This window comes from Bos javanicus, chromosome 10, assembly GCF_032452875.1.
Source record: "Bos javanicus breed banteng chromosome 10, ARS-OSU_banteng_1.0, whole genome shotgun sequence".
NCBI lineage: Eukaryota > Metazoa > Chordata > Mammalia > Artiodactyla > Bovidae > Bos > Bos javanicus.
The window spans coordinates 57,211,636-57,339,504 of NC_083877.1; the positions used below are offsets into that span (position 1 = coordinate 57,211,636).

Sequence of the window (127,869 nt, forward strand, 5' to 3'; positions counted from 1 at the left end):
TGAATATTAAAAAAAAAAGAATTTAACTCTTGATGACTTTTAGCTACAACTGAAGTCAAATCTACCACTGTGGCAGATTGTATTCTCCAAAGATGCCTGCAATAATCCCATCCCACATGCTTGTCTTGCCTTGAGACCTTGAGCCAGATCATCAAAATGTCATGCACTTCAGCCTTGCTCTCTGGGCACAAACAAGCCCTATGCTGACACATGTGTAGGTGTGCCTTGCCAATGGCCCTCATCAACTGCCAGACACGTGGGTGATGATGTCTCCATCTGATTCCAACCTCCAGTTACCTATCACCTGGGCCTTCTTCCCAACTGAGGACCCAGAATCACAAAGCAAAGACACACTGTCCCCTCTCTGCCCTGTCAGAATCCCTAACTCACAGAATCCACGAGCCTAAGAAAATCTGCATCTGCAAATGCAACCAACCACAGATCAAAGTATTTGGAAAAAAAATTCCAGAAATTTCCAAAAGCAAACTTGAATTTGTCCCATGCTGATAACTATTTTGTTGTTGTTGCTGTTTAGTTGCTTAGTTGTGTCTGACTCTTTTGCGACCGCATGGACTGTGGCTCGCCAGGCTCCTCTGTCCATGGGATTTCCCAGGCAAGAATACTGGAGCGGGCTGCCGTTTCCTTTATCCAGGGGATCTTCCTGACCCAGGGATCGAACCCTTGTCTCCTGCATTGCAGGCAGATTCTTTACCACTGAGCCACTGGGGAAGCCTGGTAACCATTTACATAGTATTTACATTGTATTTGGTATAATAAGTAATATAGAGATGATTTGAAGTATACAGAGGATATGTGTAGCTTATATACAAATACTATGCCATTTCGTGGGGCATCCCTGGTGGCCTAGGCAGTAAAGAATCTGCCTGCAATGCAGGAGGCTGGGATTTGATCCTTGGGTCAGGAAAATCCCCTGGAGAAAGAAAATGGCAACCTGCTCCAGTATTCTTTCTTGGAAAATTCCATGGACAGATGAACCTGGTGTGCTACAGTTCAATGGGGTCCCGAAGAATAGGAAATGACTGAGCAATTAACACACACATGCATGTTATTTTATAGAAAAAACTTGAGCATCAGTGAATATTGACATCCTGGGGGATTCTGGGACAAATCCCCCCTTGGATTACAAGGAATGACTGTATTTTTGGTCCCTAAATTTCAGGGTAGGATGTTTGACAATAACAGTAACTAAACAACTCCCAAAGGATAAAATTTGTTGCTGCTGAGGAAATTCAAAAGAATGTGCTAAAGAAATTTTACTTTATGAATCTTTAGGATTTGAGATTTATAATCCTAGCATCTTGGACCCATGTGTATTGAAGATTTTCGGACTGGTACTCAAATCACCAGCATTTTAGCATTTGAATTTCCCCAAATCATATTTTATTTGTTTAATAAAAAACTTCCAGGGATTTCAGAAAACTAAAACTCTCAGCATGTTCAATTCAGTCTTGAAGCAGGGCTCAGAAAATCAAATGTCTTCAGGGGCCTGACTGGTTTAAAAAAAAAAAAAAATGAGTCAAGTAGAGATTCAGGAGCCTGGGGGAAACCAGAGAGTTCCAACAAAATTATTGGTTGTGACTTCTAGAAGAAAGTGACCTGTTTCCAACTTCCCTTCTTAAGTTTTAAAGTTTACCTATTGCAATGCCTGCCATATGCCTGATCTCTTTTACAATCTCCAAAGAACACTCGCAGAGCCCTGAGCCATCCCCAGAATCTGAATTCTTTGGATGTTGAAACATGGATTCAAAGGTTATTCTCAAATCAAACTCACTGAGACTGATAAATGTGCTGGTGCCAAAGGGCAGTCTTGATCAGACGCCTCAGCACAAAATTAGCCTGAGAACTAGAAATGGATCATTTGCTTCATGGGATTCCATCCAGTTTCCAGAAATAAAATCCTTTTATCAATTCATAAATGTGGTTTGGGTCCCTGAGAATTCTAGACTCTGTGACTGACAGCTCACCTACACTATCCACACTTCTGGCATATACATTTATAGTAATCTGTGAACAAACAATTTCTTACTTCTTTGTTGTTTTTGGATACAGTTTCAGCACTACTTATAAAAGCCAAGACATGGAAACAATCCAAATGTCCATTAACAGATAAATGGATTAAGAAGATATGGTATATATATTATCACTATATAATATTATTCAGCCATCAAAAAGAATGAAATAGTGCCATTTACAGCAACATGGATGGACTTAGAGATTATCACACTAAGTCAGAAAGAAAAAGACAAATACCACATGATATCATTTATACCTGAAATCTAAAATTTGATACATATCAACATATACAAAACAAAAACAGGTTCACAAATCTAGAAAACGACTTGTGGTTGCCAAGGTGTAAGGGAGGGCAGGAATGGGAGTTTGGGATTAGCAGAGGCAAATTATTACATATAGGACGGATAAACAACAAGCTTCTACTGTTTTTAGCACAGGGAAATATATTCAATATCCAGTGAAACCATAATGGAAAAGAATATAAAAAAAACTACATATATATATATATATCTGAGTCACTTTGCTGTATAGCAGAAATGAACACAATATTGTAAATCAACTATATTTCAATAAAACCTACAAAAAAGTTTTGATTGATTATTATTTTAATAGCTATCTTTCCTTCTAGACCTGAAGCCTCTTTGGGGGAGCCTTTGCCCATCTTATTTACCCTTATATCTCTTGCACTCATAGCAGCTGGCACACACAAAATACAGAATAATACTTAGTCAGTGAATGAACAGTGTACCATTCATTTAGCCAATGAACATACATTAAATACCTACTGTGTCAGGTATTGATCTTGGATGTAGGAATAATAGTATTATGGTGAACAATACAGGCCCAACTCTGCTTTCATGGAACTTCGCATCTAGTGAGGGGAGAGTATTGGAGAAAAATACAAGTAAACAAATAAACTCAATAATTTCAGGTAGTGCTAATAACCATGAAGAAAACCGAACAGTGTCCTGTGAATGAAGGGAAAGTCAAGGGAAACCCTTAGAAAGACTGTTTTTTCAATGAGCTGTCTAATGAATGGGGAGAGGGGGGCACAGGGAGCCAGATGTTTATGTACAGGAAAGAACAGTGGAATGAATGTTCCAGGAGCAGAAATAGCTGGTGTAAAGGTCCTGAGGCAGAACTCATTTGACTTATTTATGGGATATGGTTCACTGAGAACACAGTGTAGCTAGGGCATAGTGAAGAGTGTCACATGGTAGGGGATCAAGTTGAGATGTTGGCAGGGGCAGAGCAGGGAGGACCTTGTAGGCCATAATAGAGACTGATTCCAGGGTTGCAGAACAGCAAGCTGTTAATAAGAATTAAAAGAATCGGTTGGCCCAGACTTGTTCTTCATGGACCTAAAATAACATGCTTCCCTGGTGGCTCAGACAGCAAAGAATCCGCCTGCAATGCAGGAACCCTGGGTACGATCCCTGGGTCGGGAAGGTCCCCTGGAGGAGGGCATGGCAACCCACTCCAGTATTCTTGCCTGGGAAATCCCATGGGCAGAGAAGCCTGGTGGGCTACAGTCCATGGGGCCGAAAAGAGTCAGACACGACTGAGCGACTGAAACAACAGCAACACATCCAACAGGAACAGAAACGTCCTAGTTACAGCTGCAATCTCTCAGGTTGCAATCTCTCACATCAGACCTCTGAACTTTAGGACACCTGACCTCACTGCTGCCTTTCTTTGGATCAGCTGCCAGCAATACAACTAACTGACTAGAAATTTGGCGTTATGAGCTCTTGCGGAGGCATAATTGTCATTATTATTACAACAGTAAAGTACATCCTGAGTTGCTTTAGATGTAGTTTGAACGAATCAGGCTGAAATATCAGGAACTAGGCAACAAAACCATTTCAGGTTAGCAGGCTGTGATGGTCCAAGAGCCCTCCTCTCTCAAGCCAGAATTCCCAGCCTCTCTAATGAACAGCTCTCCCTCCCTCTCCCACATGCCTGGCGCTCTGCCTATTTGCAGCTGAAGGGAAGAATTAGGCAGCTGCTCCTTCTTCCAGACTCCCAGATCCTCATCTTATCTTCTGTGGCAGCAAACACTCCAGCCTCTGTGAACAAAACCTAGTAAGTGTCCAGAGAATAGGGAGGAGCAGAAAGGGGGAATGGGTGTAAAAAGATAAGAGATGGGGGATTGTGGTGGGAGTGATGAGGATAAAGAGACCATGCAAAGTGAAGGGATTTGTAGTCAGATGAGGTTAGAGTTATTTGGAATATTCAAAGGAGATAAAGAGGAAATTAGGGTCAGGGTAAAAGGGATTTGTATACATTTCATGTTAAAATGTCCATGTGTTGGGACTTCCCTAGTGGTCCAGTGGTTAAGACTCCACCTTTCAATGCAGGGAACTTGGGTTCGATTCCTGATCAGGGAAATAAGATTCCACATGCCAGGTGGCAGAGCCAAATGAAAAAAAAGTTAACGTGAAAAATAATCTGTAACTTGTCATTTTATAACAAGTACCTTGGTCCTTTATGAGAGACAGCTAAATTTGAGCTTTGGGGCAAAGTACCTCAAATACATGAAACATTTTATGTGAACTTCTCATTCAATAGTAACCGGTCTACTACGCAAAGGCCCATGGTTTCACAATGATAGATGACCAGCAAGAGCCATGCAGGTTAATAAGTACTGGGAGAGGAGCTCCAGGCCAGTTACCAGGCTAAATGTGAAGTTTCAGGATAATCAATCATGAGGTTTAAGAGCTAAAAGGGAATTTAGACATCCTCTAATCTAGAGGGGGCAAAACTGACCCTCTTGCCTGGGCATGTTTTGTACGTGAAGGGGTTCAGGCAGGGCCCTCTATCTCAGCTAGCCCAGCCCCCACCGCTCCTTAATGTTCACTCATAGCAGTCAGCCTCAGGAATTGTGGTACCTGGTTGGGCCCTGGAGGATTTGAGGTTGTGACCACTGGTCAACTAAGAAGCCTCATTTTACCAGGGAGGAAGGGAGAAGTCTCCCATCATGTTAGTGAAACAATTTGCTATCTGTGAACAATGGATATTATGGGGGTGAATGACCTAAGGGTTAAGGTAGGAGGCTAGAGAAGAATTTGTTCAGACCAATTAGAATACAAAAAAAAATGATACAATTCTAATTGGGGCTATATTCTTTCTTTCCTAAAGCAGTTTAACAGAAACTCTCTTCAGTCCCAACAATTTTGTGAGGCCAATTTTACAAATATAACTATTCCCACTTTACAGACTTTAAAATAGAGGCAAAGAAAAGTGCCTTAACACCCATGTCTTGATCCAGAATATCCTCCAAACCCAAGATCTGTTATGAAGTCAGACTGATAAGCAAGCTTCATACATCTTAGAAGCAGGAAAGATAGTGTCCTGCAGCTTAATAGCAATGACTGTCAAGTGTTTTGGTTCCTGGGAAGCCCAGGATTAACTTTCCAGCAAATTATAAAGGTAGAGAAGATCTCTCTTCTCCTGTTTCTCCCCTTTATTTAAATCTCAGGAATTTATTTATTTCTTTTTCTCAGTGCCTCTCTTTTCCAAAACAAATCTATTTCTAATTTTCTTAGTCCTTTACAGTCGTGGATTGTACTGATTCATTCGCTGATTACACTGGAGCGTGAATGCATTTCCATATCTGTGTTACTCTGGCCAGTTATATGCATTTGAAGACTTTATTGCAAAGAGATTTGCTTTGTTTAAAGGATTAAGACTCAGGTAAGAAGTTTATTTTGGGTGAGGAGTGGGAATCAGGAAGAGGCCTTTACCATCAAGTCATTCTGAAAACGTTCTTGGTTCACGTTTGAAACTGAAAGTCCCCTACCTCTCTTCCCTCCATTTTCTATTGAGAAGAGGCAGGTTGGGGCATGTACATGAGAGGAGAAGGTTCTGGAAGGGGTAAGCTGTTCTGCTTGTAGAGCTGCTGAACAGAACTAAGAGGGATTAGCCTTCCCTTCATTTTCTTCATTTTTCATTTTCTCCTATTGACTACTGTCCTAAATTAACAATCACAAGAATTTCCACAGGATAACTACACTCCATTAAAAAAAATTTTTTTTTTCAAATGTAGTTGATTTACATGGAGAAGGCGATGGCACCCCACTCCAGTACTCTTGCCTGGAAAATCCCATGGATGGAGGAGCCTGGTGGGCTGCAGTCCATGGGGTCGCAAAGAGTCGGACATGACTGAGCAACTTCACTTTCACTTTTCACTTTCATGCACTGGAGAAGGAAATGGCAACCCACTCCAGTGTTCTTATCTGGAGAATCCCAGGGATGGGGGAGCCTGGTGGGCTGCCGTCTATGGGGTCGCACAGAGTCGGACACGACTGGAGCGACTTAGCAGCAGCAGCAGTTGATTTACAATGTTGTGTTAATTTCTGCTGGACAGCAAAGAGATTCAGCTATATATTCATTTTTTATATTCTTTTCCATTATGGTTTATCATAGGATATTAAATATAGTTCTCTGTTCTATAAAGTAGGACCTAGTTGCTTATCCATTTCATGTGTAATTACTTACATCTGCTAACCTCAACCTCCCATCCCCTCCTTCCCTCAACGCCTTTCCCCTTGGCAACCAGAAGTCTGCTCTCCATGTCCATGAGTCTGTTTCTGTTTCATAGTTATGTTCATTTGTGTCTTTTATAAGATTCTACATATAAGTGATTTAATATGGGACTTGTCTTTGTCTTTCTGACTCCTTTCTTGAAGATTCAGAAAACATCCCTAAGCCTCCTCTGGTTCCACCCTCTGTTGATAAGGTTTCTGTAACAAAGAGCTAGTGTACTGATAAAACTAGGATTTTCCTGGCTTTTCAAAGCAAAACTGCTCTTAGGTATAAATGTCAATCCCGATCTCATATACACACTACTATGTATAAAATAGGTGAAGAATAAGAACCTGCTGTTCAGCACAGGAAATTCTATTCAGTACTCTGTAATGACTAATTTGACTCTTGATCAGCTTCATGATAAAGCAAAATCAGGAAAACCAAGAGAAAAAGAATCAAAAAACTGACTCGTTAGAAAAGACCCTGATGCTGGGAAAGATTGAAGGCAGGAGGAGAAGGGGACAACAGAGGATGAGATAGTTGGATGGCATCACTGACTCGATGGACATGAGTTTGAGCAAGTTCTGAGAGTTGATGATGGGCAGGGAAGCCTGGCGTGCTGCAGTCCATAGGGTCGCAGAGAGTCGGACACAACTAAGGACTGAACTGAATGGCCTGTATGGGAACAGAATCTAAAAAAAACTAAGTGCATGCGTGCTCAGTCGAGTCCGACTCTTTGCAACTCCTTGGACTGTAGCCCACCAGGCTCCTCTGTCTGTAGAATTTTCTAGGCAAGAATACTGGAACGGGTTGCCATTTCCTATTCCACTAAAAAGGAATGGATATATGTATATGTATAACTGATTCACTTTGCTGTACGGCAGAAATGAACACAACATTGTAAAGTAACTATACTCTAAAAAAAATTCATTTAAAAAACTTCTCGCAGGGGCTCACATATGAAAGACAAATGAATTTAACAATATCTAGCAGACTTTTACGAAACTTCTCTATTTACTGAAACATTGTAAGATACTGTATACTCTATACCCAAATTTACTGATTTTTCAACCTTATTGCCACATTTGTTTTATCATTCTTTCTTTTCCTCTCCCTCACAAAACCTCACCACTATTTTACAGTGTTTTTTTTACTCATTTGAGAGCAAGTAGCAAATCTCATGGGCCTTCAGCATATATTTCCTAAGAACAAAGATATTCTTTTACATAAGTACAATATCATTAATAAGTTCCAGAATTTTAATACTGATAAACTAATTGAATCTAATCTATAGTCTATATTCCAGCTTTGTCAATTATCTAAATAATATTTCCTTTGTCATATATGATCATATCATGTCTATAGTCTCCCTTAATGTGGAGTAGTTCTTTGGTCTGTCCATGTCTTTCAAGGCACTGGCCTTTTTGAAGACTGTAGGGCAATTATGTTTTATGTTCTTCAACTGGTTTACCTAGTGTTTCCTCACTAGAATTAGGTTCAAATTATGCATCCCCAGTGGATCATTCCTGGGTGATTTTGTTCTCCCCAGACTATCCTATCTGGAGACACATGATATCTGTCAGCATGTATTAGGTGCTGTTAATTTCAACCACCCAGTCATTGTTTATTTCCTCACTATGTATTTATTGCTTATACCCTTCAGCCAAACAACAATCTTCAGAGACAATGAGACCATGCAAATGCTCTGCTTCTCGTTAAATTCTCCCCTACTTTTAGCATCCTTTCTTTTTCATGATGGTTACAAAATGGTAATTTCCCAATTACACCACACTGACTCTACATTAATTAAATGACATTTGTTGTAAGACAGAGTTTTCCTTTCTATGCCAATGTTTGTTTGTTTACAGCTTTAGTAATGTAATTCACATGCCATATATAATTTGTCCTTTTGAAGTATACAGTTCAGCAGGTTTTCCTTTTTTAAAAAATTGTGGTAAAATATATATAAAATTTACCATCTTAACCACTTTAAAGTTGTAGTCCAGTGGTATTAAATATATTCACATTGTTATGCAACAGTCACCATCATCCATCCCCATAACTCTTTCATCTTGTAAAACTGAAACCCTATACCCACTTAACAATAACACCCTTCTCCCCTCCCCTGAGCCCTTGGCAACTACCACTAATTCTCTCTGTCTTTATGACTTTATGATTTCATCTACTATAAGTACTCTCAGTGGAATCATATGGTATTTATTTTTCTATGACTATCAGAATGTCCTCAAAGTTCATCCGTGTAGTCTCATATTGGAGACTTTCTTTTGCTTTTAAGGCTGAATAACATTTTAGTGTGTCTGTGTGTGTGTGAATATAATTTATACATACCAAATTTTCCATATGTATTCACCCATTGATGGACACTGGATTGCTTTCAAGTTTTAGCTATGACTAATACTGCTATGAACATGAGGATACAAATATATTTTCCAATCCCTGCTTTCAGTTCTCTTGAGTATACACCCAGAAGTGGAATTCCTGAATCATACGATAAGTCTATTTTTAATTGTTTGAGGAACTGCCATATTGTTTTTCACACTGACTATTCCATTTCACATTCCCACCAACAGTGCACAAAGTTTCAATTTTTCCACATCCCCATGAACACCTGTTGTTTTCTCTTTCTTTGATAGCAGCCATCCTAATGGGTATGAGGTGGTATCGCATTGTAGTTTTGATTTGCATTTCCCTACTTATTTGTGATGTTGGGCATCTTTTCATGTGCTTATTGGCCATTTGCAAGTCTTCTTTGGAGAAATGTCCATTCAGGTCTTTGCCCACTTTTGACTTGGGTTGTTTGGATGTTTGTTTTTTTTCTTGCTGAGTTTTAGGGGGTTTCTGTATATTTGGGATATTAATCCCTTACCAGATATGTGATTTACAAATATTTTCTCCTACTCTGTAGGTTGCCTTTTTATTCTGTGTGTAGTGTGTTTGGATACATAACATTTTTTAAATTTTCATAACATCAATTTGTCTGTTTTTCTTTTGTAACCTGTGCTTCTGGTGTCAAAGTCTTCCACATTCTGAATCTGGTGAGTGGGTAAATTAGTGTATACCACACTGTGCCGTTCTCTCTATGTGTGTGAGGCTTTTTTCCAGTTTCACCCTCCTGTGCTCCCCGATACTGTTCTGCCCACCCTGGGTCAACACTATCTGGGGACAAGATCTGTTTTCTTACTGGATGATGAACACCATGAGAGAAGGGCCTGGGTGTCTCTTACCACTGCGTCCTCAGCATCAACCAGCATAATGTGACAAATCAGGTGAACCACATTCACTATGTAAAGAAGTCCTCATATCAACTTAAAAGAAAATACAAAATGTTATGTTTATCAGATTTCTACTTTGAACCAGACTTATGCTAACTGCATTATATTATTAATCGTAACAACACCAAATAAAATTTAACCATGACAAGCCACAAAGTTACTTCCTTTCTCTAAATACTCCACCTGTTCAGTCATACTGCCTCCACCCATGCTCCCTCTCCAGTCATACTCCTTCCATCTCTCCTCCACTTCCAATTCTTCATCCATTACTTTCCTGTCCTTAAGACATAGAGGATTTAAAAGCACAATAAGTAGGAGGGTTCAGGATGGGGAGCACGTGTATACCTGAAATTTTTTTTAATTTTAAAAATAAAAAAAAAATAAGTATTAAAATTTATAGTCACAAAAAAAAAAAAAATAACAAACTTATATAGAATATTACCCAGCAATAGCAGAACACACACTCTTATGTGTACACAGATACGTTACAGAGTAGAATACAGGTGAGGCCACAACTCAAGTCTCTATGGATTTAAAATTAAGATATCATACAAAGTATCTTCTTTGACTACAAATGGGATGAAGTTAGGAATAAGTAACAAAAGGAAAGCTGTTTATCTATTCATATGATAATGGACATTGGGTTTTTCCAGTATGGAATTACCATGATTAAAATTGCCATGAACTTTTGTGTACAAAGCTTTGCATGGACATATATTTTTGTCTTCCTTGGGTGTTTACCCAAGGGGAAGAAAAATGGCTTGTTGTGAGTGAAACTGAGCATCTTTCAAATGCCATTTTCTATCTTTTGTGATTGTCCATTCATTTTGTTATTTTTTTGTAATATTTTTAGTCTTATTTATTCTTAAAGTTCTTTGTCTTTGGGGAACATTAGGCCTTTCTTTTATATATGCTACAAATATTCTTTCCCAGCTTGTAATTTGTAATTTAATTTTTCTTAGGGTGATTCTATGTAAAATTTTAAAATTTTTATGTAGTCAAGTATATTTGTCTTTAATTGCATCTGGATTTTGAATCACAATTAGAAGTCTACCCTCTATGCATATTACAGAGAAATTCACCCATGTTTTCTTCCAGTATTACTCTGGTTTCCCTTTTTATATTCAGATTCCAGATCCATTTAAAGTTTATTCTGTCTGTGGTGTGAAGAAAGTGGTACTGAAATATCAAAAGCCCATTTTTTTTTTTTTTGGCCCCAGTGATTTGAAAAATCACCTTATCATACATTATATGTCCACAGGTTGTTGCTGTTGTAGTTTAGTCATTCAGAATGTCTGACTCTTTCGTGGATGACTCCATAGACTGTAGCTCACCAGGTTCTCTGTCCATAAGATTTCTTAGGCAAGAATATTGGAATGGGTTGCCATTTCTTTTTCCAGGGGATCTCCCCCATACAGGGATCAAACCCTTGTCTCCTGCACTGACAGGCAGATTCTTTACCACTGAGCCACAAGGGAAACCCATTTCTGTACATACTTGGTATTATTCTGGATTTACCAGCACCATGTTGTTTAAAGAACAGAGGCTTTTTTGTATTATCTGGCCAGACACGTCTCTTCTCTTTCCCCCACCACAGCAGAGCTCCCTGTTCAGATTTTCTGGTTATTGTCATGTGTTTATTTTTCTACATGGACTTTAATATCAACCAGTCTAGCTCTAGGGGGAAAAATGTTTATTAGTAATTTTATTGGGATCATGTTTAATTTATGAATTAACAGAGGGAAAACATACTTTGATGACGATTAGATATTCTAACCATGAGCAAGAGGTATCTTTCCTTTTGTTTTCGTAAGTTTTCACTTGTTAAATAGGATATGTTTTAGGTAAGTATATTTAAAAATTGAACCAGAGATTAGTTCCATGAGACATATTAAAAAGCAAGAAGTCTATCTTGCCTTTTTTCCAATAAAGGAAAGAAGCAATTTAAAAACAGTAGTAACACACTACTTGAGTAGCTTTAATTGTGTTCGGGAATTGTTAAGCATCTTGGTCTGCAGCATTCAGATTTCCTGGATGTCTCTTCCTTGGGTCTGCTCTGGGTCAATATGAAGTGCAGTCACTCCTCAATATAAATAATAAGCCTAATCACTTTAAGTCTTTTTTGTTTATTTAAGGAGACTTTGGGGAATTCCCTGGTGATCCAGTGGTTAGGACTCTGTGCTTTCGCTGGCAAAGGCAGTGAAAAGTTTAGTCCTGGGTTGGGGAACTGAGATCCTGCAAGGCACGTGTCATGGCAGATAGATAAATAGATAAACAGACAGATGAATGAATCTTAGATAAATAGATAAACAGACAGATGAATGAATCTTGGATCCCTTTAAGAATCTGAAAGCCATGGACTCCATGTCTCCCAAAATACATAAGCTCAAAATTTTTTCATGTAGGAGGAGAGGGCAGAGATTCCATGAAGCTGATTCTTAGATGCTAGTTTTGAACCCCTGCACTATGGATTATTGAAGGCAAAAGGAGAATGCAGCAGAGGATATGACATGATTAGATAGCATCACTGTCTCGATGGACATGAATTTGAGCAAACTCCAGGAAATAGTGGAGGATAGAGGAGCCTGGCAGGCTACAGTCCATGGCTTCACAAAGAGTTGGACAGGACTTAGCAACTGAACAACAACAACACTATGGATTATATATTACAGGCTTACAAACCTAGTGCTGCAGAGGCAATATCTATCTAGGTTTGGACATTTTACTCACTGATATTAATTTGTATTACTCATATTTTCCAGTTTCTCTTGAGGGATCTATCGTTTAACATAATTTGGATGTGAATAGATTTTAGTTTGGCAAAGCTCCACTAAGAAGATCGCAGTGTTGTCCCTGTGAAATTAAAAGAAGGAGACTTCTTCCCCTACTGGTGGTTAATCTAATTCCATACTAAGAATCTACACTTTAGATTCTAAAGGATTTGTACATTGAGAATAAAGTGCTTGATGCTACACCCATACATATTCTGAGTGTTAAGGAAAATGGGGCTATGTCCAGGGAGCCCCCCATGACTAGTTTTAATTTCTTTCAGGTTTGGAAACCTCACTCTAGTGCTGACAGTTCTAGCATTCCAAGGCCAGAAGGCAAATAACAGAATTGGTGCTGTGGCCAGCATCCTTCAGATTCTCACAGATACTAAACCCAAATGCTATAGTAAGGTCAAAAGTAAGACACCCCTAGAATCCTGGGTCATGATGATCCTCTGAAGGCTAATCTGGGGACATTCCCTCTTGATATCACAGGATGCTACTGGGGAGATGAAGCTGGAGAGGGAGATATACAGGGACAGATGGTAAAAGGTCTTGCTTACCATCTGTTGCTGCTGCTGCTGCTAAGTCTCTTCAGTTGTGTCCGACTCTGTGAGACCCCATAGACGGCAGCCCACCAGGCTCCTCTGTACCTGGGATTCTCCAGGCAAGAGTACTGGAGTGGGTTACCATTTCCTTCTCCATCAGACAGTTTCAATTTTATTCTGAGACAAAGGGAACCACTTAAGGGGAATGACATGATCAGACCTGCTTAGCGGGTAATCACTCTGGGGGTTAGAAAGTGAAACTGGGGCTGGAGAGGACATCTGAGGCAAGAAGACTAGTCAGTCTTAGAGGAACATCAGGGGCCGTAAAAGACAGTGGCAGGCCAGAGGTAGGACTGGAAGGATTTGAAGGTCACATTGGAGGGCCCAGCCAGGATGGCTGAGTGCACTTAACAAGGATGTGGGAGTGTTGTGGGCCTTGGAGATTGTACTCTGAGTTCCATTTTCCCTAGCCAAATGATCTCCCTCAAAGACATTTACCCATCTCATGCCTCACTGCAAAAGGAATAAAATATTCTTCAATCCTAAGTGCTATCTGTGTGAAGCCACAGATAAGAAAGAAGAGAGAGGAAAAAGGAAGCAGAAATGACAGAGGTGCTAGTATGGTAATTGCTACTGCTGCTAAGTCGCTTCAGTTGTGTCTGACTCTGTGCAACCCCATAGACGGCAGCCCACCAGGCTCCCCTGTCCCTGGGATTCTCCAGATAAGAACACTGGAGTGGGTTGCCATTTCCTTCTCCAATGTATGAAAGTAAAAAGTCAAAGTGAAGTCACTCAGTCGTGTCTGACTCTTAGCGACCTCATGGACTGCAGCCCACCAGGCTCCTCCATCCATGGGATTTTCCAGGCAAGAGTACTGGAGTGGGGTGCCATTGCCTTCTCCACTAGTATGGTAAGGTGGTCATCATATTGCAGTATTTAAATGTGTCAAATCAACACCTTCTACACCTTAAGCTTATCCAATGTTATGTGTTAATTATATCTCAGTAAAAAGTTAAACTAAACAAAACAGCATATGTTTTAATAGCTTCGAGGCCAACATTGTCACTGTGTTGAGTGATTTGATTTCTGAGCCATTGCTTAACCCACATTCTCATTGATCCAAGGCTGGGGCATGTTGTGTTAACAGTGCATTTGTGTGGTGTGCTTTTGCTTTCAAAATACTTCTATTTTCATTCTCCTCTTTACTCATCCAAGAATAACTTTCTTATTTTTTCCACTGGGTCAACTGGCAGTTTGTTTTGGACTAAATTAAAACCATTTTCCAAATGGTTTTGCCATGGTTTGAGTTTCCTGAAACACTACCACTTCTGCAGATTTGACCAACTTTATTTCACCTAGTGAGTAATAACGTTCACACAGTAAGTGCATGAAGTACACAATCTTAAGCATGTAGTTTCTTTTTAACATTTGTGCACATCTAAATAACCACCATTGAGGGAAAACTATATAACATTTCCTGTACCCTATGAGATTGTTTTGTGCACTTTTCATTCTTTTCCTTGAAGGGTTAATCACTATTCTGACTTCTAAATACATCTTTTAGTTTTGCCTTTTCTTAAACTGTATATGGTTTCCCAGGTGGCGCTAGTGGTAAAGAACCCACCTGCCAATGCAGGAGACATAAGAGACATGGGTTTGATTCCTGGGTTGGCAAGATCCCCTGGAGGAGGGCAAGGCAACCCATGCCAGTAGCCTCACTTGGAGAATCGCATAGACAGAGGAGCCTGGTGGGCTACAGTCCATAGGCTGTCCAAGAGTTGGATGTGATTGAGCATAAACACACAAACTGTATATAAATTGAATCACACACTAGAACTTTTTTGTGTCTGGCATCTTTCATGCAATACTGCACCTGAGATTTCTCTACCTTGTGTTGGAGCCTTTTAAAAAAAATTGATTTGTAGTTATATAATATAAAATATTATATAATTCCATTATATAAATTGCCATAATTTATTTATCTGCTTGTGTGATGAGTATTTGTGTTGTTTCATCTTTTAGATATTATGAATAAAGCTGCTATGAATATAGTGTACAGATTAGAGGGCATATGAATGCATATGCATTCATTTCTCTAGAGGATTAAAAAATGTAATTGTTGTATCCTAAAGCCAATGTATATTTAATAGAAATGAACAAATGATTTTCCAAAGAGATTGCATTACTTTGCAGCTCCCACTGACAAAATATGAGATTTAATCTTTGAAAACACTTGATATTGTCAGTGTTCTAAATCTTAGCCTTTCTGGGAAGGGAATAGTGGTCTCTCATTGGGGTTTTGTTTGTTTGTTTGTTTGCTTTTTAATCGGAATATAGTTGATTGATCAGGCTTCCCTGATAGCTCAGTTGGTAAAGAATCTGACTGCAGTGCAGGAGACCCTGATTCAATTCCTGGGTTGGGAATATCCACTGGAGAAGGGATAGGCTACCCACTTCAGTGTTCTTGGGTTTCCCTTGTGGCTCAGCTGGTGAAGAATCCGCCTACAGTGCTGGAGACCTGGGTTCCATCCCTGGATTGGGAAGATCCCCTGGAGAAGGGAAAGGCTACCCACTCCAGTATTCTGGCCTGGAGAATTCCATGGACTGTATAGTCCATGGGGTTGCAAAGAGTCGGACACGACTGAGTGACTTTCACTCACTCACTTATAGTTGATTAACAATGTTATGTTAGTTCCAGGTGTTGTGTTAGTTTCAGGTATACAGCAAACTGATTCAATTATATGTATGCAAGTATCTATTCTTTCCCATTTAGATTTGTGCTATACAGTAGCTCTTTGTGGCCTATTTTAAATTTAACAGTGCATACATGTCAATCACAAACTTCCAATCTATTCCTCCCCACCACACTTCTCCCCTGGTAATCTCATTGTGGTTTTAATTTGCATTTCTCTGATGAGTCATATAAATTCCTGTTAAGTTTTATTTTTGTTTATCACCCAGTTAGATATCCTCATTTTCCAAGTTCCTATTCAAGTCTTTTACCCAATATTTTTATTGAATTCATTGCCTTTTTTCTTATTGCTTTATAGAAATCTTTTTTCTTTAAAGGTGGTTCTGAATCCTTTGTCAGATGTGTGTATTGCAAATATCTTCTATTTTGTGACTTGCAAGCAAATTTATTTATAAGCAAATGGAATTATGATATAATTAGAGCTATAATTTTAATCTTTTTAATTTTTTCTGGCCTTGAATCCCTTTGGAAGTCTGCCTGTGAATCCCTAAAAATAATAATTTAAAATGTATAAATTAAACTACATAACAATTTAAAGGAATCCAATAATCTTGAAATACAGAGCATTTCTTAATTATGATGTTTGCTCCATTATTGGTGCATAAAAAGATCTAGTGGTAGCTCTAATGATTATCATAATTTCAAAGTAGTCATGGCTATAAATGATATCTTGAAATGTTTCAACTTTAATGGGATATGTAAATATCTATAATTTCTGTTGACAATTGTAGGTTCTACCATTACTATAGTTTGTTGCCTACCTTCATAAGTGAAAGAAATACTGCTGCTGCTAAGTCGCTTCAATCAAGTCTGACTCTGTGCAACCCCATAGACGGCAGCCCACCAGGCTCCGCCGTCCCTGGGATTCTCCAGGCAAGAACACTGGAGTGGGTTGCCATTTCCTTCTCCAATGCATGAAAGTAAAAAGTGAAAGTGAAGTCGCTCAGTTGTGTCCAACTCTTAGCGACCCCACAGTTAAATGTTAGCAAAAATTAAAATGTTCTTTTCTCATCAAGGTCACAAACTCAGTGAATTCTGAGGCACACACTCATTGTGCCTCCCATATGAAGATTTCCTGTAATCAGGATACCCATGCTGATAGAATAGACTAGAAGAAGGGATAAGCTGGAGGCAGGGAGGCCATTTATATAGTCCAGACAAGTTTAAATGGAGGCCATGGTAGTGGGGTCAAGGGCAGTGTCTAATATGGGGAAAGAGAATTTAGGTGTGTGTGTCTTGGAAGTTGGCCGGGAGATGGCTGAGGAAGCAGGAGAAAAGCCTGACTAGAGGAGTTCACTGAGGTTCAGAGCTTGGTTAAGAGGGGAGTTGGCAGTCCAAGCCACACTAGCTGTTAGCTGGACTGCAGTAATAGCCTACTAACTGGCTGGTAGTGTTTGTCCTTTCCCCTTACAGTCTCACTTCAAAAGAACAAAGTAGACTTTTAAAACAGAAATAAGATTACAGAATGTCTCAGTTCAAAGCCCTGCAATGACCAGTGTCCTTACAATAGTCCTTAGGGGCTCACATGGTCTGAGTGTCCATCCTCTCTGTGGCTTTATCTCCTCTGTCTCTCCCCTCTCTCTCTCCTCCCTCACCCTCCCCTACTCACTGTTTCAGACACAATTGCTCTTCTCAAACAAACAAGGCAATGTTTCTGCCCTGGGCATTTGGACTCTTTTTCAGTCAGGGACAGTCTTCCTTTAAGCAGCCACATGCTAACTCCCTTAACTCCTTCAAATCTTTGCTCAAAACTCAAGTCCTTTCTTCCTTAACTTCCTTCAAATCACACCAGTAAGGTTTACCGTGATAACTGGATTTGAAATAGCATCTCTGTAACTAAGAAGGACCCTATGGGGCCTTTCTGGGACAGATCCCTCCCCCATATCTCTGCTTTAGCTCCTCTCTGAAGTTCCTAAATGATAGTATCTGACACATATTTCCCGAGTTTTTTCAGATGCTAAAAGCACTACCCCATGGAAGAAATTAATTACTTGTGATCATGAGAATGTATCCCCCAGACCTATTGGACTACATTGCACCTACTCAGGACTGATAATGTTGACCTCTGTGACAACTCCTTGTTATCTCACCATCAACCAATCAGAATTGTGCATGAGTTGATTACACTCCCTGGGACCAGCCTCTCTCACCTTGAGTGTAAAAATGCTTTGCTGAAATCCTTTGGAGAGTTGAGGGTTTTGAACATGAGCCACCAGTTCTCTTTGTCTGGCACCATTACAATAAATGCTGCACATTCCTTCAGCATATGTCAGTAGATAGGCTTTCCTGCATGTGGGCTAGTGGACCCAAGTTTGGTTCAGTAATATTTCCTCAAATCCCACTTACTCTGATTTATTTTTTTCCTGCCTGTCACATATGATATCCCTTCTTCAATTTCTTGTCTGTATTCTCTCACTAGAATGTAAGCTCCATGAAGACTGGAATCTTTGTTTTGGTACTGTGGTCTAAAATATCAAGAACAGTGGTTGGTACGCAGCAGGTGTTCAATAGATATTGTAAGAACGAATATAGTATTCACTGTGGAGATGGTGATGCAGCTCCGAAAAAGGAAAGGCAGGAAGGAAGAAGACGCTTTCAGGGAACAAGGAGAATATTATTGATTTAATACATTAAAGAAGGATCCATGGGTTGCCCTGGTGGATACCTAGTTGGTTTGGAATTTGAGGGAAAGGATTACTGGTACAGAATTTTAGATTTGAAAGTTGATTAGCATGTGGGAGATAATTGAAGCTTGGGCTTGTTCAAAGAGTACCTGTTGCCTAATAACAGAAGGAAACTGAGAACTTTGGAGGAAAAGCAACTTTTAAAAAGTAGTTAGGGCCTTCACTGGTGGCACAGTTAGGAATCCGCCTGCTAATGCAGGGGACATGGGCTCCATCCCTGGTCCAGGAAGATTCCACATGCTGCGGAACAACAAAGCCCATGTGCTCCAGAGCCCAGGAGCCACAACTATTGAGCTTGCTTGCCCAGAGCCTGTGCTCCCCAGCAACAGAAGCCACCATAACGAGAAGTCCTAGCACCACAATAATGAGAGGCCCTCACTCGCCACAACTAGAGAAAGCCCATGCAAATGCAACAAAGACCTAGTTTAGGCAAAGAAAAAAAGAACAGAGAATCTCTTCTTACCCCGACTGTATCCAAATTTCTACATAAATAAAATTTGTAAAAAAAATAAGAAAACTCATCAAAAAAGATGTGGCAGCAAAACAAAAATACTAGAAAGAGCTATCAGAAAACATAAAGTAACTATTAAATTTAAAAGTGGAAAAGTACAGTAATCTAGGGAAATAGGCAGGACCAAATATATTTCAAAATTAGATTTTAAACATGTAATGAAGTTTTCCAATTTTGTAAAACAGCAGGGTTTGTGTCAAAATGTTTTGTTCTCTTTTTGTTTGTATTTTCTGTTTTCTAGCTGACACAAAAGTGCCAGACCACATTTCTGTGAATTTTTGACACTCAGAGGAGAAATGGTAATTATCTGCTTTAATTCTAAGTGATCTTGTATTAAAAATGTACTCAGTTGGAGGTTTAAATGTAAAATGCAAAGAGATTGATGTGAAAAGTTGCAAAATTCTAGCTTGTATTTTTGAAGAAAATGTATCAAAATGCAAAGGAGTCACATTATATATTGCATTTAATTTAGAGAACTCACAGGGTCTTTGAACAAAAGAAAGTAGAGCTAGGTACGAGAGAGAAGAGAAATGATTTAAATAGTGTCGGCACTTCTATCTGCCATCCCCCTTCTAATAGCTTTTTCTGTGTAAGCATGAGAAGCAAGGTTTGAAGAGGCAATGCCATTGGTTGGTATTAGCTTTCACATGCTCTTAGTGTAAGCATTTCACTGTATTAAGTGCAATTTCAGTGTTTCATATAAACTTTTGTAATCAACTTGTCAAATTCCATTTAAAAACCTTGTAGAGATTTTGATTGAGGCTATATTTAATTTTTGATTAGAATTCTTTGTGTGTATGTATATATTTGTTTTTCATTTTCATGTATGCATGTATTTTCATTTTTATTTTACAGGTAATTTGTAACAATTATAGAAAAATCAGAAAATACATACTGTAAACATAAAGAAGATAAGAATCACCTATATTGATTGAGAAATCTTATCTTTAAACACTGATTCTTCCTATCAGGAATATGGTCTGCTTTTTCAGTTATTTAAATCTTTTATTTCATTTTGTTTCATTGTTATTGTTTTCCCATGTAAGTCTTTAACATTTTTATTAGGTTTATTTCTAAGTGATGCAATGGTTTTGTTGCTATAATGAATGGATCCCTTTCCTCTAACATTATCTAATAAGTTAGTGTTAGAAGCTATTAATTTTTCAAATGTTGATCACATATTGGTACTAAATTTCCTTGTTTGTTCTACTAGTTTAACCATAACCTCTGAAATAGTTTTGTTTCAACCTTTCCATTTACTTGTATTTATGTCTTTCTTCCCTGATTTAGTGTGTTGACGAAAGCCTCAAATACAATGATAAATAGTTATTGTGGAAGTAGGTATTCTTATCTCATTCTTTCAAGGGGATGCTTGCTTTGAATGTCTATTAGGATGATGCTTGCTCTAAGGTTGTGATAAATTCTCTATAAGGAAGTTTTCCCCTCCCATTAGCTCTCTAAAGCATTTTAATAGAAATAGTATTCAATTTTATCAAGTTCCTTTTTCAATGTCAGGTGATCATTTGGTTTCTATGTCTTTAATCAGTATGGTGATTTGTATTAATAGAGTTCATAATGTTGAAATAGTTGTGTATTTCTAGAATAAACTCTCTTGGTCTTAATGTGATAGTCCTTTAATATACTGTCATGTTCTGTGCTAATATTTGGGATATTTGTTTCTATGTACATAAGTGGCATTAGTTTCCTGTGGGTTTTGGGGAGAAAGCAGTACTTTCCATTTTGGTTATCAGGATTATGTTGGTCTCAGAATGAAATAGGAAGCTTTTTATTCCTTTCTTTGCCCTGGACTATTTACACAACAAAAGAATTACCTGTTCTTCAATCGTTTGGTAGAATTCTCTCAAACTCTTCTGGGTCTGTTATCTTTTTTTTTAAGAAGTAGATCTTTGACTAACTTTTCTATTTCTTAGATTAAGGCAATGGCACCCCACTCCAGTACTCTTGCCTGGAGAATCCCATGGACGGAGGAGCCTGGTGGGCTGCCGTCTATGGGGTTGCACAGAGTTGAACACGACTGAAGCGGCTTAGCAGCAGCAGCAGCAGCAGACTAGTCAGTTTCTCTACCTACTCTTGATTCCATATTATAAGCTTATATTTTCTGTAAGATTATCTACTTCACATTGATTTTATAATTAATTATATAAAATTATATAAATAAAGTTTGTGCTAATTAAATTATCTTCTATAGATGTGGTTATGTCATCTCTAATTTCCAGCATTGTCTGTGTTCTCTGCTTCGAGAGCTACAGACCTTTAGATTGCAACCTATTGAATTGAAGACAACAAGAGATAATTTCCATAGTGTTACTATAGCAACCAGACTAAGTCTTACAGCAATTAGAAGTTCAAGGGCTTAGGGATTTGAGTATCTTGAAAGGGAAACATAAAAAAGTTTGAATGGTAAAATATAACTAAGAGCATTTCAATCCCTTGATGCTCCAAGTGAAATAGAGTCCAAGAAACTCTGAAGAGCTTAACGGTGATCCCCTCAACCCTCTACTCTCACTGGACCATCTTATCTGCACTGAGAAAGACATTCACTCTTAATTTTAGTCAGTCTAAGAAATACAGCATTAAAATTTTTTGCTTGACTATTGAGTTACCAGCAGGATGCATCAATGTCAATTCTTTGACATTTCAATTTCACCAAGTATCTGATTCCATCTTCTCCATTTTTCTTCAATCTAGTTTAATGAATCACCTATATCTTTATTTTCAGCCTTGTTATCTTGGGCAATCCATGCCATTAATTTTCAGTTTATCTTTTACTTAGGACGAAGAAAAATGTTCAGCCTTTCTACTTCAAGACTCACTTTCATTTATAGGTGACACATTACCACTGTTGCAAGATGCTGGCATATAAATGTCATCATTTTATTCCCTTTGATTTCTACGAGCCTCGTCTTACTACTATATTTCTGGCTCTACGCAGGGGCCAGGTTCTAATTAATAGCTTGTAGTTTTGTTAATCCTGATTTCTGTGGTTTGCTCTGTTTCTAATACAGTAAATCTTAGAAAGCTCTGAACTAAAAGTTACCCAGATACAAATGTAGGGTATCCTTAAACTATTAACATAAGTATTAATCCTATACCTTTATCAATATATTTGGAAAACTATAAATATTTAAAACAGAAGGAAAAAAAATGTAGACCACAAGCTTCTGAGACATATTAAGTTTAGGTTTGTCCATATAGTACACAGACAAACCTCTGTCCATGGAATTCTCCAGACAAGAGTACTGGAGTGAATTGCCATTCCCTTCTCCAGGGGATCTTCCCAACCCAGGGATAGAACCCGGGTCTCCTGCATTGCAGGCAGATTCTTTACCATATGAGCCACCAGAGTACATATTAAGACCCAAAGAGTCTACATATTCCAGTCTAGACCATAGCATCATACAGACAGGGGTCACGTCAATCTGTTTACTACCAAATTCCTAATGCTAGTACATGTCTGGCACATAGTAGTTAATCAGTACATACAGTTGACTGAATAATCAATTGATGTGTATAGGGACCCTAATTCAATAATGTATCTTAACATTGTCATACATGATTAAAAATGACAATGTAAAATTATGTTAGATGCTTTCAAGTTTCAGGTATCAGAGATCTTCAGATCTTACATTTGTTATAGGGGTTTATTGGAAGGATTCATGGAACCATAAAATGAAGACCAAAAAAAAAAAAAAAAAATCTCAACAGGTATACAGCTGATTGACCATCATTTTGGACTGGTGGTACCTCTAGCAATCATGCTTTTTCAGAATTGGGTATCTGTTGCCCCCTTTCCCATTGTTCATCATTCAGGAGGCCTCTGTGTTTGCTCAGCTGCTACTAACTCTGCATGTCTGAGTGCATCGCTACCCTCCTACCACCACCGTCATAATGAATATGATTAGCCAACCACTAACCAATATAATGGGTCTAGTTCTCCAGCGCTGAGCCACTTTGCAGGTCACTTGCCAACCTGTATAGGGTTGCCTTCAGGTGAGGTAATGATCCTAGGTTCAGTCATCTGTGGTGAAGGAGTAGAGTCACATGGTAAAAGAGGGGCCACTAGTGAGGCAGGTACCCTGAGGCACCTTGCATGACCTAGTACCACCTGTCTATTTAAAGCAGTCACCAGGGCCTGTTCTGTATCAACATCTAACAGTCCAAACAGCCATACAGTTTTATTTTATATTCATGTTGCCACATCTTCACTGTGCGGATTTCATTTACTAGTCAAGCCATTAATACCCAGTCATGTATCCTAGAATCATGATGGTGTATTCTGATGAATAGAAATGAACCATGATTTATTGAGAGAAAAATGTCATGTACATAGCACGCTGAAGAGAAATTCAAAATATGGGAACTTATGAATAAGAGCTAGGGAGGGTTTTTTTTTGGGGGGGCGCTTTTCATACATGACACTCCTATAAATCAGAAAACCTTGTTCTCAGAAAAACAATTTCTGTGAAATCTCTGCATGCTGACTTTTGCTGGTATACTTCATGAAATTATGGATAATGGTCTTTCTGGGATACAGCACAAATGACGTTGAATTCCCAAAACATGTGCCCATAGTAAATCTATCAGCTATTCTCAGAATTATGTCACATTGACCTGGTATAAAGTAGTGATCTGAGTCAAAGCACTGGCACTATGAATTTCCCAACTATGGGCTATTTTCTGAATAAACAGTGAGTTCAGTTAGGCCCAGGCTACCACTGTCCATTTGTAAAAAGAGTTTCAAAATCGTTGCTTCTTGTCAGGATGACGTGATTGCTAAATCAAAAGAATATTTCTCAGTCCTTACCTTATTTAACTTCACAACAGCCAGCATTTCTGAACATCTTCTTCTATCTCATGATAGCTTCATCTACTTCTATAGAGTAGCTGCCATTTGTACAGTGATGGTTTCTGAGTACTATACATCCAGATGAGACCCCATCCCCAAGTGTCAGGGCAGAAATTTCCTCTGCCTTCAAACTGTTGGTCTAGACAATAAAGGTCTTTCAAACACTGTATCTTGACTAAATACATTATACTCCTGTTTCCCACCCTTACCCTAGCCCTCAGAGGCCAATCTGATTTTTCCATGTGTTTCCTATCTATAAGTATATGGTGGTCTACCAACTATTCTGAATTGGGGTAGGATTGAATGGCAGAGGTGGGGTTGTTGCCCTCTTTCTTTGCCTACAACCAATCACCACTCAAATTCTACCAGTTCTATCAAATAGAATAGACCTAATAGACCTAATCGTCTCTCCAGTCTGGTCTCATCTACTGCATTCCCATTTGCCATTGCCTTAGTTCAGGTTTGCGTGTTCTTGGGGTAGGAGCACTATAATAGCTTTTTTTGTCACCACCTTGATCTCCATCTCCCACTTTGTTGCTGAAACCATCTTTCTGAAACAATCTTATTACTGATTTATTAAAATCTTTTATAGTTTTCTGTAATCCACAAGATAAAACCCAAATTCATTGCTATGGCTGTATTGATTTGCTAATGCCTCAATAATCTTGTGTCACAAACCACTCCAAACATTAATGGCTTAAAACAACAATTCATATTCATGGATATAGAGGTTGGCTGTGGTAGTTCTGCTCATCAAAACTGGGATGATCTGTGGATCACATGAAGTGGCTAAAGTTCCTTCCACTTGACTCTTATCTTCCAGGGACCAGCAGGTTAGCCTTGGTATCTGTTTTTCGTGGTAAAGACAGAGGCACAAGAACACAAACAGCTAAGGCTGCTTAAGGTCTAACTAAAAACTATCATGTTACCCTCATTCTAATTGTCAAAGTCATGTGACTGAATCAGGATCTGGAAAATATATTTTGACCTATTACTGGGAGAGACTGTAAGTTACAAGGGAAAAGCATGAATACAGAGAGGGATGAAGAACTGAAGCCAATGGGGAAAAAAGACGGGGGCTGTCTAAGGTACCTATCACTTGCACTTAACTTCCTTGAATCTGACCTTCTAATATGACATCTTGAACAAAATATTTTCTGTCATGCTTCAGTGACATGCTTGAATGACGTACTTGAATGACATGCTAGGAACAGCTTCTCCCATCTCCACCCCACCCCATGTTGTTTTTCTGATGACCCCTTCATTCTCTAAAACATAGCTAACGTGTTGTTTCTCGTTCCTGAGTAACCCCTTCTCCTAGAAAGAAGCCATTTCCTTCTCTGTGCCACCTGTTTTCTTTATGCATGAATTTTTTTTTCTATCAAATAAATTGCAATTACTTATTTACATTGCCACCTCCTTTTTTAGATTAATAAATCTTCTTGAGGTTAAGTATTTGCTTTTCTGTCTCTGTGTCTCTAGGGCCCAACAATGTATTTGGCATGCAAAGTTCAATGAGTGCCAAATTGAATTAAAATTACATTAGACAGAAATGACATTTTGGAAATAAGACCAATTACATTGAGTTTCAAGTACAGAATTTTGCCTGTGCAATTTGGAATAAGAAGGCAGCTAATGTTCTGTTCTCTCTGAAGCATGGCAGTATGAAATTATTACGATATACACAGCAGGCAAAGAAAGGAATCACTTCTAGAATTCTTTTTATGCTGCACTGAGATTTTGGGTTCTGATAGAAGTAGCAGAAATCTGATTTTAAAAAATACTTTACAGATTGTTCTACCATGCTCTGTTACATGTGAACAATTTAGTTTCAATTATGAGTTTTCCCATTTGTGAAAAGGAGTTGGAGATTTTCTGCATTGTTTTTGTATAGTCTTACAAACCTTTTTTCTTTCTTAAAGCCTAATAGCATAATAACCTAAGATTGCTTCTTTAAAACTTTTGAAGAATTAGACTCTGCTCAAGATTTTTTTTTCTGAAATATCTGATCACATACATTTTGAAACAAGAGGTCATTGCTGTTGTTTATATCTCTGTTCAAGTCAAATGGTATGGATTATTTTTTTAACAATGAAAAGCACTATCATAGAATTCTCATTAAGATATGATGAACTGGTTTATTCTGATGAAAAGATTTAAAGGAACAGTAAGTTGATTTATAATAGACTTATACTAGCTCATGGAGAGAGTTTAATTGTGCATTGGAGTCCACCCATCACTGCTTCTGAAAATAGCTCACACTATTTGGGGGCAAGGTAGTTTTGTGTGATCCTTTAACAGGCATAAAGGGGAAAGTAATTTCTATGAAAACTCTACTAAATTCAATGTGTGTGTTTGGAAGGGTCATTCACTACTGCGTCTACTGTATCTAAGGTGTGCTCTCACCATTTTGTGGTATGTTCAAGTTTCATTAGGATGCATATAACTTTTTAAGTTTTGGCTGCACCCTGCCAACTTGCAGGATCTTATTTCCCTCACCAGGGATTGAGCTCGTGCCCTCAGCAGTGAAAGTGCTGAGTCCTAACCACTGAATCTCCAGGGAATCCCCACAGGATGCATAGAACTTTTGATAGGATAGAGTAAGCAGTAAGCTCCCTGAGCCCTAAATTTGACCTGCTAGAAGGCATCACTTGGTTGGGGAGCATAGCTGATTTTTAAATGCCTTTTGTATTATTGCTACTAAGCCACTAAGTCCTAGAGCAGTGTTGTCTAATAGAAGTACTATGTGAGCTATAGATGTAACTTTATATTTTTCAGTAGCCATATTTTAAAAAAAGTTTTTAAAGAAACCAAATCTATCTAAAGTAGGGTCATTTCAACACAGAATCAACATTTTTAGAGTATTAATATGTTTTACATTCTTTTTATCATACTAAATCCTTGAAATCTGGTGTATATTTTAGGCTTACAGCACATTTCAATTTGAATGCTATATTTTCATTAGAAATAATTGATCTAATGCCTTGGTCACACTTTCCCTGTCCTACTCTGGCTCTTTCTTTTTCACACCACTACCCTGCGTGGTCCTCACTGATCTAGCAAACTTCTGCCCCCATGCCCAAGTTCAGACTGACTTCTTACAGCATCCCTCATCTCCTTCATCTGTTTTCTCACAAAGTCTGTATTTTTATTACAATAATCATCACATCACATTGTACTACAGCTTTTTAAAAATCTGTTGCATCCCAGTTGGAAGTAATCTCATTAAGAGCAGATTGTCATATTTATCTTTGTACCCTTGGTTCCTAGCAGGTGCTGAGCCTGAAAAAAAAGTCGATTGATTCATTTATGTGAAATGTGCAAGACAGGCAAATCCATTCAGACAGGAAGCCGACTTGTGGGTACCAGGGACTTGGAGGAGGGAAGATAAAGAGTGAGTGCTAAACAGTGGGTGAAGTGAAGTCACTCAGTCGTGTCCGACTCTTTGCGACCCCATGGACTGTAGCCTACCGGGCTCCTCCGACCATGGGATTTTCCAGGCAAGAATACTGGAGTGGGTTGCCATTTCCTTCTCCAGAGGATCTTCCCAACCCAGGGCTCGAACCCTGGTCTCCTGCAGTGTAGGCAGATGCTTTACCGTCTGAGCCACAAGAAACAGTGGGTACCAGGGTTTTTTTAGGGTGTTGGAAATGTTCTGGAACTAGACAATGATGATAGTTACACAATGCTGTGAATGAATGTTCTAAACGCCACTCACTAAACTGTGCACTTTAAAATGGTGAATTTTATGTTATGTGAATTTTGCTAGAATAAAAAAAAAATATATTTGTTGGGAAAAAAGAGAAATAATAGATCAATGTTTACATTTTCTACAATTTTCAGTTGGAAAAAGTAGATTCACATACTGAAGTTGTTCCAAACAGACTTTTCTAATAATGGAATGAATAACTAGTCATTCAATTTAAATTAATTGGGAAATTCAGTTTCTCAGTTTCACTAGTCACGTTACAAGTGCTCAACAGCCACATGTGACCAGTGGCCACTGTGTTGGCCAGAGCAATTCTAGAGAAAAATGATGGTCTCAGATCTTCAGTAATTACCTGAGGATTTGTGCCCAGCTGCTGTCCATCAACACAAGAAATAAAAAGGAATCAGAGGTCACAGTTCATCTCTACTCTTAAAAAGATAAAAAGTATATAGTATGTGGTTTTATATCATAAATAAAACATGAGTTCAGAGAAAAGACAAATGGGTGTGTGTGAGTGTGAGCATTAGAAAGCATTGTGAGGTAAGACTTTGGGCCCTGGATGTCCACAAGGGTTTAGACAGGAATTGTTATTGTTGTTTAGTCACTAGAATCTGTGTCCAACTCTTTCGCGACCTCATGGACTATAGCCTTCCAAGCTCCTTTGTCCATGGCATTGCCCAGGCAAGAATATTGGAGTGGGTTGCCATTTCCTTCTCCAGGCAATGATTGAACCCACATCTCCTGTATTGCAGGTGGCTTCTTTACTGCTGAGCCACCTGTGATGCCCAGAAAGAATTTAGGAAGGGACATTATGTGGGGAAAATGGCAAAAGTTTGGTGGTGAAGATACAGGGTTTACATGGAAAACGAAACTATATGGGACCAGTACTAGGTGGTGCTTAAGAACTTAAGCCCCATAATCATGCTCCTTCACTGTGAATCCTGGCTCTGAGATTTCCTAATTAATTGAACATGATCATGTTATTTAACTTGCCTTTTCCTGTTTATTTGATCATAAAATAGGGCTACAGTTACAACTAGACATGGAACAACAGACTGGTTCCAAATACGAAAAGGAGTACGTCAAGGCTGTATATTGTCACCCTGCTTATTTAACTTATATGCAGAGCACATCATGAGAAACGCTGGGCTGGAGGAAGCACAAGCTGGAATCAAGATTGCTGGGAGAAATATCAATAACCTCAGACATGCAGATGACACCACCCTTATGGCAGAAAATGAAGAACTAAAGAGCCTCTTGATGAAAGTGAAAGAGGAGAGTGAAAAAGTTGGCTTAAAGCTCAACATTCAGAAAACTAAGATCATGGCATCTGGTCCCATCACTTCATGGAAAATAGATGAGGAAACAGTGGAAACAGTGTCAGACTTTATTTTTCTGGGCTCCAAAATCACTGTAGATGGTGACTGCAGCAATGAAATTAAAAGACACATGCTGCTTGGAAGGAAAGTTATGACCAACCTAGACAGCATATTAAAAAGCAGAGACATTACTTTGCCAACAAAGGTCCATCTAGTCAAGGCTATGGTTTTTCCAGTAGTCACGTATGGATGTGAGAGTTGGACTATAAGGAAAACTGAGTGCCAAAGAATTGATGCTTTTGAACTGTGGTGTTGGAGAAGACTCTGAAGTCCCTTGGACTGCAAGGAGATCCAAGCAGTCCATCCTAAAGGAGATCAGTCCTGAGTGTTCATTGGAAGGACTGATGTTGAGGCTGAAACTCCAATACTTTGGCCACCTGATGTGAAGAACTGACTCATTTGCAAAGACCTTGATGCTGGGAAAGATTGAGGGCAGGAGGAGAAGGGGAAGACAGAGGATGAGATGGTTGGATGGCATCACTGACTTGATGGACATGGGTTTGGGTGGACTCCGGGAGTTGGTGATGGACAGGGAGGCCTGGTGTGCTGCAGTTCATGGGGTCACAAAGAGTCAGACATGACTGAGCGACTGAACTGACTGATACTGAATAATACTTCATAGGGACTTTGTGAGGACTAATGAACTAATACCTATAAAGCATTCAGTGTAGTGCCTACTGCTTAAGTGCTCAAAATACATTAGCTGCTGTTATTAACTAAGTGTGACTATTTGCTCTTTGGAATTTACATAAAATAAGCCAGAGCCATTCTCTTTAGAACTTATCTCTTACAGCATTGAGCTTACGTTTACATAAACCAATTTATATTCCAAATACGAAACCATTCTCAATGTTACTGAGTCTCAGTTTCCCCATTTGAAAATTTTGGAATAATTTAACCTACTTTGTAAAGTTGTAATGGAAATTAAATGAGCCCATTTAGGAAGCAGGCTTCTTCTACCTATTAACTACAGCCTTGGGAAACATACTCACCTCAGAGCCCCAGTTTTCTAATCTAAATGATAATATCACCCTCTCAGGATCAAATTTATAATATATGTGAAGTGCTGAGCACAATTACTGTCACAAAAATGTGCAATTATTTTTAACTTTTGAAAAAATCTTAAGTCTTGATGGCTCAGAGACCTCTAGCAGCTCAGCAAACCTTCAGATTAAAGGTTTCCATGACTTCAAGTTTAGAGGCTTTCATATCTCTAAGAAGTACAGTCACTTCTGCAGGCAGGAACCAGAAAGAGTCATTTTTCACTTCCTTATACCTGTGGTTAAAGAAGGTGGACAAACAGGAGTCTCAAAAAAGGACAAATCAGCCAACTCATTTAAAAGAAGGTGGAGAACTGTTTACATGAACGGATACCTTAGCAATGACTCTGTGATCCTTCTCCCTTAGGAAGAAATGAACTGTAATAAATATGAGTGAACAATTGAAAACAATTTAGAAACGGAAAAAATAGCTTGCCTTTCCTCTTGTTGCTTCAAGAACTAAAAGTACACAGTTTGATGTTTTTTTCACTTACCTTAGAAGATGTATCTATACATTTTAATTAATTATACTAGTCTTTATTTCTACAATATGGTGAAACAGATCTACCAATCACCGTATTTAAAACAGTCTATTTTCATGTGATGATTCTCAATCACTTATTCATGATCATAAAGTTGTTCTTTTGTGACACTGAAGAGATTTTCTTCACATTTTCAACTTATTTACTCTAATTTTTACATAATTAAAGATCCCCATGATTCCGTGACCATTCAGAACCTGAAAGCCTTAGAAAGCTTGCAGTATCAGCAGTGCAACTTACAGGCCAAGAAAAAATTATGGCAAGATTCTTTGCTGGGGGCTTCCCTGGTGGCTTAGCGGTAAAGAATCCACCTGTCAATGCAAGAGATGTGGGTTCAATCTCAGGGTTGGGAAGATCCCCTGGAGAAGGAAATGGCAACCCACTCCAGTATTCTTGCCTGGGGAAATCCCAGGGACAGAGGAGCCTGGCAGGCTACAGTCCATTGGGTCACAAAAGGGTCGGACATGACTTAGCAACTAAACAATAAACTCTTCGCTGGAGTTCTATATTAGTTTCTTGGGCCACAGTAAATAAATACAACAAGATTGAATGACTTAACACAGCAGAGATTTATTCTCTCAGAGTTCTGAAGATGAAAAGGACAAAAGCAAGATACCTTCAGGCACATGCTCCCTCTGAAATCTCGGAGAAGAATCCTTCCTTGCCTCTTACTGGATTCTGGTGGCTCGTGGCGATCTTCTGCATTCTTTGGCTTGCAGCTACATCATTCCAATCTCTGTTGCCTGGTCACAGGGCCATCTTCCTTGAGTATCCTGTCTTCAAATAACTCTCACTTTATAAAGACACTTAAAATTGGATTTAGGGCACACCTCACTCCAGCATGACTTCATCTTAACTTGATTACATCTGCAAAGACCCTAATTCCAATTAAGGTCACATTCACAGGTATCAGGGATAGGACATCAGCATATTATTTTGGAAGACACAACTCAACCCACAACAAGATCCTACTATTATAAGACAACACCAAAAGTACAATGAAAACATATCCTTCATGTATAAAGTTTGTGCCACCCACTGATTTCCCAGCTCTCTAGCTTTATCCCTAGGGAGTAAAATGCCAACTGGTATTACAAGTACAGTTTGTGGGCATGTACAAGAAAACTTTATCGGTGAATACAAAAGTTAACATGTATTGAGGTCCTGCTCTGGGCCAGGTCCTTTACTTGGTGTTAGAGATATAAGAAGAAAAAGGTAACCAGTCCCTGCATTTGTGGAGCTCATTCTGTTAGCCTGGACTGGTTCCATGACCTTGGTAACAGTAACAGCTTTGCACTAATAAAGTGAGTAAACCAGTTATCCTCATCACTTTAGTCAGTAAAAGACCTCCATTAAATACATAGTTTTGTTATACTGTGCCCATTTCAGCAAAACCTATCAAAGTTGAAGGGATTACCTCCTTGCTGAAGATAAGCTAGCTTTTTTGAAGTTAATTACTCAAGTCTTTGCGACCCCATGGACTGTAGCCATCCAGGCTCCTCCATTCATGGAATTTTCCAGGCAAGAATACTGGAGTGGGTTGCCATTTCTTTGTCCAAGGGATCTTCCCGACCCAGGGATCGAACCCCAGTCTTTACTGTCTGAGCCACCTCAGAGTCTTCCTGAAATGCAGGAGACCTGGGTTCAGTCCCTGGGTGGGGAAGATCCCTTGGAGAAAGAAATGGCAATCCACTCCAGTATTCTTGCCTGGAAAATCCCATGGATGGAGGAGCCTGGCCGCCTACAGTCCATGGGGTCGCAAAGAGTTGGACACAACTGAGTGACTTCACTTTTTTTTTTTTTTTTTGCAACACTAAGGGGGAAAAAATGGAGAGTAAATCAGATAGAAAAGGGGGAAGGTTCCTGCCAGCTGTTTTGACTTGCTTCACCCACCTTCACCCCTCACCAAGCAGGAAACAGAGATGTTTGTTTTGCTTGGGTGCTCCAAGGTGCAAACACACTTTATCACCAACACTTAAGAGTTGCCATGGTAGGTAGGTCATTATTTCCAACCATTCTGCAAATGTTTTAAACAATTATAGAATTATTTTGGAATTATAAAGAGATTATATACTGCCTGAGTCCAAATACCTCACTTTTATAGGTTAAGGGAGGCTGTAGAATGTGACCTGACCTAGACCATGCAACTGCAGTAGTCAATACTGTTAAGCTCCATGAGAGTAATGACCCTGTTTTTGGTGACTTTAGTGTTCTCAGAGACTAGCATATGCCCAGCAGATAGTGAGTGTTCTATAAAGGAGAGCTGAATGAATGAAAAAATAATTTGAAAAATAAATTAATGAGTCAAAAATATATTTCTTTAAAAATACTTTTTCCAGTGCCATAATTAATTCCAAATTTTCAACAAATTTAAGATTCTCAATCAAAAGTTTCAAGGTAAAAAGATTCAAGTCTAACAAATGCTCAGACATTATCATTTATCCATGTGCTGTAAAACTTAATCGTTTAAAAGATAATTATTTTGTTTTCCAGATTATCCAATACTCTCAGCCTCCACTCCTTTTTTTCCTAGCCTTTATACCTCTTGCAAATTTGGCAGAGGAAGAGGAGCTGAATCACAGATCTTGCTGCCTGTTCACCCAGTAAGCCTTTACAATAGCTGTTAGCTAGTCCCAGCTGTTGTGCTAAATTTAGGATTTTGGATTATCTTTAACTGTCCTTTCTGTCTCCCATTACCGAGGTTAACTGAGAATTGATGTTAGAACAAATAAAACTTCAGTTCACACAAGAAACTACATAATATGGTATTCAATAATATCTAAGTCAAATCCACTGGGAGTTAACATTTGTAGCTATTACATTGATTAACAAACTGTTGGCATTTGTCAGAAGTTTCATCTTCAAGATGCTAGAACATGCATATTACCCTCTTGAATGCTCTGTCCGGTTTTGACTAGTTACAATCTTAGAGTTAAGGTTTTTAAATGCAGTTGCATACATAATTCTACTGTACATATGAAAACATCCAGAAAATATTATTTTTTCATAATAAAAATATATGCATTTGATTGATTTGAGGCAAAAAAAATGTAATCCCAATTGTAATTTACAAAAACTTCTGAGGTAGAAGTAAACAATCCTCACTGTAAAACTTCGGAAACCTCAGAAGAATACAAAGACTAATGGAAATCACCTTTAGACCCATCCTAGTACTTTCTTGTTGTGATTCTTTTTTTTTTAATGATAATTTAGTTTACTTCTGAATATTTTAAATATAATGAAAACAAATACAACAGTTTCGTTTTCAAAACTCTCTTGAGTTATCAACTATTAAAAGATAGGGGTTTGTAAAAAAAAAACACACACACAGTGGTTTATTGAATACTTACAACGTTTACACCTTCAATATTAATTCCACTTAATTTTAGAGGACAGAAGTGCACAAAACAAAAAGCTGTTGGAAACATCTTCAAAGTGGGAACCACATCAGATGGAACTGTGGCGCTAGACACTTACCCCCAAAATACATGATGGTGGTGGTGGTGTAGTTGCTAAGTCGTGTCCGGCTCTTTTGCTACCCCATGGACTGTAGCCCGCCAGGCTCCTCTGTTCATGGGATTTCCCAGGCAAGAATACTGGAGTGGATTGCTATTTCCTTCTCATCCCGTTGTGATTCTTGTATGCAAAATTGTGTCTTTTTTTAAAAAGAGTTTTTATACTGAAACCAAGAGGACTGTAAATTTTGTACTTTGTCTCTATTTTAAGCTCACAACCCCATATGTACTTTGTCTATAAACTGAGTAACTAATAGCTTCAGTCCTTGCTAGGGTTGCTTTTTTTTAATTACAGCAGATCCTTGTCATCTGTTTGTGTTGAAATGATGACACAACATCGCAACATGAAATGTCATCATGTCACATTGTTATAGCACAACAACAAAATTACAGCTCCCCAACAATAACACGGTGTCAAAAGTGTCCTCTTGCCATGAGTCAGTGTTTCAGAGATTATAAAAATTATTTTTAGCACAGCAAGTGCCTCGGGAGCTTGGGTTCTGAATCCTACTAAAATCCCTAGTAATGTGAAAAAAAAAAAATTTAGGGTGAGGAGGGCTGTTCTTAAACTCCCCAGTCCCTGAAGCGTATGGAGGCCCACGCTCTTGTCCCGGCCACAATTAGATCCAGCTTCCACTGTGCACTGCAAGCCACTCGGGGATGGGTCACAACTCTGCGCCAGTATCCCGTGTGGAGGAGGTGGAGGAGGAGACTATAATTATCCTCCACGTCTCGGGCAGGCCCTCGGATGACATCTCCTCGGTTACTCTGTGCTCTAATAGCGCAGCTCTGGTTCCTGGTCCCAGACGCGCTTCAGCCAGCTCGAGGGGCAGACAGGAGGCGAGCGCAGCCGATGCGCCTGGCGCCTCGCGGGCCTTCGAGGCTCCGCCAGCCCCTCGCAACCCGCCGCACCTGCAAGGAAACCCAGGCCCCCAGGCTAGCGCCCCTGGGCGCGCCGGGCGTTGTCATAACAACCGGGAGCCAGCTGCTGAGGCCGCCGGGGAGGAAGTGACGAGCGGTGGGTTGGCTGTTGTTGGGACACGTGACCCGGGCAGTGTTTTGACAGGGCAAACAGCAGAGAAAGAACTGGGCGAGCGAGGGGGCCGGGGAGCTGGGGCGCCAGAGCTAGAGACAGCGGGCGGGCGAGGAGCTGGCAGAGGCGCGGGGCGAGCGGGCTGGCCAGGTCGACAGGCGGCCAAAGCCCGAGGGCCGCGGGGCTCGGGTGCGAGTCAGGCAGAACGAGGGGCTGAGCGTCGGGAGCGGAGCGAGGCGGCGGCCAAGGCGGGGGTGGATGGCCACAGGGGCGCCGGGGAGCCGCGTCGGGCTTGTAGTCTCGGGCCCCCATGGTCCTCTAGCGCAGCCTCGGGGGCCGCTGCGCGCCACACTCCGCTTTTGCCGGCCCTGCGCCTCTCGGAGCCTCACGTCTGAGGTGGGAGTGTGATGTGAGCCGCTGGGCGAACGGCGGAGAGAGAAGTGCCAGGAGGAGGAGGTATTGGGACGGGAGGCGAGAGAGAGAGTTAGTCAGCAGAGGTCGGCCGAGGGAGCCATGAAAACAACTCTCCGGCTGAGAGAGGGGCCGGCGCGGCGCTGCGGACGGCGGGACTGAAGGAAATCCGGGGCCGCGGCGGGACGGAAGGGGCCCTCACCGGCAGGCTGCACCGAGCAGGGGCGATCGCCCGGCTGTAAACACCTTCCCGGGAAGACCCTCAGGCCCGGCCTCTCAGGGCCAGGGGTGTTGCAGGGGCGACCCGGGGCAGCACAGTACAGTTCTTTTGGGACTGGGGGCTGGGCGCGAGGAGATGTCTCGCGTTTCTTTCTGACCCTCTCATTGTGTAAACTTGGCCGCGGTTGAGGCAGGAAGACTAGCCAGAGGGTAATTACACAGGTGAGGCCTTGCGGGGCGGGCAGAGCGTCGGCGAGGCGTTTGGGGTCTTGAAGAGTTTCCTGCGCCCAAGTCATCAGGTCCGAGCATATCTATACCAGTCACTGCGGAGGTGCCACTGTTCCCAGAGGCGTTTTTTACAAAGGGGTTAGTTAGCTTGAGTTGCTTGATTTCCTCCCCCCCCCTCCCCCGCCTGTACATTCAAGTTATAAATAGATCTTCCTTTTGGTTTGGAGACGTGTCAAAGAAGGACACTTTGGCCTGGAGAGCACAGGGGCGGGGAAGAAGGGTGCTTGGTCCGGAGTCGATGGGGGAGGCGGTGTAGAGTTTTGCTTTTTTCAGACCTGCGGATGGTGCTGTCACCGCTCTTAGTGCCAGAAGAGGCCTGTTAGCAGTAGTTTTCTTGCAAGATCGAGTGTTAGGGCAGGACCAGATTAATTTTATTTTGACCTCTTTTAGCCTTTTGAAAACGAAACAGTAGCTGCAAAATCAGCGGCGAGCCTGTTGAAGAGAACCCACACGTGTATTTCACAGCACCTTGGGTGGATATCGACGTGAAAATGAAGCCAGACCGAGGTACATAATTTAAGTAGGATTTCTTTTTTCTTGTGCCCCATTTTAGAAAGGTTAACCTAATTCTGCGGCAGGATCAACTGAATTACATATGATTATTTCTGTTACAGATTTCCAGCTGGTAAGGTAGAGAAGGGCACGGGGAAGAGTTCGGAACTAGATGGGAGAAGACATTCTTCAAAAGTGTCTTCAGAATGTTAGTTTCAAGAGATACTAAAAGTGAAATTTTCAATAATAGCATTTTTATCTGGAGTCACAAAATTTGATACCATTTGAGAGTTACACATTTTTAGGTAAAGTCAGTCTAACTTCAGTTTTAAAAAAGTTTACAAGTTTCCTCAGTTTGAGAATTTGAACTTGATAAACAGAAAATTTAAGATTGTTTGAGTTAACAGATATTATTTGTCATTGCTGATTTTTATGCTTTAAGCAAACTCTCAAAGTTTGAACAAATCCCTGGAGTACTTTGCAGTATATCAGTATATGGACAGGGCTACTGAAATCCCTATAATAAGTACTGTAAATGTGCCATTTTCTTTCTAAACCTGTATTTTCAGGACTTCTGGGAATAATGTATACACTGTGTTTTTCAGGCACTTCAAAGGAATTGAAAAACCCATTTATCAGTCTGCTTTAGATTCATAGCAAGGACCAACTTTAGAAGACTTTAATACAGTGGTAGTTAGGAGTTTCAGTAATATGGGAATTTGGTTCTAAGGAATATTATAAGAAGAGGATTAATGTAATTGGTAAGGAATTGGACTAGATGACAGAGTCCCTTCCAAATGTGAGACTTTTGGATTGGAAATGTTAATTTATCCTTATGAATTAGATGCTCATTTAAAAAAAAAGATATAGGAAATTCCCTGGTGATCCAGTGGGTTGGATTATGTGCTTGCACTGTAGGAGGCACAGGTTTGATCCTTGATAGGGAACTAAGATCCCACAGGCAGCACAGTGTGGCAGTAAATAAGTAAATAAATAAGACAGGAAAAAAAAAACACATAATAATTTTTAAAAATAAAATAATTTGAAAAGATATGTGTTAAACTGGTTATTTTTTCCACATATTATTTTCAAAGTGGATTAGAAAGTCAAATTCTCTTTTCTACGCAAATACGTCTTTGGTGATATTTTCTTAAAATGCACTAGAAAGAAGTGGAGAAAGCCATACTTAATTTAGAGGTTTAAATTAGTTTTTAAGTGTTTCAGTGTTTGGTTGATTCTTAAAATCAGCTTTGTATGTTTTAAGTATTAGCAACTATATTGCTACTAATCAGGTTGCTTATGTAGATTGCCAAGTTTAGACTTTTAGATTACATTAGTGACTTTGGAAAGCTGGCACCAAGGTCAGTAATTGCATCTCAGAATAAACAAATAAAATCAAAGTCATTGTTTCAAAGTTACTTTAAATACTTACACAAAATCTCTATTTTAGCCAAAACTAGTACTAAGCATGATAAAATGTTATCTATTAATGTAGATTACTAGAAAAAGTAAATACATTTATGCATCAAGATTCCTAAAGAAGTGACTTTTTTTCTCATTAAAATTGTGTCTTTCTTTAGCATTATGATGTAAAAATGAGGGAATCGAAAGTTTGGTACTGAGACTATATTTTATGAGTCTTTAGGCCCATGGCTTTCTTTTGACCATGATCTAGAGTAAGTAATATCTTTGACTTTGCAAATAGTACAGAAATACTGAAATAAACTTTTCAGAAAACATACTTACTACGTGCATTGTGGTCTTGTATTTTTCTCTTCTATTTCAGTTTTTAAAAATTGCTTGCATAACCCATTGAATTGATTTCTTGATCTGTAGTTCGCAAGGGACAGTTATGGGAGAGCTAGACAACAGTAATACTTCACTTTTTCTACATTGGTGTCTAAGAAACTAGTCTGTATGAGTTTGTTTTCTGGATGACTGAAACTTCACTCTTTAAATGCCAAAATATTTTCTGTTGTACTCATAATATGTGGACAAAGATTTTTTTTTTTTTGCCTCTAATTTAAACCCCTTCAGCCTGTTTACTTTAATATCTGATTTTTGAATTCCCATGCTGTCAATTGTCTTTGTTGTCAATATGCTTATTCTTGCATTTAATATCTGTGGTTAAAAAACTAGATAACCATACTTAGCACTGAGTTCTCTAAAAAATGAGAGTAAATAGGGGAATCTTCAGATATTCATTCAGAAACTGAGAATGTATATGAATTCTAGTGTCGAAAGTCTGAGATATTTGCTGAGTGGGATACAAATGTGCGTCAGTTTCTAAATAAGTACAAAAAGAGTCTCTTATCCTACACAGTTGCATGTGGTAGTCGGTTGGATAATCTAAAAAGTTAAAGTGAGGAATCAGAAAAAAATAATGCCTTAATTATTTTGCCTGTCTTTTGATGTAGGCTAGAAGGCCCTTCTTTAGAAATGGGAGTGGCAGAGAATGGAGCCTGTTTAATCAGTTAGATGTGATCTTTCTTATGTAAACCACACCAAAAATGTAAACCTAAAGATTTCTACTTTTGATTTCTTTAAAGTGGAATAAGACTTTGTAAACAAATCAAAGGGTGGAATATTTTACATTTAAAAAATGTAAAATTCTTTTTTAATGTTTAGTACAATTTTATAGATATCTATGTATACCAAGAATTATAAAGATATTTGTGTAGTCAACAGGAGTGTGCCTTGGGGGAAGAAGGAATATATATTCATCAAAATTATGTTCATCAAAATATTCTATTTCCAAAGCAGTCAACATGGTTTTCACAGAAATAACCTTTTGTTTGCACTCAAATAAGTTCATTACTATTGAGTGGCATAAGCAAGTTTGGGACTAAACTCCAAATATTAGCCATTAGTTAAGCACACAACTCAACTAGCAGGAGTAGAAGTGCACAGGAAACTGGAAGTACTTAACTAGCTGCTAGTATCTGTCAGTTTACTTTATGGAGGCAATGGAAAGCACTGGACAATATGGCTAGTTGATTAAGTGAAAATAAGAGAATTTCTACTGTACTTTCAGATAACTAAGATGTTACTGTACAATGGCAATGTTTTACAGTAGTCAATAGAATTTTATTACAGTCTGAGGTAAATCTTTTTTTCTCTTTTTTCTTTTTTTAAGATTTTTAAGCAGTTATATAACATTACTTGCACAATGCTGCCAGAGATGAGTCTTTGATGTTATCATTGGCACAGGTTTTGGAATCAGACTTTTTCTATTTGTATCCTTGTTCCATTACTTCCTAGCTCTGTAATCTTCATTTAATTACTTAATTTCTGAGAGTTTCAGGTTCCTTCTCTGTAAAACAGGGATAATTCCAACTTCTCATAGTTGCTAGAAAGAAATATGACACTGGTTGGCACATAGTAGTTTTTAAATACATGATAATTATGTTAAGATATTACAGATGCTTATATGTTCAGTTATAAAATAGGTTCAAAAAAGGTAAAGAACTAGTCAAGTGTGCAATAGCCTAGTAGTACCTTGTTTTGTTTCACATTCATAGCCTGAAACCTGCTAAGGCTCTAGCAGATTTAATAGGCTTTTAATGTATAGGTATCTGAGAATATATAAAAGCTACAAAAGAATGCTTGATATATGTGGAATTTATTTCTCTGTCTTTTGTTACTATAAGTATAAATATGTTAATTTCTATGTGTAGAGGGTGGCATGGGCGGACCAAGCTTCCTAGGAATACCTGTTTAAATGGTGTTAAATTCTGACTAGAGCTGGGCAGTTGGAGAGGTTAAATGATGTTATTTCACCTTGTACTCAAGGATGTTAAGTTTGGATCTGATCCTAGTTAGATATTGAATGTTCAGTGTTTCAAGAGATGTCTAAAGTATGGTTTTTGCACAGATGTAATTAAAGCACTTTACATTTTTAACATTTAATATTTATGTTATAAATATGTGGTATTTATAATTTTGTATATTTTGGATGCATGGTATGTTTTTTTCTATAAAAATGTATTTCAAAATAATATAAGCTTATGTTTTGATTTCAAAGCCCCAAAGGTTTCAGAATTCCTAAATTCATGGTATTGTATAACAGTTTAAGTAGAATCAAAATCTTTTTAATTTAAAAGATAAGTGTCAATTTTGCTGTGCTTTATGCTTTGTTGGTCTTTTCTGGTGGCTCAGTGATAAACAATCCATTTGCAAGGCAGGAGCTACCAGAGATGCGGGTTTGATCCCTGGGTGGGGAAGATCCCCTGGAGGATGGAATGGCAACCCACTCCAGTATTCTTGCCTGGAGAATCCCCCTGGACAGGGGGAGCCTGGCAGGCTACAGTCCATAGGGTCACAAAGAGTTGGACATGACTGAAGCGACTTAGTATGCATGCACACTTGCTTTGGTTAGAGTTTCTTCATCAGATATTTCCAAGAAAGTTGTCTGAACTTATCAACTGTTATGAAAGGTTAAGGCCTATAATATCTAGGAAATCATTAAAACTTTAATAATTTAAACATACTGTGTTTCAATTCATGAGTCATTCATTTATGAGTATTAAGTGAAAACTATTAATGCAAAACCTGTTGCACAAATAAAATACCAAGCAATTGATTTTTTTTTTTTTTGAGGTTTAAACTGAGAGGAAAGCTTAATTTTTTTCCCCCCTCTGCTGTAGATTGAATATTTATGTGCCCATAAAATCCACAGATTGAAATCCTTAGCTCCAGGATGATGGTACTAAGAGGTAGGGGCCTTTGGTAGATGATTAGGTCATGAGGGTGAAGACTTCTTGAATGGTGTTAGTGCCCTCATAAAAGAGACCCAGGAAAGTACCCTCACCACTTCCACCATTTTAGGTTATAATGAAAAGACAAATACCTAGTGAGAAAGCTGATCCTCACCAGGTACCCATATCTGCTAGTGCCTTGATCTTGGATGTTCCAGCCTCCATAACTGTGAGAAATAAATTTCTGCTGTTTATAAGTTACCTAGTTATGGTATTTTGTTATTGCAGACTAAATGGACTGAGACACCCCCTTTTTGATTATATTACAAATTTAGGGTTTAGCGTTAGTATTGCAGTGGCTTATGAACTTACCTAGAGTATATGCAAATCATTTTAATCTCAAACATTTCTTCCTGGGCAACTGAAATGGGGAAAGAAATGGTAAGGACTAGAAAAAAATAGCATGGGAGGTAGATGAGTTTCTAACTTGCTAATAGTTCATTGTTAGCCAATGTAAATCAAGCAACAGAAATGACAGAGGACAAGAAGTGTTGACTAGATTAAATAGAACAGCCTTTTGCTAAATTCCCTCAGTGGAGGTAGTGGTGGTACTATTACTAGTAACAGCTAACTCTTCTACATACTGTGTGCCAGGCACTGATCCAAGTAGTTTATATAACTCATTTAAACATCACAGTTGTTCAAGAAACTAGGTGCTGTTGTTCATCTTCATTTCATAAATGAAATAGTCACAGTAACTTATCCAAGGTTACACAGCTAAGAAGAGAACTAGCCCAGATTCAAAGTAAGCTTGGGTTGTTGTTCAGTCATTCAGTTGTGTCCGACTCTTCGACCCCATAAACAGCAGCATGCCAGGCTTCCCTGTCCTTCACTATATCCCTGAGTTTGCTCAAACTCAGGTCCATTGAATCTGTGATACCATCCAACATCTTATCCTCTGTCATCCTCTTTTCCTGCCTTCAATCTTTTCAAGCATCAGGGTCTTTTCCAGAGACAGCTCTTTGCATCAAGTCGCCAAAGTATTGGAGCTTCAGCTTCAGCATCAGTCCTTACAATGAATATTCAGGGTTGATTTCCTTTAGGATTGATTGGTTTTATCTCCTTGCAGTCCAGGGGACTCTCAAGAGTCTTCTCCAAGCACCACAGTCAAAACCATCAATTCTTCAGCACTCAGCCTCCTTTATGGTCCAACTCTCACATCTATACATGACTACCAGGAAAACCATAGCTTTGACTAGATGGACCTTTGTTGGCAAAGTAATGTCTCTGCTTTTTAATATGCTATCTAGATTGGTCATAACTTTTCTTCCAAGGAGCAAGCATCTTTTAATTTCATGGCTGCAGTCACTGTCTCCAGTGATTTCGGAGCCCAAGAAAATAAAGTCTGTCTCTGTTTCCATCTTCTTCCCCATCTATTTGCCATGAAGTGATGGGAACAGATGCCATGATCTTCATTTTTTGAATGTTGAGTTTTAAACCAGCTTTTTCACTCTCCTCTTTCACCTTCATCAAGAGGCTCTTTAGTTCCTCTTTGGTTTCTGCCATTAGAGTACTGTCATCTGCCTATCTGAGGTTATTGGTATTGACAAAACATGGTCCACTGGAGAAGGAAATGGCAAACCACTTCAGCATTCTTGCCTTAAGAACCCCATGAACAATATGAAAAGGCAGGCTTGGGTACATGCTGTAAACCCTCTGGTAGGAATATGTTGTATTAAAATGTTATAAGATATTGGGGCCAAATTTGTTTAAAAACAGGCCCAAGGGAAATAAAAAACAGATTTGCTAATTATTATGATCTTAGAAAACTATATATCTTATTTGTGCCTTACCTTTTTCATCTTTGCAATGGAGGAAGTAATAGTACCTTGCCTTTAGAGTTATTTGAGTAAATAAGTTAGTGTATATAATGTGCTTAGAACTATGGCTGGGACATAGTAAATATTCATGTGTGAACAGCTTTTCCTATAATTGGACATATTCTAATTAAGTCAGTTATTTAGGGAAGGCTGGGGAGGACAAAAGAAAGGGGCTAATTCAGCTGTATGTGTTTTATATACTCACTGTGATCTCAAGTCCGAAAATGACTACTGTTGGCCTTTCATCCACTGATGGGTCTTGACACATCAGTATCTGTCAGATAAGTGCTGGATTGATACAACTTCTGAGACTCAATTCTAAAGGGATTAACATAGAGGTTCCTTATGTTTTCGCCTGTCATCCTGTAAGAAAGATATGATTCAGTGGATAGAACACTGTCATTTCTTTGAAGGATGAGAAGAAAAGATAATTGGAAGCAGAATTGAGAAGCTAATGTGTACACAGGGAGAGTAACTCAAAAGCTGATTTCCTTTTCAAAAAGTGAAGAAACCTGTGGGGCCTGAACTTTCTGCACTGTGAACAAGTATAGGAAAAAAATTAGTTGTTAAATAAGGAATACTTACATTCATTTATTCTTTTGTCCTTCTCAACTTTGCATCTAATTACAGTAGTATTTTCCACTCAATTAAGGCTGAGGGTTTTAAAAATGGAGGGAATGTTTAACTTAGAAATTCCAACTGAATACTGACTTTTTTTAAATGAGAAAGCAGAATCGCAGTACCAGGAAACAGTATTTCTTTCTCAGTAGGTAAACCAAAGTCAATTTGTCAATAGTTAATTCTGTCTTTCCTCAAATGGTTGAAAAAATCTGACATTGATTATGTTAGACTTCCTTATTAAATCGAAACAGAATCAACTGGCTAAAAATGCCAGTAGCTACTCAAAATATTAGCCATTAATCCATGTGTAATGCCAAAAACAGACCCAGCAATAACCTGAATTGAGATTTCACATATATTCCTTTTCATATAAAAGAAACTCATTCAGTAAAATTATAATAAGGCTTTTTGAATGTCTTATGTTTGTTCAACTTGCCCAGTCCCACTGGCCACCTTTTAGGTGTTCAGTGACCATTCACAGCCTTGTGTCCATTATTTCTTCTGCCTGAAAAACCTCCCCAGTCATCACGTGGGGAGCTCCTTGTCATTCTTTTGATCTTGGTTTAAATATCATTTTTCAGAGAGATATTCTCTGACTACACTATCTAAAGTGCTCAATTAAAGTTAGCAGCTATTATTATTTATTAAATTAGGGTCCTTGTTCTGTGTCTCCACAGTCTCTTTCGTAGCATTTACCATATTATGTGATTTTTTTTCTTTGTTTATTGTCTGTCTCCACGACTAGATTTTAAGTTCCATGAGGACAGGAACCTTGTCTCTTGTTCACAACTGGATTTCCATCACCTAGCTGATGGACTTATACATGGTGGGTGTGTAGGAGGTGCTTAAAAAAAATGAATCACTAGTTTATCTCAATATTTGTGAAGCAAATAGGAGTAGAAGCAGATGACTAGAAATCATTGATTGTTTTACTGACACCAACTGAAATTCTCTCATTTTAGGGATTTTCTTGCATTATTGACAGGCTATTATCACAACATTATACCTAATTTTAAAAAATAGATTTAAAATATATTTGCAAATAACTTAAAAGAAGATGATATTTTAAAATTGATTAAATCTCACTAAGTTGAAATAAAATTCTGTAAAATAACTAAGGTGTAGGCAAAAGCTGTTTGGTATAGGTAGTTCTAAGTTTATATATATGTATATACATTTACTTAACAAATAATCCACACAGAAGCATTTGTTGGTAGCTCTCCGCTCTCCAACCACCATACTGAATTTGTTCCTGTTGCTATTTCTTTGAAAGAGAGAGAGATTAAATTGATTGGATAACTTCAGATTTATGAGTACAAGTAGGATAAAGACTTAGGATTTAGAGTGTAGATTTGGGGCCTGTTCTCTCGTTTACAGGTTCTGTGACTTGGGATCAATTTCCAAACCTGTTTTCCCATATGTAAAATGTACTAGGCTCCAAGTGTTGCTTCTGAGCTTCAGGTAAGATAATAATGTGTCAAAGAACTTTATAAGGTGTGAAATGCTATATATATTGACTGGTTTGCTGTATAGACAGGATGATCTGTACTCATGAGCAAAGAGCTAGGTGCTCTCAGGTGTATCTTAGGGGAGGTCATTCTGTCTAAAAATACCCATTTATGCAGTACCTGGTTTTTTACAGTTTTTAAAGTTTCCCCTTGTTATCCTGACTGAAATTAAACCAACAGGAGAACCACTTAGATTAATAAGTGTATATTTAATTATATATTTTTGAAGAATATTGAAATGATGGCTATCTTTTGTTATAAAATTGGCTCAAATGTGTCCTTTTTAGCAGCATAGAGTTAAGACCCTAAGGCTTTAGGATCAAACTTAGATAGAAATTCTAAATCTAGCACTTCAGCCAAATGACCTTGAGCAAATTACATAACCTGTCAGAACTTCAGTTCTTTTTGTTCAAATACCATTAGCTTTAAGGGTTGTGGGAAAGGTGAACTGAGAACCCAAGGTTCAGCAACTAGCATGTGCCTGACATGGGACAGGGATTGATTAGTGTTTCATTTCCAAGGATAAGCAACTTGAATCAGCTGCACTGAGGAAATGAATGTTTCAGGGCTTTGTTGTGAAAGCTAATCATAAAAGGCATAAGAGACCAACAGATCTTTATTGTTTGTCACTCTGAACCTTGCATTCTGGAATATACAACTAGAGGAAATCCAAACCAGTATGGAACTACACATCTGTAATGTGCATGCAAGGGGAGAGGGAAAGTAGGTAAGTGGAGCACACCAACTATTTCTGGGTGATCATACACCATTGTGAGCATTTAGAGCAGCATTAAGGCAGAGAGATTGGGGTGGGGGTGGACACTAGAAGGAGGTTGATGAAAGTTATTAGAATGGTCAGATGGTGCCCCAAATTGCTTTTTTCTTTATTTTAGAACATTAGCTAGGATTGATTCAGTGTTTGGAGCATGGCCCTTTTGTTTCTGTGAGTCAGAATCTAGACTTGTTCCTGATGCTGCAAGAAATGGCCTAATATTATAGGTTAAGAAGCTTTTGGTAGGCTAGCCTGGGAATCTAGTCATAACTTATTATTTGTAATTATTTATTATGTACTATTACTTATAAATAATATTTATTCAAAGTATGACCATTATTTGGACTTTAAAACTTATTCTCTTTGAGAGTACAACTCGTTTATAATTAGGAATTGACATTTTAAATTAATATGAAGTTTCCATTTTTTGTTTTCCTACTTATTAAGCTTATATATTCTGAATAGAATTAAAATTTTATAATAATAGCTGAAATCAGGCTATTTATAAAACTTTATCCTGACATTAGAGAATTCTTGTACATTTTAAAAACCAAATTAGCCATTTTCTTTTGTGAAGAAATATCATGGTTTTGTGAAAGGAAGTGATCCAGTGGGTCACTTCTACTTAAATTCATAATATTAAGAGAATGTGTAACTTCAGCACTCAATATTGGCAATTTTGATCTGTTTTTTTGAGGGGCTGCGCTAGCTTCTGGAATCTTATCTCTGGACCAAGGATCAAACCTTGGCCCTTGGCAGTGAAAATGTAAAGTTCTAACCACTAGACTGTCAGAGAATTCCCAAGATTTTGACCTTAAACATAGCTTGAGGTTAAAGCTCTATATCATATTTGGTATATGTCACAAAATTTTGACATGCAAAAATTTTTTTGATGTACAGATTTTTTGATATATGAAAGAATTAGCCATAGGATTCCTTTGAACTTCCATACATTGCATGCTGTATTCACACCCACAAAAAAAGTTAGAATCCTAATTTTCATAGGTTATGAACATCTTAGCACTTTTGTTTTACCTCTCTTGACTGCTAGGTCAGTAGATAGGTAGGTAGACAGACAGACATAGGGCTTTTTTATTTTTTTGTTTTTATAAATTCAGAGTAAGTGGTGGACATCATGACACTTCAACCCTGTGTACTTCAGTATGAAACTGGCTAGTAGCAGCATGTGACAGCTAATTGTATACATTTCTTCTCTACTCAGTCGAGTTGGTTGCTTGCTATCAGCAAAGGTACCAGTATTTACACCATGGAAATTGGCAGTGCTACAGACCAGGACTTTTTTTTTCCCTTTGCAGAACCAGTTGTTAAACATTTATCATCATACTACTGTGTGTATCTCCTAAAAATAAGCATTCTTGGGAGGGGATAATTATGTATATATATATAATGTATAATTATGGCTGATTCCAGTTGTATGTCAGAAACCAACACAACATTGTAAAGCAGTTTTCCTCCAATTAAAACATAAAAAAAAAATTCTCCTATGTACCTGTAATACAGTTACCATATCCAGGAAATCTATTAGCACAATGCTAATATCTAATTTACTGTTTATGTTCATATTTCTCTAGTAGTCCCAGTATTGTCTATAGTAATACTGCCTTTTAAGGAAGGAAGTTGCTTTCTGTTACAAAAAAGGAGTTAGACCCTGGTGTTGGACATTTAGTAAGCTTTTGGAGAATACCATAAGAATATATAAATGTACAAGTAAGTAAAAGTACTGGCTTTTGGGGAAAAAAAATAGGTCATGTAAATAGGACAGTTAATTAGGATTTTAGGGTATTTCCTTATTTTGTTTAACTTTTTTGAAAAAAAAATTACTTGGACTAAGTGGATTTAAGAGGAAAATGAGTATTGGTAAAATTCCAGGACTTCCCAGTTGAAAAAGAATTATATTTTAAATTATTTTTGCATTGGAAAGAATTCCACTTTTAATCCTGAAGCCTCATGCTACCTCTCTGACTTCATTTCTTGGTACTCTAAGGTTCCCTGTACCCTAGGCACATCGATTTTGCTGTTATTCAGTCACTACAAACACATTGACATCATGGGGACTTGGCATTTGCTGTTTCCTTTTGGACTGTAAGTCTCAAGATTGTCTTTTACATCATTTGACTTTCTACACAGTTGTCACTTCTTCAAAGTGAGGAAGTTGTCACTTCCTAGACCATCTTATCAAAAGAGTACAGGTCTTTTCTTGTCTCTTAACTCTGAATTACTCTTCATTGTACTTGTCACTACTTGACTTGATGTTTTATGTTTGTTATTTGCTTTTTTTGTTTTTCTCTCAATAGGAATATAAACTTCACGAAGGCAGGGACTTAGTGGTGTTTAACCACTGCTGTGTTTGTCAGTGCATGGATTGATGTCTGGCATTTTGTAGCTAGTCAGTAAATATTTATCATTGAATGAATATCTGCATGCATTTTAATATGTTTGTGGTGTAGCATAAAACTTATTACTGGAAAAATTTTGTATTATTTTTCTATGATTTGTTTGTTTCATAACTGTAAGAATTAATTCTACAGTGTCCAATTTTGTTTCTAAATTTATTCCCACTTCTCAAAGTTATTGGGTGGATCAAATGAGATAACTATAAACAAGCATAGTATAAGATGCTTGTATACAGTAAATAGTTAAAGTAATGTCTACTATCAGAGTTCATAGAGGGTGATTAATTTCGGGGCAAAGCCTGTCTTTTGGAAGAGATAGCAGCTGTATTGAGCCTTAAAACACAGTATGATTTGGATAGATGGAAATTTACAGAGACTAAAAAGGGGAAGACTGAAAGACACAAGGAGCAATAAAGATGATCCAGGGATAGCAGGTCGACTGATGTGAATTGGAGGGGTTACTTAGGAATGGGTGAGATTAGGGTTTTGAATGTCAAGGACTTTCAGCTTCATTCATTTGATAGCAGGGCACCATTTATTAGCTTTCTATGATTAAAAAGAACTTCTTGGGAGAATAATTTCAGTACATTTCTATTATTTCATTGTAAACCAGTACAGATACTGAATATCTGACAGTCTTAAAAAATCAGTTTTTTAGCTCTCAAAATTAAATTATAACCTGGTATGATAAAAATTACCTAACACTCATCTCAACTGTTGACTGATTGTTTTCTCCTTTGTATGTTTTCCCTTCACCACCATTCTTTGTAATATATGAGGGATTAATAATTACTGCCTTTTATGAAAATTCTTGGGAATATTAATATGGTATACAATACTGGTTGTACCATGGCTCTTGTTTTATGATACACTTTGTTCAGAGTAGTAAACTGCATGGTTCATTTTAAAATAGCTGTGTGTTAGAACAAATAAGCAGAGAAAGCAATGGCACCCCACTCCAGTATTCTTGCCTAGAAAATCCCATGGACAGAGGAGCCTGGTAGGCTGCAGTCCATGGGATTGCTAAAGTCGGACACGACTTGAGTGACTTCACTTTGACTTTTCACTTTCATGCATTGGAGAAGGAAATGGCAACCCACTCCAGTGTTCTTGCCTGGAGAATCCCAGGGATGGGGGAGCCTGGTGGGCTGCCATCAATGGGGTCACACAGAGTCGGACACGACTGAAGTGACTTAGCAGCAGCAGAACAAATAAGAGGAAACAAGATGAAGTTTGAGATTACTTCTCTCATGGTAGAAGCTTAATGAATTCTGGAGGATTAGAAGCCCTTATACTTTCCAACCTCATGTGAGCTATAGAGTGAGGAGGTCCCCTCAATACTGATAAGCTTTTCTATCTTTGTTAAGGAGAGAATGAACATATATCTTCTCCCCTATCCAACCCAATAAACATTTCACACCAAAGCTTTAAGAAAAAAATTTTGGTCATACAAGGGGTTTGTTCAACGGTGTATTGTGGCAGAAAGAACACAGCAGGAAATCTTAGATTCTGTCATTCATAACTCCTTTCTTAAAAATTGTTTCTCTGGGCATGTGTGTTCTTAAGTTAGTATACTCACTCTTTAGAAGTTGGAATAAGGAACATATCTATGCCTTTGAGGAATCTGCACTCAAATCTTGGTAATTATTTTGTTGATTGACTGCTGGTCCTGGAGACATATTTCTGTAGTCCAGCATATAACAACCCTCCTGTGCTTTTTCTTGTAGTTTATGTTGCAGAGTTCAGGTATCTGCTAGGGGACTCTGAATGACTAACAGTGGAGGGAAAAAAAAGTCATCAGGTTACATCATGGTGCAAATTAAATTCCATTCTAAAGAGCTCAGGACATGAAAATGGTTTTATGATTCTGAGATTACTCTCAAAGTTAAGCTGTTGCCAGAAATCAGAATTGAAAAGGTCCTTAGTGTGAGTCTCTTTCATTTTTTTTACAGCTGATAAAGCATAAGGCCCAAAGGAAAAAAAGTAACCTGTCTAACTATAAAAGTAAAACAAATTACCTACTAACCAGTTGAGAATTTTTCTATACTATATTATTACCTCTGACAAGAGCACAATTGCCCCTAGATTCTGGCCCCATGATCATGATCATCATGATCATTCAGCCTTCCTCAAGGAACGTGGAAGAAACAAAGGCTAGGTGATTATATTTTAACATTCTTCTCCAAGTAGTGTGTACATACTTTTAAAAGAAAGTCAAATGGTAATAAATAGACTCAATGTGAAATAAATATTTAATCCTTGAAACTGGGATGCTAAAAAGAGAAAGGAATATAAAGAAATTAGAGATAATGTCTAAATTTTAAAAGTTAAGAAATAATGTGAAGCTTATTATTAAGAATTATAGAGGAAGAAGTCCATTTTTAGTTTTGTCATGTGAAAAATAAGGCTAGTAATAGTACCTAAATAAAGGACTGGCATAGTGGTTAAATGAGGTAATCCATGTAAAGTGCTTGGAATAGTGTTTGACTCTGAAGAAATATTCAATAAATGTGATGTATTATTGTTAGTATATTAACATTTCTTGAACAAGTAAGAAAAGTACATGTTGTAAGTGCTCTGAAGGAAATATACAAAGGTTAAGAAGGTGACAACTTAGGGCAGGGAGAAGACCCCCTTGCTTGGGATGATTAGCTAAGGCCTCTCTGAGAAAGTGAGGTGAAGATAAGAAGGAGCCTGCTGTGTAATGAGTGAGGAGAACATTGCAGGCCAAAGAAGTGGTATGTTCAAAGGTCCTGAATTTAGAAAGAGCCTGGCATGCGCTAAGAAACAAAAGAAGACCAGGGCATGTACCACTGTTTGGGCATCCTTTACTTGCTCATTTTAGACTGTCTCCTTCACTAGAGTACTTATTCTCCAAGGGCAGGACAGCATCTGACTTCTTCCCTCACACCTGTTATGGTGCTTGGCACAGGGCTGGCATTTGTTAGATAGTTGAGAAAACATTTCATCACTGTCAGTGCTTTGTGGGTGAAGACTTGATCTTTCCTTCAAACAAGATAGCTAGGATGTAGTGAGTTGCTTATGGTTACTTTTTTAAAGGATATTTGGAAAACCTGATGCACAGCTGTAAAGTATTCACATACCATAAAATATCGTAAATTTTATATTTTGACTCAGTGAGTTTCATGGAATAAAAAAATTACATTAAAAATTTAATTTGAATTAACTGTTTTATATATCTATTTTAACCATGAAGTTCACATTTTCTTGGGGGATGGGATGGGTTAAATGCTACCTGGGATGGTCCTGGTTTATGCCTGATGTCCCTGTGTTCAATCCTATTTCACAGTTTGTCTCTCCTTTTTTTATTGTTTTGTACAAAGAATTTTATGTTCACACTAGTGTTGTGCTGTCCTGCTGGTGCACTTAAATCTTGTTTTCTGTTAACTTCTGTTTTATTCTGTATTTAGCTAGCTTGCTGTGTTATGTAGGGTATTGTATTTAATATTTTATAATTTATGTGGACTCTTGTACTAAATCAAGGTATTGACTGGAATGCTTGCTTTGACTTAGTCAAAACACCTGGACTTTGTTTCAGAAAGTCTTGATTTCTAAAATGTTTCTACCAAACTGCACATGTTTTAGCAAAAAAAATTTTAGTCAAAGTCATCAGAATTCTTATGAACAGTGTCTTCTGTGGTAAATGTTAAATTAGTGATTGTACAGTGTATAGGTAAAATGACTTATTTTTAGAATTTACTGTTAAATATGGTAAAACTCTGGACAATTGGATTCCTTTCCCTCTCTTCTCCTGAATCATGTTCATTGGGCACCTGATACATGCCTGGCACTTACATGGTAGAAATAAAATGATGAGCAAGAACTAACATGAACTTTGCCCTCTGGAACCTATAGTTAAATGTAGTCTTTCCTCACTTTTTTTCCTGGAGGTTACCCTTTGCTGTTTTGGAAGAGGTGCAAAGGGCCAGTAGGGGAACTGGCCCAGAGGAAAAAAGTAGCAGATGGCCTGCACAGACTTGTAGATCTTTGACATTCCACTACTCTTTTCTATTTGTTGTTGTCTCAAATATTTTTGGTTTGAACATAGGGTTATGTGTGTATGTGTTGGTTGTTCTGTTTTTGTTTTTGAGAATAAGGAATGGAAATTTTTTCTCAGTAAGTGCAGGTTTCACTTGAGGTGCTTATTAGTTCATGATACTTTGTTGATTTTCCCCTCTAGGTGATGCAACTAAAACCTTTCTGGTCTAAAAGGTTAGAAGCTATTGAGGTAGTCAAAAAATAAGTACTTTGCACAAGGTTGCTAGGTAAAATAATTGTGTAAACTGAGATTGTATCTAAAATGGAGAGCTTTGAAAGGCTGACTACAACATTTGTGTGAATAAAAAGAAAATGCTCCCTCTACACAAAAGGGTAGATGCAGTAGTTACAGAATTCATGCATTCTGGTGGTAAATCTCTAGCAATTACTTCTTTCTCAGACTCGGTAAAACATATCAGCCTTTAATATGTGCTTCCAAAGTCCATATTGGTTGAATGTGATAAGGTAGAACCAAACACCTATTGGAGAGAATTAAGGTGGGGGGAGGGTCACTGAGAGGTAGTATCACATGGAGCAGTAGGTTAAAATTTTTTTTGACTGCTCACAATTACAAACAGTTGAAGTTGCTGCCCTGTAACAGCATTCCCTCCTCCCAAACAAAATTTGGTACTCAGTCTTGCTCATGAAGTGGTAACTGATCTTTTCTTTTTCCCATTTTATTTAAAAAGAAAATGATAGTCCCAGACCTTTAGATTAATTTCACAGCACATATAATCCTACAGATTATTTTAGCATTTAGAAGAACTTGAAAAACCTTGGTTAAAGTTCTGATTTTTCTTATGGTTACTGGGGGGAACATTAGAAGGATGGGATAGTTAGGAAGTTTGGGATGGACATATACACAATTCTATATTTAAAATGGATAGCCAGCAAAGTTGTACTGTGTAGCACGGGCAACTCTGCTCAATGTTATGTGGCAGCCTTGGATGAGAGGGGAGTTTGGGGAAGAATGGATACATGTATATGTATGGCTGAGTCCCTTTGCTATCTACCTGAAACTATCTCAACATCGTTGATTGTATTTCAAAGTAAAATAAAAAGTTAAAAAAATAAATAAAGTTCTGGTTTTGTCACCTGATCTGTTTAAGCTTAATTAAATTACCTAGCTTCTCTGAACTTCAGTTAGTTCAGTTCAGTCACTCAGTTGTGTCCGACTCTTTGCAACCCCATGGACTGCAGCACACCAGGCCTCCCTGTCCTTCACCGACTCCCAGAGTTTACTCAAACTCATGTCCAGTGAATCGGTGATGCCATCCAACCATCTCATCCTCTATCATCCCTTTCTCCTCCCACCTTCAATCTTTCCCAGCATCAGGGTCTTTTCATATGAGTCAGTTCTTCACATCAGGTGGCCAAAATATTGGAGTTTCAGCTTCAACATCAGTCCTTCCAATGAATATTCAGGACTGATTTCCTTTAGGATGGACTGGTTGGATCTCCTTGCAGTCCAAGGGACTCTCAAGAGTCTTCTCCAACACCACAGTTCAAAAGCATCAATTCTTTGGCACTCAGCTTTCTTTATAGTCCAACTCTCACATCCATACATGACTACTGGAAAAACCGTAGCTTTGACTAGATGGACCTTTGTTGGCAAAGTAATGTCTCTGCTTTTGAATATGCTGTCTAGGTTGGTCTTAACTTTTCTTCCAAGAAGTAAGCGTCTTTTAATTTCATGGCTGCAGTCACCATCTGCAGTGATTTTGGAGCCCAAAAATATAAAGTCAGCCACTGTTTCCACTGTTTCCCCATCTATTTGCCATGAAGTGGTGGGACCGGATGCCATGATCTTAGTTTTCTGAATGTTGAGCTTTAAGCCAACTTTTTCACTCTCCTCTTTCACTTTCATCAAGAGGCTCTTTAGTTCTTCTTCACTTTCTGCCATAAGGGTGGTGTCATCTGCATATCTGAGGTTATTGATATTTCTCCTGGCAATCTTGATTCCAGCTTGTGCTTCATCCAGCCCAGTGTTTCTCATGATGTACTCTGCATATAAGTTAAATAAGCGGGGTGGTTGAGTTTCAGTCTCCTCATTGGTTAAAATTGAGATAATGTATTCATTTTAGAAGTTTGTTGTAATGACATAACCTGAGGAAAGTAGTTGTACCAGTCCCTTAAACACATAATCAATGGCTATTTTTATTCTCTCTAGTTTGTTAGCTTAGGAAAGTGAAAGTGATAATAATGGTGAATCCTATTCAGAGGAAAATTAATTCAGTTTTAGATATATTAGAGTTTGCATTCAAACAGATAGCCAAAAGAGTTCAGTCACATCATTTGGAAACAAGAGTGTATGAAATAGTCTGAAATTAACAAATTTTAAAAAAATGCAAGTAAACAGTATTAAAGCTTTGAGGACTTAACAAGTGAGTCTTAAAGCTGCATGAGGTTTTCTTGTGTCGCTGAGAGTCGGACACGACTGAGTGACTTCACTTTCACTTTTCACTTTCATGCACTGGAGAGGGAAATGGCAACCCACTCCAGTGTTCTCGTCTGCAGAATCCCGGGGACGGGGGAGCCTGGTGGGCTGCCAGACGTCTATGGGGTCGCACAGAGTCGGACACGACTGAAGCGACTTAGCAGCAGCAAACTGTTTTACTTTACTAGATTTTGTTAATATTCTTCAAAAATTTTAAATGCAGGACCTGTCATTTGTATGACTATTGGCATAACTCAAATTTATGGCTAGTGATAGCTAGCTGTAGGGGGGTGGTGATGATGGTTGGGGGAGACAAACAGGACTTGGAATTAGACCTCTGTTAGATGATTCTGTTTCTTCATTCTTATTTCACAGTGTTGTGATTGTCAAAGGGTCGAGTAAATGTAAGATACATTATCTCCATGGAAATACTTTTACTAAAATATCATTTTATCAGGATAAAAAATTCTTGTTTCTGGACCTTTAAGACTGAATCAAACATACCCTTCTTTATAATAGTGAAAGATTGACAACATCCCAGACCATGTCTTTAAAGAAATATGGGTCTAGGTAAAGGGGATTCCATGTGTATCCTGGCATGTATTTTATTTAAGAATGATGATAGTATTTTTATTAAGACCCAAGTAGTATAGGACATTAAAAATTAACTCTTATTCCTGGTCTTGATACTTATTAAATGTATCTAGTGTGTAGATAAGATATTATTAGAGTGTTTGTCCAGTAGCTTAGATTATAAATAACCCCTGTTCTTGCTCATTTTAAACAATGTAGTATGAATGATGCCAAAAAACAGGCTAGAACATTTTCTTCTCTCCAAGATCTTAGATTTTGTAAACAAGGCTCTGCTCCTAAAACTAATCTAGGTCATCATAACCCCAAATCTTTTGAAAGATGACAATCTCAATTAAGCCTATTAGGTTCTTTTTAATACTGCAAATTTATGAAGTGTTTTAGGTCTTAAAAACACAATATGTTTGGATTGTATAGTCACTTGGCTTATTTGTACCATGTGATAATGAATACAAATCACTGGATAATCATTTCAGCAATAATGATCACTGGAATTCTCCATGTGAGTGGAAATTAATGTAGCCTTTTATGGCTTAATTTATCCAATACTGACCTAACAGCATAATTTTTGAATAAATATGGATTTAATGAGAAAAGTCATAAATTTTCTTAATTCCTTAAATTGTAAAATTTAGTTTTATTTAGTCTTTCTTGCAAATAAGTTAGTGAACTGTGAAATGTGTTGTTAAAGTGACATTATTTAACAAACTAAAAATGTCAGTGTCATAAAAATCTTTCTATGATAGTCAAGATTTAAATTTTATCCCTATTGATATTAATATGGGATACTACTAATGTATTATCCTTTTATTTGTTGGTGTGTGTGTATGTATGAATGTACATTTGCTGTTTAGCAACATGTTTATAGAACTGATGTTTGCAAAAGAAAAGAGGAAACTTAAATTGCTTGAGAGCCTGGCGTGCTGCAGTCCATGGGGTTGCAAAGAGTCAGACACGACTCAGTGACTGAACTGAACTGAACTGAGAGCCAAGTATTGGGCTAGATAGCTCATAACTCTAGAGAAATTATTACTGCCACTTTACAGATGAAGAAATAGACTCAGATAGCTTAAATCATTTGACAGTACAGCTTCTTAAGAGGAAAGAACTTGAACCCTAGACACGCTAGCTCTTCTCCATTATGTCTTGCTGCTTTAAGGGATCTTTTCAGTAATTAGGTTGTATTTTGTGCAAACATGTTTACACTGTTAACCCCTAGAAGACTGACTACCAGTGATGACAATATCCTATTTGTGCTGTTTTTCAAAATTATTGTATCTTGTCCCATTTGATCCTTACAACATACCAACATTGCAGTCAAAAGAAGAAGAAAAAAAAATATTTCTGATTTAGAAATGAATAATTTCAGAGAAGTATTTAAGGTGGAGTTTAGTCTAGAACCCAGATCCGTAGTTCCTGGTTCAATGTTCTTTTCTACCTCCTTTACTTTCTCTGAATCAGGTATGTGATCTGTGATTATGAAGTAGTGAAGTTCACAGATTGAACCTTTTATTGTGTCCTTAATGTAACTATAGCCTGGCTCCCTGTTTAGCAGTCAAATCCTGTTTTTCTGTCTTGTAAGTAACATCAATGACAGTTCTGAGGTGTAATGGGGCTGTAGTGGTGGTTATTGAATGAGTAATAAATAGAAAAATGTTAGCTTGAGATTTTTGTATTTCAAGTTTATTCTTATATGATGCCATATTTGTCTTATGGAAATATAATTATGAAAGGAATTGTTAAAAGCACACAGATTTAGGAATACCTGTTTCCTGGCTTTGCCCACTTAGTTTTGCCTACTTGAGCAGGTTATAAAGCAGTTTTCTCATCTGTGAGAATAGTAACTATCAGAGGAGATGGGCATGTAAAGAAATTAGCACTATGCCTGGTCCATGGGCCTACATATATAGTGATGGTGGTGGTGGTTTAGTCGCCAAGTTGTGTCCGACTCTTGTGATATATATAGTAGCTATGTAATTACCTTTGAAGGGTTCTTTTTTCTTCTAGCAATTTATCTTTTTTGTTTAAAAACTATCCAAGCTAGCATGGTTATCTCTTAAAGAGAGATATCTTAAAAGATATCTTAAAAGATAAGGTATCTTAAAAAGCTTCCTCGATGGCTCAGTGGGTAAAGAATCTGCCTGCAATACAGGAGACACATGAGACGCAGGTTCAATTCCTGGGTCAGAAATATCCCCTGGAGGAGGAAATGGTAACCCACTCTAGTATTCTTGCCTGAAAAATCCCATAGACAGAGGAGACTGGCGGGTTACAGTCCTTGGGGTCACAAAGAGTAGGACATGACTGAGTGACTAAGCACGGCATCTTAAAAGTAGATAGTTCGATTGTTTCTGCTAACAGAGGACTCGGATTATGTGAAACAGTTAATATTTCAAATTTTTCCATTCTGTATTTGGAATATGTAGCTTAAAAAAACTCATGGGAGATCTGCTTCCTACTTATTTCCTTAGATTAATATAAAATAGATAATTTACACTTCTTGAACTGGCCCATTTGGAGAACACAATTATGATCATACTGGGCAAAAAGGGTTTTTTTTCCTGGTTGAGGGTTGAGAATTGAGAACCTGAGACTAGTACTTAGTATAGCATTTTATTGATATATTATTCAGATTTTTAACTTGTTGACTGTTGAGATTATTTATAGCATTGTGTACCACAATGAACCAGGGGAAAAAGCAACCATTCTTCAGAATTATATAAAGTGCCATTTTGAAATTTATTTATCATTTTGAAAACTGGTAGCAGAGGAAGCATTTTGCTAAATAAATGTCTTGGTTGCATTTTACTTTTTAAGGTGGCATGTCTCTTCCAGTTCATTTTATTCACTTGTAATTACATGCTTCTGATTAAATTTAGTATTTTTAATAAGTTCTCTTTGAATATGTTAATAGTTTTAGATTATAGAAACTGGCTATTATTAGCCTTTAATTAAAAATTTTAAGAATTTTAACTGAAAGGAAGTATTCTAAAACAGTTTAGAGATCATATATTCTTTTTTTCAAAGATATAGGAAGAAGTTAATTTTGAATTATGCAATTATTTATCCAAAATTTTTTTAAAATCTATTTTCTTTGGTTCTAGTTGTATGACTTGAATAAATGTTTGGAATTGATATTCTTATTTAAACTTGTTCTATTTAACTTTGCATGGTTATGAAATCAAATAAAGTAGTATATGGAATATAAATCAGTCATGGTGCTAGGTAAGCAATAATGTAGATAGTTGTAGTATCTCCCTTCAAAGCACTTACAGTGTGGTGGAGGAGAATGTCCAACCAGTCATTTTGCAAATAATTATTTAACATTTTGTGAGCTAAGTACTAAGAAAAAAGTATAGAGAGACGGAGACCAGGTTCAGAAAGCTGCCCTGGGGAAGAGAAATTTAAGGGAGACTTATCAGTGGAAGGGATTGTGGGAGACCACTCCAAGCAAATAAGGAATAGAATTTGCAAAGGCTCTTAAGTTTTGAAGAACCTTAAGAGTCCTTAGTAACCAAAAAAAGCAGTCTGACTAGCAAAGAGCACCTTTTAGCCTTCACAGTAGTCCTGTGAATTAATTCCATTTTATAGACAAGAAAACTGAAGCTCAGAGTAGTTTACTAATTTGTATAGGGTCTTACTGTTTTTAAATGGCAGATTCATATTTTGAACCCAAGTTGGTCAGCCTGACTCCAACATCCTTGTTCTCTCTACTCTGCCATTCTTTCTCTGAGTCGCTTATCTCAGAGGTTATTGTGCTCCCAAACACATCTCTCTCATTATTTCTCAGAAGGCTTAGCAGCTCTCCTTCTGGCTAATTGTTAAGCCAACGATCGGGTTCTTTCCTTATACTACTAAGGTAATAAGGTTTAACTCTTACAGGTTATATCTCTTACTTGTATTCTGTAGAACTCCAGGGATCCTGAAAGCTTTTTCAAGGGTAGGAATTTTGTAGATTCTGGGACTAATATGAAACTGCAGTGTTGTTTGTAGCCTCTTATTTAAAAATAGCCTCATGGTGCTCATGGGGTGCTTTAATAGTGCCAACATTTCCATCAGCCTCTCTGCCCTATCCACAAGACACTCCACATAAACAAAGATCTGAGTAATAAATAGTATGCTTCTGCTGTTGCCTCTGCCTACTCTCTCCTGTATAGAAATCCTAATGCCACCACTAATAATGCATTTTATTGGAAGAATGCAGATTTAAAGGATTCCATTGCTTTAAAAGTTTGAAAAACACTATCCTAGTTTGTGTGAAGTTCATGGGAAATATTTCCTAAATGAGAAATTTTTCTGATTCTTCATATCTGTTTATCTGCTACTACCTGCATTGACTCCCCCAAACATTTTTCCTAGAGGGAAAAAAATTCCTGAAAAATAAATTTAATTCAGACTCAGTGTCATTGTTTTATGTTGTCATTGTTTGTATGAGAAGAGATATTTTAATGCAGATACCTAGTTAAATCTTTTATTGTCAGAGTTTACTGAGCAATTTTTTCTAAGCAACCTGTTAACCTCAGTTTGTCTTGCCCTCTTAAAAGACACCGCATAAATTTGAGGGAGGACTATTTTTAGGTCTTGTCTTGTTTTAACTAACTAATCTTGGTTTTCTTGGAATTTGTGAAGTTTGTTGTAAAGTAATTCATAGTTCTGGGTAGACAGAGGTTAATGCTTTATCCTGATTGTCCTAAATTTTTGTATTCTTTGTTTACAGAGGGTTTCACATGGTAGAACCTGATTTACTTGAAATGCGAAGTAATAAATTGATTCCCTCCACCACCCCTTTGTCCTCTGTTTTATGTGAAACACCGACTGAAGTGAATGTTTGCCCTATGAATTTCTCTCCATTTTAAAAGTACCCAGAGACGCACATTTTAGGGACTCATGCTAGAATACTTTGTCATTATCGTCACACCAATCTTTCCTTTCACGTTGCCTAAACACAGCTGAGTTGGTAAGAGGAGCAAAGACAACAAGATAGCGCTGCCAAGTAGAAGGGAAGCTGTAGTGGACCCAACGAGCAGGGGCGGCAGAGCACACCCTCCATCCAATCAGCTGTGAGTGCTGTTGCTATGTGCGCTCTTACTCTGCTGCCTTTGTGAAAAACCTTACACAGAGCGAAGCGAAATCAGCACCCACGGCTGAACATTTGTTTTAACCACTGCAGACATCTGGATCCCTCAGTTACTGACTGTATAGCTATTGACAGCCAGAAGGCAACTTCTTTTGTACAAGGATTCCAGTATGGTTTTCAGTGGAAACAAAGGGCTTCACAGAGAAGGTGTGTAATGAAGTGTTTTCAACGGCTTTATTTTTAAACTTCCAATTTTCAGTAGCTGTTTACAGTTGCAGTGTTTGCTTTGCGTGGATTTTTAATAAACAGGTCTAGGAAAATGATCTCATGTTGAAAACCATTGAACTTAGAGAATTTTCTTTACCTTCAAATAGCCTGTTTTCTTTGAACAGCATGGCTTAAAAGATTATTAAAATGCTCATCTGAACAATGAGGAGGGAGAAAAGAAACCAAAATACAATGTGCTTACTTTAATGGGGGAAAATATGACAAAAACGAGAAAATTGGGAAGAGAAAGAGGTTTAGACAGAAGTATTAACTGTACTTGGGTGCGGGAGGTTTTTGTTTTTGTTTTTTTTAAATAGAAGCTCTTAAGGAGAATGTATTTTATAGAAGTTACATATTTTTAACTGAAATTCATTGTTTCTAAATTTGAAGAGATTATCAGAATTTAGCTTAGTGAGAATTTTGACATAGTTTTGATGTTCAATCTTTCTGTAAAGGATTTCTGAAGATGCAACCTCAAATTGTATAAGCTCTTAATTGTTTGATCTGTTGGCTAGTTCTTCTCAGTTCAGATAAAGTATAGTAGTATAATCAAAATGCAGACAGTGGTGTGTTCTACTAAATAAATGTCCATATAGAAAATTGAAAATATAAAGGATTTTGCAGACAAACTAGAAATGTATAAGATACTATTTTTAAAATTAAAGTAAGCCTCAATTAAATGTAATAATTCCTTATCTGACTTACTTAATACTGCAGATATAGTAAAGTCTTATTAAATTAAACCTCACCAATTCAGTATTTGTAATAATTAAACAAAATATGGGTTACAGTTTACTTTTATGAGATCTGGAAAAACCAGTTTATCCAACTAATTACAGGCAAGTTTTAAAATATCTTAAACAGAAATCTTCACGCAGTTTCAAATACTGTGAAATTATATCTTACATAGTTGATTTAGCTAATGATTCTTTTAAATTAATTAAAGCAGAACAGAATACTAATTAACATATTACCCATTTATAAACAGTTTTCTTTTGTTTATCTACTTTCACCTGTAAGTGGCTCCTTTTTAATTCACTAGGCAATTTATGTCTGAGTAAAATTAGTATAATATAAATTCCAAGCTAATATGCGAGCTTTATATTTTATCTCTACAAATGATATATTTTGGAATATGATTGGTTTTGACATTATTCTCTTCAAGAAGTGCTTGTAATTAGGGAGGGTCAGCATTATTTGATAAGCCAAGAGGGCTCTTTTTTCCTTGAAAAGAACTCAAAATATATTTCATGCTTTTGTGCACATTACTGACCATTTTTACGGGTACATGTATATTTAGAAAGGTATTTTATGTGAACCTACATATTGCTAAACTTAAAAAAAATCTGGCATTTCTTAGTTTTTTTCAGTTTGTTATATGTAGCCAAAACTTGATAGGCATTATAAAAATTATGGCAAAATAAAAAAAGCTATTATATACTTTGTACTTGCTAGCCTTCATGATATAAAGCACTCATTTGCAGAAGAGAAGCTGGGAGGGGGGGCAGGTGGGCAGGGATGGGAGGCAGAGGGTTGTTAAATGGGCCCAAACTCATCAAATATAGCTCTAATCCCATGGAACTCAGTCTAGTTATTTCCCTTTTTTGAGCTATCACTCTCATCAATTACTCATTTTATTTTTTAATTATACAACCACAGAAACCAAAGTGTTCCTCGTATTGGTTCCCCATCTGCTTGGTTTATTTCTTAAGAGTTAACAGACTTTCCAAGAGAAGGATGATTTCATTCATATGCTGCAAAAAAAAAAAGAACATGATGTTGGCAAGAAATTTAGATCTGCTTCTGTGTCACACAAAAGCCTTGCCATTGTGTTGTAGGAGGAATAGTCTTGCCAGAATCCTAGATTTTATTTCTGGGTTCATCACCTAAAGATGGTTCTTATACATCTTATACATGTGAGAGTTCCTGTTCAGTAACAGAATCTCAGGGTAATAACTGATTTTTTAAAATCTGGTCAAGGTGACATTGCTAGCATACTTCAGCTCTTTGAATTTATCTGTTATTTGACGATAGAATTTTAATTGTCTTATTCTGTGTCAGATCTTTCTGACTTTGTTTGTTTGTACTTGTAAATAGAAAAATACTTCAGTTCTCAAAAGTAGTGATTTCTTTTTTGTCTTAGCCACTTGATAGGATAGCAAATAGAAATTCTCATATTTATCAGATGCAGTGTTTTCTGTAACAGATTTTATTTCAAATAAAATATTTTTAACTTTTAAATCACCAGGCAATAATATAGAATATGTAAATAGTATTTCATTTATAATTCTTCAAAAAATTTCTCTTATTTAGAATTTCAGGTTAAGAAGGGGTAACAACCCAAGTATTTCTTTTTCTTTTGGTCTTTTGTGAAATCTTTTTTTAAAAAATAATTCCTACAGCAAATATTATCCCCAAGTGTTTGATTCCTACATGTATGCTCTAAGTATTGTAGCACTATATGCAGTGTTTCTTTGACTCTTCCTTGCAGAAATTCCATTCACTTACTCCTGTTCTGAACCCAGAAAAGATTTGATTATTATAGTCAGCTAGGCAACTCAGTTTTGTCTTAATAACTCTTGATCAGACATTTTCATATAGCAGCAGTGCTATTATGTAAACTGTATTGCTTTTGCAAGAGTATAATCTTTTAAAAAAAATCTTCAGATGCCATTGTATCTAAAATCAGAGACCCAAGTTTTAAAAACACAGTTGTTTGGAGTATTACTTGAATCTGATTATATAATTCTTTGTGATGAGGCTGAGTTATTAAGCTATTACTTGATAAACTGGAAATATTGCCTTGTTTTCTTCGCTGGTCTCAGTTTTACTCATTCAAAGACTTCTGAACATCAAAGGATTTGAATTATAAGGTTTATGATAAGCACAGGAACATTAAAATTATAAATTACAGGAGGTAGTCAAGATAGAGTAGAAAAAAGAATTGGGTCCTAAGAGTCATATATAGCTGTACCTCGCATTTTGCTGTAAGCTTCTTGTTATCCAGAGTATGAAAAGAAAACTCTGCCAGTTATTTGCAATCCCTGTTATTTATGTAACATTTTATTGCTAAATATTAGCCATTCTCTTTTCTTTAAAAATTATTCTACATTTTTAAATTCTGATGAGAATTTTAAGTATACTATAAATATAATTTTTTATATTTTTCTTCTAAGTTTCACATATTCAGATATACTTTTATGCAGAATCTCAATCTTCTAAGATACTTTATGACCCAGAAAGTCTTCGAAACTTGGGGATTTGGGCAGAAGAAAGGGCAGAGCTGGACTTTCTGGTAGTCCAGTGGTTAAGACTCCGAGCTTCCAGTGCCCCCACTTAAGGCCAAGTGAGTTCAATCCCTGATTGCGGAACTAAGATCCCACATGCCTTGCTTGGCATGGCCAGAAAAACAAACAAAAAAGAAGAAGAAGATAGGGCAAGGCTGATAGGGAAGTATGTGACTAAACCTCTGAAGAAAGATAATAGTCAATAATGGCAAGGAAACAATGAGTAAATGGGAAAATAAATGAAGTCAAGGAGGCAGAAAAAAATTTATTTGATACAGTGTTATTTTTGAGGGGGGTGTGTGTGTATGTATGCATAAAAGTTCCCACCAGTGCTGGGCTGACTGACTAGAGCTGGTAAATTCACCAGGGATTTGTTTACTGGGAAGTAACTTGTTTCTGACTTTTCTTTTAAATTCCTCAACTAGGTTGTGATAAGGATGACCTTGTATTTACCACTCATTAATGACAAGGGACAAGTCAGCTGTCTGGAAACCAGAAGTTAAATTTTATCACATACATGATGAATGTAACTGTTTTGAAATATAAGAACTTACAGAATAAAAATCTGGTGATATAGGGGCTAAAATGTAAAAACTCAAAATTCCAAGCCAAAATGTTCAGAAAATGGTCTTTTGTCATTTTAATAAGTACACAAAATTTCAGGTTCTTTTTCAACTGATCACATTATTTTCATTGCTTTGGGTAGTGATAATTTTATGTTATTTTGGGAGAGAGGTTCAATCTGGTTCCCGTCCTGGTTTTCATATTTTAATCAAGTGCTAAGATTTTGTGATTCTTACATAAACATATTTAGTCTTTCAATTCGGCTGAAGATAAAGTTTAGCTTATTGAAAATTAGAGAACCAGCAAATGTAAAGAAAAGACAATCTTTTACTGGTTTACTCCATTTTTTTCACTGTCAGTGCATTCAATGGTACTACCTAAGTGGCTTCTGCATTGGATCCAGAAATTATTTTACATCTAACAAAAAGGGTAGGAGAACCTTTTTAGAAATACGTTTCCTGGTTTTACCTGACTGCATTGCATTGGTGTGTTTGTTTACCTTAAATCATTGTTTCTGAAAATATCCACATAGAAAAAGAATAAAAAGATTGCTCTATGTCCTTGTTTTATATTTTGGGTACTGACCCTTTTGAAAATCTGATGAAAAATATCAACCCTCTTGCTAGAAAAAATGCATCTATGTATATACATAGATAATTTTGTGGAAAATAGCCAAAGGTTCATAAATTCTCTTAAGAAATCTTATTAGACATAATTTGGTTTTAGTCAGAGAATAAAAGCATTAATTTTAGAGAATTGAGGTTTAAAACAGATTGGATAAGAACTTCAGGATATGAATGGAAGCAAAGTATTAAGTAGTGAGTGTGCAGTGCTGTTTTGTCACTTTTTGAGGAGAGGGGAAATGTTCTAACATATACGCCATACATTCGTACTCTTGCAGATGGATTTGTTCTGGGGAGGACCCCACATTCCTGTGCTGACTTCTCTATTCTGGATGAGCTTCTGATAGAGAATCTAGTCAAAAGGACCAGGCCGAGAATGTGTAATATCTAGATCTGAGGACCTACATATCATCTCTGAGTTGTAGGTTGAGATTACAGGAAATCTCAAAGACACCTCCTTTGGCCTTAGACTTTCACCAGAATGCTCTTCCAGAAATTGCTCTGTGCGAGAGATGACAGACCCACTGCCGTGGATGGTACCTAGTTCCATCTTTGTTCTAGAGAACTGAGCAGAACTGATCTTAGTGTATGTGCTCAAGTTTTCAACTCTTAATTAAAAACAATTCTACATCCACTTTTTATTTCTGCTGGAGTTTTAGGATTCACACATACCAACAATCAGTGGAAAATACAAATGTTGAGGGTGCTTAGAAGAAGGAGTCATGCATGTGGTAGAGGGAAGGAGATTGAAAGGACATAGTGTATTTTTGGGGACCAGCCTATGTTATAACCGTATTCCCATGAGGTAAAAATGTAAGAAAGACTAAATTAGGTTAAGCTTGAGGATAATTTTGGAAAGCTATGTGCCAGTTATCTGAGTTTAGTAAAGCTGGAACAAAACAAAACAGCACTAGAATAGTAGATGGTTGCTTTTTTAGCACAGGGTCATCTTTTGAGTGTAGAGCTAAATCTAGAACTTGTGGTTTTGGGAGAAAGGACTTTGTTTCCTTTTGTGGCAGTGTTTTCTCAGCTTTTCCTCCCCTGCTTCTTTCTGCATGTGGTGTGGAGCGATAACACCCGTATGATCAGAAATATTCCCACAAAAGACAGTCGAAAGGACAGTATTTTCTACTTTAGTATTTTCAGGCCCTGAAACAGTAGCGAATTAGGCTTAATGATTTACACAGAGAACAGAGAAATTATAAAATAAGATCAGTGTAACTAAGAAAGAAATGAATAAAATCTATATAGCTCTGTTTGTGTCCATGTATCTGTGGTGTATGGCAAAAAGCACAATCCTGGTAACCTGAACTTAAGGAGACAAAACAAATGGACACTAGTAAATTTTGTCAATGACGCTGACAGGTTCTAATTGTTTCATTTTAAATATTAAGACTCTGGGAGCTTTCTCTGATATCTAAGATTGAGTTCCCACCTAACCATTCCCATAGCACTGAAATATACTCCTGTTATTTATCAAGCATCACCCTGAATTAGCTTTACCTGAATGTACTCCACAAGACTGTCCTCTGCTTGAAGGCAGAACAGCAGCTGATTCTGCCGTTGCTTTCAGGAGACGAGCTGGGTTTCACTTGAATTTTTTGACACATAGAGACTTCATTTTCCACTCTTACCTTTGAGCCAATATTTAAATTGCTTAAAATTTAGTTTTCTTTCTAGAGCTTAAGTTGCCCTCAACTCATCACATAAGCAGTCAATAGGTTGGTATGAAGAATTCTGTTATTCCTTAAAAGACTGTTGAGACCTAGAAATTCCAATAACAGATATGGAAATTAGAACTCAGAAAGTGCTCTCTCTCCTTTTTATTTTTTTAAATTAAATGTTTTTGCCCTGGCCTAGAGATTTGGTGTCTACCTAATGCAATTAAAAAAATTTTTTAAACAGATATTTCCTTGTCCCATTTAAGAAAATCACATAGATAAGGGCATTTAAAAAACTCACAAAAAACTATTTCAGTGCAAAATATCAAATTCAAGATAATTATCTGGACAGGGAAACAACAAGCCTTTATCACTTTAACTGGAAGTAAGCTGAAATAGGGAGAAAACAAATGTGATGGAATATTAACCATTCATTATTTTAGCAGTGTTTGCGAGCTTGTTCATGCCAAGTACTATGCTGGGCAACTGTAAGAGAGATGATCCTTCTTCTCATGGACCTTAGTGGGTTAGAGAAGAGAGGTAAATAGTGATTTATTTGTGTGTGTGTGTGCGGGCTAAAATTTAGGAAGGAAAAGCATAAGATACAACAGGCTTGTCTCCTAAAAACAATAAAGCATCATGGGAGGGTATAATAGGACCAGATGAGCTTGGATATGACCTAATTAAGAATTGTGTATTAAGCTGAACTAGAGCTCATCACGTTATTTTTTACCCTATTCTCTTAATTTTTAGAACTTTGATCACGTGGTAAAGTTAAATTTTTAACTTCGTAAATGTGTAGGTCATTAGAAAATGTAATTTTAAAAACTCATACACAAGAGTAACAAATTTAATTTTGAATTAATTTAATAGAGAAATTTTTAATATTTAAATTATTTATAATTTTTGGGTGCCCTGGGTCTTCTTTGCTGCACGTGGGCTTTTGCTAGTAGTGGCGAGTGGGGGCTACTCTCTAGTTGTGGTGCACAGGCTTCTCATTCTGGTAGCTTCTCTCATTGGGGAGCATGGGGTCTAGCTGCACGGACTCAGTAGTTGCAGCTCCCGGGCTTTAGAGCACAGGCTCAGTAGTTGTGGCACATGGGCTTAGTTGCCCTGCAGCATGTGGGATCTTCCTGGATCAGGGATCAGGGATCAAACCGGTCCCCTGCATTGCAAGGCAGATTCTTAACCACTGAACCACCAGGGAAGCCCTAGAAAATTCTTTATGAAGAAAAACATTTAAATCTTCCAAAGAATGGTGAGATTTGACCCTTTAAAATGCAGTTTTTAAAAAGTTGGTTGAAGTGATTTTTGAGTCGCTAACTCTGATTTGGGGGAATCATTGAAAAATTACTGAGGTATCAAGAATGGAAAAGCAGTGAGTGTTAGAGAGTTGGACTGCTCTCCTTAAATAATACACAAAGGATGAATCACCTTTCCACAAAGTTTTTCCATGGTGTGACTTTAAGAATACTGGCATAGTTGGAGAGAAAGATTAAAAAGATTGAGATGGGGCTATGAGATTTGTGAGGAGGGGAGTGCTGGAAACAAGGAATTCTAGTTATTCAATGGAATAAAGAAGGGGTAAGATATCTCAAGGTGGCCCTGTGAGAGAATAAGATCAGGTGGGCCAGAACATTGGATGCATACAGGGCAGTAATGACTAAAGAGGTTTAAAAAAGTGAGATAGCATCCCTCTTCACCTCATCTCTCATTGGTCCCCTTTATGAATCCAATGCTCTGACCAAACTGAGAATGCTGAGAGATGAGATATGGGAGGTTGTTAGTAGAAGCAGTCAGACTTTACCAATGAGGACTTGTTGGAGACAGGAGAAAGGGAGGAGGCATAGATCATTCTAAGATTTCAAGTCACAAAAAGCAAAAACAGCTGTAGTTGGAAACAAGTTTTGTACTTTGACCAGAACCCCCATGATTATTTTTAGTTTGTGGTAGGCTATATGTACCAGGATCAGTCTGTGCTTGTGGCCAAAGTGGTACTTACAGTAAATGGGATGGTAGTATTTTATAATTTCAAAAATCAACACATGTAGAATTAAATATTATTTAAATTGGAAGGGGCATCTTGTTTCTCATTCCTTCATTTTACAAGTAAGTTTGTTGAGGGTCACAGAGTTTAATTGACCTCTCCCGAAGTCTTGTAACTAGTTCATGAGAAAGCTGGAATTGGAATCCAGATCTTCTGGCTTCTAGTATAGCATTTTTCATACTTTTTGCAAGTTACTGAAATTTTGTTTTCATTTGTTTTCTGTTTTATCGAGAGATCTATCAATTTCAAGATCTATTATAAGTGTAAAGGTTGGTGTCAGATCTGTTATTTAGCTATCAAAAAATTTAGGTAAAAGATCTAAGTTAAATATGGATTTAAAGCCAGTTGGCAAGTTTATCTTCTAAACATAGGATTTTAGAATAATCTAACAATAAATAATAGTTATGCTCAATTGACGATAGTTGTGAATCTGTTCACTGAACTAAAACCAGTTTAATCTGGTTCTAGAAGTATCCTATACTTGGGTGATTCAAGTTGATGGTAATGACCACAGTTATCCAATAAAACTTTAATTAAAAGCATTATATTAGCATTAAATCCCACTGCTTGATCATTATCTTTATCAAAGGATACTGCCTTAGCAGAGTTACACATTTGAGGGGGAACTAGAGCGATATGAAACTAAAGAAAAAAATAGAAAAACTGTTGTTTTTCATCTTACCGACCTAATACAGCAAGGTGATATCTTTATAATAGCCATTTACAACTAAACTATAACTTCTATTCAAAATAATTGATCTCTCCACACTTGTGCAGAGGTCAGTGAATGAATCCACTTGAACAAACAAATGGTTACAAGGCTGACATTGTCTGCTTGCTTCAACTGGTTGAATCACTGAAGGAATCGGTGGGTATTCTTTCTTGGTGCTATTACATTATCTCATTTTATTTTTGGCAAGCTATCATTCTCATTGACTTCTGATCCATTGCAGTCTCCCCCCCCCCCACCTTTTTTAATGGATTGGCAGTTTTCCACTTTTGTGGAACGTTGTGGTCTCTATTTCCCCATCATTGCTCCTTCAAATGATAGATAAGCTTCTCAGGCTGACTGAAGTGGGAGCAGTGGAGAAGGAGAGGGGAGGGACCTCTGGAGAATGATAGTTGGGTTCTTGGTTATTACTCACACAGGGCCTGAAGTCAAATCATTTTCAGGATAGTGGTGGTGGTTCCTGAAATTTGGTCCTCAGACCTGTGCTAGTCTAATGTAAGTTTTTTTTCATTTGTCCATGACAAAGATGGCAGCCATTCTCAAGAGAGACTCCTTTTCTGTGATCATGACTGTCAGTTTTTTGTTATTAAGTGTCTTTTCTTTTATGAAATCATGTTTTTTATTTGTAATTTTGTTTTAATTTTAGAAGTGAAATGCAGTGTTTAAAAATCTCCAGGAGTTTTAGAAAGCTTATTTTAGCAAACTTTGGAGAGATTATTTTAATTTTTTATATTTTATTTCAGATAATCTTTAATTAAGTTTATACATTATTGAAAAAAGTAAATATAAAATTGTGTGTATTGCTGTTTAACTTAATGAATTTTTTATGCCTTTTTATAAACAATATAATTATTTTAATGGCCATAGGATATTCCATCATGTTGACATAACATCACTCAAACCTTTTTCCATAGTAATTTTTGAAAATACTTTTAACTTTACTATTATAGTAGATAAAACATGGCTTTTCACTGTGATTTTAATTGGTATTTCTTTGATTAAATATCCTCTCTAGAGAGATTAAACATTCTGGTCTGTGTTTACTTATGTGAATTCTTCTTTTCAAATTTGAAAATAGCAAGTTTAATTAAAATAGCATATGGAATAATTTAATATATGTAGGAACACTTTGTCAACCATATAGTATAGAAATATGTTCCCTTCTACTTTTTCTTTAAGAAATACTTTGATTTTATACATTTTAATCTGCCAGTATTTTCCTTTATATATATTTTTCTCTTTTCAAGCTAAGAAATGTCTCATTTCACTAAATAAATACATATTGAATATTTTCCCCATTAAAACTTAGATGTGGAAAAAAAAAAAAAAACTTGGATGTGATTCTTTTTACCTGTGAGGTCTGTATTTTCATGTATGATCTAAAGTGCTGTTTCTCAAAGTGTGTCACCTGCATCAGAGGCATAAAGCTTTCTTATTAAACATGCAGACTCCTGAGTCAGAATCTCTGGGAGTAGGACCTAGGAATATACATTTTCTGCAAACTCCTAAGATAATACTTGTTTTAGAGTCCTGTTTCTGCTGTAAGAAATTTCTGCAACTTCATGGCTTAAAACAATGCATTTAACCAATTTCTAAATCTGTAAGATGACTCAGAGACCTCATCTGGGCCAACTCTATTTCAGTTGTTAAAAACAAGTGAAAAAGAGTTGCTGAAACAAAAAAACAAGAAAATTGGTAGTAAGGCCTATATTTGATCAGTAGCATATTGGCTAGGGACCTAAATATTGAAATGGGACTAAGATATATCAAGTCTAAAAATTTTCTATGTATTTTTGGAAGATTATATAACCTTTTCTAGATTTTTTTTTTTTGATATTTCTTTAGTCTTTCACCTGAGAGAATTTGTGAAAATAATTGAGGTAAACTATAAGAAAGTACTCCTGACTCAGAAAAATTATAATGTAAATAAAATGTGATATATTGACTTTCATGCAATTATTAATAAGATGATGAATTCTAAAAATAGAAGGCCCACGATATTAAAATCTGTATAAATTTTACATTGAGGTGGACTTTTAGATGCAGATGAGGAAAATTACTTTAATAATTGAGTTTGGCTTGGTTTTATCATGTTGTACCTTATATCCTCAGTATTTATTTGTCTTCTAACTGGAAGTTTGTACCTTTTGACTGCTTTCATCCATTTTCCCCTTCACCCACCCCTTGCCTCTGATAACCACAATGATCTCTTTTTCTGTGAGTGAGTTAGTTTTTCTGTTTTTGAAGTACAGTTGACATCCAACATTATGTTAGTTCCTGTTGCACAGTGATTTGGTATTTCTATACCTTTCAAAATAATCACCATAATAAGTCTAGTTATGATATGTCACCCTTTCAAAGATATTGCATAGTTACCAGCTGTCTTGCTTACACTGTTCATTTTATACCCATGACCTCTTTCTTTTCTTCCCCCATCTGCTTCCACTTAGGCAACCACCTGTTTGTTCTCCTTATCTATGATTCTGTTTTGTTGTGTTTGTTTATTCGTTCATTTGTTTTTTAGATTCCATATGTGAGTGAAATTATACAGTATTTGTCTTTCTCTGTCTCATTTATTTCACTTAGCGTGATACCCTTCTAGGTCCATCCATGTTGTTGCAGTGACAGAATTTCATTCTTTTTTGTGGGTGAGTAATATTGCATTGTATAAATAAGTCATATCTTGTTTATCCATTCATGTTTTGCTGGGCATTTGGATCGCTTCCATGTTTTGGCTATTGTAATAATGCTGCAGTGAACATAGGGATGCATGTATCTTTTCCAATTGGTGTTTTTGTTTTCTTTCAATAAATACCCAGGAGTTGAATTGGTGGATGATATTTTTAATCTTTTGAGGAATTTCCATACTGTTTTCCATAGTGGCTGTACCAATTTACTTTCCTACCAGCAGTGCATGAGGGTCCCCTTTTCTCCACATCCTTGCCAACACTTGTTTTATTTGTTGTCTTTTTGACAGTAGCCATTCTGATAGGTGTGCCAAATAAGACTTTTTGCCAACTTCAAGATAATATCTGAGAGAGAAAAAGAGATATTCAAGAGTTCATAAAAAGTTGAAAGCCTCTTCCTTATATAATGGAGCTGAGATTTTAATCCATTTATTTAGTTTTTCCTCCAGGACTCCCCACAACTAGTTAAAGAAATTTTTTTGGACCAGCTGACATAATTTTTTAATTTCAATGTAGAAAAATGAACTCCATATTTATTTTCATATTTCTTAGACTTCATGCAACTGTAAAACCAAAATAATTTTGAAAAAGCTAAATTCAGACCATCATCAAAAAGTCTACAAAAATAAATGCTGGAGAGAATATGGAGAAAAGGGAACTCTCCTACACTGCAGGTGAGAAAGTAAATTAGTATAACCACTATGGAGAACAGTATGGAGGTTCCTTAAAAAATTAAGACAGAGCTACTGTATGATCTAGCAATCCCACTCCTGGGCATATATCTGGAGAAAACCATAATCTGAAAAGATACATGTACCCTGATGTTAATTGCAGCACTTTTTATGATAGCCAAGACATGGAAGCAACCTAAATGTCCATCAACAGAGGAATGGATAAAGAAAGAAGATGTGGTACATACACAATGGAATACCACTTAGTCATAAAAAATGAAGTGATGCCATTTTCAGCAACATAGAGATTATCATACCAAGTGAAGGAAGTCAAACAGGAGAAAGACAAATATATGATATCACTCATATATGGAATCCAGTTTTAAAAAGATACAAATGAATGTACTTACAAAACAGAAGCAGACTTAACAGATAGCAAAAACAACTTATGGTTACTAGAGGGGAAGCATAGGGGAAAGGGATAAATCAGGAGCTGGGGATGAACACATGCACACTGCTGTATATAAGATAGATAACCAACAAGAGCCTACTGTATAGCACAGGGAACTCTACCCAATATTCTGTGATAACCTAAAGAGAAAAGAATCTAAAGAATGAGTATATGTATATGTATAACTGAATCACTTTGCTGTACACTTAAAACTAACACAACATTGTAAATCAACTATACTCCAATAAAATTAAAATATTTTTAAAAAAATAATAAATGTGGATAAAATTACAGAACCACTAAACTTTGTCATTGTGATGTATTAAAAAGCTATTGGTCAAAATGTGACTATCATGCTTGGTGTTATGGGCCAAGTCCTTTTGAGTTGAACATGCCTACGATACTATGGCTTGATATTTGCTTGTCCCATTTGACTCACTGTCAACTTTTGTTGGAACCCCAGGTCACTGTTTTGTGGACTATATTAAGTCCACCTCTCTTCTTACCAGCCAAGAGCTATTCAAGTCATGCTGTTTAAACACCAGCAAAACTGTCAATGTAAGTCATAATTGTACATATGAATATAACATTGAAATAAGAAAGCAGTCCTTGATTATCATTGTCCACAATGTTCCAGACTAGGTTTATGCTTTTTTTTTTTTTTTTTGAGATTTTCATTGAAAATAAATCATGTGTTAAATTTGGAGAGAGAGTTGTCAGATCCCCAGAATGTCCACAGACTCCAGTCTGAGAACCAGTTCTACCCAGTTACATGTTATACATTGATACATGCAAATTCACAGCTACAACTGAAAAACATAATTCCAGTGTAAAGCAGGTCCCTTGCTTTTCTAATGTCACCTCTGCTTTCCCTATATCCTACCTTGCCTAATATCCTCATTTTCTCCCTTTACTTAGCCTCAAGTTTTCAACTAGAGCAGTGATTTTCAGTCCCTGTTGCACATTAGAATTACATAGGGAGCTTTTATGCGAATATAATATCTAGTCTTGGATGTGTTCAAGTTTTGTTTCTGTTTTTATTTTGTTTGTTTGTTTTGTCTTATACTTTGTTTTTAAAGTTTTCCAGTTTGTTCAATGTGTGCCTGGGATTCAAAACCACAAGATTCTAAAACTATTGAAAATTTCTATCAAGATATTTTGGCTTATTAAGGAACAGTAAGGCTGTGTATTATATAATACTGCTTACTGTATGCCAGGCACTGTGTTGTTCAACACATATCATTACCTTATAAAATCAGTGATGTTATGAAATTGGTATTAGCTCCATTTTTCAGAAAGGTTAAGTTTAGAGAGACAAATTAGGTTCCCTTGGGCTGCATTATTAGCAGCAGAATGGGGATTCAGATTGTCTGTTAATCATTATCTTAACCACAACACTATAAATATTCAGTCTTATTTCACCCTTTTATTACAATATAGATTTACTTTAACCAATCCCTGTTAAATGCACACTTTGATGAAGGCATTTTTACTTTGAGTAGTTTACATATTTTGACTAAAAATGTGTAAGCATAAAGTATGAATGCAGTTCATATGAACACCTGCAGCTATAGTTCTCTTTTTTCCCTATTCCATTAAGAAGTTTGTTGGATAAATGATTTCATTTTCTAAGATTGGATTTCTTTTCAAAAGAGGCTGAAAAGCATTCACTTAGTTAGCTCACTTTGTTTTCAAGTCTATTAAGAAATATTGCATTTGAATCACATTCTGATTAAACTTATAATTTTAGGGTTACCATATTTGGTTGATCTTAACACATTTTCTATATTTTACATCTTTGAAGTCCGAAATAAATTTGTTTCTTTCACTTTGATGGCCCACTGTAGTTAAAATTGGTGGATTTTTCTGTTAATGAATGATGAAATAGTTGTATGTCTTAAAATTAATGACATCTTGGATTTGATGAATTAACAACAGTGGTTATATATGAATGACTATTCCATATATACTCTGCCTATTTTGGGAGGTAAAACAGTGTGATATATTCTCGGTATTGGGAAGATTAAATAAGATAAAATAATCATCATGGTATCTGGCACATAGTAAGAGCTTAGGAAATGTCAGCTGTTGTTATGACATTGTAAATATTAGTGTTATAACTGCATCATGGCTCCACAGTTACAGACCAGAGAAAGGTGACCAGCAGCCTTCAGTTTATAAATGAAAGAAATTTAACTGTTCTTTCAGTTATTTCCTGTAGACAGGTTCTTTTATAAACAAATCTGACTGGCACTAAATTGATATTTCCAAGACTGCTGTATATATAGAATGCTGAAAACCACCATTATACAATATACTGTGCTGTACTGCTCATTATGGACTCTTATTCTGGCATATTCCCAAAATACAGAATTGAATATAGATATTCACTAGTCTAGTCCAGGGGAATTTTGTCCAAGAAATGCAGCACCAGAGATTACAGGTATGAGAAACAAGATTGTTGTCAGTAGACTTTGAGTATGTCAGTTTTTATAAGAGCTGTGCTTCCCTCAGTCACACAACAGTTTTTTTTTACCTGTAATGCAAGTTAAATAGCAAATAATTGTTGCAGGAGTAATTTCTCTCTTCTTTCAGTAACTCACACTTACTTTTCAGGCCCTGAACACTTTTAAGTATATCCATACCCATCAGACATTAAAGTGCTTAATATAAAACATGTTGTTGTTTAGTCACTCAGTAGTGTCCGACTCTTTGCGACCCCATGGACTGTAGCACACCAGGCTTCCCTGTCCTTCACCATCTCCCGGAGCTTCCTCAAACACATGTCCCGTGAGTCGGTGATGCCACTCAATCATCTTGTCCTCTGTCGTCCCCTTCTCCTCCTGCCTTCAGTCTTTCCCAGCATCAGGGTCTTTTCTAATGTGTCAGCTCTTTGCATCAGATGGCCAGAGTATTGGAGCTTCAGCTTCAGCATCAGTCCTTCTATATAAAACATAAATTATATTAAGTTTGTACAGAATGTCCTTTTTTTTTGGTCCTGGGAGGTAAAAACTCACCTGAGCTTTGATCATTTTCTTTCTTGCTTGTGACGTTGCTTTCAATTATTTTTTTTCTATAATTTATGTTTCCTAAAGGAAACTTCTTAAGTATAATTTTGGGATAAGTGAATAGATTATTTTCATTATTGATTTTTATTTTTTAAATCTGCAGAAAGCAAAAAGAGAATATTTTCCTGGAATTGTATAAAAGGGAAATGTTTTTTTAATTAAAAACTTTCTTTAGAAAGGACTTTTAGATTCTCAGCAAAACTATGAGCACAAAGTGCCATATCTACACTGTTACCCACACATGCACAACTTCTTCAACTATGGATACCCCATGACATGGTGGTTCATTTGTTAGTCAGTGAATCTACATTGATACATCATCATCAAAAGTCTATACGTTATTTTAGGGTTCACTCTTGCTGAATATATATATTTGCTGAATTTTATAGTTTTATTATATTTTTTCTTTACTCCTCTCTCTTGAGCTCGCCTTCTGCACCCTACTCTCCTTTATCTGATACTCTGCCCTGTGACTCTATCCACTTAACCTCCCTTTCCCTTAGTTCTTTTGTCCTTTACTCAGGGAGACTGCTGGGTTGTGTCTGCTTCTCCTCTCTCTTGGAAACTCTCTCCTTTCTTCAGCCTGGAAACTTTCTCCAGGCATTAAAGCTGAGCAGTTGTAGGACTCACCTGTTTATTTTTCTCTCAGAGATCACTGTCTTGCACTGTCTGTTGTCCAATGTCTGGAAACAGTTGTTTGTATTTTGTCGTGGTTTAGGCGTGTAGGTAAATCAAGTCCCTGTTACTCCATTTCGACTGGAAATAGCCTAATGACTACCAAAACCAAACCAGTCATGTTACCCATCCTACCAGCCTTGTGGAAGAATTCATAAAATGGGTGAATATAGAAATCAGTCATTTCTCTCCAGTATGTTCCTTGGTGGGAAGATAAGGTGAAGTCTTGCTCTCCTCCTATGTACAGAGACCCAACCCAAGTAAAGGGGAAAAGTACCTTTCTCCCCTAACACTTACCATTATCAGTATTTACATAAAGAAATTGAGTGACATGTCTCAACTTGCCCAGGACTGTCCTAATTACATCCTGCTGTCTTCTTTGTGAAAACAGTAAAATCAGATTCTGCAGTGCATGTTTTACTTTTGCAGTTGTGAGAGTTATTAAAGGTTAATTTGTTTTCAGATCTTTACATGAATTTTTTTACTTTGGCCATCAGTTATGTTGTATATAACCTCATTTCAACGAGGTTTGCTTTTGAAGGTTAAATAATTACTGAAATTTAATTCGATAATTCCTACCCTAGCAAGGGGCTTCCCTTGTGGCTCAGCTGGTAAAGAATCTGCCAACAAGGCAGGAGACCTGGGTTCCATCCCTGGGTTGGGAAGATCCCCTGGAGAAGGGAAAAGCTACCCACTCTGGTATTCTGGCTTGGAGAATTCCATATATAATCCATGGGGTTGCAAAGAGTTGGACACGACTGAGCGACTTTCACTTTCACTTCACCATAGCAAGGTATGCCAAAGAATCTTTTTCTTTCTCAGAAATTTCTGAGAGAATTATTATTTTAACTTGCCTGCAGTTACTCAGTATTTGAATTTACCTCTGTTTGATATAACGTCAGTATTTACCTCCCAGTTAGGCCATGTTTTAGAACCATCATAGTTCTATAGAAGAATATAAAAGTTTAATATCTTAGGTTTAAGATGAATTATAATTTTGGCATCTTATGTGTCCCTTAGAAAAATTATCTTTTGAGATCATTTGTCTAAAGCCAACAGGAAAATCATTATAAGCAATATGATTGTCAAACAAATCTTCCCTACTCTTACTGTCAAATAATAAATAGTTCTACTCTTATTCAGTTTATTTTTCCTTTTATATTTCCCCCTTCTTATTTTCCTATTTGTTCTTTCCTCTTTGTCTATTCTCTATTCCTGTCCCTTTCCTCCCCTTTTTTTCCTCTTTATTTTGATCACAATTCTTAGTTACTTATCCTTCTGTTCTTTTCTGATTATTTTCTATAAGAATTCCCTTATCTCCACAGGAATTACTGTGGCTGAATTTGTAAGGAGCCAGAAGGGGAATGTGGATGGCACTCGTATATAGAGGTTTTGTGTAGTTGAGAATTCAGATTGTAAAAGAAATGATGTTTGTTGCAACAGACAATTATAGTCCTCTGCGAAGAGAGTCGCCTTGCAGAATTGTGTGAAGTACAAGCTTTACCTTCCTTGGCTTCTGATGAACTCTTTTTACTCTTCTGTGCCTAGAAAATATCTATTTGTTAACAACTGGGTAAAAATTCAATAATAAGTAGTTGCATAATTAGATTGAGATTTCTTTTTTTTTTTAATGAACTCAGCAATTGCTTTACTACTATAAAGAGTAGTTTCTTTTGTGTTATACCTTTAGAGCACTTGTAGTTAGAAATTATTTTGATGAAAGATGTGTAAATACTAATCATAAATGCTTTATTTCTTTGTTATGCAAACTTTTAATCTATAATATAATCATCTGAGCAGTTTAAATGACATATGCTTTTTTTAAGTTTTACTGTAGCCTATGATAGTGTTTTGGAAACTACACAGCACTGTATTTTTTTATTACTGTAGTTCATTTAATAGTTATGGTAAACAAATTCAGATTTGTAGGTAGTTGCTATTTTATATAATGTGATATTTGCAAAGGTGGGAAAAGAGATAGTACTTATTATTTGACTGTAAATAACTTAGGGAACAGAGGAACTTAGAATGGGCTGAGTTCTGAGTAAATAGTCTTGTCATACCTCACATCAAAGGAGCACCTTGTATACTTCCAGAATTCTCTTATGTTCTTTAGTTTTAGAACTAGAACTATTTGACTTTTAACTTTTAGATCCTTGTATCAAGAAGTTCATAGTGCTTTAGAAAATACTATTAATCTTAAAATATCTTAAGAATGATGGAATGAATATCTTATATTGATTTTGTTCACAATAATTAAAATTTTGTGTGTATGTTATACACACACGTATATATGAAAATTGCACAACACCAGTTGTGAGCCTGATAGAATGTCTACAAACATGAATAGCTTTAGAAAAATTTAAGAAACATTTTAGAGCATTGAAAATAATTGAAAGTCCAAATTGTCCCTTAACAAATCACTAAGTCTGCTTTTCTTTAGTGCGTTTCCATTGGTTAGTTCTACTGATTGTTAACAATTGAGAATTAGTGATTAGAGAATTAACCAAGGCTTTTTCCTTTGGTTTCTGTGAGGTTCTGTGTGAGATATGTGTAAGATCAGACCCTCAAAATTACTTGCTGTCAGCATTTTAGAGAATACACTATCAAATGGCAGAAATGGCTGTCAAGTTGGAATTTAGGAAATAAATTCTCTTGAGATACTGATGATTGGGTCCCAGGAACATACTTGAAATAATCATTTTGGTTGGGTATGTGAGTGTGTTTTAACAACTCTTTGCTGAAATGTCAGTGTCAATAAGTTAAATTCTGTCTTTTAAAAAGCATAGTCAAATAAAAGTTAAAAGAGCTTCTTGTGCATTGCCTGATGTTTTGACACCTTCAGTCTGCCATTTGTTACAGAGCTAATAATCTGAGCTCATTTGTCCTATAAAACCTGAATTCTTCAGTTTAATCTACTTTAATCAAACTTGGGCATACTTCAGTGTGTAGTCTTTGATCTACACCTGAGATCTTATTAGTTAAATATGCTTAATCGTTTTTCATTATGCTTATATATTCATTGAGCATCTTCTTTTTTTTTTTTAATTTTTTTTAAATTTTATTTTATTTTTAAACTTTACATAATTGTATTAGTTTTGCCAAATATCAAAATGAATCCGCCACAGGCATACATGTGTTCCCCATCCTGAACCCTCCTCCCTCCTCCCTCCCCACACCATCCCTCTGGGTCGTCCCAGTGCACCAGCCCCAAGCATCCAGTATCGCGCATCGAACCTGGACTGGCAACTCGTTTCTTACATGATATTCTACATGTTTCAATGTCACTCTCCCAAATCTTCCCACCCTCTCCCTCTCCCACAGAGTCCATAAGACTGTTCTATACATCAGTGTCTCTTTTGCTGTCCCGTACACCAGGTTATTGTTACCATCTTTCTAAATTCCATATATATGCATTAGTATACTGTATTTATGTTTTTCCTTCTGGCTTACTTCACTCTGTATAATAGGCTCCAGTTTCATCCACCTCATTAGAATTGATTCAAATGTATTCTTTTTAATGGCTGAGTAATACTCCATTGTGTATATGTACCACAGCTTTCTTATCCATTCATCTGCTGATGGACATCTAGGTTGCTTCCATGTCCTGGCTATTATAAACAGTGCTGCGATGAACATTGGGGTACACGTGTCTCTTTCCCTTCTGGTTTCCTCAGTGTGTATGCCCAGCAGTGGGATTGCTGGATCATAAGGCAGTTCTATTTCCAGTTTTTTAAGGAATCTCCACACTGTTCTCCATAGTGGCTGTACTAGTTTGCATCTTCTATATACCAGGCACTGTCCTGAAAGTGAAATTCGCTCAGTCGTGTCTGACCCTTTGTGATCCCATGGACTATACAGTCCATGGAATTCTCTAGGCCAGAATACTGGAATGGGTAGCTTTTCCCTTACTCCAGGGATCTTCTGAACCCAGGGATCGAACCGAGGTCTCGCACATTGCAGGTGGATTCTTTACCAGCTGAGCCACAAGGGAAGCCCAAGAATACTGGAGTGGGTAGCCTACCCCTTCTCCAGGGGATCTTCCTGACCCAGGAATCAAACCAGGGTCTCCTGCATTGCAGATGGATTCTTTACCAACTGAGCTATCAGGGAAGCCCGCTGTTCTAGACACTGGTAATAGAATGATGGCTGTGTTAGACCTGGTTCCTGCATGCCTGGATTTTATGATCTAATTAGAGACAAACACCCATTAGAGCAGTAGGAACACCTGAAGCTTATGAGAGAATTTCCCTTTGCGTCTACTTCCCATCTGAGTTGAAATTTCACTGCAATCAGGCACTAGAAAAAAATTGGCAGATTTTCAACTTCTCCATTGGAAAATACACAGTTTGTAACAGTGTACTCCTTAGTTAAGGCTTTTAACCCCTGCTTATCTTCTGGCTTTGGTTTTCCAACTCATTTACAACTCTTCTTTTGCAGCTTTCCAAATACCAGGTTTAGTTTGGGTAGCCATTGCATATAGGAATCCTTATAGATATAATAGATATTGAGGACACAATCCTCATGTCTCAGTGCATGAGCAAAGAAACAAAGAAAATTCTGTTAGGATTGCAGCAGAGTAACCATGTAAACAGGGAAGTTCAGTGAGGATTCAAAGGGAAACAGATTGGGAATTAGACATCAAGATGTTTTACAATAAGGACTAGAATCAGTGTTCAGAGGCTGGATAACCAGTACAGAATGAGCAGTAAGAATGACCTTGATACTAACAAATACATGAGGCTGACTCTCTGTTCATTATTCTTTCCTGAGCTAGAATTGGATTTGGACTAACTGGGGAGTAGAGTTTAGGTAGGCATACTAGATAAAACTTGGAAATAAGTCCTCAAATTTTTAATGTTTTATATGCATAGTAGATCTTAGTTTAAGGCGTTAGTTTACCATTATATTGCTCTATGTGTCTGAACTGTCACTTCTATGAAGTCTAATTTCTTCATCTGTAGAATAATTAAAATTCGCAATGTTCCTTTGAGTTTTTAAACTGAATTATATACAAAAGCCAAGACTCTCCCCTCTCCACTCCTGCCCTACTTTTTAAGTTATCCCCTGTTGTCTTGCCCACAGAAGCTGCTCATTTTTCTTTGATGATAAAGGGACCAAGCTTGGTTGTAATTAACTGTAAGTGGTTTTGAATGCACAAAACAGAACATTGAAACATTGAAAATTCTTTTAATACCAGGAATCCTTGAAGATATGTCTGTCTGAGGGGCTTTCTAGAATCTGTGCCCTGAGTAGGTAGGGTAACTTCTACTCTAAAAATGAGTCATTTTTTGTGTGAAGTGAAAAATAAGAATGCACTTTCATAATTGAGAATTATTAGAAACTATTGGTAGTATAAAGTGAGCTCTTAGAGATGGTTCTCAACTGATAATGTTTGTGACCTTGGCAAATGATTTTACAAATTTAGTTTTATCATCTGTAAAGTGAGAGAAAGACCCACGTCATCGCATTTATTTTTATCTTAAGTTTAAGAAGCCATATGGTGCACTCTGTGTACCAGGCAATATTCAGAATATTTTACAAATAGCAATGCAGGTCTTTTAACTACCCTCTGAAGGTCAATAGTGTTATTATTGCCATCTAATAGATTTTTTAAAATCTAAGACAAAGAGAGGTACAAGAGGTATAACCTGTGCAAAACCAACCAGCAAGTAGCAGAACTGTTTGCCTGATCTAAGAGTTCATGTTCTTAACTATTACTTTGTGCTACACATACACATGACTTTGTTTTTCTGATAGAACCTCAGAATGTTAATTGCCTTAATCATAATCTTGAATTTTGGTGGTTGCTGTATAATGTATATGTACAGCAGAAATATTTGGTTGAATTTAAGCAAACTATACACAAGTCTAGAAAGTTGTTTTTAAAAGTCAGTCTGTGATAAGTTTGTTTACAGATCACTTGCCTTTTTCAGAATAGAATGCTGAGGATCAGTTTAAGCTTTGTTCTTGGCTAACAAAAACAAAGCATATTTTTGTATTTGAAGGTACTCTTCTTCTAGTGAAAATATTTATGTCACTAGTATTAATAAAATAATACTGTACATATAAAGTTGCTTTCATTTATAGCCACAGCCTCTCTTTTTTGCACTTGTCATTAAAGTTAACTTTCTCCTTTATTTTCTTCTTAAAGATTTCTCATAGTGTATAAATCAAATTGCACTAGGAATGAAAAAACCTAGATCCTGGTGTGCAGCGGTATACATACAAGTTTGATAAAAATGAAGTTAATGCCTTTTTACCTTTGTTCATTTGAAAGTAAGGTAGATTAGCTACATAATTTCTAAGATCTTTTACAATTCTAACTTAAAACAGAAACACTCAACACATACCTATGAGATTGGAGCATGTAAATGAGAAACCAAGAATATTTCAGAGTACTTAGAACCTCACTCATTAGGAAATTAACATCAACAGAATATTAAGTATATTTTTATAAGGAAATAGATGGGTTACTATAACTCTGGAAGTACTTGCAGTTTGGGAGAAGGTTGGCTCAAGTTAGCAGTACAGACTGTATATGGAACAGAGTGAAATATACACAGGTGGAGGTGAAATTTATGACCTTAGGATTGTGTGCCAGTACCCTGAAGTAACCATTCATGGCGTAATGGCTTACATAAGTTCTGGGGAAGAGTACCAAGTAAGTGAAAGATCAGTGTGGAAATGAGTTAGGAAAGGACTCTTGTAGGAAAAATGGTCAGGAAAGTTCTTCAGAAAACTTGAGACATATTTAATAGGTAAAAGAGAAAAGGTGGTAGTACAAGGTGAGAAATGAGTAGAGCTTGGTATAGACAGTAGTTTGGATAGAACAGGGTTACACGTAGGTAGCAGTAAAAGAAGAGATTAAGAACCAGAGCTGGGGTGTGAGGCGGGAGTGCTAGCCCGGAGGCCGCTAAGCCCCCGGCCCCTCCAGGTCATCGCCATCAGTTGGGGGTCCGCGGGGTCTGCGGTCACCCTCGGTTCCAGGCACTGCACCGGGCTAGCAAAAAAAAAAAAAAAAGAACCAGAGCTGGAGCCTTAAGCGGACTCACCTCAGTTTATAACTTCTGGAGGCAGTGTTCTTATCAGAATCTGGCAGTGCACAACCAGAGTAGCTGGCTCTGTATGGTGACCCAGGCCCTAGTGTCAGGCTTAAGCATTTACACTGGGTTTAATAGGCAGTTAAGGAGCCAGTAAAACAAACAAAAAACAAACAGAAAAATGTTGAGCTGAGAGGAATGTGGTGGAATGGCTTTTCAGGAAGATTAATCTGCATCAGTGTGCAAGACAAATAAGGGCCTGGAGTCCTAGACCATAGCTAGGAAATTGGTGTAAATAATAAGAATCTAACTTGGTAACTGTTTTGAGGTTGGTTGAAAAGGAAGGTTTAATTTCAAGAGACATTTGAAGAACAAATTAGTAAAATTCAGTTACTGGATTTTAGGCCCTGAAGAGGGAGAATCTCCTGCCCCTGTATCCAAGACTTAGAAGGGAACTTCTTTTATTCTCTTTTGGCATTTGGAGACAATTTTGTATGAGAAAGGATTCTACATGTGTAGTACTTATATTGTGATACATGAGTCGTCACTGTGTTAAGTGAGGACTAAGAAAGTAGGCTTTTGTGTTTATCATCTGTACCCTTCAGAATAATTGACAATATATGCCACATCTATCTAATCTTCCATCATCACCATCTATTGAGATCACTATTGTCCAAGTCACCAATGACTTCCTTAATGTCAAATCCAGTGGTCATTTCTTTGTTTATGTTTTATTAGACCTCACTACTGTTTGAGACAGTTGACCACACCCTCCATGAAACATTTTTTTTTTCCTGGAACTTCCATTATACCATACTTGACATATACCAGCTCCTTTTGCTTGTTCATCATCTTCCACCAGATCTCTACTTGTTTGAGTGTCTCAGGCCTTTGTCATGAATTCTCACTATGTGCTTCTGGGTGACTCTTCACTCTAAATGCTGTCCAAGTGCCAGTGTTTCCCAAAACTATCTCTAACCCTGGGAAAAAACCAACCTCCTAACTAGTATACCTACTCTGATTCTTTTTCCCTTATTTTGTTATTAACATATCTGTCAGGGCGATCACTTTAAAATGTAAATCAGATCATGTCATTTCTCTAGTTAAAACCATCCAACAACTTCCCACTATGTTTAGGATAAAATCTAATTTCCTTTCCCTAGCTTCAAAATCCTGTATGATGTAGTCGCTGACCACCATTCTTTTTTTTTTAATTGGAGGATAATTACATTATTGTGATGGTTTTTGCCATACATCGACATGAATCAGCCACTGGTGTACATGTGTCCCCCATCCTGAACCTCCCTCCCACCTCTCTCCCCACCCCATCCCTCTGGGTTGTCCTAGAGCACTGGCTTTGAGTGCCCTACTTCATGCATCAAACTTGCTCTGCCCTGATCACCATTCTGAACTATAATTCTTACCACTTTTCCTCTCTGCTACTGCCATTCCATCCTTACTCACCTTCTTTTAGTTCCTGGGACATTATTGCTTCATTCCTACCTTAGACCCTTTGCTCAGAGTGCTCTTTCTCCCAGTTTTTTAATGGTTTTTTCCTTGTTCTGACCTTGGCTTAAATGTTATCTGCTGAGAAAAGCCATCCCTCAACAGTCAGTATAAAGCATTCACATAATTCCTCTCAGTTTTTGCAATTATAGTATAGCAGTTAACACCATCTTCATACCTACATACTGGCTATATCAACTGAGCCCAATTCTCTAAGCATAACCTATTCTCCTAAATCTTAACACCCTTTCTCAGATTCATCCATATGTTTTTCATATTATCAATATAAGGTACTAGTTCTTACCTAATTATTTTTAAAAGTGCTTTTAAAGAGAGAAAAAAAAGAAAACAAAGCAGAAAAGTATTTGAAACTTCTAAGTTCTAATTTCAACACCAGAACTAGTATGCCATTATCTATGTCTGTTGTTACAAATTCCTCTACTAAGTAACCACACTATTAATGTGATCTACTTAGCAGGGGTTTTACAAAACAATAACTAATTAATTAATGTATATGACACTATGTAATTCTTTTATTTGCATATTGTTTTCAGCTAATAGGTTTTATCTTTTGTCTAATGCCAATCAGAGACTAGAAATTTATTTAAAATTTAGTTTGTGTGTTTGCTTTATAGAAATCTACACGTGTGCATATGTAATCCCACAAAGACATGATCATAACATTCTTTCTTTTGAGAGTTGTGTTTTCACTTATGTTGTGGATAATCTTTCTTTGTCAAAAGTAGGTCTATATCATTATTTTAGGTAAAACTTTACCACAGTGCCTTTTTAACCAGGGCCTTTTTTTGGACATTTAGATTGATTACATTTTTTGACTAATATAAACACTTTAATAAATACCCTTCGACATTCAATTCTGTTACTTGTTCTGTTATTTCTTTGGAATAAATTCATGGGAGAATCTTTATTCATATTACCAGATTGTTCACTATACGTTTGAAAGGACGTGATTTTTAGAGAAACTTTCTTTTTAGCAGTCCCCCAGGTGTTCTCATGCTTCATATTATTCCATATAGGAGGGGTGTGAAATCTACTACCTTGGCAGACTTTAGAAGTAAACTTAACAGCATAGACAGCAGCCCAATGATAGGAAGGACATTCTTCTTCCATTTCCTTTGGACAGAGCCTTGAAGTATTCTAGATTTCTCTTAAATCAAGGATTCAGATACCACCATTAAGTGTTTATGATAAGTTCTGGTTCAGAGGGACTCCAGTTAGATCCTCCCAAGAAGGAAATGGTGGTTCTGGCCTGTCCCCTGGGCTTTTTATGAAGTACTTAAGAGTAGAGAGTCATAGACACTCAAGGTTGAAAGAACCAATGGATGTCTAATTCAGCTACCACTTGACAGCTAAATCCCTTCAGCTACACCTGGGCAATTATTTATCCGTCTGTTTGTGAGCATCCTTAGTGATGAAGAGTTTATTTCCCAGGTTAGCCTGTTTCACCTGTGGATCATTCTGATTGTTTAAGATTTTCCCAATGGGAAAATTATTTTCTTTGTTGGAGAGAACAGATGAAGAACTTTAAGATGGCTGAACTCCAGAACTAGAAGAGAGCGCCACTAAAAGGGAGCCAGTCTGGTCACAGCTTCTAGTCAGGCTGTGGTGTAAGCAGTATCCTCACTGAGGTCTTCGGGGGAGAGGGATTCGAGAACTATGTTTTAATTGATTGACTTCTATTCTCTAATGATCTGTCATTGATAGCCTGTGAAAATTTATAACAACCTTTCTGTTCAAAGTTATGTTTTAAATCAATTTATCTCTTTTAAAAAAAAAAAGGCTAGTCGGTAAGCCTTTGCAGCCCATGTTTGTCTACGTTTGAAACTTTTTGTTTTTATAAAAGTAAATTGTTTACAGAGACCCCCAAAATTATACCTTATTCTGGGATAATCTACGTCCTTAAGGTAGCAATTCATATCTAATGAATTTTCTTTAATATGTCATAAAATTTCCCAGTTCATTAGTCATATTCTTTACTACAGTAAACTCTATTGTATGGCAGAGGTTTTAGAAATTGAAATTATTAAAATTTTAATAATGCAACTTTTCTAATGACTATTGTTTAGTATTATCATTTGTTAAAATTCAGATACCCATAAGTTTTTCCTGACAAGTTCCTAAAGGCTGTCATCATGTTGTCACATGCATTTAGCTAGTATTTTATGTGTTTCATGATACCATTGTTAGTCCATATTATTCCTTGCAGTATTTTTTGTAATAGTTACATAGATAACTAATAGGTAACTACTGTCATCTCTAATCTTTGTTTGGCATTTTTCATATAGGTATTTAATACCCTGGCTAAATTCAGTAAGCCTTCCAAAGGGTTGCAGATTCCAGTCATGGTTTTGGAGTATTTTTAGTTTGCTATTTGAGGAGGTAATGACCAAAACAACCAATTTCAGTCAAATATTAAATTATTCAAAAATGCTTTTTTCTAGCAGTTTGGTTTTTATAACTTTAAACTTAATAATTCTGGTATGTGAGTAAGTCATATCCTACTAGGCTTGTTTTTTGTTGTTGTTGTTTGTCTTATAGTAGGTCCTTACTGCATACACTGCTATGTTAATCCAAAACTCCCAATCTGTCCCTCTCCCCCCCACCTTCCTCCTTGGAAACCATAAATCATTCTCTAAGTCTATGAGTCTGTTTCTGTTTTGTAAATAAGTTCATTTGTATTATTTTTTTGGATTTCATATATAAGTGATGTCATATGATATTTGCCGTTCTCTGTCTGACTTACTTCAGTTCAGTTCAGTTCAGTTCAGTCACTCAGTCGTGTCCGACTCTTTGCGACCCCATGAATCGCAGCACTCCAGGCCTCCCTGTCCATCACCAACTCCTGGAGTTCATTCAGACTCATGTCCATCGAGTCGGTGATGCCATCCAGCTATCTCATCCTCTGTCGTCCCCTTCTCCTCCTGCCCCCAATCCCTCCCAGCAGCAGAGTCTTTTCCAATGAGTCAGCTCTTTGCATGAGGTGGCCAAAGTACTGGAGTTTCAGCTTTAGCGTCATTCCTTCCAAAGAACACCCAGGGCTGATCTCCTTTAGAATGGACTGGTTGGATCTCCTTGCAGCCCAAGGGACTCTCAAGAGTCTTCTCCAACACCACAGTTCCAAAGCATCAATTCTTCAGCGCTCAGCTTTCTTCACAGTACAACTCTCACATCCATACACGACCACTGGAAAAACCATAGCCTTGACTAGACGGACCTTTGTTGGCAAAGTAATGTCTCTGCTTTTGAATATGCTATCTAGGTTGGTCATAACTTTTCTTCCAAGGAGTAAGCGTCGGCTGCAGTCACCATCTGCAGTGATTTTGGAGCCCAAAAAAATAAAGTCTGACACTTACTTAACTTAGTATCAAAATCTCTAGGTCCATTCATTTTGCCACAAGTGGCATTATTTAATTTTTTTTTTGGACTGAGTAATACTCCATTGTGTATATGCACCACATCTTCTTTATCCATTTGGAAGATGAATTATAGTTTAAAAAATAGTATCACATATATATGAGACATTACTTAGGCTGTGGACCATCCTTAGTACTCACATGGAGTAGTTGACATCTTGGAATCACTCAGCATTTCATAGCTTAGGAGCAACTGTTCTGACATAATTTTTAGCTCTCCAAGATTACCCCACAGTTTGAGAGAGGGAAAAGGATGAGCCCAGAGAAATTTTCCAGGAGCTAAAATCATGCCATGTTGCCAGCCCATGGCAAAGCTGAGCTAATCTTGAAAACCCACAGAACCATCAGAGAAAAAAGGATGAATGGATTTCTTTTTATGTCTTTTGATTCCCTCTGCAGGACATCATGATTTAACTCACTGCGTCTCAGGAGACCACAGGAGACCCTTGGCTTATGACCTAATTGGTTCCTAGAGGAAAAATAAAAGTTCAGACCTCTCTTTTATCCCCAGTTGGCACAATATTATAAATTATGGTCCTTTTCCTGGAAACAAACCCTGTACCACAAATATTCCAAAATATATTATTAAAATATATGTTGAATGTATATTATTTATATTTATATTTTTACAAATATCTATTAGTATATAAAAGCAAAATTTGTAGCTACAATAAAAGAAAGCATGTTTGGGGTAGTTAGGGACTCAGATTCTGGAACCAGACTTATGTAGGTTCAAATATCAACTTTGCAGCTTCCTAGCAGGGTGATCTTGGGCAGTTATTTAATCTCTCTATGCTTCGGTTATCTGTAAAAATGGTGGTAATAGTTCCCACCTTCTAGAGGTGCTCTGAGGATTAAAAAAGTTAATGTATAGAAAGTAGTGAGAATTGACAATACCTGACAATATCATCAAGTATTGACTGCTATTTTATATGTTGTAAATGCTCATTTTAGGGAAACTTTTCGGAATGGCCTTAAACTACAAGTTCAATCAAGTTGGCTCTCAAGGTTCCTTCTTTTTCTGATAAGCATTCCTGAGGCTAGATATAGATGCTTATCATCATACCGCCCTCAAGGCCATTCACAATCAGGCTCCAGTCCTGCCTTTTCTATACTTTTTTTGTACAAATGCTCCCCTCAAGTTGTACTTACTCTTTCCTGGTTCAGCCCAACATCTGCCTCTTTTGCAAAATTTTACCAGTATTATCTGAACTTCTTTGGAATTTATTGTGTGCTTCAATGTTCCACTGTTTTAAAAATCATCTCTAGTCAAACCATTTGAGACTAGTAGCTATATGCAATACAACTTTGCGTTCCCTCGTCATCTACTTCGGGATGTGCTTAGTCACTTGTGTGCTAAGTTGCTTTAGTCATGTCAAATTCTTTGTGAACCTAAGAACTGTTGTCCACCAGGCTTCCCTGTCCATGGGATTCTACAGGCAAGAATACTGGAGTGTGTTGCCATGTCATTCTCCAGTGGATCTTCCTGACCCAGGGATCAGACCCAAGTCTCTTATATCTTCTGTATCAGCAGGCGGGTTCTTTACCACTAGCGTCACATCTTCCTGACCCAGGGATCAAACCTCCGTCTCCTGTGTCTCCTGTATTACAGGCGTGTATGTCTCCTATATGTACTGCTTAATTGGCAGAGATGAGAGAAAGCAGCATTTTTAAGACTGTACTATAAGTTGAATTTTGTGTGTGCATGTACACATGCATGCATGTCCAACCTGCATAGCAGGTTAACAGTTTTGAAAACTAACAGTACTTTTAAAATTGGAGGACTTGTAAGAAATTTAAAATTAATATAACTAAGTGAAACTTTTGCAGATTAGATTGTTGAAACTTCATAGGAACCAAAAAACATCACATTTCATATATTGCAATCAGGCCTGCATCTCCTGTTAGATAATTATGAAATGTCTTCCTCTGAAACTACTACTACTGTGTAACAAAGAAAAAGAAGAACCCTGTGGCTATGAATGTCCACATCACCGAATTAGGGCTATAAGAACTAGGAACTAGTTAAGGAATGGGAAAAGGAGAGAAAGGGAAAAACATACTTTTGGATCTGCCTCTTTTTCTAATATTTAATATAGTAATAAAATATCTTAACTAAAAATATATGATGTAATAAGACATTTTAACCTTTTGGCTGTTGGCAAAGTTTTCTTCATGAAAGCTATTATATTGGACATCTAAAAATATTATTATCTTAAAGGATTTTTTGTTGTTGTTCAGTCGCTCAGTTGTGTCCAACTCTGCGACCTCATAGACTGCAGCACATGAGGCTTCCCTGTCTTGCACCATCTCTGGAGCTTGTTCAAACTCATGTCCATTGAGTTGGTGATGCTGTCAAACCTACTCATCCTCTGTCATCCCCTTCTCCTCCTGCCTTTGATTTTTCCCAGCATCAGGGTCTTTTCTGATGAGACGTTCTTCATATCAGGTGGCCAAAGTATTGGAGTTTCAGCTTCAGCATCAGTCCTTCCAATAAATATTCAGGACTGATTTCCTTTAGAATTGACTGGTTGGATCTCCTTGCAGTCCAAGGGACTCTCAAGAGTCTTCTCCAACACCACAGTTCAAAAGCATCAATTATTCAATGCTCAGCCTTCTTTATGATCCAAGTCTCACATCCATACATGACTACTGGAAAAACCACAGCTTTGACTAGACAGACCTTTGTTGGCCAAGTAATGTCTCTGCTTTTGAATATGCTGTCTAGGTTGGTCATAACTTTCCTTCCAAGGATCAAGCATCTTTTAATTCCATGGCTGCAGTCCCCATCTGCAGAGGTTTTGGAGCCCAAGAAAATAAAGTCTCTCACTGTTTCCACTGTTTCCCCATCTATTGGCCATGAAATGATGAGACCAGATGCCATGATCTTCGTTTTTCAAATGTTGAGTTTTAAGCCAGCTTTTTCACTCTCCTCTTTAATCTTCATCAAGATGCTTTTTAGTTCCTCTTCACTTTCTGCCATAAGGATGGTGTCATCTGCATATCTGAGGTTATTGATATTTCTTCCGGCAATCTTGATTCCAGCTTGTGCTTCTTCCAGCCCAGTGTTTCTCATGATGTACTCTGCATAGAAGTTAAATAAGCAGGGTGACAATATACAGCCTTGACGTACTCCTTTTCCTATTTGGAACCAGTCTGTTGTTCCACGTCCAGTTCTAACTGTTGCTTCTTGACCTGCATACACATTTCTCAAGAGGCAGGTGAGGTGGTCTGGTATTCCCATCTTTTTAAGAATTTTCCACAGTTTGTTGTGATCCACACAGTCAAAGGCTTTGGCATAGTCAATAAAGCAGAAATAAATGTTTTTCTGGAACTCTCTTGCTTTTTCTGTGATCCAGCGGATGTTGGCAATTTGATCTCTGGTTCCTCTGTCTTTCTAAAACCAGCTTGAACATCTGGAAGTTCACAGTTGATGTATTGTAGAAGCCTGGCTTGGAGAATTTTGAGCATTACTTTACTAGTGTGTGAGATGAGTGCAATTGTGCAGTAGTTTGAGCATTCTTTGGCATTGCCTTTTGTTGGGATTGGGATGAAAACTGACCTTTTCCAGTCCTCTGGCCACTGCTGAGTTTTCCAAATTTCCTGGCATATTGAGTGCAGCGCTTTCACAACATCATCTTTTAGGACTTGAAATAGCTTCACTCTTTGTTAGTGGATATAATTGAATTTGGGCTGTGGTATTAGTTTTTGTAGACATTAAAAAATGAATTCTTATCAAGGATACCTTAAAGCAAGGACCCATCTTTCTTTCTTTTCTTTCTTTTAATACTAGATACTCTGGATGAATATTTTGAGTATGATGCAGAGGAGTTCTTGGTCTCTCTGGCCTTGCTAATAACAGAAGGACGAACACCTGAATGTTCTGTTAAAGGTCGGACAGAAAGTTTCCATTGTCCTCCAGCACAGTCCTGTTACCCAATAACTACAAAACATGAATGTAGTGACAAGCTGGCCCAGGTAAGAATTGTGTGTTGAATGCATTTTATCTGCCTTTTATATAAATTAGTTTAAATTCTGTCATCACCTTTATTACAATTATAACATTCACATTTAAGTAAAAAATTGGTTACAACATAAAGAAAAAGTATAGTACATAGCTTTTCCATCATCAGGTAAGTGCGCAGCCAATTTCATACCTTTGTCCACACACATCAGATTTAAGATGATCCTTGTTAACTATGAGTTAGATTTCATTAGTTTTAGTCTCAGCCCTAGTTCATCAACTTTGTGTTCTTGTTTATTTATTAGATTTATGTTCATTATTATTTTCCCCATGTTAATGGGAGGATGCCTTTTGCTGTCATTAATGTTTCTGTATAATACTGTTAAAAATATTTATTTTGGTATGTAGCATATAATTTGCTGTAAAGATAGTTCTGCCAGTTAGTTTTTTAAGTGTAGTCCAAAATTTTAAACTTCTAAAATCTTGTCTATTTTGAGTGTTTAATGAAAATGAACTTTTAATATTTTGCTCTTAGACTGAATCTTTCATCTATAATTAATGATATCATTGACAGATGAGACAAGGCTGGGCCATCTTGAGGCCTGTCAGACATTGTGCATGGCAGTTATTTTTCCACAAAATAGAGCAAAGATATCCTACCACAAGAAAATTTGCATCATAATTGTTAGCTACTAATCCCCACACTCTGGAGTTAATAGTGCTGATGCATTGTTTAATGAGGAAACCTAAATAGACAGACAAGGCTGAGGAAAGCCCTTGAATAGGCGACTCATTTTCATACAGATGTCTCCTTTACAGTTATACTTTCTGAATTGAAATATAAAATTGGATGGGCTATTGAGCCATTTTACTTATCTCCATCTTCTCCAAGTGTCGCCAAGCCAGACGAACTAGGTCTGAGGTCGCATTGTTGTGGAAGAATAACCTTCCAATCATGGTGGAAGTGATGCTACTACCAGACTGCTGCTACAGTGATGATGGGCCCACCACTGAAGGGATTGATCTAAATGATCCTGCTATTAAACAAGATGCGTTATTATTAGAAAGATGGATATTGGAGCCAGTTCCTCGACAGTAAGTTGACCTGAGTTTGAAGTTGTCCCTGGTAAATTCGATTTTCCATTTCTTTCTATAAATTACTTTAATAATATGTCTTTGAGTCCCTCTATTTATGTAGTAAAATTTACCTATTTTGTACTTCTGTGACTTCAAGTGACACTTGTAAATGTACTCCCACACTCTTGAAAGCACATATCCTGAGTGATATATTTACCAGTTTCTTTCTAAAATTCAGTCATTTTATACTTGCCCACATTTAGATGATGCTTTTTTACTTTCCTCAGGAGTGGTGATCGATTTATTGAAGAGAAAACTCTCCTGTTGGCTGTCCGCTCATTTGTGTTTTTTTCTCAGTTAAGTGCTTGGCTGAGTGTTTCTCATGGTGCTACTCCACGAAATATTCTTTACAGGTATGTCTAGGGCAGAAAAAGAACCATGCATATTCAGCTAAAGTGGTTAACTACTGAATGGTATTTGACCTTTTAAGCAGTTTATTTCCTTCATTTCTAAATGTAAGTGGATAAAATTTACTCAAGTTTTTCTCAAAGCAAGTTAGAGAAGTTTAGATATGATATGACTCAATATGAGTTTTGCTTCTTGGGTTAAATTTGGTGTAGAGTAGTTTTCAGAGAACTTTTAAGCTTACTTTGTAGAACCAACAATGAATTGATACCACCATTATAAATAAAGTGGAAAAACTTTCTGGGCTGCTGAATTTTCACAGTGGTAAACCTACTTAATTTTTAGATCTTGAAAACTGTAAACACACAAGCTGCTGAACAGCTGTCTTAACTGTCTCTTTAGGCAGGTAGCCATGAGATAGAGAGTATGTCTAAATCACCTCACAGAAAGCATATAATTATAACAGAATTAACTGAATTCATTTATTTAGTAGCAAATGGAAAGTTCCTTTTTTCTGTTTTGACAACTAATTTTGAATTACACTATTTTTTAACTTTAGTGCTTTACTACTATAGTGTTCTTAAAAAGAAGATTGTCTGTATTGCAGGCATAGTCTATTTATTTCTGTTGGTTTTGTTAGAGTGACATGCATGGTAAAGTAGATTAAAATAAAATCTCAATAGTAATTAGTGCAAACAAAGGTAAGTATATGACTGTTTAAAGTTTTAAAAATAATATATAATAATGATATGTTTTATAATCCATTGATTCCATTTTTTTCTGTGTGATTCTAGAATCAGTGCTGCTGATGTAGACCTACAGTGGAATTTTTCACAGACTCCAATTGAACATGTGTTTCCTGTTCCCAATGTTTCTCACAATGTGGCCTTGAAAGTCAGCGTTCAGTCCTTGCCCAGACAATCTAATTATCCAGTTTTGACCTGTAGTATTCACACTAATATTGGCCTTTATGAGAAAAGAATTCAAGAACACGAACTTAAAACCCATCAGCACCGAAATTCTACAGAAGCAGATCACTGTAGTACAGACAGTTCACAGCGTGTTTGCAGCAAACAAACTTGGACCATGGCACCTGAAAGCATAATATTACATGCAAAAAATGGCACAACTCCAGAATATAGTGCAGCTGTCAAAAATGTCAAGCTATATCCAGGCATGGGCAGTAAATCTGACTATGGAACATCTCAAGGCAATATTTTAGGCTTCAGTAATATAGGAGAGAAAAAGTCACATGAAACATCAGTGAGAACTTTAAAATCATTTTCAGTGGTTGATTCCAGTGACTCTAGTCGCCAGAGTTCCTGGCAGTCAGTTGGTGAGACTAATCCTTTAATAGGCTCTTTAATTCAGGAGCGGCAAGAAGTTATTGCAAGAATAGCTCAGCATTTGATTCATTGTGATCCAAGTACTTCCCATGTTTCTGAACATCCACTTAATATGCAAGAATCTAGTTCACTTAATTCAAAACTTTTCCGTGTTTCACAAGAAAATGAAAGTGTAAGAAGATGTAAAGAAACATTCTCTGTCTCTTTTGGCAGTCCAGAGCTCACCTCTTCAGAAGACACCAGTGAAGGGAAGATTCGAGTAAAACCAGAAACTCCTCGAAATGGCACTTGCATCTCTAATGGTCTTCATTCTCGTCAGTCTGTTGGTGAGACTAATCCGTTGATAAGCTCTTTACTCCAGGAACGGCAAGATATCATTGCAAGGATTGCTCAACACTTGGAGCATATTGATCCAATGGCATCTCACATGCCCCGGCAATCATTCAATATGCAGGACTCCAGTTCAGTTCCTTCTAAAGTATTTAGGAGTTCCTATGAAGACAAAAATTTATTGAAGAAAAACAAGGATGACACTTCTGTTTCCATTTCTAATACAAAATTTTCCTTGTTAGATGACATCAGTGAAGGGAAAAATTCAATATCTAATAAATATTTTAGTTCTTTTAATTGCAACAGTAAAGTCAAGCCTTCTTTGCAACCTCAAATAAGAAGAAATCTGTATAAGGACAATCCTAGTGAAATCCAAGGTACATTTCAGCAGACACAGAACAAAGCTACTGGTTTAACGACCCCTTCAAATATATCTCACTGCAAAGAAAATAACTTCGATTTGACAATCAGGTTAGAAAACACATGTTCTGAGTGTCAATTTAAGAAGCAAGAAATTAACAATGAAATTGATAAAGAGTATTCAAATTGTAACAGTATTGACAAACAGGTTTGCACAAATAAGTATAAGGACAAAATAATAAATGAAAATTATAATCCAGAATCTTTTATCAATCACCAGTGTGATAATTCAAAAAAAAATGACTCGAAAGTAAAAGTTACTGTGTTGGAAATGTCTGGATATCTGAGTAAACATGAAAACGAGTGCTCAAATAAAGACCCAAAAAGGCCTAAGCCATGTGAACAAAACACTCAACTTAATAGTATAGAAAATTATCTCATTAAAGATAGTGAAGGTTTCAAATGCAAAAAGCTAGACCAATTAAGAAATGAACAGGATAAGAAAGAAGATCCAATTGATGAAAACTCTCAAAACTGTTCTCAGAGAAAGAATATAAAAGACTGTTTGTCCACATGTGAACAACTGAAAAATAAAGAGGTGTTGGTAAGTAATATATAACATTTCAAATATAATCCTCAAATATTTGTTATGGTTTGAATTTTGTTTACAGAAGATCTTGTTATAAAGGCCCAAGGTGCCCGTTGTCTATAGAGCAGACTATCTGGCTACAGAACTAGTATTAACATGCTTATACATAAACCATCCCCTTAAGAGCAAATGCTAGGTAAATTCTTCCTCTTGTCCTTTTTTGTTTATTTCAATACTGGAAACAGTTGCTGGAGAGTAAAAAGGAGTCAGAAATGAAACTTGTATTATTAGTTAAATGTGTTATTTGTTAGCAACTCTGGCCCATTATGAGCAGAGTGCCCATTGTGTTACGCCTCTGCTCAACTAAGGAATATCTAGTGAAATCACTGATTGGTGGTCAAAATAACCTGCATTCCAGTCCTGACAAATTTGGTCCTTGAGTGAAGCTGAATAAATCACTCACTTCTCAAACTTCCAGTCTCCTCAATTTTAAAGTAAGAATGATGAATCTCTTTTGCTTATAGTTGTGGTAATAATTGTAGATTTTTAAACATTTTTTAAACTTTTACTTTACTGCATAAATCAGACATACTTAAGTTAGTTCCATTTTATTTGTCCACCAAACCACTTTTTAACTTTAGAAAATTATTATTAGACTTAAATTTCCTTTGTTTCTCTAAAAAGCATTACAAATTTATATCTCAGTTATATGGAAAACTACTTAACTGCCTTGATCCAAATCTGAATGACCTTGGTTCATCTTCTTTATCAGGCAGATTAGTCTTGTTGGACATTAGAGTCTTAAAATTATGCCATGTTTCCAATTGCTGTTTTTCAACAGAAGATTTCCTCTCCTCTAACACATGGGTTTAATCAAATTTCAGTTTCCAATTTACTAAAATGTTAATTGTCACAAAAACCTACCCTGACCTTAAGAATACTAGCTTTTCATGATCCTTTCTAGTACGTTATAGGGAGGCTTACTTTGACCATGGTATTTTTCAAGCCACTACGATTAGTTTTTTTCATGTTCTTACTTTAAATATCCAAAAAGGCAATGGCAACCCCTTCCAGTACTCTTGCCTGGCGAATCCCATGGACAGAGGAGCCTGGTAGGCTGCATCCATGGGGTCACTAGGAGTCAGACACGACTGAGTGACTTCACTTTTACTTTTCACTTTCATGCATTGGAGAAGGAAATGGCAACCCACTCCAGTATTCTTGCCTGGAGGATCCCAGGGACGGGGGAACCTGGTGGGTTGCCATCTATGGGGTCACACAGAGTCAGACATGACTGAAGCAACTTAGCAGTACTTTAAATATAATTATATAGCCTTTGCTATGGAGAAGGCAATGGCACCCCACTCCAATACTCTTGCCTGGAAAATCTCATGGACAGAGGAGCCTGGTAGGCTGCAGTCCATGGGGTTGCTAAGAGTCAGACATGACTGAGCGACTTCACTTTCACTTTTCACTTTCATGCATTGGAGAAGGAAATGGCAACCCAAAAGCATACCAGCCTTTGCTATGTGCCTAGGCACTCTTATGAATGTTTTATACATGTTGGCTTACTAAATCCTTTCACTACGATGTAAGATTAGGTGCTGTTACTAATTCAGGTTTGCAAATGCAGACTCTAGGCCTGGAGAGGTTATATAACATGCCCAAAGTAATAAAGCTAGGAAATGATAAAGCCAGGACCCATTAGTTCTTTCTGGTTTATATTCATGTGTTTTCATGAATTTTTGATTTCTGAGTATGCTGCTGCTGCTGCTAAGTCGCTTCAGTTGTGTCCAACTCTGTGTGACCCCATAGACGGCAGCCCACCAGGCTCCCCCATCCCTGGGATTCTCCAGGCAAGAACACTGGAGTGGGTTGCCATTTCCTTCTCCAATGCATGAAAGTGAAAAGTGAAAAGGAAGTTGCTCAGTCGTGTCCGACTCTGAGCGACCCCATGGACCACAGCCTACAAGGCTCCTCCATCCATGGGATTTTCCAGGCAAGAGTACTGAAGTGGCGTGCCATTGCCTTCTCCCATTTCTGAGTATAAACTTGCATAAATTCTTAAGAACTAGTCTATTTCTTATATCACTTCAAAAACATGGTACTGTGACTGTGTTAAGTATATTTTAAAATTCACATTTATATTCTTGTATCATGCACTACCAAATTATATTTTCTGAGGAGGGCTCTTGCTATTGACATAGTTTTGTATTCTAGAATATTGTACTAATTTTTTTTTAACTGTGAGAAGTTGTTTTTTTCACAAATAAAAGAATTTAATATTAGCTTACTAATGTTAGACTAAGTATAAAATACATTGACCTGGCATGCTGCAGTCCATGGGGTCACAAAGAGTCAGACACAACTGGGCAACTGAACAACAAGGCATACATTAGACATACTTTCTTTATTTGAGTTCATTCAGCATCTTAGAAAAAACTCTTAAACTCTGTTTTCTAATGAAAGTGTATATAATTGTGTGTGTATGTGGTCTTCCCTTGTGCCTCAGATGATAAAGAATCTGCCTGCCACTGCAGGAGATGCAGGTTCGGTCCCTGGGTTGGGAGGATACCCCAGAGAAGGAAATAGCAACCCACTCCAGTATTCTTGCCTTGAAAATCCCATGGTCAGAGGAGCCTGGCAGGCTATAGTCCGTGGGGCCGCAAAAGAGTCAGACACGGCTTAGCGACTTAACAACAAATAATGAATATGTGTGTGTAGATAGGTTTATAGGTCATTAACTTTACCACCGAGGATGTAATAACTCAGTACATAATAAGAATAAGTCTAAAAACAAAAAACTTAAATGTTACTATTAAAATCTAATTCTTTTCCTAGCAGAGAACTATACCACTTAGACACTCAAGTGTCTGGCAGAAACATAATTTTCATTCCTTGGATGGAACCTCAACCAGAGCCTTTCATCCTCGAACTGGATTGCCTCTTCTTTCCAGTCCTGTAAGTGTTTTTCTCCTATTTTTTTTCTTATTATGTAAAATGTTTGCAAATAATTTTATCAAAATTTTAATTGAAAAATTTTAAATTTAAATACTTCAAAATAAATTTTTAGTTGGAAATCATTTTACCTTTTGATATCCTTAATAGCTAAATGTTAATATGGAAAAAGGAAAAGTGGATAAAATGAATTTATTATGTTATGATTATAAAATTTCTCTGAAATTCTTAATGTCCAGCATATTAATTCTTACTAAATGTAAGGAAAATAAGTGTCAATGTATTCTTTATAGATAGATTTGTGTTATAGTACTGAGCCTGGTTGACACCACCAGCTGAATCATCTGGGATTCAGATTTGTGGCTGTCTTTGACTTAGGACCTGTACAATTAATCATCTTATTTTGAGATATAGAGGTTTCCCCTTTCTACATTTACAAATAAATTTATAGATCTGAGTGTGATGGTTAAGAGCCTTGTTTTGAAGTCACACCAACTATTCTCTAGCTGTGTGACATTAGTTGAGAAATATTATTTCTCTGAGCCTCAGTTTCCTCATCTGTAAAAAGGGAGTGATAATGTCTGCTTTAGTGTTGGGAGGATGATTAGTGTCATTCCTGACATATGGTAAGCATTTGACAGTCACTAGTGCTGCCATTTCAGTTAAACTAGAGTTAAGCTGTTATTTTGCTACTAATGTAAAATAATTTTTGTTTTTATGCAAGTTTTTAAAGTAAAGGCAAAGCATATGTTTAAAAAATAATTCTTGAATAAGAGATCTAGATTTAAATTGTAACTAGGACCTTAGGTATTTGTTTTACAGAAGTTGAATTCCAAACAATATAAAATAATCCCAAATATTTGGCCTACCTATGAGGTGCTTTCAAAATACCCAAGTTATCAGGAAAAATACTTGCATCATCCTGGTGTAAAGACCACTACGAATTCTGTTCAATATGGTGGACTGAGTTGATACAAGATCCTTCCTCTTTCCTAAAAACAGAAATACTGGATAAAATGTAACACAACTTCTAAATACATAATATAGTGTATGAGCAGGAAAGATACATTTCCAAATACTAACTAGGGGTGAATTAATTATGGCTTTCCAGAATATCTAAATCTAATATAGTGCTAAGGTTTAATGTTCCTGCTGGGTCAGGAGTCAGGTCTATACTGATCATAGCTGAGACCTAAAACCAAACTCCATAAAGCCAGAAACAGAAGAGGACTGCCATTCTAGAAATGGGAGAGAGGAGGGGAAAAAAATCACCTATTTAATTAAAAGGTACAACAGGAAGGTATAGATTAGATGGGAGAAGAAGCCCCCAAAAGAATTTGGACCTAAGCCTAAATCACCCCGAGGTAGGGGGCTCAAAATGTGTGCTATATATGAGAAAACATGAGATTATCCCACATCTATAACCCATGGCACCAAGGATTTATTTTCAACAATAGCTCCTGCTAAAGATGATCTCAGGGGAATTAAAATTAGAAAGCACCTTAAAAGAATCAATAGGAGAAAGAAGTAAGGGAATTTATATTTAGGAATCTTGTTATTAGAGCAGCATGAAAGAGAATTAAAAATAATTCTTTGTAAAATTTTCCAGGATATAAAAGAAGATAAAGACAGGGAACTGAGATAAGAGCACATGTGGAATTGGGAAAATAGAAATGAAAAATATAATTGAAGTGTACACATATGTGCACATACCCATATACATGAATTAAATGGTGGACTGAAATCATCTGAATAGAGATTTAATAAATAGATAGACACATGTTAAGAAAGCACCTGGAATAAAGTGCAGAAGGAAAGACAGATGGTACAGTATAAAAGTGGCCTGGAGGATAAAATGAAATGTTCAATATAAGCCTAGTAGAAATTCCAAAAGGAAGACTAGATGGAATAAAGAAAATGCAGTATTAGAAGAAATGAAAGTAGAAAATGTTCCTGAATTGAAGACATGAGAATTTGGATTGAATATTTCACATTAAGTTCTGACTCCAAAATATAGCTTGGTATACTTGTACAACTCTCAAAAATATTGAGATTGTTTAGACTTTCAGTATGATGTGTTTCTTAATCACAAATTAGACCAATCACTCAGATACTTTAATACATATTTAACTTTAATTTTAGAGACAAATTCATCTAACCTGCATGTTGTATGTGATTTTACCTTTTAATTTACACTAGGGTCTTTGACTTTTAGAGTATTTTGAGCTAGTTGGTGGTTTGTCTTAAATGTAATTTGGTATACAGTAGTGATTGAAAATCCGAAATAGTATTTTTCAAAACTATTCTCTGTGAAGCCCCCGCCAGGGTTCTTAGAAATGTGCACTGGAGTAGGGATAGGTAAAGGAGCAGTGGAGTTGCTAGGACCCCAGGCTCCCATCACCATTTAATTCTTTTCCCCCCTTTTATTGTAAAGCTATAAATCATTTATTGCTACCACATTCAATACAGAAGTATGTAAAGTAAAAAGTAAAAATCTTTTTCTATATTAAGATTACATGTAAAATTTGGTTTTTGAGAAAACTAGTTCTGATTCTTTCTTTCTTTATTTGACTACACTGGGGTCTTAGCTGTGGCATGTGGAATCTAGTTCCCTGACCAGGGATCAAACCCAGAGCCCTGTATTGGGAGCCCAGAATCTTAAGACACTGGACTGACTACCAGGGAAGTCCCTGGTCTGGTCCTTAAAAAGTCAAAAGCTAGGGAATTCCCTGGTGGTCCAGTGGTTTGGACTTGGCACTTGTGCTGCAGTGACCCTAGTTAATCTCTGGTCAGGGAACTAAGATCCTGCAAGCTTCGAGGTGTGGCCAAAAAAAAAAAAAAACCAGTAAAAGTGCTTTTATTAATCATTTGTTTATTTTTTAACTAGTTAATAAAATGAAGACATAGGGACAATATGTAATAAAAAGGGTGATTTTAAGTACACTATTAAGAGAGAAGTATTATTTTTAAGACATGCTTAACTTTCATTTGAAATTTGTTTGATCAATTCAAGAAAAAAATACAGTCTTCTGAAATTCTTTTGAAACCTAACAAGTGATTATTTTAACCTTAGGTTCCTCAAAGAAAGGCACAATCAGGTTGCTTTGATCTGGATTCTTCATTCCTGCATCTGAAAAGCTTATCATCTAGAAGGTATTTATCTTAAAATTCATTTGTGTATATGAAATAGTATTACACAAAATTCTAGGCTTTCATAGTAAATGATGTTGATTCTGAAAATCAAAATTTTAACAGGAATCTTATTTTTCAGTTTATCATTTTCAAGATGATTTCACACATTCAGTTATTAAAGATGAGAGAGATCAAGACAATGCATAGCTAACTATATAATGGCATCATAATAAACAAACACTTGACATTGGTTTTAACATTTAAGTGGGTTTGTCTGCTTCTGGTCATTCACCTCCTCCTTTGTCTTATACACCTTTGCAAAACAGCCTTGGCAGTTTGTTCCATTTTGACAAATAATACTCGCATTATATTCCTTAGTCACATAATTTTGCTTTGTATTCTAGTTCTTAACTTAAAATGAAGATTGATATAGAAGACTGCATTCAGTTCAGTTCAGTTCAGTCACTCAGTCGTGTCCGACTCCTTGCAACCCCTTGAACCGCAGCACGCCAGGCCTCCCTGTCTATCACCAGTTCCCGGAGTGTACCCAAACTCATGTCCATTGAGTCGGTGATGCCATCCAACCATCTCATCCTCTGTCATCCCCTTCTCCTGCTACCTTCAATCTTTTCCAATATCAGGGTCTTTTCAAATGAGTCAGCTCTTCGCATCAAGTGGCCAAAGTATTGGAGTTTCAGCTTCAACATCAGTCCTCCGAATGAACACCCAGGACTGATTTCCTTTAGGATGGACTGGTTGGATCTCCTTGCAGTCCAAGAAGACTGCATTACACTACTATATATTTCCAGTAGATGCTTCTATGTGATATATTATAAATTCCACCTTGAAATCTAGGATGCTTTATATATATTCTTTATCGAATACAATAACAAAGATTATAAAATCAGGAATTTAAGATATTTCATATCTTAACACTTGATTACATTAAATTTTTATTATGAGAGTTTAAGTAAAATTGATCAGATCTTCCTAAGTTAGTTTTGTACAAAAGTAAGTTAGAAAACATTGTTGTTAATGTGCCTATTTGCTGATTTGTTCTTTTTTAATTTTTTGTTCTGTTTTTAAATAGTCCTCAACCATGTTTAAACATTGAAGATGATCCAGATATTCATGAAAAACCACTTCTGAGTTCTAGTGCTCCACCTGTAACAAGTCTTAGTCTCTTAGGAAATTTTGAGGTAATGTTTTTTAAAACTATTTTAAGAGTTGATGTTTCTTAACCTAGATCCATGGTGCTATATCATTTGTTTTTGAAAAGGAAATAAATAGATTATATTTTTCTAAAGCCTTGAAATCACCTTCTTTCCTTCCTTTCCTATTTTTCCTTTTTCTTTTTTCCTTTTCCCTTTCCTTTTCATGACAAGTGAAGTAGGGAGATTGTTGGCAGTGATAGCTTACAGTTGGGTAGCTGGTGGGAAGAAATGGAGCACATAGGTGAAATCAGGTTGGATGGAGGTATCCATTACTCTACCTGGAAAATAGACTTGACCACATCTTATCTGGTAAAACTGTCTCTGGGATCCAGAAGGGATTGATGATGGGCTGATAGAAGCTGATTCATCATCAAAGGAGGTTGATTTTCAAAATCAAATGATTCTTTTTACTATATTTGCAACTTCTCTGTAAATCTAAATTTATTCTAAAATAAGATTATTTTTAAAAAGTCAAATGGTCTCTCATACATGTGCTGCTTTATTTAATGACTGTTGTACTTGAGATCAAGTATATCAAGGGTTTAGTTGTCTTCAATTAGAAAAGTCTTAAACATTGTACTTGTAAATGACATTAAAAGTTTTTTATTGAAATATAATTGATTTACAATGTTGTATTAGATTATGCTATATAGCAAAGTGAATCAGTTGTAAATATACATATATCTACTCTTTTTTAGATCCATTTCCCATATGGGTCATTACAGAGTATTGAGTAGAGTTCCCTGTGCAGTACAGTAGGTCCTTATTAGTTATGTTTTATATATAGTAGTATGTATATATTAATTCCAATCTACCAATTTATCCTGCCCCACTTAACCCCCTGTAACCATAAGTTTATTTTCTACATCTTTAACTCTTTCTGTTTTGTAGATAAGTTCATTCGTACCCTCTTTTTAGATTCCACATCTAAGTGATATTATATTTTATTTATCTTTACCTGACTTACTTCACTTAGTATGATAATCTCTAGGTCCCTCCATTTCGCTGCAAATGGCATTATTTCATTCTTCTTGTGACTCAGTATTACTCCATTGTATGTATGTACCACATATTCTTTATCCAGTCCTCTGTCGATGGACATTTAGGTTGCTTCCATGTCCTGCTATTGTAAATAGTGCAACAGTGAATATTAGGGTGCATGTATCATTTTGAATTATGGTTTTCTCCAGGTAAACCAGTGGGATTGCTGGGTCATATGGTAGCTCTATTTTTATTTTTTTAAGGAACCTCCATACTGTTCTTCATAGCAACTATACCAATTTACACTCCCACCAACAGTGATTTTAAAGAATTCCTTGGCAGTCCAGTAGTTAGGACTCCCTGCTTCCACTTCAGGGAGTAGGGTTTCAATCCCTAGTCAGGGAACTAAGATACCGCATGCTGTGAGGTACAGCCAAAGAATAAATGAATGATTTTGTATGTATTTATAGGTATGTGTGTATGTGTGTGTGTATATATGTATATAGGCTTCCCTGGTGGCTCAGTAGTAAAGAATCCACCTGCCACTGCAGGAGCTGTGGGTTCAATCCTTGGGTCAGGAAGGAAATGGCAGCCCACTCAAGGATTCTTGCCTGGGAAATTCCATGGACAGAGGAGCCTAGAGGGCTACAGTCCATAGGGTCTCAAAAGAGTTGGACATGACTTAGCAACTAAACAACAACAGTGGGTGTATATATATATATGTGTGTGTGTGTGTATATATACATATGTATGTTTGTATGTATATATATGCACGTAGGACAGAGGAGCCTGGCAGGCTACAGTCCATGGGGTCGCAAAAGAGTTGGACACGACTTAGCAACTAAACAACAACGATGGGTGTGTGTGTGTGTGTACATATGTATGTTGTATGTATATATATGCATGTATAAAAACATATCCTGAAGAAGGACATGGCAACTCACTCCAGTATTCTTGCTTGGAGAATCCTATGGACAGAGCAGCCTGGCAGGCTACAATCCATAGGGATGCACAGAGTCAGATACTACTGAAGCAATTTGGCATGCATGCATGCATAAACACATATATAACCACCCATCACCTTGTTCAATTTGCTTATTAATTTTGTTCATGGGGGCAGATTTTTGTATGTAGATTTCCAAATCATCTAGAAATAGGAAAGGTTTTATTTTTTACTTTGTAATTTGTATGCCTTTTATTTCCTTTTCTTGTAGTTTTGCACTGAATAGAGCCTAGCATGCATGCTAGTATATTCATTTAAAAATCTAAAATCAGAGACTACTTTAGATCATTGACATGGTCTTTTTGACCATGGAACTTGAGAATTGCTGATGTCACTTTCAAATTTAGACTCTTGAGGGCTTGGAGTGTTTCTTTTCAAAGAATTATTGAATCAAAGAAATGCTACTCACATTTCATGATGTATGCATATATGTGTTGATACACACATATATATATATATGTAAAAGAGAGCTTGTGAAAAGATTTACTTTTTTCTCATACCTGGGCAGATAAATATTAAATAACAGTGGTTTCCTCATTGAATGAACTTGGGAGAGATGAATAAGGAGCTTCTCTACTGCTTTTATTTATATACTCTTAAATATTTTCCCCAACGTGTATTTGCTGTTTTTTAAATTAAACTGAAAAATAAAACATATGTCACATACAACAGTTTTTAAGAAGCACTTGTTTCTCAAAGCTGAGTACTTGACTTTCTGTTTTGATGCAACTTCTGTAATATAACCTGTTAACAAGCTTTCAAGTGCTTCTCTGTGGCTAACACTAGGAGTATACTCTGTGAGGAATAAGAAAATTTGTAATATTATACTTGCTCTGGTAGAGCATATTTTTCTTCACAGAGATAAGAATAACTTATTACACAATTATGTCTAAACAGTGGTTAAGTTTAAAGATAGTTCTATGTAGATTGGAATAGTAAGGAGGCCAAACTTTATATGATTGATGTGAGAGGAAATTGATTTCTGGTCAGATGAACTTTTGAAATGAGGGCATGGCAATGGCAGTGACCACTCTCCTAGTGCCAGAAAGGGTAGTAACATATTGCTTTAAATAGAAAGAATGTGTTAACTTTTAATTATTTCTTAAAATTTATTTTATCTTATCTTCCAGGAATCTGTCTTGAACTATCGTTTAGATCCTCTCGGCATTGTCGATGGCTTTACTGCAGAGGTAGGGGCAAGTGGTGTCTTCTGCCCCACCCATTTGACTCTTCCAGTTGAAGTGTCATTCTACAGTGTTTCCGAGGATAATGCTCCCTCTCCTTACATGGCAAGTATTTTTCAATTGTCTTCTGCTGAAATCAACCATCTTAATGACAAATGCCTTTAAGTTTAAAGAGATTTAGTACTGCTTTGGTGCAATGCTTGAAAATATAAACCATTTCCTAAGAGGGGATTGAGGGCCAAATAGAGACAAATATGCCAAAACAGCACCTTACAGCTTCTTTCTGAGCAAGCTCCAATGACAGATATCTTCTCTTGTATTTGAGATGATGCTGAAAATTTACTTGTTTTTATATAATTTGAAAAAATGATAAAATTCTGATTAATGACACTGTAATTCCATATCTTGCTGAGTTCACACAAATTCTTAAGTTCTTACTGTGCACTCTAGTCCTATCAGTGTTGCCTTCACTATGATCCTCATCTCAGTAGAGTTTAAATAAAGATTTAGTGACCTACGTTTTCTGTGAAACTGTTTCACTCCCTTTCTCCTGTTTGGTTTATCTTTGGACCATTTTTTTTTTTCCAATCCCAATCCTAGGATTCCTAAAACAGACGAGAATACTATATTACATAGTTTATTTCTTTAGCTCTGTATGTGGTCTTGTGTAGTTTCTTGAAATTGATGGATAAATTGGCCCAGACCCGGGGAATGCCAAGGGTGAGACTTTACCCCAGAAGCTGCCTTGTTTCCTGAGGCTCCGACTTGAGAGCTTCTAGCAGCACAGCCCTGCTGTTCAGAGTTAGGGAAGAATGAGTAATCTGTGCAGAGTACGTAAACTGATTTACGACAATTAGCCACAAATGCAAGCTATTCTGAATCTACCATCAGGACTGCAAATGAGTTTGCCTGCTTGCTAAATACGGCCAATAACATCAAGTAGAAATGAATTTGGACTTCTCTGGTGGGTCAGCAGTAAAGAATCTGCCTGCAGTATAGGAGACCTGGGTTCGATCCCTGGGTCGGGAAGATCCCCTGGAGGAGGGTGTGGCAACCCACTCCAATATTCTTGCCTGGAGAATCCCATGGACAGAAGAGCCTGGTGGCTATGGTCCATGGGGTTGCAAAGAGTTGGACACGACTGAGTGACTGAACAACAGAACAGGATTTTTTAGCTCAATGGGCATGAATTTGAGCAAACTCCTAAAGATAGTGAAGGACAGGGAAGCCTGACGTGCTGCAGTCCATGAGGTCTCAAAGACTGAGTGACTGAACAACAACAAGTTTCTTTAGAATACTATTTCTGACTCTGTACCAATGTTTTAGTGGAGAGTAAAACACCTCTGGGGAATAAGAGCAGCGTCTTGAACCTTAAAATCCTATAATTTTATCTTTATCATTTTTTTTATTCCAGCAGATTTGAGGATAAAATAATCCCTCAACTGCAAAAATGATACCAGGTCCTGCTGTGTGATTACTGTCAACCCCTTTCCAAAAGACAAGTCAGTGGCTACTAATACAAGTGTTTAAGAAGTTTATACTGATGGTATAAAATATGGAGTCAGATCAGGGTTTTTATGTTAGGCCTTACTTTGGGAAATACAAATTTCAATAGACATAGAAATATATATTTCTGGTCTTCCTATTTGAGTTTCCTAGCTTATCACCTGATCCAATTTCTTTCTTTCCTTCTTTCCTTCTAATATCCTTCTCCCCCCATCTTCTAGATTCTCAAGGACGTTAGCAACAGTGCCTTTTGTTATGAATAAAACCTATGAAAAGGGAATTCTATTATGTAATTGAGAGTCAGGAGTCTGATATGTGTTTCATACTTTAATCAAAAAGCACAACGATATGTAATCATTTATTCAAGGTTTTCTTTTTTTGATAATAATTACATTTGTGAGTAATAATCGTGAAGATGCATAACAATGGTTGTTACAAAAAACAGGCTCAGTTCTTCACAAACCTGCCCAGTTATCATATACACCAAATGATATTCACTTAACATAGAAAGATATATCCACTTTTCAGTATAATTTTGAAAAAATAACTTAATTTTAGATAATGGAAAATATCATTGAAATATCATTAAGATAAGCTCAATATCAAAAAAATGTGCATACTGAATGCTTACAGTATTAGAATACATCTATAAAGATGCCCATTTTGCTTTACTAGAACATCAAGGAGTCTCATTAGTTTCACATATTCTGTTGGCACATACTAATATAGAAATGGAAAGATAAGGTCTAAGGTCATTAGTGTACAGAGTTCCAGATGACCATTAGGGGAATTAGAAACAAGATAAAAGAGTGAATTGACTGAAAATTAGCTCAAAAAATATCTTGGCGTGAAATTCATGAGCAAGAGGTAATTTGAACTGTTCTTTAAAGAAGGCAAAACAAAATTTATCCTTGACCTTGGTTGACATCTAAAAAATGAAGGATTAAGAGGTAAAGGATTTTATCATTCTTTCTCCAGAAAGTACATCCAGGTGATCACAGATTTTGAATAAATACTGAAAAGAGTTTAAATCAGGTTAAGTTAGTATATCCTTTAAGAGTCTTTTACTTTTCTCTGATAATTGTCTTTAATAAATTTTCCATTATGTAATTTTTTACTCATTAAAAATGAGTTGCCTTTGCAAATGACCCAGTCCAAATTTTATACAACAGATCTTTCCTACTGTATATTAATAAAATTAATCTTGTTTTTTAGGGAATCTTATTTATATTTTGGTAGTTGTCTGTTTTCAAAGGACTGATCATGTTTTGATAAGGTAGTATATATCATAGACCAGTGGAACTGAGACATCAAATCCCTCTTTGTTACTCTAATAATGACCTTGGGATTTCTCATAACAAATTATACAGTTGACTCACAAAAGTGAAATTTTAGCACAGAAAATTCTGTCTTTGTGGTGTGGAGATAGTATCGGGCTTTTCATTTAATAATTCCTTTAAGATTAGCTCAAAGCCAGATAAATATCTCTCTCCAGTCCAGTGTTAATGGTAAGAATATTTTCCAAGTGTTAGGTAATGTGACATTTCACTGTTTAGAAACTATTGCATGGTGATACCAGTTAGAAAGGTCTAAAGCAGGTTTGCTCATGGCAGCGTCCTGGTATGACTTGCATTATGATCATATTAACAACACTGTAGGGGTTTCTCTGGTGGCTCAGTGGTTAAAAAAAAAAATTCAGCTGACAATGCAGGAGACACAGGTTCAATCCCTGGTCCAGGAAGATCCCACATGCCGTGGAACAACTGAGCCTCTGTGCCACAACTATTGAGCCTGTGCTCTAGAGCCCAGGAACCTCAACTACTGAGCCCATACACCATAACTGCTGAAGCCTATGCACCCTAGAGCCTGTGCTCTGCAACTGGAGAAGCCACCACAGTGAGAAGGCCACAGGCAACAAAGAATAGTCCCCACTCACTGTAACTGGAGAAAAGCCTGTGCAGCAACGAAGACCCAGCACAGCCAAAAATAAATTAATTAATTGATTTTTAAAAAGCAACACTATGTATTTTATATATTTTTTCTATTTGTAATTAGCCATATTAAGATATCTTCTTTCAGTTTTACTTAGTTTTGCATATTTTCTATTACACAATCACTTGAGAAAGAGTTTTTGTGTAAGATTTTGACCAAATTGAGTTCATCTTAATCCTTCTATTCCATTCTAAAATGCCAGAAGGAAATGTGTTTTTCTTCCTTATGTTATTATATACAGTAATTTTCTAGGTATAAATATTAATATGCCAACCAATTAAAATAATGAAATTGTTAAAATAATAAATTTAATAATACTACTAATGAAATTCCAAATACTTTCCTAATCTCTTTTTAAAATTCCTAACTTGCCATTGTCAATACTAGTCTTACATTGCTTAGAAATTTTGTGAAGTGTTGCCTTAAAATTTGAGGTTTTAGAAAAATCTATATTCTTCCCTTATAAATTGATTTATTATTATTATGTTCTAAAAACTATTAGAATTATATTAAAGGAAATGAGTGCAGGCTTGGTAGTAGATTTTCCCTCACCAGTGTTCTTATATATATTTAACAGAGGATGGCAAGGAAAAACAGTAGTGTATTGGCTGGAGTAATATAATTAGAAAGGTAGCTATTACTTAGATATATTTTGCTTTTCTTTCTGGAACTAGGAAAAAAAGGAGCACTATATATACTATAGCATTTTTTCATGTAGAGAAAATTGTAAGAGAAAGATTATTAAAGCTTCATTACTGTTTTGGTTAGGGACGCAGTTTGTTAACATGCTGTTTTCATGCTTTAAATGACCATTGATACATCAGATTGATTAAGAACCACATGTCTTTTCAGTGCCCTTGAACTGAACATGAACATTTCCCATTATTAACGTATTAATTTAATATTCTGATTGTCAAGTGCTGTTCACTTGAAGGTTAGGTACTCACATATTAGAGTCTGGCCTTCCTTTTTACCTTTGTCCCTTCCCTTTTATCCCCCACCCCTACCCCTGGTCAGTCTTTCAAACCCAACAGAGATATTACCTGATGGGACAGTCCTGTTTTATATTTACTTTTACATAAGGTTGGCATGTTTTGGCAAGTACAATGTAAAATGATGGGATATGAATCGTAGAACATGCAATTATTCTACTTGAATACTCAAAAGAAAACTATTCACCCAGTTAAATGAATCAGCATTTTTTTCTTGAAGCTACCTAAGAATTAAGTACCACAATCACCATCTGTAGTCATTTGGTCATCCTGGTTATCTAGAAACTTTCACACATTCAATTGTAGTTTCTGTGTTGTAATTTATACTGTTTGTCATTGTTTGGACTTCTACAGTAGTTACAGCATCTTTCTCAGAAAATTATTTTGTGTAATATGACAGTACCTCTCAAACTTTAACGTACATATGATATCATCTGGGGAATGTTGTTAAAATGTAGATCTGATTTAATAGGCGTGTGGGGAGAAATAAGAAACTCTGTGTTTCTAACAAGTTCACAGGTGATGCTGATGATGGTGGTCCACCTCAAGTCAGAAAGTCATTTATATATATAACAATTTAATTTCCTGACTGAATAATTGACTTCATTTTTTGGGCCAGACATAAACAGGATCATCCCTCATTTTTGACTTTTCATATGTCCAAAGATCAGTAAATTGTTTTGCTTCTTCATTTCCTCCTCCCACATGATACAAGAGAATAATCTCCCTTTATCCTCTTTTTAGTTAAGGAACTTCTTACTTCTATTTCTTATATCTTAATAGAAATTTCAAGCAGCATGGTCATTGATGTTATGTATTGTTTATTGCAACATCTCCAGGAAAAATAGTAAATTGTTTCCTTATGGGTGAAATCCTTACTATTTTGTATTCCTTGAATGTATCTCTATTAATTCAATGTGAATTTTTTTCCCATACAAATACAGTTGTGAAAAGTTATTAATTACATAATTTATTATTTTAATTTTAGTTTTTTCTGTGTATATATATGCATTAGTTTGTACTCAATTTGTCTTTTTTTATTTTAAGGGTGTGATTACTTTAGAGTCCCTTGGTAAAAGGGGTTATCGAGTACCTCCTTCAGGAACAATACAAGTGGTATGTGTTTTATAGCCTACAATTGCAATAATCATTCTCTCACATACATATAGAACTTAGCCCTTTCTCCTGCTACTGCTGCTGCAACAACTTTGGTAAGTAACAGTGGGGCTGCAGCTTTGTTTGGAGTTTCCCTGCTCTGCCTCAGGAATGACCATTTGGGGACCTCCATAAAAGGAAAGAATTAATAAGCTAATCAAGGTGAATGCTTTAGAAAAATAGCATATGACAGTTAACACAACTTAAATAGAGCTATTTTCAGTATAAATAAAATTTAGATTACCAGTATCTTCTATTTAATATAATAAGACAGATTGAGATTGACCCATGTATTAGTATTGCTTTAGCAGGGAACTTGGGAAGAAAAATTATCCCTACTATAATAATTTCTAAAATTGATTCAATGAGATGGTTACACAAAGCAGAAATGAAGTCCTGCAGACGTCAGGGTAAAGAATGCATCTTTCCTTTTGGCCTAGATGTTCATCTAGTTTTGCCTTAGGAGAACTCTTCTAGCCCAGTGCAGTAATCCTTCATCATCTTTGATCCACAGCTCTTAGAAGAGTAATTTTATATCAAGGCCTATTTGTGATTCAGTCCATCTCCAAGTCAGACCCAGGATAATCCTGTGAGTCTAAAGTCTATTACAGTATTGACTCTTGTAACTCTTCAAAAGAGTCTAGCTGTATTTGTCAACTGTAACCAAAAAAGCTGAAATTAAAAAATAAAAAAAAGGAGTCTAGCTGAGTTCCTCACACTAAGGATCTCGTCTAATTCAGCAAGCCTTTCTATGACTTTTGGCTGCAGTGTAATCAGTTCTTTGTCAGACCACTTTTATGCATCCCCATTGTTCTAGTATGGCAGAGTCTGTACATTTGTTTATTTTGTGTCACACAGAAATGAAACATAGTACTAAGCAATTTATATGCATGTTTATATTGGAGTATGTATACATATATATAACTTTACTTAGGAAAAATCATCGCATTTTAAAGTAAGATTTTTATGTGAATGGATTTCTTGAACTAAAAGAGTGATCATCTTCTGATCTCTTGCCTCTGGCTATGTAGCTGTTGTGAAAGTGTGGGTCACTGGAAAACTAGCTATCAGTTGTCATAATAATGAGGCATAAACCCAGAGGCAGCACATTTACCCCTTGTTTGAAGACTGCCAACTCTGCTGGCTATTTTAAATCTGAAACTTGGGTATGTCTTTCATTCCTTATGTAAGTTTAATTATGTATAAACATGGCTTGAACTTCTGGCTTACTAGTTGTTGTAGTTGTTAAATATATTAGCCTTAATTTTAAGACTCACTAGATTTCAAAAATTGGATCATAATATTGATATATTTCTCATTTTGATTCAGTGAGTGATGTCCAGTGCCACGGATGAGCTTCTGAAAGCATGGGCACCAAGTTACCTATTGATGTGTTGGTAATTTGGTTAAAGTCAAATCAGCAGCTTGGAATTTTGTTTAAAAATTAGTACTTAAAAAAAATAATATTCCTTCATGGCCAAATAGCAATTGAATTTAATTTTGGTCTATTATGATATTGATGGTGGTAAAAAAAAAGTCTAGTGTCACTGAAGTTTCTGAAATGAATCTAACTGTAAGAATATAAAGTATTACTTAGTGTACTTTGTAACTAATAATAATGAACTTTATTTCCTAAACTTGGAAAAATTTCCAAACAAAAACTTCTTTTTTGAGAACATATTTTAAATTTTATAATAACCATATGTAACTAAAACATCAAAGTCTAGTTTTACCAAACTTTTTATTTTAAAAAAATTCTATTTATTCACTTAAAATGTGAGGAAAGCTGAAATGTTATTTTGAACATTTTGCAGTTAATGCATTTTAATAAAGTAATATTTGAAATATTTGAACTGGAATGTTTTAATTCAGTGAAGCTGTATTTTATTTAATGGAACTATTTCTTAATATATGAACAAGAGTAAGAGTTGTGTATTGTCTATTATTAATAAGAGATTTGTGACTAAAAGATTTTGATTTGTTACAGAATCTCTTATTTCTGTAAATAAAAAAATAAATTGAACTATTAAAAATACTGAATATCATTTCATAAACTTCTGAAATTTTATTAGCTTTATTCCTTCAAACTGAATTATATCCACTGGGATTAATTTATTATTACAAAGCCTATTTTACTGTTGGCATAATCATTGTAAGTCAAACCAACAAATCATTGTTTTTAAAAAATAATTTTTATATTGTTTCTTCAGACCTTATTTAATCCTAATAAGACTGTGGTGAAGATGTTTGTTGTGATATATGACTTGCGAGATATGCCAGCCAATCATCAGACATTCCTACGACAAAGAACTTTTTCTGTACCTGTTAAACAAGAAATGAAAAGAAGTGTTAATAAAGAGAACATCCGACATACAGAAGAACGGTTATTACGCTACCTCATACATCTGAGGTAATGTTCTAAATGAATATGAAAATACATTACTTCAGAAGAAAACTCTAAAATTTTTACTTTATTTTAAAGAACTGTCTCTCTAACTAGACAAGTGCCCCTTGGAATTTGCTTAACTTGGACACTTTTTATGATATGCCAGGATGCAGAAAGCACATGGCATATTTTTCTGCAGTCATTATTACTTGTTGACTTAGGGGAGTTTTTATTGGTAGCTGTGTAATGTAAAATATTTTATAGCGAAAAAATGCTAATATATCTGGAAGGGCAGTGAAACAGTTTTCTGAAGCAATGCTGCCCAATAAAAGTGTAATATGACCCATATAAATAGTTCTATATTTTCTAGTAGCCACATTAATAAAAGTAATAGGTAGTGGAGGATTAATATGTTTTATTTAACTGAACACATTTAAGTGTTATAATTTGAATATGTAATATAATTTGAATATGTAATATACATAAAAATTATCAGTGAGATATTTATGTTCATTTGCTGTCCTCAATTTGAACTAGCCACATTTCAAGTGCTCAGTAGGTGCTTGTGGCTTCTGAGTTGGACAGGGAAATTCTTAACCTTCATTTATTCATTCATTCATTCAGAAAATATTGATGTGTCAGGCATGCTTCTAGACTGTAGGGAAGCAGCAGTGACAAAAATCTCTGTTCTCATACAGCTTATATTCTGGTTATTCTTTCAGAAAGATGTTTTCCTCAAACTTTTACTACCCAGCTCATAGCTCTAGGTTGTGAGAAACCATTTGTTTGCTCTTGAAGTTCATACTTCCAGGGGTAAGCCTTGTAGCCCTGATATCCTAGTGCAGTTCTTAGGTTCCATGAGCAAGTCTGTTGCTTAGTAGAAAGCTCAATAGTCTTTTGTCCATAACTCTACTCCTAATAGTAAGCCCTCAATCAGTGAGGAGACTGATTACATCAGTGACAATAATTCATCTTAACTTCTTACTCCAAGAAGCCCCATTCATCAGGAGAAGGTACCAGCCATTTCTTTATAATCTGTTGCAACAACCTTACCCATATGTAACCAATGATTAGATACCGTAAATGCTGTAAAGAAACTACTTTAGAAAGTATGGTGTAATTCCCAAAGTTCACCATGTTCTTTTTCAGATTGAAAAGGTGAAAAACTTCAGAAAGAATGAGAGTGAGACAGCCTGAGGTCTGCTTTAATGTATACAACTGACCACCAGATTTTTCAGCTAATTTGGGAATGTCACCCACAGTCCCAGATATTTCTACTATACAAAAGGAAAACCACAAAAATTAGCACTAAAGGGTATGTCTGACATACCCATAATCTGCCAGATAGATTTATGTGATTAAAGCCTCCAATCCCTGTAGGCTTTATGTGATTAAAGCTCCAATCCCTGCTGCTGCTGCTGCTGCTGCTAAGTCGCTTCAGTCGTGTCCGACTCTGTGCGACCCCATAGACGGCAGCCCACCAGGCTCCCCTGTCCCTGGGATTCTCCAGCAAGAACACTAGAGTGGGTTGCCATTCCCTTCTCCAATGCATGAAAGTGAAAAGTGAAAGTCAAGTCGTTCAGTCGTGTCCGACTCTTCGCAACCCCATGGACTGCAGCCCAACAGGCTCCTCTGCCCATGGGACCCTCCAGGCAAGAGTACTGGAGTGGGGTACCATTGCCTTCTGCTACTTCTACCCATTTCCCTTGTTCCTTACAGAGCCGGTCTAATTGTAGAACAGTATTATACTTAAGAGACCCTCCAACTGGCCACCGTTCGCCATCCTCCAGTGGATACTGTGGCCTTGCAGTATCACATAGGAAGACCAGGTGTGTCTTCTTTAAGCCCTGGGGATCAAATCTATCCGTTTTTTAGGATACAGTTCAAAGGAGTGAGGCTGGAATTGTTAGCTCCCATCTGTAAGAGAGAAAAAAAGTGACCAGCGCCATCTTTCTACCGGAGGCGTCCCTCCCTGCTCTAGATGGGGGTGTAGACAGACTTTACACCACCAAAAGCTTTTCCTTCCTGGTTGGACTTAGTCTGTCCCTTACTGACGCAGGCGCTATACTTGTCCCTCCCGGTTCTACCACCGAGATGGGGTGGGGATGTACCAGGGGTAGACTTGATAGCATCCCTACTTGATGTCCAGCTCTTCACCCTTAACCTTGCTTGCCTCTGAAGCCACCCGGGGTGCAATCAGAGTAACCTTCCGGAATGCCTCCCAAGCTAAGACTGCTGGGGAAAACATTTGTCACCTGAGTGCCTGTGCACGACCCTGAGTATTTCCTGACCACAATAAGACCGGCATGAACATAAAACTGAGATGTTCTTTCCAAGCATCACCACACCAGTATAAGAGCCTCCTCTGATCCACTAAGAGCCAGCGTTACCAAAGGAAAAAACCCATTGCAGTCCCAATCTGAGTAACCTTTAACCTCAGAGATGTTCTTGGAGCTAGAGCTCCATCTAGCTTCCTAACTTTGGATTCCTAGTGAGGCCAGGTGCTTTCTTGGCTACCAGTCCAAGTTTGGGACCTAAGCCACAGTACACAGTAACAGTATGGATCAATAGTCCCTTGAAAGTCTATGATCCGATAGATTAGGTTAGTACTTCTAATTCCCAAGGAGTTATGAAATGGTCAAAGAGACCAAAAAGTTTGACCGAGAAAGGAGAATTCGGTCTACATGCTTTGCCCATTTCTGGTCGGTTCCCGAAGGAGACATTGGGTGCCTCTTGGCATTGGCAGGTCGGTATAAACCCCCAACAGGTTTCTGCCATAAGCCGTATGAGATCACTGTGGAACCACAGAGCAGGGCTCCTTACTTGCTTCACGCAGGGCATGTCATTCATTCACACAAGCACACGGTAGAGTTAGTAAAGCACAGCAGAAAACGTGTTCGCTAAAAGAACAAAGAACTAGAGCTCCAAGCATCTTTACCTTGTCCTGAAGGATCCCGGACGAGCCCCCAAGGTGAAAGGTTGTTGTTGAATCACGCAAAGACACCGGGATTCTTGGCCCCCGGAGGAGAAGAATTTAATCCGGGGCCAGAGACGAGGCTTGATCACTCAGAGCTTTTGTGTAATAAAGTTTTATTAAAGTATAAAGGAGATAGAGAAAGCTTCTGACATAGGCATCAGAAGGGGGCAGTAGTATGCTATAGATGTTAGCAGAAGACAGAAACAGTTCCATATACAGCTTTGATTACCACTTTCATTTCAGTGCTAACTTTCTCCTCTTGATTTCTATTGATAATTAGGCTTTGCTAGCCACTACGGATGGTAGCAGTCCTTTCTCATCCTGTGATTGTCCTCAAAGCTTGATATAGTTTTCTGTGGTAACTTTCCAAGTGTGGAATCAAAATTGTAGGAGGGCAGGTTATGTGCAATGAGTCATTCTTTGTATGAACTAGAGGATGCCCAAATGTAGTATGACTGGCTGACATGAACTGAAACTTAATGCTATAGGTGAGGAAAGGTGCATGTGCTTTGGTGTCAGGAATATAAAGTAGGATTGTATGTGAAACCCAGATTTACAGAAAGCACCTCTGTCATTGTAAGAGGGAAAAGGGAGTATGAAATGTGTACGGAATAGTGAAGGGGAAGCATTTAACATAGCAGCATTTGCTTTGGCAATATAATATGTCAAATATTTTGTTAAAGAGGGACTGTTAATACTGTAACAAGACTGATTTTTCCTGCTTTCAAAACTTAAAACTTTCAAACTCAAAACTTACTCAGATCTGTTTGTTTTAAACACTTATTTCCTGAAATGAAGCATCTTTTTGTTGTTTCTTTGTTTAGGTTCCAGAGTTCTAAATCTGGAAAGATCTACCTCCATAGAGATGTACGGCTCCTGTTCTCTAGAAAGTCAATGGAAGTTGATAGCGGTGCTGCATACGAACTCAAATCTTACACTGAATCGCCAACAAACCCTCAGTTTTCACCAAGATGTTGATAAAGAGTGACAGCTTAAAGTATTTGCCCAGTACCCAAGTTTGAAAGTAAAAATTAGCATAGAAAGGAGTGTACCAAATTGACAAGCAGGAGAGTGGATCTTCTCCTGTTTTCCTGGACCAGTTTTTAATCAAAGGATTCCTGGAATGAGCTCTACATATTCCAAGTAGACTGGAAACACTCATGTCCTAATCCTTTTTGTACTGTTGAAACCACTTCATTGGACGTGTTGCAATAGCAAATCCCCTCCCCCCCACAATTAGATTAGTGTTTACACTTTTTATTTCTCAGTTATTTAATATTTAATGTTTTCCTTAATACTCAAGTGATGTTTGTCTCTAGTGTTCTAATGTAGCACAAATCCTATGTAAAATCATACTGTGTATTTTTGACATTACTGTTGAAATCTGAAATATATGCACAAGTCTTTTAATTTTGCGTGATGTGTTTTAAGTACTATTCATTTAAGTTATTGAAAATGAGAATGAAATGTTGAGCTTCTTTAAGATTAACGCACTATGCAAGCATGTGTACTTTTTATATCTCCCAGGTTTAGTTTTTACAACACCTCGTCCCGATTGCTGTCTCACACAGTAGTCCTGTAACATGCTGTCTTGGCAGTGCAATGCGGACTAAGCTGCTTCACATTCCCTTTGCAACTTCAGATCATCATGCCCATTCATATTCCTTCTAAAATCTCTTATCCCCAAAACAGTTCTATTTTTTCCTTAATCACTACTACAGAGGATTTACCTTAAATCGCTGTCCCATTCTAGATAATTTTTGCAAATTGTTAAAAGAATATGTACTTTGAAGACAAATTAGTATTTATATTGTAAATATATGCAAGAAACAAAGAAATGTGTATTTGGCTTTTATTTTTGGATGAGACATTTATGTGATTGAATTTCTGGTACCCATCATACAGTTTCTATTCTAGCTTTACAGCTGATAAGAGGAGAGGGAAGATGTCTTGAGCCTCATTCCCGTTTATCAGTTTCTCATTCAGGGTCACATGGAAGGCATTTGGCAACTGGGAAAACCACTGAGTAAGAGAACTTGACAGAATGCATCAAAGTCTTCCATCCATCCCCCTCAGAAAGAGGAGTAGTTTTAGATCTTTCTACAGGGACAAATGGGTAACAGCAGATCGGCTAACAATGGATGAATATTGGGAATGCCCAAAGCCATGAATGTGGGTTAGAAAATATCTACCGTTCAAGTAGACCAGATTTGGAATACCTGGGAGTCTAGAACTAAGTGAGCAGTCTGGAATTTGGGAGATGGGAAGGTCTTTATTTTTGGTACTCGGCTAATGGATAGACCATGCAAAAGAATCTGAACTGGATGTGAATGTGTATCGGATGGCTTTGGGGGTAGTCAGCAAGAAGCCCTTTATAAATTTCCTTTTGAAATACCAGCTTAAAGAGAAAAGGCTATTTATATTCCATAAAACTAAAAAATAAAGTTTTCAGTGGCACAAGTTTGTAAAGATTTGTTCTTAATCTTTAGCCATGTGGTAACAACATGGGATTAGGACCCAAAAGGTTTGGATTCTAGTCCCAGTTCTAATGGTATCTGACAGAACTGACTTCAGAAATCCTCTAAACTTTCTGGGTCTGTGTGATTGAGAAAATGAGGTGAGAGTATCATTAATGTGCCTTTTCTTAAATTCCATCAACTAATTATTAGAATAAGTATTTAAATACATGTAGCTAGAGTTTAAAAAAAAAATAGTTGGAGTATAATTGATTACAGCATTGTGTTACAGCATTGTGTTAGCTTCAGGTGTATAGCCCAGTGATTCAGTTATACATATACATCTATATCCATTCTTTTTAAGATTCTTTTCCCATATAAGCATTATATTGAGTAGAGTTCCCTGTGCTATATAGTAGGTCCTTATCAGTTATCTATTTTGTATATACTAGTATGTATATATGTCAATCCCAATAGACTTTTTATACACTTGACAAAAGTCAGTATTGATCATTTTATATAACACTTGGAAAATACAAAAACATTTAAAACATAAAAGTGCTTTTTTTTAATTAAAAAAATGTGATTGCTGCTTTAACCTCTATAGTAATCCAAAAATTAGTGATATATATGTTTGCAGGTGTCTTTTATGTAGATACCACAATGCAGTCTTTGTAGAATTTTTTCTAGTGCTTGGTTTTCCACTTTTCTGGACATTTTAAAGAAGATTTCAAGAAAATGACTGCAGCAGCTGGATGCATCTTGTGCTCTTCCTGCCAAGTTTGTGCACAGTAAAGACGTGCTGACCTTTCACCCATCCACTTCTTAGGGCCTCTTTTGTCTGTGTTCTTTTCCCCAGTGAGGTACAGTCACCCAGCCCTGTCTGCTCTCACTTTCCCTGGCACTATCTCTATCATAACGGTTTTTTTTCCTACCCTTCTTTTGTCATAGGCCAAGACTTTGTACTCCCCCTCTTTGTACTCACAGATTATGTCACTACATTGAGAGTGTTTGACATATGCAGGTAAGACAACCAACACTGCTACCTATGAGAGTTCTCACTTACTGCAGGCTCACTTGGCAGTTTTGCAGACTGGAAAAATGAGGGATAACTTCTTTTTAAAAGAAACTTAAGGACACAAGTAACCTCTGGGAAATCTTTGGAGATTTTCTCAGGAGAAAATGAAAAATATTAATAAATGAGGACAATGGGGACTGGCTGGAAGGCACCCAACAGAAGCTTCCCTCCTACTGTCACTTGACTCCACCAGGTCTCTCTCATTCCCAGAGTGTTAATGAAGTAATTTCTCCAAAAACTCCATCCTTGGGATCCCCACTCTTCTCTAATCAGTTTGTGAGTGAAGCAGTGATTCGACTTTAATTTATGCAATGCATGTTTAAGAACTTTTTACACTGCATAGTTATATAAAGTAAATGTGAAAGTTCCTCCTGTCGTCTGCCCTTCTAGCTATCTCTTTACAGAGATGGTAGCTGTTCAAATTTTGATATGTGAAACCTCAATTGGTCTACTGGACCTGGGACACAATATCAGTCTAGATGGGAAGTGGGCTTTTCATGATAGGAACTCACTCTCAATCCCTAAGACTGTCTCTGTGTGGGTTGGAATCAATTAACTCCATCATGGATTATCTGTGAGAGATGTATGTCTTAAACGTGAATACTGTGGGAAGAGGCAGGGAGTATATGAATGCCTACTGTGTGCCAGGTTCTGTAAGTGATTTCTCTGTTATTCAGTATTAAAGCCATGATTCAGAGAGTATGGATATAGTCTACAGTGAAAGAAAAAACAGACTTGAAGTACTTGCCCAAGGTCACATGGTCAGTAAGTTGAAGAGCCAGGATTCAAATCTCAGTTAAAATTTCTGACTTTTCCATTCAACTACACTAGTATTTTGCCCCTTTTTTCTTTTCTTTCTTTTTTTTTTTAAACTGGTAACTGTGGCCTGGCATTAAAATATACTATTCATCAATATTCTTGGCAAAGAAAGTTAATTTGCTCTGAAATAAGATATATAATAAGGCAATGCCTAAAGTTTTAAAAATTTCTTCCAGACCCCACTGTTCCTCATTCTTTTTAATTCATTCAAAAATTTCCTATTCCAGCCTTTCTAGTTCATATAAAGTTCTCTTGTCTCACTGAATCCCTAGAGAGATGGTATCCCCCACTTTCTAAGTCCCACTTCTAACAGTCAAGTTGTTGAAACTTTTCTTTTTACAGTTACCTGACCTAGTCAGGTATGTTCCCTGAATTTTGTTCACAGACATAACCATTTATACTCAGGATTTCTGGCACTCTGTATCTCATTTGGTTTCCCTGAATTGATCTTCCAGTCTTTCCCTTTCATTAAAAATATATTCTGTTCATATCATATAATATCATTTATATGTGGAATCTAAAAAATGATACAAATGAACTTATTTACAAAATAGAAACAGACTTACAGACATAGAAAAGTTATCATTACCAAAAAGGAAGGGGAATAGGGATAAATTAACAAGTTTGGGATTAACAGATACATACTACTATATGTAAAACAGATAAACAATTAGGACATACTATATACTACAGTGAACTATATTCAATATCTTGTAGTAACCTACAGTGGAAAAGAATCTGAAAAGAAACATATATATGTATATGCATGAATGAACATATATATATATATATATCACTTTGCTGTACACCTGAAACTACCACAACATTGAAAATCAACTATCAGATCAGATCAGATCAGTTGCTCAGTCGTGTCCGACTCTTTGCGACCCCATGAATCGCAGCACGCCAGGCCTCCCTGTCCATCACCAACTCCCGGAGTTCACTCAGACTCATGTCCATCGAGTCAGTGATGCCATCCAGCCATTTCATCCTCTGTTGTCCCCTTCTCCTCTTGCCCCCAATCCCTCCCAGCATCAGTCTTTTCCAATGAGTCAACTCTTCGCATGAGGTGGCCAAAGTACTGGAGCTTCAGCTTTAGCATCATTCCCTCCAAAGAAATCCCAGGGCTGATCTCCTTCAGAATGGACTGGTTGGATCTCCTTGCAGTCCAAGGGACTCTCAAGAGTCTTCTCCAACACCACAGTTCAAAAGCATCAATTCTTCGGCGCTCAGCCTTCTTCACAGTCCAACTCTCACATCCATACATGACCACAGGAAAAATCATAGCCTTGACTAGACGGACCTTTGTTGGCAAAGTAATGTCTCTGTTTTTGAATATGCTATCTAGGTTGGTCATAACTTTCCTTCCAAGGAGTAAGCGTCTTTTAATTTCATGGCTGCAGTCACCATCTGTAGTGAACTATACTTCAATTTAAAAATGTATTCTGTTCTTGATATTTGATACAACACCAGCAGTGATGCAGGTAGACAGACTTCACTCAGCTGCGTGAGGAGTGGATTGGATTTAACGTCTTACCTCCTTTACTCACTCCTACAAACTCGAACTAGGGCACCTAAAATGCAAAAAGACCCTTGATCTTTAAAAAATTTTTATAAACCAAGTTCCAAGACTGAAAAATCTTTTGTGCATGTATGCATCAGAATCACAAGGGGGAGCTTTGTGATTTGGTTAAACATCAATTCTTTGACTTCACCCCAGATTTAATGAGAATCTCTGTTACTAAGGTTTCTCAATAATTCTAATCCTTGTAGCCAATTAAATTAAATTGAAATTTCACTTCCTTAGTTGTGCTAGTAACAGTTCAAAGGCTCATTATTCATGTATGGCTAGTGGCTACTCTGTTGACTAGCTCGTATACACAATGCTTCCATCATTACATAAAGTTTTCTTGGGCAGCACTGATCTAAAATATATATGACTGTTGAAGCCATGAGGGTAGAAATGATTTCTCAGAAAGTGTAAAACTAGAAGAGAAGGGTATCCAAGGACAGAATTGTTAAAATCCCCACATTAAGAGGCAGATAAAGACTCAACAAAGGAGGGACTTTCCTGATGGTCCAGTGGCTAAGACTCCGTGCTCTCAATGCAGGGGGCCCAGGTTTAATACCTGGTCAGGGAACCAGATCCCACATGCTGCAACTAAGACCCAGTACAGCCAAAAATAAATAAATAAAAATAAATATTTTTTAAAAATTCAACAAAGGAGGTTAAGAAGGAATGACCAGACAAGTAAGAGAGAGAAAGTAGTTTCTTAGAGGTCAAGGGAAGAAAAGTTCTGAGAAATAGGGAATTGGTGATCACTGTGTAGTTTTAAACATTAAGGTACATGGTTGATGATGCAAAAGGAACATTATTTTGGGAAGTATGGCCTCCCAGACAGTCCCCACAATGGGGCATTGGTCTTTGTAAATTCTACATTGGTCAAAATCTGCCCTTCAGAAATTCAAATTTGCCCTTGTGAGTATCACTATCTTTCAGGACCAGATTCTCTTTATCTAAGGTTACATATACTCATTTTCTATATATGTGTGTACTAGATTTTATCTCACAAATACATTGACATAGATATATACCACAATGTCAATTCAATAAAAGTAAAATTTTAGTTGCTCAATAAAAATTTTAGTTACTTAAGTTAGCCTGACTTAAAAAAAAAAGAAAAAGTTAGCCTGACTTGTGCATTCTCCATTCTCCCTGTGCTTAGCTGCTAAGTCATGTCTGACTCATTGCTACCCCATGGACTGTAGCCCGCCAGGCTCCTCTGTCAGTGGAATTCTCCAGGCAAGAATACTGGAGTGGGTTGCCATTTCCTTATCCAGGGGATCTTCCCAACCCAGGTATCCAATCTGCATCTTCTGCATTGGCAGGCAAATTCTTTACCACTGAGCCCCACGGGAAGCCCATGAGGAATTTATACAGGCAGTCAAAAGAGTGGGGAAAATGGCTTTTGAGTTCACAGTAGCTGGAACATTAGCAGAACAGGCTGAGATTTTAACGACATAACTTGCCCTCTTTTCCCTCTGTACTTTATCCAAGTTATCACAACAGTGTTCTCTATTAATTCCATCATGCTGCTTCTTAATTGCAAGCTGCACAGCCCTAAATCCTATAATTCCTGCTACTGTGACCGGACAAGCCCTGTAACAGTCAGCAGGGTTAAAAAAAGATTACAGAAGGACAAACTCACACACACTTGGAAAAGTAGGAGAAATGTCAAGTAACATTATATGTCACTGTTGTTTACGAACATGGTCATTTTTGTCCACACTTTCTCTTCTTCGTATTAGTATTGGCCTTTAGGCACCTCATATTCCCAAAGTGATTCTTGGCTTCTCCTTGTAGGTCTGCATAGAGGAAAGGCAAGTTTTCAATAAGTTCCTTTGTGAGTATGCTGCTACTGCTGCTAAGTCGATTCAGTCATGTCCGACTCTTAGCAACCCCATGGACTGCGGCCTACCAGGCTCCTCTGTACATGGGATTCTCCAGGCAAGAGTACTGGAATGGGGTGCCATTGCCTTCTCCATGAGTATGAAATGAGAGCAAATATTTAGTTGATCTTGGGAAGTTTCTCAGCTGGACCAGCTTGTCAGTCTCAATAGAGATCCTTGTAGAAGAGTGGGCTCAGGCCCAGCATCTTGAACTGTATTATTTTAAATACTCCCTTGCCTGACAATCCCCATTTTCTTTCCCCAAAAGAAGTGTACCTTTTGTCTTTGAAGTTGCAACCCCAGTGCAATTTTTCCTGCCAGAGGTTCTGTTGAGAGCAAAAGCCAATTCTGACTCCATGTTAGAACTGTTTCTTTGACTTGCTTTTTGTTGCTTTTGTTATGATAATCATATACAATGGCCTGCCTCAGAGAATCCTGCCCATCTGCCTGACTGGTGAAGTGCCTTCTTCCAGAACCCTTCCAGAGTCCACATGTAGATGGCAGGATGAAGGAAATTAACCCATCCTCTTCCTGAGCCTTGCCATTCTAGGAGATATTTGCAAGAGTAATGGCCTTTTTACTTTGCTTCCTCATCTCCCCCAATCTCTGGTCTATAAAAGAACCTGCCATTTATTTATTTATTTTAGATTCATTGGCCTGTCCTACAGCCAGCATAGAGAGCTTGGACTAGGTAACAATTTTACCCAGGGCACCCTGGTTTGAGTTTTGATGGTTACCAGATTCCCACAGAATTGCATTACCTGTTGCTTTTAACTAGCTTAACCCTTAGAAGGCAATCTTATTCCCAAGTTTTATGAGAGAGGCTTCATTGGAACCACCACTTATTGCCAGTAGCTATTCAGATGTCAGAGAAGGCAATGGCACCCCACTCCAGTACTCTTGCCTGGAAAATCCATGGACAGAGGAGCCTGGTAGGCTGCAGTCCATGGGGTCGTGAAGAGTCAGACACGACTGAGCGACTTCACTTTCACTTTTCTCTTTCATGCATTGGAGAAGGAAATGGCAACCCACTCCAGTAGTCTTGCCTGGAGAATCCCAGGGACGGCGGAGCCTGGTGGGCTGCCGTCTATGGGGTTGCACAGAGTCGGACACGACTGAAGCGACTTAGC

The 127,869-nt window shown here is 37.0% G+C and overlaps 1 protein-coding gene across 11 annotated transcripts; it reads left to right on the top strand.

The window, feature by feature from the left end:
- The first annotated feature begins 35,246 nt into the window (after positions 1 to 35,246).
- ATOSA (atos homolog A) lies at positions 35,247 to 120,351 on the top strand. Of its 11 annotated transcripts, none has more exons than XM_061428728.1 (14): positions 35,408 to 36,201; positions 36,514 to 36,630; positions 74,123 to 74,217; positions 93,179 to 93,363; positions 94,242 to 94,444; positions 94,714 to 94,839; positions 95,626 to 97,471; positions 100,298 to 100,417; positions 103,488 to 103,567; positions 104,637 to 104,745; positions 107,875 to 108,033; positions 113,466 to 113,534; positions 115,784 to 115,983; positions 119,761 to 120,351. In XM_061428728.1, the coding sequence occupies exons 3-14, from the start codon at positions 74,187 to 74,189 to the stop codon at positions 119,912 to 119,914; spliced, it is 3,282 nt and encodes a 1,093-aa protein (XP_061284712.1). In that variant the 5' UTR covers positions 35,408 to 36,201; positions 36,514 to 36,630; positions 74,123 to 74,186; the 3' UTR covers positions 119,915 to 120,351. The 11 variants fall into 11 exon arrangements, 9 of the variants coding, with proteins under 9 accessions (XP_061284713.1, XP_061284714.1, XP_061284712.1 ...); XM_061428722.1 differs by lacking the exon at positions 74,123 to 74,217 and adding an exon at positions 82,488 to 82,541; XM_061428723.1 differs by lacking the exon at positions 74,123 to 74,217 and adding an exon at positions 82,488 to 82,541 and having other exon boundaries at positions 35,408 to 36,134.
- The last annotated feature ends 7,518 nt before the right edge of the window (positions 120,352 to 127,869 follow it).

Bases quoted from the DNA above. Each gene is read 5' to 3' on its own strand.
- ATOSA (XM_061428722.1), top strand. The intron at 104,746-107,874 runs GTAATGTTTTTT...CTTATCTTCCAG, and splicing joins GTCTCTTAGGAAATTTTGAG to GAATCTGTCTTGAACTATCG. The intron at 113,535-115,783 runs GTATGTGTTTTA...TTGTTTCTTCAG, and splicing joins CTTCAGGAACAATACAAGTG to ACCTTATTTAATCCTAATAA.